Below are 108,321 nucleotides of genomic sequence, written 5' to 3' on the forward strand. Positions count from 1 at the left end.
ATTGCGTGCACGAATTTAAAGAGGAAGGTTTCCTGTGTTGTCGCAGCATCCCAGCTTGCTCGGCATGGTCCAATAAAGATTAGGGGTTAGCAGCATGGGCCATCATTTTTTTTATTTTTTATTTTTGTTTTGCATGCACGAATTTGAAGAGGAAGGTTTTCCATGTTGTCACGGCGCCCTGGCCTGCTCAGGGTGCTTTTGGTTGGACTTTCCAACCTACTTTTGCTTTTGCAAAAGCCAAAAGCCAACCAAAGGGCCTAAAAGCTTTACGTGCTTTTGCCAAAAACTACTTTTGCTTTGGTACAAAATCAAAAGCACCTTAACCCCTGCTTTCAAGTGCTTTTGGGGTAAAAAATTACCCACCTGCCACTGATTATGAAGGTAACGATTCGTTTTTTGCCCCGATCTATTTCTCCCGACGCGTCCGTCCGCTCCTCCCCGTCGCCGCACCTCACCGCCCGTCGCCACCGGATGTCGTCCGCCAGCCCGCCATCCGCCGCCCCCGGTCACCGGTCCGCTTCCCGCCGACCCGGCGCCCCCGGCCACCCGCCACACCCCTGCCCCTAGACGGCCGCCGCCCGACGACCCTGACAGCCGCCGCTCGACGCCCTTCGCCCCAGGTCGCCGGCTGCTGGCCGCCGTTCGCCATCCGCCGGCCCGCCGTCCGACACCCTCGGTCGCCGGCCCGCCTCCCGGCGCCCCCGTTCGCCGGCCCGGCGCCCCCGGCCGCCCGCCACACCCCGCCCCCCGGACGGCCGCCGCCCGACGACCCCGGCCGCCGCACCCCATCGCCCCCAGTTGCCGGCCGCCGGCCCGCCGTCCGCCGCTCCCTGCTCATCCATGTTGAAGGATGGTATCCTTGTATAGAACTTTTGATGGATATAATTCTATTTATGTGAACCAATCACTTTAATGGTTGAAAAGTATATAAAATTTATTTTGTTACGAGCAATTTGCATATAAACACACTCACAGACCTTCAGGGGTATTACAGGTATTTTCTTACACAGCCTACAGTTTCACAGCTCCTCTAACCAAACGGTCTTCTGCTTTTCCCACAGCTGCTTTCTCATAGCTGCTTTTCCACAGCCCACAGCTCACAGCAGCTTTTCCAAAAGCCACAGCCCAACCAAACACACCCTCAGCATGGCCCAATAAAGATTAGGGGGTAGCAGCATGGGCCATCATTTTTTTTATTTTTATATTTTTTTACGATTTTGCAAAAATAAATAGTCCAATGAAAAATTTGCAGAAATAGACTTATGCTGCGGTACAAAACGGCGGTAAAAGAGCATCACCAGTTGAAATGGTGGTAAGGGGACCTATCGCCGGGTGAAACGGCGGTAGGTCCCCGCATACAGCTTACTGCCCCCTCCCCCATCCGGCGGGCCGCCCACGGGATGTAGTGGCGCGGGGGTCGAGGCTCTTCCACCGCGTGATTTGGCAGAACTGGCAGGCCGCCGTTTGAATTGGCGGAAGCGGGCCACTTCCGCCAAATGAGCCGGCGGGAGCTTCCCCCATATAAAGGAGACGCGCGGCCACCCCGGGCTCTCACCGAGTTCATTTTCACGCGCCATGCCAGAGCAAGAGCTGAGCGAGCAAGACTGAGAGAAAGCCAGACTGAGAGAAGAGGAAATGAGGGAGGGAGAGGAAAAGGAAGGGAGGAAGGGGAAGGGGAGATTGAGAGTCCGTTCGTTGCTTCCTTAGAGGTATTTTTTCTAATCCCCTAGTTTAGTTAGTTTAGTTAGTGTAGTGGATAGATATAGTTAGTTTAGTTAGTTCAGTTAGTGTAGTTAGTTTAGTTAGTGTACTTAGCAGATCTAGTTAGTTTAGTTAGTGTAGTTTAGTTATTTTTTCTAATCCGTTCACCGTGTAGTTAGCTTAGTTAGATTAGTGGATTTAGCTTAGGTATTTAGTTGACAGTAAAATTAGTTTGTTGATTTATGTAGATTAACTTTAGATAATACTAGGGTTATATTATGTATAGGTATTTAAGATGTAGTTGTTTCAGGGGTAGTTGGAATTATTAGATTTAGTTAGAACTTTTGTTCTTGTCGCGTATATTGACCCGCTGTTTATGGTTATATTGACATAGTAAAATGAAATGAATTAGTTCGTAAGGTTGAACTTTATATTGAAATGTAGGTGTCATTCGAGTTAACTGATTTAATTTATTAAGAGTAACTTGCACTGTTTGTGCCGTGTGTATTGGTAGGCATATCGGAAAGTTTATATTTCCAAGTGTTCTATGGTCCGGGGGAGGTTAGATATGGTCCAGAAGGGGTAGATTTGAGTGAATTTCAGTCTTTCTGCAAGTATTTACCAAGAGCAAGAGAGAGGACTTAGGGAGGCATATGTAGGTGGTTTTGTAAGGATTTCAGTCTTGATAGAGATCAAGTGGATGTGTCTGTTAGGGCTGTAGTGAGGAGACGGCCTGACATAATCTTTTGGGAGCTGATCCTGCTTGAAGGAACCCAGAACTACTGGGCTTATGTACATGGTTGCATGAAGCAGGATTTACCGCTTGTATTGTATGTTCAAGTATTCACGAAGGTTGGATCTAGCAGTCAATTGGAAGAAGATGTGGGAGATGCTGAAGTTGAAGTCGAGGAAGGTGTAGAGAGTATTGATGAGCAAAATGAAGGAATTTAGGGGGTAGAAGAGGGAGATGCAGAGGATGATGTTGCAACCCGTGAATCAAATGGGGAGGCTGATGAGGGGGAAGACATACCTGAGTTAGTTGAGCAGGTGAAGAGGGAAAGAGAAGAGGCCAATAGTGCCATGGATGATAACTCGTCGGATAAGGTAGATGCTTACACTATCCTACGGAATTGGTCAACTTATGACCATTCCGCCCTACAGGTCAATGTAGGGAAAAATATTCCTTGGGAGTACAGGGAGAATGAGGTTTGCATGGGTGCTATGTACCCCAGTGGGGATGAGGTGATTGCAGTTGTGAAGTGATAGTCCACTTTATCTTTGCAGCATCAGTTTAGGGTGGTGAAGAGCAACCCGACAGTGTATGGTGTGTGCTGTGTGAGAAGAAATTGCCCGTTTAGGGTGCATGCATACAAGGGGAAGTGGAAGGATTACTGGGAGGTGACTAGAGTGGTTGAGCACCAATGCTTACTGGATGAATTGGAAGGAACACATCGCAACCTCACTGTTGATTTTGTTACTCAATACATGTATCCTCAGATAGTGGAGAATCCCAGCTTCGAGTCCAAGTCGATTGTTTGTGCCATAGAGGAGAAGTTCAAGTACAAGATTAGCTACAACAAAGTCTACTGAGCTAAGCAGAAGGCGCTGGAGATGAAGTGGGGTACGTACGAAGCATCGTATGACAACCTCCCTCTCTTGTTGCACGCCATATGCCAGAGGAACTCAGGAAACTATTATGACCTGAAAGCCTATCCATGTGCTCAGTTTCCAGGCAAACAGGTCCTGCAGCGGTCATTCCTTGCCTTGGGTCCTTGCATTGAGGCTTTTTCAGCGATGTCGCCCAGTCATTTGCATTGATGGTACATTTCTGACTAGAAGGTATAAAGGCACAATCTTGATAGCTATTGGGTCCGACGGTAACAATCAGGTGTTGCCGCTAGCGATCGCCTTTGTGGAGAAGGAGTCTGGAGATAGCTGGTATTGGTTCCTGGAGAGGGTGAAGCAGATGATTGTAAAGGACATAGAGGGTGTTTGTCTAATTCCTGATCGGCACAAAGGCATTCTACAAGCAATTGAAGACCTACAGAATGGAAGTGTGCATCGTTTTAGGGTGCCGATGTGGCCAGACTTGAAGAGTAGGTGGTGCATGAGGCATATGGGTGCAAACTTCCATAATTAATTCAAGAACAAGTCCCTTATGAAAATGTTCAAGCGGCTATATAGCCAGAATCAGGAGAGAAAATTCAACCTGCTGTGGAAAAACTTCATGAGCTTACAAAGAAACGGTCCAAAGATTTAGGCAAGAGGCCGCTAAACAGCGAGGCTGACCACCCTGTGTCTCTGGAGGATGTCGGACTCGATGGTCCGAATGTGAGGCGAAGACGTAGAAGGTCCATGAAGAGCTTCTCACAGTGGATTGAGCATGAGTTGAAGGAAAAGTGGGCATTACTCTATGACGAGGGAGGTGCTCGGTGGGAAATAATGACTACAAACCTAGCTGAGGTTTACAACTGGATCCTGCACAGTGTTCGGGGACTGCCCCTTTTTGGTATCGTGGAATTCTTCCTATACCGCACCATGAAGTACTTCAAGGAAACGTACCATGTCGCTGATAACTCAATGCGCGACAATCACAAAATTTATGGGTACAAGATGACAGAGTACATGGAGGAGGTGATTAAGAAGGCTCATAACTATCGTGTCAATGAAGTGGGAGCCGTGGAATGACGATTCGAGGCTATTTGCAGGGACAAAGGTCGATTGGGGGGAGGCGCGAGAAGCACACACAAGAGTGCATTATCAGCAATGAAGGGTGTGTTTACTCTTGCTAGAAGCCAAGGTTGCTGCACAGGCCTTGCACCCATGTCATTGCTACATGCATCAAGGCAGGGGGACTTCAGCCTCGTCGGTTCATGCCACGTTACTTCCTGAAGGAAACTATATGGCACACTTGGAGGAACGAGATTTATGGATATCGTTTACTAGGAAACTTCGTAAATCGTAAACAATCCTGGTAATGCCGCACGCTACATTCCTGACCCTGATCCAGAAATGTTCCAAGGGGTTGAGTGACGCAACAAAAGACGCATCTGGAACAACATGGATCAATCTGAAGCCGGTCTTGATGTCCGCCTCTGCTACAAGTGCCATGAAGTCGGTCACACGTACAGGAACTGCCCTGCAACGACATATGGAGTTGGGAGTAGCCAATCTAGACCGTCAAGCGGTGATGCAAATGCTGCAGTGCATGGTCGGGGTCGTCGTGCACATAGCAACAATGACAGACTTCTGTGATTCATGTCTTGTATGTTTGTGAACTCGTTGTCTTTTATGTTTGTGAAGTCGTTGTGTTGTATATTTGTGAACTCGTAACTTAGGCGAACCTTGTCATATGTAATGTCATCCGTGACGTTTGTTGTATGTCGAGAGACTCCTGTATTTCTTAGATTGTGGAATGTAACCTAAGTTGTAGTACTAAGATAATGTAATATTTGCATATTGTGTACTATTTCATTTATGCTGCCTTTGCAATTTCTCATGTCTATTGCATTTTATTTCATTTACGTTTTGCCTCTGTTATTATTTTCGGCGCGTACTTATATTTTTCGTATTGTAGGTATGGCGCAGTAGGTTCCAGAGGGGGATCAGACCCCTGAGTTGCTCAACCCTACCTTGGATGACCTTCACAGGTCGTTTATGTCAGCCATAGGTCGTTCATGTTAGCCATACGTGGTGTGAGGCTAGGCACGCTTCGGGCACGTGTTCCGCTTTCGACGATGCCGATCGACGCCCGTTGGATTCCGAGGTATATCGTACTTAGTTAAATAAATGGAAAGTTCTAACATTGCATTGTTTGAACTAATAAATGGTATGCATGCTACAGTTACGCGCTGCGGGCCTCCTCCCTCTAACGAGGTTGGTTGAGGGAGATGTCGACACGTGGGGGGTGGAGAAGTCGACATGGTTCCACTTCAAAATGTCACTGGTAGCAGCTCTTCTGGACCGTTTGCGGCCCGAGACGCACACTTTCCACCTCACAGTGGGTGAGATGGCCCCAACACTCGAGGACGTCTCCCTCCTACTTGGGCTTCCTTGTACCGGGCGGGCTGTTGTTGCGGTGGACGTGCCAGTTAGCTGGCGTGAGGAGCTATTGGCACGTACCGGACCTTTAGCACGACACACGGGCTCCCGAAGAAGTGGCTCATGCAGTTCAGTGTGAGTACTTAGTTACCTGACTTTCCATATCATTTTCTCTAACTTTTGTCAATTTGTCAACTAACTTTGATTGTTGTGCAGGGCGAGTATATGAGAGACGACACCGATGATGCCATAGTTGCGCGACACTTGGAGGCGTACCTACTGTGGCTCTTCGGGTGGATCATGCTCTGCACGTCACAGGGGAACTTGGTGCCTAAACACCTGCTTCCTTACGCGAGGGCCATTGCGGAGGCCCCGCTCGACGAGGTTCCGCAGTACAGTTGGAGTTCAACTGGACCTACAGGGGTCTTTGCACAGGCTGCTGCAAGGTAGACTCGATAGAGCCCATCTTCATTGGCTACCCGTTGCTGCTACAGCTGTGGTCGTACGAGCGCTTCCCAATATGTCATTGACATGGCCCCGTACCCGGTGCTGCCTTTCGACCACAACGACATCGACAGACCCACGATGGGGTCGTTGTGGTGTTTGAGGAAGGTACGGTACTACACCTACAATTGCTCAATTCATATAATGCATGCTTTCATGTTTTGATTTGTGAACATTTTTGTGAATTTTTTTCTTGCAGGGATCGTGGGTTAGGGTCCAGACGAAGAAGTCGTAACCTGACTTCGTCGATTAGTTTGACGCTCTTGTTGACACTGACGTGAGATGGAGACCGTACACCATAGCCGAGGTGCACGCTCGTACCCCGCATGGCCTTTCTTCGTTGTGCCATCGGGACATGGAGTACTGGATGATGACGAGGCCATTGATCTACAACATCCACATCGAGGACTACGCGGTGAACCGTGTAATGAGGCAGTTCGGTCGGTACCAGCACCCCCGAGTCCTTGTTACTCATGTCGTCTTGGCCGCCGTTCATAGGTACACTCCACCGTTCCATTCTGATTGTAATAAAGATTTTTCGCTCTAACCCGCTGCACGATGGTTATGTTAGGTTGACCCGTCAGGGTGGTGGTGGGCCTAGGACCCTGTGGGGTCCGAGGATGGTTTCGTGGATGGAGATGTGGGCGGACGCTTTGGAGGAGGTGGTGGACGAGAACTGTCAGCACGACGATGACGCTTTGGCAGCGTACCTGCGGTGGTTCTTGCCGAGGATCAGGGTGCAGGTCATGTACGTTCCGAGGCAGCCACCGGCGCAGATCGCGCCTGTGACGCAGACGTACCCGCGTTCGAGGGACATCAACTTCGACGTCGTGGTAAGCTTCTGCATCATTTGTTACTCAAACTGCATCATGTGGTGTGCTTAACTTCAACTCTGTCCTTGCCAAAAGTACGAAACGGTGGAAAGCCACCTACCGCCGTACGAAACAGCTAAAGCAGGCTATCGCAGTTTCGTATGGCAAAAAAACACATGTGCACTACTCTGGCCCTCCTACCGTCAATCCAACTGGCGGAAGCGGACCTACCGCCATTTTATATGGCGGTATAGATCTATTTAATTTGCATTCAACTATTTATTTCTACAAAATCGTAAAACAAAACATATATATATATATATATATATATATATATATATATATATAAAATCATCATTGTGACAAGAAGCTGTCGGGAATGCATGGCCCGGCCCAACAGATGGTGGCCTATCATGACCTAAAGGCCTAAAAGAGGGCAAGCAAAAACAATCACTCCCTGTTCGCTCCGACTCCGAGTGGCGGGTAAAGCGTGCGCATGAGCGAGGCGATGGCCGTCATCCCGTGACACGACACGATGAGATGCGACGCGACGCGACGGCAGGAACGCGGCTGAATCCACCACCGAGATCGCCGCGGAATCCCTTCCATTTCCCGAAACGCAACAGACCGGCGCGCGCAAGGCACCAACCACCCCCACCGACCCTTTCCCTCCCGGGGGTGGTGGCGGAGCCCCGCGCGCAAAACCGAGCGCGCCCCTCGACTCGAGAGGAACAGCACGAAAGCGACCTGACCTCGATCGGGCGAGCGCATCAGCTGCCTCTGCCTCTGCCTGGGTAGACGAGCGATCGAGCGAGCAGCTCAGCAGCCGGTACGGGTCGGACATGACGCGGAAGCAGCCAGCGGCGCGGCGGCGGGGCGGGGGCGGGGGCGGGGGCGGGGGCGCCGTCGCGGGCGAGGGGACGACGAGGGCGGCGCTGAAGCGGGGGGCGTGGACGCCGGAGGAGGACGAGCTGCTGGCGCGGGCCGTGGCCCGGGAGGGGGAAGGGCGGTGGCGCACGCTGCCGCGGCGCGCGGGCCTGCTGCGCTGCGGCAAGAGCTGCCGCCTCCGCTGGATGAACTACCTCAGGCCGGACATCAAGCGCGGGCCCATCGCCGCCGACGAGGAGGACCTCATCGTCCGCCTCCACCGCCTGCTCGGCAACCGGTGCGTCGTCGTCCACACCGTGCCGCTCTAGTGTTGGTGGTGTAGCAATCAAGCAGCCGCGCGCCGCCGCCCGTAATAATGCTTGCTTACTTCCATTGTGCGCGCAGGTGGTCGCTGATCGCCGGGCGGCTGCCTGGGCGCACGGACAACGAGATCAAGAACTACTGGAACTCCCACCTCAGCAAGAAGCTCATCGCGCGGGGGATCGACCCGCGGACGCACACGCCGCTGGCCGCCGCCGCTGCTCCTGCTCCTGACAAGACGCCGCCGCCTCCACCGGCAGTCAAGCCCAAGCCTCCGGTGGCGCCGCCGCCGCCGCCACCGCCAGAGCAGCCGGGTTCTTCGTCCGGCGCGGGCGGCGTTGGAGACGACGACGACGGAGGCCGCGACTTCCCCGCCATGACGGGCCTCGGCGCCGATGTCTTCGAAGGACTGGATGATCCGTTCTGCGCCCTGGACGCCGCGGGTCGTGGCGGCTTCGGCATGGGCTGCGCCATGGTCGACGACGGCACCTTCTCCTCGTTCCTGGACTCGCTGGTCAGCGAGAATCAATTGGCCTATTACTTCGGCGATCACAAGAACGCTGAGGGTGGTGACAACGATGATCAGGCTGGAGCTTAGCTGATCCACCGTTCCCAGGACACAGTAACTTCATCTGCATTAGGCCAATCATGGATGAGCACCTATAGAAGTACTGCATGCTTTTTTCTTTGTGGTGGTGGTGGTGGTGTTCGTATGTGTGATACGGTGATGAAATCATGGGAAAACTATAGGAGATAACAAGAAGATGTATGGGTTACTGCATTGGTACTGCAAGGTCTGGTTTAATGTCTGCACCTACTGCTCATGTGTGCGCATTATGTCAGGCGAGCAGTTCAGCGGTTACAGGTAACAAAACTGCAGGTCCACCCATCTATATATGCACGCACAGCTTATTCGACAATTGATACCTGTTGCAATAAACAGTCGCGACTCGGGTTTTTTTTTTTTGGCTACATCCATGCTGATACTGGACTGTCTGAAATCCCACGCGGCTGTCAACTGGGAGCTGGGAAAGTAGCTGACACTTTATAGGCTCGCTAACATTTTTCTTTTAAAGACGAAGGAACCACTAAACTGGAAATGCACACAACCACTAAACTCACAAACATCTAAATCTGTTGACACCAAGATTTGAACCATTAAAACTACTTACCAATAGATGACGTAAATCTGCCATGGACACCTGCTGTCATGCTGGCGAGGAATGCTTATAAGGACAGTACTCGTGTATCTAAGGAAGAAGAATGAGGAGGAATTTTTCACGTGTGCAGCGCGAGCATATCAGATAGTGCTACAGGACAGCACGATTGGCATCTGAATATCTGAAGCATCAGCATATGAAGCTAGTACCTAGTAGTAGAACTTAACAGAGCAATCTATGAAGCCAATGCGAAAGGATTTAATTTCAACAGGCGAGAAAGAGACGGCGACCTGTGGAGCGAGAGTATCCAGCCTGCAGGCGCGCTGATGCTGCTGCGGCCCTGCATTGCTTCCCCAACCCCAGCCTCCATGGCCAAGGCGAGGCTTCAGCTTCCTGTCCCAAGTCACCGCAGGGCGCCGGAGAAAGAGGGGCACCGGCGCAGCACGAGGAGCCATGCGTGCGTGCTCGCCTGCTATATAGCGTGACGCTAGTCCCGCACCGTGTGAGAGTGTGAGACGGACCGTCAGGTTGGACCGGACGACCAATGCAAGGAAATGAACGCGGCGAACTCCTTTCACGCGTGTCGATCAGGTTTACGCAGAGACGAAGAGGTGCATTTCAACTGTACATTTTGTATCGCCCCGATTGACTGGTAGCTGCGAATTTTTCTTGGGAATTGAAAGTATGAGAATTCGTTTCATAAAAAAAATTCTGAGAATTCGGTGAATTGAAACCTGTCTGTGTACTCCTGTAGCCCTGTAAAATGTAACCTTTGGATCGTAATGTCAGATGAGGCCAAGCAACCAAACGGTCCAAACTCCAAAGCTAGCGCGCGCGAGATATACATACGCGCACAGCATCCATCGTTCTTGCCTTGCATTTGCAATCTTGCACCTACCGGCATGTGTACGAGAATCATGACCTCAACTCTTCAAGCTACAGTTCCGGAGATGCAGCGTGTCGCGGGAGATTGCTGGACATGACGTGAACACGTGGCAATACGTCTTTAGGGGAATGTTACGTAATGGGAGCTTTCCGCTTCCAGACCGTAGTGGCCCAGCCCACGCAGCCCAGAGCCCACCGCCACCGGTGTGAGAGAGACCGCCGCGACGCCGACGAGAGAGAGCACTGGTGGGCGTGGCCCGTGACGGAGATGGCCTTCGCCGTCGCGCCGCCGCCAGTGGTGCCGCTGCTTCGGCCGCCTGTTGCCCTGGTCGGATGGAGGAGGCGCCCAAGGGCGACCCCTCCGCGGTTCGCCGTCGTCCTGGCGGCGTCTAGCGGAGTCAGCGGAGAAAGGGCCCCGCCGACGTTCGGGCGGCTGCGGGAGGAGCTCCTCCAGCTCCACGCCGAAGCCGACCTTACCCAATCCAAAGGTAACATGGCTATCACTGGAATGTTCAGTGCTGCGTTCATGGAACGGGTGTATGTTCAGTACTATTTTACCCTCCAATTTTTCTGCTACTTTCTGCTACAACAAGTATGGCTCCCATAGTGAAGTCTGATTTATCTCTAGGGACTTGTGTTTTCGACCTAGCCATCTTAGATGGGCCTGATGTAGTGATGCGTAAGCGTAATCAGAGGATGGGACTTGTGGTTGTGGATGTGAACATGGTGTGCATGCTGTAGCATCTGCTCAACTGCCCACCACCCTTGTAACAAATTTTATGCCCTTTATTTTATCATAGCAAATAGCGCGAGGGTGAGGCTTGTGAGATTGACCGAGGCTGCTGAGAATCTTAAGAAACGAGCCGCAACCAGTGTCCGAATGGGCAAAGAGAACGAGGCTGTGGATTTACTTGTGCAGAAGAAGAAATTGACCAAAGCCCTGGAGAACATTAAAGAGCGCATTGAAGTACTTGACAAGCTTTCGGCAAAGATTAGTGAGGTGATAACATGGGCTTTTATTATCATGTAAAATATGACTTCTTTCTTTTCCTAAAAGGCCGTGTGTTCTCTTAACTTCATGACAGTAACTCAAAATTACCTCCCAAACCATTCTTGGCCATTTATATCTCACACTGTTCATGCGTTGATTCTGCTGATCATCACACCTGAAATTAACAAGTGTTTGCTTCAACTATGGCATATAACAAGCTCATATATGACATGTCCATTAGTCAGGAACTGATTGTTTTAAATTTCTGTTCATATATCTTATTGTATGCACAATCCTACAATGAGTATTTTTTTTTTTGGATTCAGGCAATTTCGATAAAGCAGAACATGTTAATTGAGTATGCATTGCGTCCTGGGATGTCTAATAGTGAAAACTCTGATGACATGATAAGGGTTTTCTCCAGTACAGTCAATGATGGAGTCAATGGGGCTGAGAGTTGCGATTCTCGTCTAAAATCAGTTGAAAAGGAATCTTTTGAGTTGAGAAATGAGGCACATGCAAGCATGACTGGTTACCATGAGCAAAGTGCATTTCGGATGGCCGATGGCTTCTCATTTTTAAATGATCCTGACCCAGCAAACAGCATAAAGAATACTTCTTCATATGATGGATTTCTAGAGCATATTGATTTACAGATGAAATCATTAGAATATGAAATTGAACAGTTCATCAGTTCCCAATCAGTTGATGAGGTGGGCAGCGAGAAGCAGAGAAATGACAAGTGGCAAAGATTGTCTGACATACAGATGCTTGTAAAGGAAACTAGAGAAAGGTGAGTCTTTGATGCAAAACCTGATAAATTGAAAGTGTGTAAAATTTTCCATTCTAATAGTCATTTCATCGTTGCACAAGATATGGTTGGGCTTCATTAGATTAACTAACTATTTCAGGATTGCAAGGATTTTGGATCTGACAGTAAAAGAGACTGAATCTGGAGACTTGAGATGATAGCAAACCACAAATCATTGTATTGGTGGCATCCGCCATCATCTCTTTGATGGGTAAGTTTGCTCTCTGTTGCTTCAGTTGTACTCCTGTGTATGAAACTATCTCAAGTGTCTTTAATGCATATTGTCTGTTATTCTTTGTGTTTCTTCCTGTATCTTATACACTTTACAATTTGTTTTTCCATTCTGGATATGAATGCTGTCGACCAGCTCTTGAACTTTTAGTTCAACTGCAATACAACAATGCACAACTTTCATATTTGACTTAAACTGCAACAGATAATGTATTTGAATACTCATGATAGGCAAGGGTATTAAATATGTCACACATACATGTGCGACTTGGCAATGTGTAGGAGGAGGTCTGTCATTGTGATATGGGATATTCGTAGTTAATAGTAACTTATACTAGATTCATAGTTTTCCAATTATATCTACAAGAGGGATCCTTTCACATTTTCCAAACTCTTGCTGATTGAACTGGTCGGAGATTATTGCAATGTCTTTCTCATCGATCTTCCCCATCTCCTTGAGCTTGTAGATCACAAAGTCTGATTTGCTGTTGCATAGGAGCAAGAAGATTGCTAATGAGTGACCATTGACAACTATATTACTTGAATATGAAATACACAGTCACTATAAGAAACATAAAGATAGCATACTTTCAGATTATAAGAGCTGTGAGCAAAGAAAGTAAATTTTATTTAGGGCAGTGAGGTGTTGATGGTCATGCCCGTTCATCACAGCCATGTAACCGTGCCCTGTCTATCTAATTATAGAATGTTAGTGTCACCCACTGTCTCTACTGCTTTTTTTTTTAAGTTAGGACATTTTGGGCCTAGTTTCATCAAAAACAAGAAAAGGGTTTGGTTTGTAGAGATGGTTGTCAGGAAGCATATTTCGTTATAGAGGTTCTTTTATTTACTAGTGCATGCAGGCTTTTAAAGTTGTATATTCAGCGCATATACTACCTTCACAGTAATATTTCTATTGTCTTAAAAAAGAAAACTTATTTTCTTAGGAAGTCTTATCATCCATAACAGTGTTATAACCGTCCTTTTGTGTTATATATATAACTTCAGTGCCTTGTTGGTAGAAGGAACAACAAATTATTGGCTCTTTGTCATGTAATAAGAATTTAATAAAGTACGCGTCATTAAATAAACAAACTTCATAGTATTTAATCATTGAAGTAAAGATAAGCAACAGATTAGGGGTTGAGTTGCTCTGAAAAAGTTGATTCTTTTTCAGGTATTAATCATTTTTTAGAACTTTCAGGTATTAGTTGTTGAAAGGCAACTTTGAATAATAAATTTTCAAGAAAAACTGTAGCATACCTTACAGCAGGATCGTTGTCTAGGCCTGTGACAAGTGGTTCATTGTCCATTTTCTTCTGGAGGATCCATTTTGTAGTCCGCCTGTTTCTTCTGTCCATCCTTAGATCTGTTAGGAACAAGAAGGCCTTCGCAACTGCCAAAGTGCTTATCAACAGGCACACAGTGGCAGTGAGCCTTCCTGCTGTTGTTGAGAAGCTTTTGTCCCCATATCCAACTGTCGTAACAGAAATGACTGATAAATAGAAACTATCGATCCAGCTTAGGCCCTCCACTTCATGCACTATGATTGTGCAAATTGAGATAGTGCCTGCTACAACCACTAGTGCAAGCATTACTTTCATCCTCCCTCTTGATCTTTTCTGTTTAGCATCAATCATATAGGTATCAAACACCTTGTTGAGCTTGTTATCATCCATTGTGCTAAGTAGAACTGCCCTCTGCTTGTCCAGTACATTTGTCAACAGTCCGTTTAGCATAATGTCAACAAAACGAACACCAACTAGTAGGAACAAGCATGTGAACACCTTTGTGAAGTTAGTACAAGGGACTATGTCACCGTATCCTATTGTGCACAAACTAATGATGGTGAAGTAAAGGGCATCCACTAGCTTGAATGTGGATTTTCCCTTGAAGCCTTCAACATTTGTCATGTACACAAGGACCCCTATTGAGATGTACAAGATGACACTGACAATAGCCTGCCTTGCAATTGATGGTGTATATTGTGCAGTAGTAGCATGACTTTGGTAATCAATCTCATCTGCATAGGGTGTCTCTTTGCTTGATGTGAATATAGAAGGTGAAGAGTGCACACGCTGGATATTTGATGGGGATACCATATTGGTATTTTCATTAGTGGGCGGCAAATGATTGGGAGTATTGAAGTTAGCTTTGCAATTACTTTTTGGGCAAAAGGAAGTTGCGCACCTGCTTGGAACATCACAGGATCTTCTTCTGTCTTTCTTGGAAGTGTACTTTTGGTCGCGCTGGACCAAAGGTAGCAGAGGCTCTTCCATGGAAGACATATTGGAGCTTTGAGTCACTTTGTTGCAGCTTGCAGTTCTCAGGCTGGATCATCATTTTATATCCATGGTGGTTCTGCCGGGCTCTTGTCGAGGGAAGTGATGAACATCAGGCATTCAGGGGTGTACACTTCCCTGACGTTTCTGGGATGAAAGAGTGGGAGTACATCATATCTTGAAACATATCTTTCTTATTTATTGCAACACTTATATCGTGTAGTTTCTAGTATCTTGCATGGTAGCTGATGCAAGAGGCAACCAATGAAAGGGAAAGAAATGGCAGTCATATTCTTTTGTTTGATATCTGAAATAGCACTATTAGTTTTATCTCGTCATCCCCGTGTTGTGGCTGGGATATTAAGCACCGAGTCACCAGTTGGTTCACTGCAGGTGCACTAAATACGTGATCGTGAATTAAATTTGGTGTTACGTTTTGGTGCAGGTATCCAAGTTGACAATGGCTTATCAACAGTCTGACCTTGCAAGTTGGTTTCCGCCCTTGGGGTGATCCACTTGATTTGAGGCAGTGGCATATTATGCAGGACTCCACCCTACAACTGGCGGGGTTGCCTTCTTTTCTGGACAGAAACATGCAGATTTGTTGCTGTGCTGAGATCTGGATGTCGGTGATGTACAGTACAGATCGCACTGACTGAAAAGCTTTCCAAGTTGAAAGATCTTCATCGAAGGAACTTGGTTGATGATCATCTCCGTTTCTGCGAGTAGTCGTTATCTGTATAGGTGTATATGGACCTTGATTGAAGGCAATCTTGTTCTCGAGCAACTGTCTCTGCGTGCATACGTCTGAAGGGAATGAAGTCGTCAAAATTGTAATACTGTGTCTAGATTTAGCCTCGAGACCGGAGAATTTATAAGTGCAGGCCATTTTTTAAGCTTTCTTCTTTTCAATTAACAGAGGCATCGTTGCACTGTTCCATTTTCATTAAACGAGACAATTTAGCGTTCACAGAACAGTATCAGTATGCTTATTCTTCAGGCTTTCTGACAAGGATGAAGATGATGAAATTTGTCATTGAGTTTCTGTATCCACTATCCAACATATACGCAGCCTGAGCAATTCATCGAGTACCAGATCAGATTGTGCACACAGGAGGGAGGGATTGACTTCTGGTGGAACATCTTTGGATTGTCAATTCCTGCTTCGATTGACACGTTATTTTCTCGTGGAACATCTCATTGCACATTCTTGGCCCAATGTTATTTTCTGGATCTTTCTGAATCTCAAGAGAAACCGAGAGAAGACGGCCCGCTCCACTAGTACGGGCTTTCGTCGACTCATGATCATCCTACTCCATGGTTGGCCCGGTACGCATTTTGTGCCTGGGCCGTGGGTTGTCGTGGGGGAGGTGAAATCACTCACAGCAAGGCCACTGCGCCTTTGTGGGCCTGACTACGAGCTTCTTGTTTCCTTGACAAAACGAGAAGTTCGCGTACTCGAACAGAAAAAAGTCTTCGCCTTCCTAAAAAAAAAAAAAGACAAGCTACGGGAGAGAGGATAGGCTCATTACATAAAAAAATATGAAAATAGCCATAATACATAGCAAACGAGAAAAAAAAGAGCGGGAGAGCCAAATGAATCGAAAGATTCATGTTTGGTAGCAGTCCATCCTTATCTCTTTGCTATAGAAGAGAGAGGGCGAAAAGAAAGCTCCGCCGGTTCCAGTTCTTCCCGCCGGTGAGCTTCTCGATCCCCTCATCTCAGCGAGCCTCTTTAGCTTCTGGTGGTTGAGGGGATTGAGGATCTTGGCTGGACGGTGTATATATAGGTTCTAGGATAGCTATTAGTCTATAATAAATCTCCTTATGGTCAGCTCCAACAGGGATTTCGTGTTCCTTATCGCCAGCTCGGATGCCGTCATCGTCTTTAGGCCTTGGTGTGGTGTCGGCGGTAAGGTCTTTTGCTTCCTTCTGAGGTTCTTAGCTGTTGTTTCTATCATTGGTGATATGGTTCTGGTGGTGGCTGTTGTGTTTGTGGTGCTCGATGATGGTGTTATATGCGTGAGATTAAGCATAATGATATTTTCTTCGAGATTTCCTTTTGCGTCGATGTTCAAATCCTCCGTGAGCTTCTCCACACCATTAGGGCCCATGATAAAAACTCGACCTGCGGCGGGGAAGATAGCCCCGGGCATTTTGTGAAGTACATAGCGGCATCGTAGCCCGTGCGAGACGACCAACAACCTGGGCCGGGTCTTAGACCTATACTTTGGCGTGGGACAGACGAGGGGATTTTTCCACGGGGAGTCGAACCCATGACCTGAGGAATGCTCCTAGGGCCACCTAACCAACTCAGCTAGAGGGCCGTTCACATCGGGGCCCATGATAACAACGTCGACGCTGATCTCATAATCCACGGTATGGTTGCTGGAGTATGGAGGAATGTATTCCGGTGGCTTTATGTAGCTGTCCGGATCTTTTATCCCTCCAGGATGCTTACGGCAATGGAGGAATGTATTCCCAGTGGTTTTATGTAGCTGTCCAGATCTTTTGTCCTTCCAGGACGCTTCCGGCGATGGTGATGCTGTCTCCGAAAATGGATCTGTGAGGTTTTCCTTCTACCTGCTAAGAAATCGGGTTGGTTAATCTCCCTTAGGGTTACTTTGTTGTTGGGTGTTGTGGGGTCATCGGCATTGCTTGTGGCGTCCGATCCTGTAATCTTGGCAAAGTTTTGCCTGAGCGTTCAACGATTCAGGTGCACATCTTCTGTGCCGGCTCATGTGGCATCAAAATGGAAAGCTTCTTCGTCGAAGTTGAAGTGGCGTTTATTTCGACGTCGAGTGGTGGCTCTGTTCTCCGGTGACGAAGAACATCGGGAGGTCTTTGCAAGGATTAAAAGGCAATTTTTGTTATCAAGAATGTCCCTGTAAAGAAGTTTGTTTCTCTGAATCAATAAATTGCAACCCAGTTCTCTCAAAAAGAAAGAAAGAAAGAAAGAAAAGAAAAGATGAAAAAGCGGAGAAGGCGAACGGATCGGTGGAAAAATGTACCGGTACACGGCGTGTCAGCGGCGACGGCGACCAGAGACGAGCACGGTGCGTCGGTGCCACTGCTGTTACGGTACACGTGGGAAAGCTAGTTTCCCTCGTTGCAGGCCTGTCCTACTTTGTATACAACACAGTATATATATCTCTATCTCTACTTAGCCTCTACTTTAATATTAAAGCGAGTAACATTTCTGCCATAATTCTTGGTACGTCGCTTCTAGAAATCCGTAATCGAGTTGATATGTGCCGTACTGATAATGACTCTGCTTATTATCAGGCTCGGAGATAGTTTTGGGTTGGTTTTTGGCAAAAGTAAACAGTTATTGTCGACCCATTTGTCTATCAAGCCCTCTTGACCCCTTCCTGGTCCTTCCAACTCCTTATCTAAATCTGCGACAGGAACCAACGCGACCAAGACGGTGATGAAGGGAGACGGAGGAGGTAGCACGGAAGGCGCTGTCTGCCGTTCCACGTCAGGGATGCCGGCATGGACAAGCCGCGACGGCCGCGCGTGCACATGGATACGCTAGCGAGTTGTCCAAGCGGAGCAATCGAGCAGGCAAGGGGTGAGTTTGACGGAGTTGCTTAACTATTTAGTTTATCGGAAATTTTGAATCCCTATAGTTGTGTAAGTTTTTGCATTAGTTGATGGGAGATGAGTGAGGTAGCTCTTAGGGTCTCTTTGGTTGGGCTTTCCAACCTGCTTTTGCTTCTCAAAAAGCCAAAAGTTAACCAAAGGTGTGGCAAACCCATGAGTGCTTTGGGCCAAAGCTACTTTTCCTCGGTACAAAACTTACAGCAGCTTCCCCCTTGCTTTCTCCGGCTGTGGAGGTGGGCAACTTTGAAAAAATAACCCACTTACCACTGGTTGTGAGATACCAATTCGGTTTTTCCCTTCTATTCCCGTCCGCGGGTGACCTCCACCGCCGTCACTCCACATGCCCGGCGCCGCTCCATCTCCGGCCCCCTCCTCCCCACCCCCTGCAATCCTCCCAACGGCGCCTCTCTCCGGTCCCTTCCTCCTCTCCTGGCCAGCGGAGAGCAGGAGGTGGCGCTGAAGTGCCCAACGTGGCGGGTGGCCAAGGGCCAGCTGGAGAAGGCCGGCCTGGTAGAGCTGGCCGCGACGGTGGTGGCGGCCGCAGCGCTGCTAGTGTTGCTATGCTCGGCGACAACGCTGGCGGCGGCGCCCCGGAGGCCTTCTGCTCTCGGCCTCCTGCTCTCCTCCTGGCGGGATCTCCATCGCGGGCGAGGCTAAGGTGGCGGGCCCCTACTCTCCACCCCCTGCTCATCTCCCGATGGCGCCCTACTTCGGTCTCCTCCTCTCTCGGTAGCGGCGCAACTCGGGGCCGGCAACGCCACCCACCGCATCGGCCACCGCTCTGGCTACTGCGTCGTGGCCCCTCCACGCGGGCTGGCTTGCCGCGCCGCCGCCCACCACGCCGTTGCGAGATGCGAGAGAGAGGAAGAAGATGCTGACGAGTGGGGTCCGCTTGTCAGTTAGAGGGAGAGAGTTGAGTGGGGTGGACTATGAATGGCATGTGGGGTCCGTTCGTAAGTGTTTCCAAAAAGCCACAGCTGTTTCACCAAATGGCTTTCATCTTTCTCACGGCCCACAACCTACAACAGCTTTTGCACAGCCCGCAGCTCACAACTACTTTTTCAAAAGCCACAGCTCAACCAAACACACCCTCACGCTGCGATGCATTGAGCGAGAGTTATTCAAATGAATTGAACTTCACAAAATTAAATTACATGTATCCATACTTAGTATTAAGATCTTTTAATTTCTAGGTGCATATTTAATTTCCAAACGTTAGGATTATTTATTGGCTTGAAAAATAACAAAACATGTATGCAGGGTGGACCTAACTCAAAGACTGAGTGACGACCTGCTACAGTGTTAGAATTTGAGAGACGGCATGTGTGCCCTCACTCGTTGTATGGTGGATCCGCCCCTGCATGTATAGAAAATTCAATAGTACTAGAATAAAAAAGTTACACAACATGATAAAAATATCACGCGCTAAGCAATGTCGTTTCACCGTAGCAACGCATGGCTTGCTAGTCATTTATAAGTTGACAACAAAACAAACTTCAATTTCCTTTCCGTCCGTGGAACTTTCCGAGTTCCGTGGGTCCCACCATGAATCTTGGGCTAGGTTGTCTATATAAGGCCATGTTTAGTTACTCCCAACTCCCAACTTTGATACTATGCAAAAAGAAGATTCCCCGTTACATCAAACTTGCGGTACATGCATGGAGTACTAAATGTAGATGAAATTAAAAACTAATTGCACAGTTTTGTTGTACTTTGCGAGACGAATCTTTTGAGCCTAATTAGTCAATATTTGGACAATAATTCACAAATACAAACGAAACGCTACAGTGTGCTACAGTGCTGTAACAGTAATTTGGCACCTCCCAAATTCCCCAACTAAACAAGGCCTAAGAGTACTACGTGTGTGCAACTTTGTGCAGAGGGAAAAAAATAACTCATAAACATGACATCCCGTAACTAAACTTGTTTTTCCCTGTGGCTGTGCGATCTTGGTGCAGCAGCAACTTGTGCTATAGTAGATCGAGCATGTGACGTGCGTTCGTGCTGTTCCCATCCTTTTTAAAAAATAAAATTGCAGGCTTTATTTCCAACCACCATGATAGTGCCACCAGCATGAAGCCGTGATGAACAGAGGCGCAGACAGCTAGCTACGCTGCGCTTCTTTCTAGAAGGTCTTGGTGTTAGCGGGAGGGAGGGAAAAAAAAACAGCGAAGAGACGACGACACCTCGAGATGCCATCAGCATGAGGTCAAATTATAGGATGATTCGGACAAGTGCGCGCGAATCGTGATCAGGGGTGTACTGCCGTATCCGTTTGATTCTCATCAGCGCTTAATTCGATGCCCCCGTAAGACGGGATTAGAGGTCACAGGATGCTGTGCAGTCATGTGGCTGCTCGTACGGCGAGATCACTAGCAAAGCCGCGAGGCATTAATCCACTCGATCAACGGAGCTGCGCGCATGCACGCGGATCAGATGCCGCTGTGGTGGACGGGACGACGCTGTGCGTTTGAGAATTAAATAACCGTACGTGCACCCGGTTCAAATTTCGCTGCTGCTAGCTAGCTGCTGGTTGAACGATGGGGAATGATGATGCTAAAGATATTCTTGCAGTTGAAAGCTAGGGTTAGTTTAGTTTAATCAAGTTGACCTCCTCTTCACTTGCCCTCTCCTTGGGAGCGAAGCATGAGCCTTGACGACCAAGCTGGCTGCTGGACCAGCATCTTCGATTCAGATGCATGCCCTGATAAAAAAGAAGGTGGGGCCGTGGTGTGCATGCGCATGAGACAAAATCCATCTGCGCGGGCTCTTCGTTCGTCAGTATATATTCATTCCTAGCTACCGCTTTAGACAAACAAATTAGTTTATTTTGAATTAACGAGCTTGTTCTAAACGGTTATATATTTAAAAACGGAGATATGACGAAGAAAATCATCAGGCGTCTTAGCACACGATAAGCAGGATACCATTAGTTTATTATCTCACCAAATAGCTAGTGCGCTTGAGTGTTTGACCAGCATCCAGCATGGGAAATCAACAATTAAGGACCAACATGCATGGGGTCAAGCTCGAGCATACCTTGGATGCCAAGGAAGCATAGTGTTTTTTTTTCTAAAAAGAAATTGAAAGGCACTAAAAGGTTCGGCCTAACATAAAAACAGCGACTTCTACACTATACACTAAGGTCCCGTTTGGGTTCCTTCATTTTGAAGGAATTGGAATCTATTTAATGGAGTAGGCTAATTTATATTGGAATGTGGCATTCCACAACTTTCCAAAATTTAGATATAAGCCTATCTTAAATTCATGGGGTGGGAGATGGAAATTGATTCTATAGATTATGGTTATTAGAATGGAATTCAATTCTTATAGCACGCTCTTGGACTCGCTTCTCTATAGTAGAAGTGCAGCATACAAGTATCTTTCCCATATCACCAACTATAATATACAACTATATTCCACATACAATTATATTAGCTTAATTAATTTGTGTCTAAATTATGATTATTAGGATGGAATTCAATTCCAATGATCCAAACGGGGCCTAAAGGAATATACAATATATACACGCACGTGATGGCGGGCACCGTTGCATTTCTGCGGCGCGCGGCTAAAGTATCGCATGGATATCACCCGTGACACCGACGGTCTCTGATCGGCTATCGCCACTACGGCACTCCTAGCTCCGTGAATCATACCAATGCGGTCAGCTGTCCAAACCCATGAACGATCGTTATCTAGCTTGATCCTTTCAGACTCCAGAAAGGGAGGGCCAGACCCGGAAGCAAAAGCGAGCGACGACTTTTGATTGTGTTCGTTTATTTGTTCCGACGAAAGTTGATGTTCGTCATCAGCTCATATAATAACAACAGAAAACGACCATTACCCATAAATCTTAACGATCAAGTACGATGTTGTGATGGCGCCAAGCAAACAAGAGAATAATGAGCAAAAGCGTGGTGCTCGGTTATTCGTAGTCGCATTTCTGTGACATCACACCAGTGACCAGTGCATACAGTACTACCACTATGCAGTGTTGTGCAAGAACGATCGATCTGGAGGGTGTCAATTCTTTTTTCAACAATTATCTAAAATGGCCGAGGATATTCTTCTTCTTCATAATTCTTGTATCAATTAGACGAAGGTATTTTGCAGTATAATTTGTACAATCCGCGAGGGGGAATAAATTAGGAACCAAGAATCACCCACCAACATTAAAAAAACTTGGCTACTTAACAAATAACTCTAAAAAATGTCTTAATTAGACTAAAAGAATTTATCTATTTGAGAAAAATTCTAAAAGAAACAAACAACCTCCCTTAAAAAAATAACCACCGGTCATTTGAAAAAAAACTAGGCAAATATTGAGATCTAGCAATGTATATATCACACTATATTTACCGAAACAGGCCCGAGTAACTTTACTTTACACTGTACATTTGCTAAATTGTTGTTTGCTCATAGCCTCTTCATTATGAATCAATTGAAGACAAAGTTTAAACCTTGTTTCTAATGCAGCTTCTCGGGCATTTCCCCAACACATCTCTCAAGAATATCTATTATCTTAATACAATAGTGTTAAAAGAAACCACCACATTTGCCGGTAAGGTTTAGAAATTCCCACGTTAATTAGAAAAAGAAAAGAAATATACACCGTTGGATTTTATAATGATCTAACGGTCTATATTAATTTAAAGATTCCATACAAATACAATTACTAAATAGCTGAATTTATAGAATTTCAAAGAAATACCAATATGGCAATAGGATTGTGGACTCCTATTGCCATGTCCGTTGGTTTTTTAGTCCTATTGGGATAACTATAAGGTTCACTATCATGTGTCCAACGTGTCAATTGGAGCAAATTCTAATATCTCTAGCTAAAAGGTCCATGTCAAACACAATTGATAAAAAAAACTAAATTTGGAATTAAATAAAGAAAATTTAGTACTTTGAACTCCATACAAACCTGGAGTAAAATACATAAACAAAGAGTCACGTTAAAATAAAATTAACAAAAAGCTAAATTTGGAATAAAGAACACTAAATAAGATACTATTTTGAATCCCATATGCGTACATCACGTCATAGAGAAGGACTCGGTTCCAAGCTAAAAATACCTTCAGTTACGTGTAGGTGTAGGTACATCTCTAAATAAATCTTTTTAAGCTAAGCAGAAAACCTCACACGTATACATGGAATCTCTTAATCTGTTTAAGTAGTTGCGTCACACTTAAATACCCATGCATGTACGATCTTGACGGCAAGAATTAGTATTGATCTTGACGGCAAGAAATATTTTTTCTTGCATACCTAGCTTGCATGATCAAGATTGACAACATGGCATCGTCAGCAACACGAACGCGGTGTAAAATCCTGGTGTGAAGGTGGAGCAGAGCAGCCAGCAGCCGGGGGCATATAGTAGTGGAAGCAGTGACTGCTGCAGTGATGTACGAGAGGAATAATTTTTTTATTGCAGCTCATCTTTCTGACTACTTAAACCCTCTTTGGGAGGGTTTATTTTGCCTCCAGCTTTTGCGCAAATACTGTAGCGTGAACTAGAAAATCAACATTTGAACTAGAAAAAACCTATTTCGGTCCCAATAATTTCTCTTCAATGAGGCTGAGATAAAATAAGAGATTGAATTTTATCTAAAAGTGTTACTAAGACACAATCGGCGTGGTAGTGCTCCGGTAAAGATTCAACCGCCTTAGATTGGCAAATTGTTGTCAGAACCAACAGCCTCACCATGGGGATTGAGCCCCTCACCAGGAGCACAATGGGAGCAGCGTCATATGTTTTCATATACATGAACTCAATAGCACTGACGGATGGTTTCGTCCATGGTCAGCGGTAATGATGGATGGTTTCGTCCATGGTTGGCGGTAATGAAGGATAGTTTCAGGCAAGAGCTCGACGATGTCAGCAAGAGAATCCAATTTTGCCCGGCTTATATATTTATTAAAATAGTGGATAAAAGTCGATCCCATATTTATTCGCTGTCATTGGCTGGCCAGTCGCTTGCTTTGCTTGCAGCACGGAGGGGCTGTAGAGGCGATATATAGCGAAAATGATTCCGGATTCCGACCAACTTTGATTGAATGATTAAAATCAAGGAGAGAAAAGGGAGGTTAAGGATAAAAAATAATATACACTGTTAGATTTTATTATAATCTAATGGTCTAAACTAATTTGATCAAAGAGTTCATATCAATACGATTAATAATTATGTAATTTTAGAATATAAAACAAGAAAATTTTCTAAAAAATATCGTATATGATGGAAATAAAACATTTTTGAATCTTCCATGAACTCTATGTTGATAAGATATAGTATGGGATGCAAAAAAAATAGTTGGAAATAAATTGGTCTTTTCTCAACTAAAGTATGTAACTTTTGTGATATGACCAAAACTCATCCAATTTAAGTCCGTGTAGTTTTTTAGACGAGAAAAAACTTAGCATTCCGATGGATTGCAGTTGGCGTCTCTAAGGCCACGAGACAGAACAATAGTGAGACAGAAGAGTAGAGATATACAAGTTGTGTGCCGTCAAGGATAAAGTGTGTAAATCGGACACTCAAAAAATGGAAGTGTGGATGCAGGCAGGAGCAACTTGCATCACAGATACAGGCCAGTTTTGTGCAACACCAATAGATGCAAAACCGCTACTTTGTGCGAGACAGCAAAGTTATAGTGTAGGCGATAGATTAGAAGGAGAAAAAATATGTATGAAGGATCATTACGATAAAATCACTATGAAAGAGGGCCATGCCGACACTAGCAATAGTGAGGCAGCCACCATAGTCATTGGGACGTGTGAGGAGAAGAACATTTGGGACAAATCTGACTAGCTCCGCACTAACCTTAAGCATTTCCATCCACTTCTCCAGACTGGCCTATCACTGCCAGCCCTAAACCCAACATCACCACTGGTTTGACTTTCCATCAGATTTGGATCGGTAGTGACAGTGTCCCCACCATCGCTGGACCATGGACCGGGGGTGAAACCTACTAAGAAAATGAAATAGGCACCGCCAGAGCCCTGCCACCCACTGCAGTAGCTTGGAGGGAGGGAGGGGGGAGAGGGGGGGAAGCGTACCACGGGGAGATGAAGCTCCCGTCATCGCCACTGCATCTCGCACCCACACCCATCGTTGTGGCCCGCGCCCGCTATCGCAACTTGTCACTTGTGTCCATCGTTGTTACTACATCCCCCACTGGTGCCCACCGACGCAGTCGCCGCCACCCATGCCAGCCATCCTTGTACGCTTCTTGTGCACCGCTGCCACTTCTCACTACTAGTGAGGGCGAGAGGAGGGTGGAGGGACAACAAATGGAGCGGAGGGGGAGGGGAGGGGGCTAGAGAGAGGTGGGAAGGGAGATGCAAGCAGAGGGAATCGGAGGGGGGAGGGAGAGGTTTGCAGGTGGAGATAGAAGGGAGGAGGGGGAGGCCAACAGAGAGAAGGGGACAGATTCGGATAAGATGTAGAAGAGCTATGGTTCACATGCGGGTTATACCATGAACCGGTGATGAAAACCAATTCCAATTTTTACCGCGGGTTCGTGGATGGAATCGGTGATGATATACATATTCAGCACCAGTTTCAACCTCCACCATGCCTAGCTATTCACGAAACGACGGTGAAAACGCATCATCACCAATTTGGAACATACCACCAATGATGACCTGTTCGTGATAATCCTTTCTTTAGTAGTGATCAACGACCATCATCATCATAGTCACCTCCATTGGCACGCGTCCACATTGAGAAAGGATCACCTTGACCATCACAACAATCACCCTGTGACGGGTTATAGTTTTTCATGTGCCACAAGAGAGCAAGAGAGAACGAACTATGTATACAATAGTGTACTGTTGTTTGCTGCCGACCTTTGCCGCCACTAGCAATTAGCTAACAGCCGTAACTAGACTAATGAGAAAAAATACAACCAACCCGTCTGTCCTTCGGCAAAAAACTCATCGATTTGTAGTTGTTGCCTATGATTGGGCGACAGGGTGCTAGCAGGAGATAAAGAGATCGTCGATTTGATGCAATAGTAGTTGGATCCAACACCATTATGGATGATCCAGTGGAGCAACTTGAGGGCAACAACACCCATGGCGATTCCAAAATAACCGTATTAAATAGTAGAGATAATCAATGTTTGGCACGACGTATCGGACAATGCTCCTTCATAACAGAAGCGAGAGAGAGAGGGAGGGAGGGAAAGAGAGAGGTGATGAGCAGAAAGACTAAAGATATAGCTCGGTAGCCACAATAACGTATTTACTGACCCAATGACAGAGTTTATAATGGGAAAAATGTGCGACACTGGTAAGATGAAATGGGATCATGCATGTATGGGGGTGTAGCAACCGGTGATTGGAGAGCAAAGAAAGGAAAGGAGATTTGGATATAATAACAGCTAAAGGTCAAACTCAAAATTAAATTCTAATTATTACTCCTATAGTATACATTGAACATTCTACTAAAATAAAAGGATTTTTTAATCATAGCAAAAACTTGCACACAAAAATGTACATCTCAAATAAAAAATCTAAAAAAAATTATAGTCATGTGAAAAATGTATAAATCTTTATGTTGCTTTAGTAAATACCAAAAAATATGTTTATATTTAAGATATTATATTTTTTATCTTTAATTCTTGATAAAACATATACATAACAAAATATAAAAATAAAATATATGATAATATATTGGTCTGTTACCCTGACACGACTCAATAAAATGACTTATTTTAAAATAAAGTATTCAGAGAGATTGGCATAAAAAAACTAGCTACCTGCGCTATTAGCGCGGACCATCTTGCTAGTTAGAACAAACAGAGGGGGATGTGCACATCACACCATATACCTGCCGCCTTTTGTCCTGCTGAAGATGCTTGGTGAGAAAGCATCTCCAATCATTTTTTCCTTGTAATTTCCCCATCGATCGAGAAGTCAAACCCATAGCCATAGCCCATATGGATTAGGACTATTACAATATATATAAAGAACACTGTAACCATGCGCTCGATCATATGACAAATTTGACCTGGCAACTGATAAACTTTGGCGGTCAAGCAATTTTCTATGCACTGATGATCGTCCCCGGCATGTTCCTATTTTTGACCATTCTTTTGCATCCAGTCGTGCATACGGCATACCTGATATAGCTGGTTTCATTCCCCTTTCTGTTATCGAGCTGCACGGGCTTTCTTCATTCCCTGTCCACTGATGTGTTTCTACGTGCTCGGTCGTCGTCTTCTTGCGGCGCACGCAGGCTACCACCTCGTCTTACGTCTTGAGTGCTGCATTAAAATGTCTATTAGTAGAATTATTAAAGCTGCGGGACGCCATAATAAACTACTAGCTAGTGGTTGTAGACAAGGCGCCCTCATCACATGCTGGCCATGCAATTTTTTTTAATAATTCACAGGCATATTGAAAAATTTCACATATATAGCATGCTGGTATGATAATAAGAAGTTTTTTTTAAAAAACAATGGTACAGGTCTAATTGCATAGAAACAAACAGTGAAATAAACTTGTTCTTTATGACTTTTTCTATATGCCCAAGACATCAGTCTTTTTTTTTTGCGGGTAGACATCAGTCTTTTAGTTTCTGACCGAACCGATAAGGTGATTATATCTGTACAAGTTTTTCTGGCACCCTGCAAGGACAAAAGAGCTTATCTAGCTATTCACAGTTTCTTAGTACCAGGCGACTAAATGACAAAAGAGGTTAGTTCACCTAATCCACACAGGTCACGACCCTGTTGAGCATGTGCAGTCAATTAGCATTTTGCGCAGGAAGCATCACGGCTGTGACGCTGTACTGTACACAATAGATCATTCAACTCATACGTCCACGTTTTGTTAGATTATTCTGACCTGAATTTTGGTTTGCTTCAAAATAAATCTCGTTCATCTAACGATTAGTATGCCAAAATAACGTCGTTTTTCACTTTGAAGGAGCAATTTCTCAAAGATACTCATCACACTTTAATATATATATATATATATATATATATATTATTTTGTAATAAGTACATTAATTTACAGTGAAAAAGGAAGGGTGCAGAATACCTGTCCTAGTCGAATTATACAGCTAAGTATATGTATATGTACCATTTTACTATCGAGTAGGACACCAGAGACGACAACTGCATTCCCGCAGCAACCAGTGAGGTAGCTGAGGTACGGGAGGGTGAACGCTGCTGATCGGCGACGGAGATAACGGCGCGTATATATGCTGCAGTCTGCTTCTAGAAGGTGTCCGATCCCTTTCCCTCAGCGCCGTTACCTTAAATAAATAATGTAAAATCAGAACGGAGAAGCCCGAGAAGGGGACGGGAGAACGGCGGGTTGACCTTTTTGGTATGAGCTGCGAAGCCGCACGCAGCTATACGCCGGACGCGTCCCCGTTCGTGCTCCCCGCGCTTGCGGCTCCCCGTCCGGTCGATCGGCGTTTCGCGCAGTAGTAGTCCCGCACCGCCGGCCCCCGCGCTCTCCTCCATGTGCGCGGCGCCGCTCCCCACCGGTCGTCCGTCTAGTTTCTTCTACTCCGATCCGAGTGGTGCGGGTCCCCAAAAGGCCTCTCGAATCTCGATCGCACCCCCTCCGTTTGACCTGACCACGTCGGCGCTGACGTCACGCGCGCCAGCCCGTGAAATTTCCAAATGGTGCCGGCAGTTGGGGAAACTCGTGCGCTAGGCCGTGCACGTGTGCTTACTGCACTTTCTTGTGGCGTAATACGTGCTGCGTGGAGCTCCCGTGAGTCTGCGAGCGGGCCATGCGACTCAGACCCGTTGAGTTGAGCAGGCGGTCAGGTCAAAATCTGCGGTGCTGTGATTTTACTCTACTCATAACGGTAACGCTAGGAGTTCCTAGATTCGCACTAAAAAAAATAAAGCACGCTAGGAGTTCCTTTGCTTCTTGAAATACTTCTCTGCTGCTTCTTTTCAATTTTCTTTGACAACTATGTGAACGTAATAAATCTAGTACGTATACAAACCATTGAAAAAAAAATCTAGAGTTTTTCCTGTAATATAGCAAAAAAGGAAGTAATACTCTCATGCGCAATATCAAATGAACTGAGAAAAAAAAAGACAGCCTATTTTGCTCTCCCAATCGCCTAGAGCACGAACGTTGAAAAGTTAAAATTCAGACTTTCGGGACACGAACGTTGCACATTGCTCTTTTAGAAAAGTATTTGCAAGGAATTCATTCATTCGCTCTAGAAAAAGGGGGGAAAACTCATTGCGTCAAGTCAAAATAATTTGCGTAAAACGTTTTGCAACAGAGGTTGGCCAGAGACTACTGGCTACTGCGACCAGCAGCGAACCCCATAAATACCCTTGCAAAGTAGGCAGAGCCGTAGGAAGCCGCCCCAAAGCCAGGCGGGCGCGTCCACCGTATACACACCGAGAGCCGCGAGCAATGGACGCCGCGGGAGGGAGGGATGGCGAGGAGAAGAAGGAAGAGAAGAAGGGCAACGGCGGCGGCGCCGCCGCCGCCGACAAGAGGGTGTCGTTCACGGGTCTGTTCCGGTACGCCGACGGCACGGACGTCCTGCTGATGCTCCTCGGCACGGTGGGCGCGCTGGGCAACGGCGTCACGCAGCCCATCATGACGGTCATCTTCGGCCAGGTCATCGACGGCTTCGGCGGCGCCGTCGCCCTGGACGATGTCCTCCACCGCGTCAACAAGGTGAGCTCGTCGGAGCCTGGAGAAACTTCCGCCACGCTAGCTATCTTGGCGTTTGTGCTTTCACGGCCCCGGGAGAACGATGGGGCGCGTATCTTGACTTTTGGCGCCATTAATCCTCTGGTGTTTGCTCCCTCTTCATCTTTTAATTTCTTTCAAAATTTTCTCTCCTTTTTTGTTCTTGAATCTTGAGATAAAACTTAAGGCGGAATGATGCCAATCGAAACTGGTACTTCTTAGAAATCAAAATGATCCCACGATCCGTGCTTTGACAGGGACTTAACTAGTGACGTCCAATATCAACAAGATGCTTTGCGTGCAAAACATTGCACTGCTTCTTCTTTCTTCTTGGAGTATGCTGTTCTCATCCGTTCAGCTATGCGTTTGAACCAAGTTTCAATATTTTCAGACCAAGCGGGCAAACTTGGCCAGGTTTAAAAGAATGAAACATCCTTCTGGGTTACCAACAGCTTACAACACTAAAGGAAAAAACAGAGAGTCGAAAAATAGAACCGTTTCAGGACAACAAACAACTCAACAACTAACTCAACGCTTCAGGGACCAATTAACTTAATAAGATACCATGTGGAACAGAGTTACTATAATTGATAACTAACCACCACAGGTAATGGCTAGAATCTTTCCTGATCAAAGATCCGGAACTCTGTCCAAGGATAGGGTTAGAGATCATCCACACGGTCAAATTTGTTCGGTTGTATGTTCTTTGACAGCAGTTTTTTTTATATGGTTTCTGAATAAAATAAAGTTATGGCCAAAGTTTCTTCAAATACTCTGCTAAAAATTCATTTCATTACATTCTCTTTTGAGACATGAGTACATTTCTCACCCTGCTGCTGTTCCACCTCACTTTCCTTTCAGGCAGTTCTGAATTTTGTCTACCTGGGCATTGCAACAGCGGTTGTTTCCTTTCTCCGTAAGTACCAGTAGACTTCGTTATCCCTTTCAATCTTCATATCTGCTTGCACTCTGCATCACAAGCTGACATTGCTGCAGTGCGGCTGCCAACGATCCCATTGATATAAAAAAGAATCTTGCATCACGTACAATGATAACATATGCTTAACAAAAAGAAGCTTGTCGCATATACCAGCTTGCGCTCATACCAGTGTTTCAACTTTCAAACATGGAAGCTGTCATCACGGAGCAGAGTCCGACTTTGACTTTTGTTTTATACTTTCAAAGAAGGGTACAGAAAGTTTGTGTTCAGCAGTTCATGATAGTGATTACAAAGCCAACATGTTTTGAACTTCCATGGAAAGAGATACAAGAAAAGTGTACGATTAAAGCACTGCTTCATCAGCAAACTAATTTTAGAAAAATCTGAAACAGAGTTCTAGTACATGTTTAAGGCATATATATGATGCTCGTACCAATATAATTGAATTCAGTGCATTATTTGTGCAGAGGTGTCATGCTGGACGATGACAGGAGAAAGGCAGGCAACACGAATTAGATCTCTGTACCTTAAATCTGTCTTGAGACAAGAAATAGCTTTCTTTGATGTAGAAATGACAACTGGGCAAGTAGTTTCAAGGATGTCTGGTGATACCGTGTTGGTTCAGGATGCCATTGGTGAGAAGGTAAATAGCTCCCCTCTATAAAAATGAAGAGTGCAGAAGCAAACTTTCTGTTGACTATCACCAGCTTATATCAAAACTGCAATATTTGACTCTTACAAAACTCTTCAGGTCGGCAAGTTCCAACAACTTATTGCTACCTTCATAGGTGGCTTTGTAGTAGCATTCGTAAAAGGATGGCTTTTATCTCTTGTCATGTTGGCATGCATACCTCCAGTAGTTCTGGCTGGAGGAATGGTCTCAAAAATGCTTTCTAAAATCTCTAGCAAGGGGCAAACATCATACGGTGAAGCAGGGAATGTAGTCGAACAGACGCTTGGGGCCATTAAAACAGTGAGTTCAATGCACTCGGTGACTGAATAACGACAAAGAGAAATCACTACATTTTCAATGTGACATGCACTGACCAGTTTCGTTGTGGCTACATCTGTAAAACAGGTTGTCTCCTTCAACGGTGAGAAGCAGGCTATTGCAGCGTACAATAAACTCATACACAAGGCATACAAGGCAGCTGTTGAGGAAGGAATTACCAATGGTTTTGGCATGGGTTCTGTTTTCTGTATATTTTTCTCAAGCTATGGTTTAGCCATATGGTATGGCGGCAAGTTGGTTCTTAGCAAAGGTTACTCAGGAGGAGACGTCATCAATATCTTGTTTGCTATAATGACTGGGGCAATGTGAGTTTCTCTAAATCGAGATAAAGAAATTCTTATGATGATCCATGTTGTATGACCCATGTTGTCGATTTCCAACGTTTTGTGCAGGTCGTTAGGTAATGCAACACCCTGCATGGCAGCCTTTGCAGAAGGACGATCTGCAGCATACAGATTGTTCGCAACAATCAAGAGGAAACCAGAAATTGACCCTGACGACCCAAGCGGCAAGCAGTTAGAAGACATCAAGGGTGATGTTGACCTAAAGGATGTGTACTTTAGCTACCCAGCAAGACCAGATCAACTAATATTTGATGGATTCTCATTACATGTGTCTAGCGGCACTACAATGGCTATAGTTGGGGAGAGTGGAAGTGGCAAGTCAACTGTCATAAGTCTTGTGGAGAGATTCTATGATCCACAGGCTGGTGAGGTTTTAATTGATGGCATTAACATTAAGAGCTTGCGGCTTGATTGGATAAGAGGGAAGATCGGTCTTGTTAACCAAGAACCATTGCTCTTTATGACATCTATCAAAGATAACATATCATATGGCAAAGAGGATGCAACAATTGAAGAGATCAAAAGAGCAGCTGAGCTTGCTAATGCAGCAAATTTCATTGACAAATTGCCCAACGTATGCCACAGATCCAATGAATTAACTTCTTTACATCCTGTATCTTATATTGAGCTCAGTGCTAATATTTTTCTGTTTCTCTCATACCAGGGCTATGACACGATGGTTGGCCAACGTGGCGCTCAGCTCTCAGGGGGCCAAAAGCAAAGGATTGCTATTGCAAGAGCAATAATTAAAGACCCCAGAATTCTGTTGTTAGATGAGGCGACTAGTGCATTGGATGTTGAGTCAGAGAGGATTGTTCAGGAAGCACTGAATAGGATCATGGTGAATAGAACAACAATTGTGGTTGCACATCGTCTGAGTACTGTGAGGAATGCCGATTGCATATCAGTTGTTCAACAAGGGAAAATAGTTGAACAAGGTTAGGATCCCTTTTCCATTGTGCATTGTGCATTTGCATTCATTACATGCACACCATGTTTTAACTAAGCAATCAATTCCTTGAATCAAAAAATATTTCACAGGACCCCATGATGAATTGATAATGAACCCTGATGGTGCTTATTCTCAACTTATTCGTCTGCAAGAAAGCCAAGAAGAAGAGGAACAGAAATTAGAACGTCGCATGTCTGATAAAAGGTCTAAAAGTAGAAGCCTCTCACTGAAGCGATCGATAGGCAGAGGTTCTGCAGGAAACAGCAGTCGGCATTCTTCGACGGTCCCATTTGGTATGCCTGGTTCAGTTGAGTTGCTCGAAGAAAATGATACAAACGGGGAGAATCAGAAAGAGCAGGCTGATGATAGTGAGGCCCCAAAGAAAGCTCCTATGGGACGGCTTGCTGCTCTAAACAAGCCAGAGGTACCGATTCTTTTGTTAGGAGCACTAGCTGCTGGAGTGCATGGAGTGCTTTTTCCAATGTTTGGGCTATTGATCTCCAATGCCATCAAAACTTTCTATGAGCCGCCTGACAAACTAAGAAAGGATTCAAGCTTTTGGGGTTTGATGTGTGTTGTGCTGGGTATTGTATCGATAATATCAGTACCAGTGGAGTTTTTCTTGTTTGGTGTCGCAGGGGGGAAGCTTATCGAGCGTATTCGTGCCTTGTCATTTCGGAGCATTGTGCACCAAGAAGTTGCTTGGTTTGATGATCCCAAAAACTCCAGGTTGACTACCATCGTTTTGTTCAATGTAGTATTTTCTTTATTTCTACTTAAGGGATTACTAATGGCCAAATTCCATCTTACAGTGGAGCACTTGGTGCAAAGTTGTCAGTTGATGCTCTGAATGTCCGAAGATTAGTGGGTGATAACTTGGCCTTGTTAGCTCAGGTCACCTCATCGCTAATCACTGGATTGGTCATTGCTTTTGTGGCAGACTGGAAGCTCACATTGATCATCCTTTGTGCAATGCCACTATCGGGTGCTCAAGGATATGCACAAGTTAAGTTTTTGAAGGGCTTCAGTCAAGATGCCAAGGTAATATATGTAAAAAAACAGGCCTTCAGGTTGTTCTTGTCATTATACAAAATATGAAATAACAATTGAAACTAAGATCTGCATTTATTTTGTCATTGAGGTCTTCAAATTACATAAGAATAATGATCACTCTAGATATTATATTTTGAATACATGCTAAATGACAATGTATTGTTGTTTCTGCAGATGCTGTATGAAGATGCAAGTCAAGTGGCCACTGATGCTATCAGTAGTATCAGGACTGTAGCTTCTTTCTGTGCTGAGAAAAGAGTCATGGCAATCTATGATCATAAATGTGAAGCTTCAAAGAATCAAGGGGTCAGAACAGGAATGGTTGGTGGCCTTGGTTTTGGTTTCTCATTCATGATGATGTACCTTACATATGGCCTTTGTTTCTATGTTGGAGGGCAATTCGTGCGTCATAACAAATCTACTTTTGCAGACGTTTTCAAGGTTAGAAAATGCATCATGTCAATAGTATTTTCTTCCTTCAACTTCCTATTGAAGATTTGATTTTAACACGTGTCTTGCAGGTTTTCTTTGCACTGATGCTGGCAACAATTGGCATATCTCAAACAAGTGCATTGGCTTCTGATTCTACAAAGGCGAAGGATTCATCTGTCTCCATATTTGCTTTATTGGACCGAAAGTCGAAAGTTGACTCAAGCAGTGACGAAGGTTTGACATTAGACGAGGTCAAGGGTGACATCGACTTCAGACATGTTAGCTTCAAGTATCCAAGCCGTCCAGATGTTCAAATCTTCAGTGATTTTACCCTACACATACCCTCCGGGAAGGTTAGCCTAACATCTCTCTGCAATGCAATATCTTCTCAGTGATATAATCAGCTGCTTACTCCTTTTATGGTTTTACACAGACTGTTGCACTTGTGGGAGAGAGTGGCAGTGGAAAATCAACAGTAATTTCTTTGCTGGAACGATTCTACAATCCTGACTCTGGTACCATCTCACTAGATGGGGTAGAAATCAAGAGCCTAAAGGTCGATTGGCTAAGGGACCAAATAGGGCTGGTGGGCCAAGAGCCTGTGCTCTTCAACGACACAATCCGCGCCAACATAGCATATGGGAAGCACGGGGAGGTCACTGAGGAGGAGCTCCTGAAGGTCGCAAAGGCAGCCAATGCGCATGAGTTCATATCAAGCCTTCCCCAGGGGTATGACACCACTGTTGGAGAGAGGGGGGTTCAGCTATCTGGTGGCCAGAAGCAGCGGGTGGCCATCGCAAGGGCCATACTAAAAGATCCAAAGATTCTTCTTCTTGATGAGGCAACGAGCGCCTTGGATGCTGAGTCTGAGCGAATTGTGCAAGATGCCTTGGACAATGTCATGGTTGGCAGGACCACAGTTATTGTGGCACACCGCCTCTCGACGATCAAAAGTGCTGATATTATTGCAGTTCTCAAGGATGGCGTGATTGTGGAGAAAGGAAGACATGAGACGCTGATGAACATCAAAGATGGATTCTACGCTTCGCTAGTTGAACTTCGTTCAGCTTCGTCATAGTACCTAGGTTAAGAATTTTGTTCGCATCACTAGGCATTGTACATCTTCCTTGATTCTTCTCTTTGTTTTTATATAGTTATATGGTGTGCTACGAATTTATTGGGATATACCGATTTATTTGGGGTCGCTGCGCGGCTGCTAAAGACATCATGTGGTGGGCCGGTTTGCCTTGTGCATTTTGAAACGAAACAATTGGATTGTGCACAAGGCTCGTGGTATTCAAAGATTTTTCAAGTGTTGTTTTAAAATGACTGAGAGTTATTGTTTTTCTTCACCATTTAATCTTCCTACCAGACACAATCTTACAACGGAGCCGGCTAACAAACTGCCTGAGTCTCACATCGACGGTAGCAACGTGCCGATTGATGTAGAGTATCATGAAGAAGAAAGCACCGAGGCAGAGCCAACAGATGAAGTGGAGGATAGTGAATGGGTTCCAGAAGAGGATGAAGAAGAGGACAGAGATTTTGAACTAGAGGAGTGCGGAGAAGAAGAGGATCACACGACCGCACCAGAAGAGGAGGAGGAGGAGGACGACGATAACTGGGACAATGACGAGGCAAAAGAGGATGAGGACTACCAAGCAGAAGAGGAGGAGGAGGATGGGCAGGATGGTGACTGGGATAGTGATGAGACCGAAGAAGATGAGAACTATCAAGCAGAAGATGAGGCCAAAGAGGATGAGGATGACTATGATAAAGAAGACGATGAAGAGGAAGATGATGACAAGCCACGTAAGAAGAGAAGATGTCTAGATCAAGATGGTGTTTAAGAGATGGCTAGAGCAGTGCATGAGCAGCCTTGCAGCGAGAACCAAGGTTCCAATAGCAAGGACAATATGGACAAATCAGTTAATTCTGACGAAGAGAGCCATGAGGAGAGCAACGACACTGAAGGCACGGAAGATATAGTTGATTTGGGATTTTTGGATAATATATTAATACGTAAATTTTCATTAGTTTGGCTATACTTTGCACGTTTTGTTGAATTTTGTATTTAACTATTTTATCAATTTTTTTCTAATTCTGTGTGCCGTGTCATGATTTGGATAATTGGAAAGGACAATTTGCTTTATTTTACCCCTAAAAATGATGTTTCCTTTTTGAGATTAATAACCATATATAAGTCAGTATTATATCCAAGATCTGATGACTTTTTAGCAGACGTATGTGTTCAGCAAGAGCCATTTTGTGCAGTTGCAAGAAGCCACGAAAGGATTCACGATCGGGCGCGCCGTTTCACGATTAATTAATATGCCATCGCACTACTCTACTGCGCCGATGCATAAGCACGGTGTTTCCTCCTCGATAGTTCCATTCCTAAACTGCACTGTTCTTTACAGTGTAGGATGTGTAGAGACTCACGTGTACGACAACAATGTCAACCTCGCCAGATTCCCCGATTGATCCTTCGGACCTATGGCCTCCCAAGATCCCGCATAGATGACAATGAGGAGAAGGACTCTGTCGTAGTGTCATCTGATGGTGAGCGTGGGTCCTCGACCGATAAATTCTACAGCGTCGAAAGTGACGAAGACATTAGCGAAGGTGTCGACAATGACAGCAGCGACAACAATGACGATAGCGATGACGGCGAAGACAATGACAGCGACGATGACGATGACGATGACAATGACAACGGTGAAGACGGCGACAGCGGGCCACCTAGCAAGCGCCGTCGTGTGGATGGCTAGAGTTAGAATGGTGGAGCTCCCGGCTACGACGACGTCGCGTAATCTCCTGGCCGACCTTCCAAATCTTGTGATATATTGTATTAATTTCAATCTTCTTTGTAAATAGGTTGTCTATATGTCTGTAGTCGGAATGTCTATGAACGTCGAGCAGAATTACTTACATGTATTAATTGTTGTTTATGTAACATGTAATCATGAATGGCTATACTCTGCGTATTTTGTGACTATTTCGTCGATTTTGGCTAATTCTGTGTGCTGTGTCATGATTTGGATAATTGGAATGGACAATTTGCTTTATTTTGTCCCTAAAAATGATGTTTCCTTTTTGAGATTAGGAGCTCTACATATAAGTTTGTATTATATCCAAGATCTTATTCTTTTTAGTAGCCGCACGTGTTAAGGAGGAAAGCATGTACGAGACACATCAATTAAATAAAGGAAATTATCTAACATGTTTCGGCTAATTAGGGATGGATCAGCATGCATGCAAATAAGGATTTGTCAGGTGGGAGATTCAATCATCCTTTCCTAATTCGAGGTGCACGTCTTTGATATATGGCAAAGAATGTGGCGGCTAGTCTTGATATATGGCAAAGTTTCAGTGATAGGTTTTAGCGATTATTCTCTTGTACCCCCACGATTTTTTCCCCTGATGATCAATTTTCTATACTTCACGTTTCCTTGTATAATCTTTAATTCATGCATGATAATTTATCTCCGCCTGACCTCTGCTATATCCAATTTTATTATTCTTTCCTTCTATAAAGTAGACACAACTTTCCTATATATTCCCTCCACGTACCACTTCGCAACTGTTCTCTCTTTTCCTCGCGCAGGCCACCCAGACGTGTACCTGCAGTTTCCTCTTTGATGTCTCCTGTTAGCGTATCTCACAAATGGAGGTTCATGTTCCTTTACTCTCCTAATGCCTCATAATTATATCACTTTAAGTTGATGATGTAAACTTCTTGTGCTTGTGATTTTCTTTATGTTATATGCGTTCCTAATTTTCACTATCATAATATAATGTAGGGATACTTTGCTGCATCATATGATATCGATGTTCCTTCCGAGCAGACACGGGGTTAGGTGAAGGAGGGCTTGCCAATGGGGATTCGGAAGAAACCACCATCGACGTGTTCAAGTCAGATGGGTCTACTATCACCCAATGCCTGGTACATATATATTTCATCAGTATATATACTTATATGCGGTTATGATTGCTCGGTAGGTTTTATATGTATTTCATCTCGGTTTCTACATGTATTAACTTACATGTATTAATTTTTGTTTATGGAACATGTAATCGTGAATGCCTATAAGGTTAGTTTGATTATAGAGGTAGAAACCATTTTAAGGACATGTTATTTTTAGATTAGTTTAACATGTCATTTCAATTGTGTTATTTTCCATTTCTCTAGATGCCTTATCTTCCCATTGAATTTTCTTATTATCTTCCAAATCATGGTAGTATCTGAACATTCATGCTTTTTTCATCTGATGTTTAATTGATATTTCTTCTTTGTATTTCATCTGAACACTCTTGGACCTTTATTTCTCGAACACTCATGCTGTATTTCACGCACGTGCACATCCACTACATCAACATCTATTTTATATTTATTCAGAACAATTCTGGTGATTTCATGAATCTGGCGACTGCGATGGCTCTACCTCATGGGACTGAGGTGGATGCAGTAGCGGTGGTAGCATTTGTTGTTGCAATGGACTACAAATTACTTCATCCATATGGAGCAAGGGAGATCTGTTTGGCGGACACAAAGTTAGTTTTGTTTAGTTATACATTTATTTAAATAAGAGCATGCCTTATTCTATAATTTTGTATAACCCATCTACATTATAAACCATCTCTGTTAAAGTACACTAGCATTCCTCCGTTTGGTGGTTGATCAAAACGATGTCGACGGGCATAAACAATTTCTCGCAGTAGATGTCAACAACCACATTGCAATGGTTGCAAAGGTTATTATAGACCAGAATATGCGTAAATACCAACGTTCAATCTATTTTGTTGTGGATTATGTTTATTTTGACTTGTGATGCATTTTGATGTTACGATGATCTCCAATTACAGGGTGCCTGGCGGGAACTGCATTGACTGCAATCACTTTTTGTGAAACTGCAGCGCACCTGTGGATGACATCACTCGAAGGTAAACCATTATCATTATTTTGATATAATTCCATGAAAAGTATTGCTCGTGAAAAATGGTGTTATTCTTTTTGCAGATGTTATAAATTCTTTACGAATGGACTCGAGGTTCATGAATGTGTTAAAGAGGCAGTGGCCGCTTGATCCTACTATATTCCTATACACTTCAATACACCGCCCTTACCGTCCATGGGAAAAAATGTCAGACAACCTTTGAAGTATCTTTTTGTCGTTGTCAAGATTAGCGGATCAAGATTTAGACTAGTAAATTTCTTTTATGCGCGTAAGGCTTCAGATGGTGACGTGGGAGACACAGGATTTAGACTGGTTCGGGCAAAGGAACGCCCTACGTCCAGTGTCGGGAGCTGCTCGTGTTGCCCACGCGGGGTTCTGTAGTAGGGGTTATAGGAGTGCGAGAGAGGGATTCGGTCCCAGGTCTCTTGGGTGTGCACTGATGCTCTAGGAGGGTGCCTGTGTGTGTGCCCTGTTGTCTTGGGAGCGTTATGGTGTCTTTAGTTGTCCTTGGAGCCTCTCCCCTGTCTCAGGTCCCCCATTCTCCTTTTATAGCGTAAGGAGACCACCGGGGTTACAGGCGAGACCGAGTGTGGGGAGCGGTAAAGAGATAAACATGGCTGGATAAAAATACAACACGAAGGGAGGAACCGAGTTCCCAAGTTCCCGGCGTCCTCACCGGCCTTCGACTTCTGCCGGCGCGTATGCCGGAGGAGGGTGGCCGGCGCCGCGCCCTGTCGATGGCCTCCTCGGAGGCCGTAGCCGCCGGGTCGTGATGATGGCGTTTCGTCGTGACTCGGGTGTCCGTTGGGGGGGAAGGGGACGGCGGATTCCGCCGTCCTGTTGACGGCTCGCGGAGGGCGGACGTCACATCCCTACCGCTGTGCGCGCGGGACGCGAGAACGGGCGAGGTTTCCCTCTGCTCCAGGCGGCGCAGGCCATGAGTGCCTTGTGGCGAATGGGAGGAGGCCGCAGATACTGTAGCTTGTACAGTGCGGCCGCACATGGGTACTTGCAGCAGGTTGCGTGAGGGGCGCGGTCATTCTTCTTCCTAACAGACCTGCGACGCATTTATGGCGAAATCGATAGGGGGACCCACGAGATCTGCACCCGAGGCGGATACTTGTCTGGCGGGCCCGGGTCAGCCCGACCTCCTACGCTTGGGGTCGGGCGAGGCGGAGACCCGCGGCAGGGGGTCGGACGCTCCCGACCTCAGACCTGCGGTCGGGCGAGGCGGAGCTTGGTCTTCCGGGGGTCGGGGATGCCGGACCCTGGGATACGGGGTCGGACGACGTGTTGGGCCGGCGCCAGTCTTGTTACCTTAGGTGGGCCTGGACCTTTACGTTTTGTTGTCTCCATGAGCTTGGGGAGATCGTTAATATTTCCCCCCAATACTTTTTGACTATATGTTTAGGTCAGTGAAGAAGATGGCAAATGCACCCGCGTTCTGTAGCCCGATCTAACAATTGTCCAAATGTTTATTTTTTCAACGTTTCAGTTTCCCATATCTAAACTTGTTGTGGGAGTGTCTACTGATGATGAATGTAGTTTGTTTAATTTTTAATAAATATTTAAATTTGGATTGTTAGTTATATGTTATTTCAGTTTTAATAATATAGTAACTATTTATTATTACATTATATATATTATGCCATCCTTTTTATATCACGTGCGCCGCGCACCTCCACGTCCACCATTCATAGAAAAAGCACGCACATTTGCACAGATGAAGGCATGCCTATTATACTACTACGGAAATATCACTGCATGCATAGAAGTAAATCAGGCGCATCCAATTCGGTCATTCAATCACTTTGTAATCTTACTGTCTATCTAACTGATGAATCAATAGGTCAATACGCAAGGCACGAAGCACTTCTTGTGCCAAATCAAGCGCATGGTGGATTTAATTAAATCAATCAGCACTTCAGAAGGAAACTTAAAAAATATCCAAAAAAGAACTTCGAATGGGATTTAAATCTCACGCATGGCACCTCCCCTTTGGCCTCGGCGCTACCGATGGCGGCATGCGCTTGGCCGGCGGAGCAGGCGCAAGCGGCAAAACTGCAGGCCCTCGTGCGCTCGACTACCGCCGCCCACCTGCACCTCCCGCCCGAGCTGCACGCCTGGGCACCTGTGCCCGAGCCCGCGTCGTGTGCCCTCCGCCTAGCCGCGCGCGCCCGCTCCCCGCGCCCCGCCCGAAGGCTCGCCGCTGGCCTCCTGGTGCCGCCGTCGCACCCAGCCGTGAGAGGATTGAGAGAGAGGGGGATCCGGATTCCGGGGAGAGAGACGACGAGAGGTAGGTCAGGTCGGCCTCTTGAAGCAATATGGAAGATAAGGGGCAACTTTGGCCGCGTTCGATTTATTGAGAAGTTTAATCCGTGTTACATCGAATATTTGAAGGTTAATTATGAGGATTAAATATAAGTTAATTATAAAACTAATTGCACAGATGGAGGCTAAACGGCGAGATGAATCTATTAAGCCTAATTAATCCATCATTAGCAAATGTTTACTGTAGCATCATATTGTCAAATCATAGACTAATTAGGCTTAATAGATTCGTCTCGCCGTTTAGCCTCCAGCTGGGTAATGAGTTTTGTAAATAATCTACGTTTAATACTCCTAATTAGTATCTAAATATTCGATGTGACATGTGCTAAAAATAAGTCAGAGGAACCAAACAACCCCATCTGTTCGCATGGCTTTTGTTATTTTTCTAATTGCTTTATTCCAGGTGTTGGTAACAGATTTAGAATACGGGCAAACACGTTCGTTTTTTACAAGCGGGGTACAACAGATTTAGAATACGGGCAAACCCGTTCGTTTTTTAAAAGCAGAGTAAAAACACAAAGTGGAAGAGAGTGGAGTAAAATCATAATTGCGGCTTAAAATAGGGTAAGAAGGCAACAATCCCATTAATAAATATTTAAATAATTAAACATATCAAAATAAATATAAAATAAATATTTCCATAAGCATATATATCCTTTAACAATATAAATAAGTACATTAATACATATAAGTGTAATTTATTCATTACATAAATAATATAATATATTTAAAATTAATATGGTTAGCCATATTAAAATTGAAGAAATGTTATCATTGTATATCATTACTGATATTAGATTAACATAATTATTCATTTATCATATAGATATTTTTAATAATTTAAATGGTGCACATCATTATTTTATTAACAATATTAAAATTAACATCATTTGTAGATAGCGTTGGATATTCCACATTTTTTTTCAAACACAAATCTGAAACTGAATGAAGAAAAATACTGAAAAGCGAATCCGGATACATTCCTTTAACATCATATTAAAAATAAATACAAATACAAATATCTATATTAGTATTTTTTATACGAGTGCATAATTTAGATATCACATCATATCCATCCCTAACCATCGTGCTACTGGCTACTGCGACCAGCGAACCGGCCCCATAAATACCCTTGCAAAGTACTAGGCTGAGCCGTAGAGAGCCGCCCCCAAGGCAGCGCTTACACCGTACACACACCGAGCCGCGAGCAATGGACGCCGCAGGAGGGAGGGATGGCGAGGAGAAGGAAGAGAAGAAGGGGAACGGTGGCGGCGCCGGCGAGAAGAGGGTGTCATTCACGGGTCTGTTCCGGTACGCCGACTGCACGGACGTCCTGCTGATGATCCTCGGCACGGTGGGGGCGATGGCCAACGGCGTCACTGAGCCCGTCATGACGGTTATCTTCGGCCAGGTCATCAACGCCTTCGGCGGTGCCATCGGCGTGGACGACGTCCTCAGCCGCGTCAACAAGGTGAGCTCGCCGGAGACACCTCCGCCACGCTACCTAGCTATCTCGTTGCTTGCCATTCTCTTCTCCGTAGCACATCTGCACATGTATGGCCGCGGAGACGGCCGTGATCGGGCCGAGGTCAAATCCCGTCTCATGGCGGTCTGATGATCTGACCGAGATGGAAAGCTCTGTTAAATCTTGGCGTTTGTGCTTTCTTTCACTGCCCCAGGAGAATGATGGGGCGCGTATCCTGCCTTTTGGCGCCATTAGTCATATGGTGTTTGCTCTCTTTTCATCTTTTAATTTCTATCAAAATTTGCTATTTCTTCTTGTTCTTGAATCTCGAGATAAAAGATGGATCGATACCAACTGAAACTGGTAGTCTGGTACTTATTAGAAATCAAAATGATTCCACGATCCCTGTTTTGACAGGAACTTAACTAGTGACTTCAAATATCAACAAGATGCCTTCCAATTCAAACGCGGGAAATGCTTTGCATGCAAAATATTGCACCGCTCCTTCATTCTTCTTGGAGTAGATTGTTCTCATCTGTTCAGCTATGCGTTTGAACCAAGTTTTAATATTTTCAGACCAAGGGGTCAAACTTTGCCAAAAAGAACCGTTTCAGGATAACAAACAACTCAACAGGGGAGCCTTACAATAATGAGTGACGAGTCCTCCTCCCCCCTTCCTGGCCGCTGGCGACCCTGCGGGCGCCCCCCCTCCCGACCACCCCCGCCTCGTCGGGCGCTGCTCCCTACCAGCCGCCTCCCAGCTCCACCGCCCCACACGCCGCTGCCTCCAGCGCCACCAACGCCACCCAATCCTCTGCCAACCCTGCCTCCGCCGCCCGCCGCGGCCCTCCTTTGCGGTGCCCCAACGCCCTGCGCTTCCGAGCATGCGGGCCGCCAGACTGGGTGACCATCGGCTTCACCTCCCCCCTGTGCCCCTTCCTGAGGACCCTCCGGCGACGCCCTCTCCTCTCCGAGCCTCTCGCCGGGTGAAGCCTTTTGGGATTACGCCCTGCGTAATTTCCACTCCGTCGTGCTCGCTCATGTCTCCGCCTCCCACGCCGCTGTTGTAGCCCTCGATCATCTGGGTGAGCCCATACCCCTGCCTCTCCTCTTGTCAGCTGCAATGGATGAAGAACACCATCAATTTCTGGCTTGATGGCAGTACGCCTCTAGTCCCCCTGCTCGAGGTTGCTCCTTTCATCTTTAGCCTCGATGTTGCCGCCCCTCCAATGCTCATTTCCTTCTCACTCTCGGGAATCTCCGCCATGGTTGATGCTGCATCCAATTCTTCCCGGACCTCGCAACGGTAACGGCCTCCATTCCCGGTTTGAACTCCCCTACCCCGTTCTTGATGGGATTCCCCTTGGGCTGTGAGTCCTCCTCTGGGCCACCTTCTCCTTCCGGCCCAACTGCGGCCTGCACTCCTCCTTCTGTTGGTGCGGCCTTCCCCCACCCTGAGGGTGCACCACTACGTGGATGTAATAGTCATCATCTCCGTTAGGCTTCTCCTGTCGTGCACATCGCCTTCACTCCATGCACCTGATGCCCACCCTCTTGTGGCGCTATCACCCCTGCGCCATCCACCTCTCCAGCTGGTGCCCATCTATCCGTCCTGCAGTGTGCCCGGTGCACGGGCCTGCTCCCCCTTCCCTCGATTCCCGGGTTCTTCCCCCCGCTCCCCGCCTCTCTATCTCCCACGCCATACACCCCGCAGAAAACCCCAATCCACCGCGCCTCCTTTGCCGCTGCTGCCGCCTCTCCTACCAAGCCACCACCGCAACCTTCACGCCCTCCGCCGCATGCGCCACTCCCGCCGCTCCACCGTCGCTGCTTCCGCTGCCTCACCCTCGATCATCATCGGGCGACATGTAGAGACCCCATTCGCTGTCGCCGCTGCTGGATATCCGGCCACTCCGAGCTCCACTGCAGGGCGCCCCCGCACCGCCTTGCCATGCCGTGCCTCAACTTCAATGGCGCCTCCGAGCAGAGCTCCCCTGGCTTCCCTCCCCTATCAGCCCGGCGCTCTACAACTTCCTCCTCATCCTCCAGGCTTACTCCCCAACCCGATCCCCCCGATGGACATGGAGCTGGACCTGGAGGAGGGGGAGATTCCACCGCGCCAGCCCCGGTAGCTGCTGATGCCGACTTCGATAGCTCCGACGATGCTCTCCTCGACACGGAGAATCTCCTGCTACCCCAGCACCCTGATTCCGTCGACGTCTTCATGTCGTCCTCCCACATGGCGTGCTTCACCCACCTCACTTACTCCATCATCGACCCGCCACATCAGGCGCCCAACGACGCCATCCGCGATTCCCTCGTGGCGCATGGTAGTAACCCGCGCGTCATGCTCACTCCTTCTTCCTACGGCGCCATGCTCATCATGTTCGAGTCCAATGCTGTGCACGAACACTCCATGAACGCGCAGCCCTTCCTTGGTCGCGAGCATTCCATCACCCTAGAGTGCCATGATGAGACGGCCAACCTCTTCCACTTCGAGCACGGTGCGCTCATCTCCCTCGCCATCAAGGACTTCCCCATGGAGCATTGGAACTGCGAGTGCATCATCTACTCCATGAGGCCCTACGCCAACCCGCACCTCATCGACCCGATCTACCTCCATGGGATTGACTTCTCCGCCGTCCTGCTCATGGTGAAAGCTTAAGGTGAGGCCGATATCCCGCTTGAGGAGTTCTTCAAAAACCATACTGGGCTGGGCACCTTCACTAGGGTTGAGATCATCCACGTCCTTGACCTGGAGGACTCTAACTCGGACTCCTGTGGGCCACCCTCGCGTAGCCCGGATCACCCGTCCCTTAGCAGCCCTACTAGCATATTGGAGGATGGCGACAACCTGGATGGGCTTGGTGTGGCAAGACTCAAATCTGGCCTCGCAGACGGCCCACCAGGCGGTGGTCCATCCACTGCACCCCCGCCTCCCACCCCCGGTGCGCCCAGTACGTGCATCATCGCCCACACCTACCTAGAAGGCCCGATGTATGCCCGGTGCGGGGACAGCCCCATGATGCTTCGCGACATCCTCCTTGTGCCCTTGGGCTGCAGGCGTGGGGACATCATCTTCCTAGAGGTACATGCCCGCCTGCTCCTCGTCAAACCGTCCTTTGTTGAGGTGTTCCTCCACCGCGGCTCTATTTTCGAGGTCGTGGTCACTGCTCCCGACGGTGACCGTGGTGTCTACAAGGTCCCACTATAGCCATTCTGCACAGACGTGCACGGGGACTAGGGCATGCTCATCGTCAACTTCTGCTTGGCGTCCGTGGGCTTCCTCCACTAGGTCTCCATCGTGGGCGAGCGACGGAACGTCTTCTTCTCCACGAACGTTGTCATGTGCGCCGCCTCTGGGCCCTAGCCGCCAGCGAACATCTCCCTCCGCTACACCATGCTCCTCTACGACGGTCCGGATTTGGCTGCCCTAGCGGCCATAGAGGTTGCAGTTCAGGCCCTCTTTCGCCGCAACTCCTGCCACCTCCGGTGGCGCTAGGTGCACTTGACGATGACCTCGTGGTAGGGACTGCCTCTTAGGAATTCCAGTTGGACGGGTTTGGACCCAAAACCTACGAGTTTTAGACCCGATGGGGGTGGGGGCAGGTCTGTTTCCCTCCCTCCCGCGGGTTTGCGGGTTCGGGGACCTGAAACTGGGTGGGGCGGGGGTGAGTTTCTAATCCCCTCCCCCCGCGGGTGACCCACGCGAGGCCCCGAATTACATTCCAGCCTAAAAATTAGATGTAGCCCAGCCCAACAAGCAATTGGAAACCTAGATATGTAAGCTCTCCCAACCCTATCCTCATCCTCCTACTCCACTGTCTGGCCCTCACCCTCGCCCCTCGCCTGTGTGCGCCGCCCACCGCCTGCTCCCCTCGCCCGCGCCCCTCGCCCGAGCACCACTGGCCGCCTGCGCCTCACATGTGAACTGTTGTCTTGCTCGAATTTCGGGGGGCCCGTTGGGTTTCGGGCACCCGTGGGTTTCGAGGGTGGGTGCACATTGTCAGTCAAAACAAGGTTTGAGTTTGGGGCGGGTTTTATTCTTGAGTTTCGGGAGCGGATCCGTGGAAGCTCCACCTGACCCCAACCCGTCCCATTGCCATCCCTACTACCTCTGAGGCACCAGCTGCTGCCCCCTGCCATCGGCTCCGGTGGGGAGCCTTGGCACTGCTGGTGTTGTTGCTGAGGTGAGCAGCTTTTTCTCCTCTAGCTTCAGCTCCCTCCAGCTCAAGGCCCCCGTCACCGTGGCTGACAACTACACCGTCTTCCGTGCACCCTCCGACGATGATGCCCTGACCATGCTCCCTCTACCTTAGCAATGGTTTGCGGACTCCACTACCTCCATGGCCTTGAAGCCGACGACCTCAAGTCTCCCAACCTCACGCTACGCCCTCGACGCGCCCTCAACATGACATCTAGATGATCCCGGTGACCGCGCTCCACCCAGAGACTGTTGCAGCCCAGGTAGAGGTCATTGCTGCGGCCTCCAATGACATCCTCACTCCACCAGCGTTGGCGGTAAACATCGACCTAATTTTCCATGAGACACTCACCCAGCCACGCTTGCCCCGGCGTCGCCACTTGATGATGGCCGCAGGTGCAGCCTTCGTCTCCACACCAAGGAACACCCACAGCAGGAGACAGTGGCTACAGCCGTGGTACGCATCAAGAAGCGCAAGTACGACACCGACGGTCACCCTGCCTCCTCCTCCTCCAGCGTCCACCACATCAGCTCCGACTCCAACTCCGACGATGGCTCGACTCCTCTGGTGACTCCTCAGGCTCCACCGTGCTCGCTGCTGCCGCTACGTAGGACATCGCCTCTTCTACTGCTGCTGCTCCAGCACCTCCGACATGGAAGGTTGAGGACCTATAGCTGCTGGGCCGCGCGTGTCATGTTTCTAATAGCTACCTCTCCTCCATGGCCCACCTCCCTACCCCGCAGGTGGAGAACCTCGACTAGATGATGCGTCCTCTCTTCGACATGCTCCAAGGACCCTTTTGCTGCTACGATTGCGACGATGTCGCCATTTATGTAATCTGCGCACGCTAGAAGAAACTCTACCCTGATGATCTCGAGGCTGGCTTATATTGGCGCCCATGTATGAACCTTCAGAGCCTGTTGTGCCTTGCACGACGACTCTTGCTGTCGGAACATGGTTGGGGCTCCCCCTTCATGTTTTATTGCTTGTTTGCTTCTTTCCTCGGGGTTGCTTGCTTGATCCTCACATTGGTGTAGTTCTGGTTCTTCCATGGGTAGCCATCCAAGATAGATCTCCATCCTTTCCTGGAATGTTCACGGCCTGGGTGACAAGAACAAATGCAGTCATACTCGGCTTGCGTTTTCCTTCCCCCTCTATTGCTTGCCTCCAAGAAACCAAACTGCCTAACATCTCCCAATTCAAAGCTGACACCTTCCTCCCTCACCGCCTTGCCTCCTCCTTCTCCTTCCAGCCCTTCATTGGCATCTCAGGTAGTGTTCTAACAGCCTGGGACCCAAACCTACTCTCCCTAACTTCCTCCTCAGCGCGCCGCTTCACTTTAACCACAACCTTCCAAGCCACCACCACAAACCTATCCTTCACCATCACCAATTGTTATGGCTCCTGCGACGCCCCTACCAAACCCCTTTTCCTTGATGAACTTGCTCAAATATGCACCTCCACCACCGACCCTTGGTCACTTCCAGCGGATTTCAACCTCATTCACTTGCCAACTGAGTGGTCAAATGATAATTTTGATCATGTCAAGGCCACCCTCTTTAACAATGCTATTGACTCCATGGCTATGTAGGAGATCCCTTGTTGGACAGATGCTTCACCTAGTCCAACCACCAAGAAGAACCAATCCTCACCAAGCTTGACCGGTTCTTCATCAAATATGACTAGAGCTCCTTGATCCCTGGTGCGGCTGTCACCTCCACCTTGGCATATAAGTCTAATCACTGTTAGCTCTTCCTCACCGCCTCGACCACTATCCCCCGCCGGTGATCTTCTGGTTCAACAACCACTGGGTACGCCTCGAAGTCTTCACACAACTAATCCAAGGTCTACCAGTGGAATTGGGACCATGTTGTCGACGATCTTCTCAGTCTACTAGACCACTTCCACCAAGGCACCGCAAAACTGCACAGGCTCAACAAGGCATTTCTTGCGCTTCTGTCCAAGAAGGAATCATCTGTCTTGCCTAAGGACTTGAGGCCTATTTTGTTACATAATTGTGCAACCAAGATCTGCTCCAAAGCCTTGACCATGCGCCTGCAACCTTGCATCTCCCAGCTAGTGCACTTGGATCAAACTGGGTTCCTCAAAGGCGGTGCATCACTGAAAACTTTGTTTACGCAGCTGAAATTGTGCAATGCTGCCACAAGCATGGTGCGGCCGCCATTGTTCTTAAATTGAACTTCCGCAAGGCTTTTGATTCCATCAACTGGGAGGCTATGGAATCATTTCTCCAAGCGAAAGGCTTTCCTGACCTTTGGTGCCAATGGATCAACCTCCTCAACGTCTCCAGTCAGGTAGAGGTGGTTCTCAATGGTGTGCCAGGGAAATGGATTCAGTGTAAGAAGGGCCTGCGCCAAGGAGACCTATTATCGCCCTACCTATTCATCCTCATGGCTGATCTACTTCAACAGATGATCCTGCATGCCTCTAACCTTGGACAGTTGTGCCACCCGCTTGTCAACAACTTGTCGTGCCCCGTGCTACAGTATGCTAATGACACCTTGATCATCCTTCAAGCTGACACCACCTAGCTAACGCGCTTGAAAGAATTGCTGGACACCTTCTCCGCCACGATCGGGCTTTACATCAACTATGATAAGAGCACCTTCCTCCCCATTGGCGTCGTGGCCAGCGATGCCTCTCTCATGGCTTCGATCCTGGGGTGCCAATTTGCCTCCTTCCCCCAAACCTACCTAGGGCTGACGCTGTCTGCCTACAAGCTTCGCCTCTCTAACATGATGCTGATGGTGAGAGCTGTTGACAATTATGTTCTAGGATGGTGTGGCCCTTGCTCACCCCAAGTGGTCAGACTACACTGGCCAATGCCGTGCTTGGTGCTCGTGCTGTCTGTGTCATGTGTTCTAAGCTCCTTCCTGCTACTACGGTCCAAGTCATTGACATCATGAGGCGTGTTTGTTGATGGCAGTTAGCACGCCAGTTTGTTAACCACAAGCGCACGGATCATCGTAGTTTTTCTTTTAGAGTATTCCATCCAAGGTTTATCAATCCGTGGATTGGCAGCGAACTAACTAGAGTTTTCCATCTAATCTAACGGATCTAATCCTAACATGAAGCATAGATTGCATATGAAGAGGGTAATCTTGGTGTAAAGGTAAATTATGAGAACAGGTAGATCACATCCACATATATGTATATGATAAAACACCATCAAGGGTAGTAAGAGCCTATCGTCTTCTAGCTGTAGTTCTAGCTAACAAGCAAGTACAACATGCATCTCATCCAAAGCAATCTTTAAACTACTACCTCCGGTCAACCTCCCGAAAACCCCCACCTTACACAAACCAAATCCTGTCACGATCCTCTCTATCAGTGCACACAGTTTAAGGGCAGAAACACAAGTGAACATATCTAAATATCATGAAGGGTCAAATACTAGATCTAATCACCATGATTACATAAAGCATGCTATGAAATCTAACCTCGAATTAGACTAAGGAACAAGCATATTCATGATAAGAAGAAAGCATAAAAGGAGACAACAGAGTCGCTAATAGATCGGATGACGTGAAGAATATTTCTCATATAATAGATGTATTTAGATCATCACCATCGAGTACATACCATTGATGATCATAACTAGCTCCTGAACTCCACCATGACACAACCGCGCAGGGAGGTCATGGTGGCTAGGGTCGGCCTAAGCCATCTCCTAGACAACTACGAAGATTTGCAGCGGCCCTCAGCTCCCTCTAGTGGATGTCCTTCGTTTCGTTGAGTTCTCGTGGATGGATGCCGAGGCTCGGTGAATTTTTGAGGTATTTATAGTCCGGGGAGCGCATGGTGAAAATTGGAAGGAGAGAGAAGTAAGGAAATCCTCAGGTCGATCGGCCTGAGGGGTCCAGGCTGATCGGCCTGGCCCTTCCTTATGGTCTCTCGTACCCTCCTTCGTCACCAAGTCTTCTTTGATGATATGGAAACTTATTTTTACTTGCATGCAGGAATTGCACGTCGATAGCCTCAGGATAAGGATGGATCTTGATATCTTTCCAAAGTTCTGCTTGCTTCTGAACTTGTCATATCTTATGAAACTTAGCCCCTAAATAATCTTGGAGAAGTCTTCGCCGAAGATGAGCATGATCGGGGCCCTGAGGACCCTAGGCCGATCGGCCTGGGCCTCTATAGGCCGATCGGCCTAGGCCCTTTTTGCACCCGTTAGCCTTCGTCTTTCTTTGGATTATTGCTTGTTGAGGGCCTTGTCCAATTATGCTCCAATATAGTCCAATTTCCTGCAAAAACAGAATGTCCTCCAAAATACAATGCATATGCGAAAACAGGATTATTTTAGGTGTCAAGTAGCGGATTAGTATAAGAAAAATAGCATTAAAAGTGTGTCAATAACGAGCGTCAACAGTATTTTCATCTGGACGGGAGACTCCACCTGCCATGGCAGCCAGTGCGAAGTTGTTTGGAAGATGGTCTGTTGGGACAAGAGCAGCGGCGGCTGGGTGTCAAAGATCTTGCTTGCCAAAACTGAAGTCTGCTGATCAAGTTCTTGAGTAAACTCCACCAGCCTTCTACCACCAACTGGCAGCGCTGGTTCCACAGCTTCTATGGGCATGAAGCTGGCCGAGACCTTAGCGATACCCACCACCTTGATACTCCAACATGGTCCATGCTCCTGCCACTCCTACCGGAATTCCGGCGCTGCACGACCGTCCACCTGGGCGACGGCCTCTCCGTCAGCTTCTGGCACGACCACTGGATTGGGCTGGATTGGGCCGCAGCTGCTGGCTTCCACCTTCCGGGCTCTGTTCTCCTTCTGCCGGCGATCCAACATTTCTGTCCACCACGCTTGGGCGGAAGGGCAGTGGGATCTCCAGCTCCACCCCCGGCTCAGCACCGCCGCGACCGCAGAGCTGACCGTCCTGCTCTCCGCTCTCCAGCACGCCCAGCCGGACGTGCCCGACCGTCGCGGTATTGGCGTTCAGCTGCAACCCTTCTCTACGTCGGGATTCTACAGTTGCCATAGAGAGCTCCTCCCTCCTGATCCTTTTGCACCCTGCATTTGGAACAACGCCGCCATCCCAAGGTGCAAGCACTTCCTTTGGCTGGTTCATCGACAGCGCCTACCATCTGCTGCACTTCTCCATCACCGACACATCATCGATTCCCCGCTCTGTGCATTCTGTGGTGAATATGAGGATCAGGAACACCTCCTTCTCCGCTGCCCGCGAGTGCGCCGTCTCTGGAGACAGGATGGCTGGTCAATGGTGCCATACCTCGGCACATTCCATGGCTTATGGGACATACCGGAGCTCTCGGAGTCCGCTGATGCAGTCCGCTCCACCGTCATCACCGCTCTGTTGTGGAACATCTGGAAGATGCGTAACTCCGTCGTCTTCAACACTGTCTACCAACCGATGCGCCTCACCATCTTTGCTGTGGCTTCAGACCTGGAATTATGGAAGCATCGTGTGCGCCGCTCTACGCTAGTTGATGCACTGCTGCAATGGAGTTTAATTTTTAGCAACATTGTAACCTAAATGCTCCCCACCCCTATGTACTCTACTTTCGCAAATCTTGTATGCACCAAATTTGCATATTAATACAAAAGTTCAGGCCGGCTACTTGCCTGCCATAGTTCCCCTCCAAAAAAAAAAAAACAAACAACTAACTCAACGCTCCAGGGACCAACTAGCAGCATAATTTTTAACATTTAATTTATTTTCTTCGGGGAATGTTTTTTTCTTTCTCACATGGGAGCTCACTTGTATTAAGATAAAATGTCTAGTCCATTTACAATGTGTTTTTCTGAAAGCTGCCTTTCTGAAGTAGGAATACGATCAATTAGCTAAACACAGTAACTTTAGGTTATTCCAGTTGATTGCAACTTGTATAATATGACCATGTGGAACAGAGTTACTATAATTGATAACCAACCACCACAGGTAATGGCTGGAATCTTTCCTGATCAAAGATCCGGAACTCTGTCCAAGAATAGGGTTTGAGATCATCCACACTGTCAAATTTGTCGGTTGCATGTTTTTTGGCGGCAGTTTTTTTAATATGGTTCCTGAATAAAATAAAGTCATGGCAAAACTTTCATAAAAATTCATTTCCTTGCATTCTTTTTCGAAACATGAGTACATTTCTCACCCTGCTGCTGTTCCACTTTACTTTCCTTTCAGGCACTTCTGAATTTTGTCTACCTGGGCATTGCAACAGCGGTTGTGTCCTTTCTCCGTAAGTACGAGTAGACTTTGCTAACCCTTTCAATCTTCATATCCGCTTGCACTCTGCATCACAAGCTGACATTGCTGCAAATCCTGCTGCAAACGATCCCATCGATAGTAAAAAGAATCATGCATTACGTACAATAAAAAGATAAGCTTAACAAAAAGAAGCTTGTCGCATATACCAGCTTGCGCTCATACCAGTGTGTCAACTTTCAAACATGGAAGCTGTCATCACGGAGCAGAGTCCAACTTTGACTTTTGTTATGTACTTTCAAAGAAGGGTACAGAAAGTTTGTGTTCAGCAGTTCATGATAGTGGTTACAAAGCCAACATGTTTAGATACAATAAAAGGTGTACGATTAAAGCATTGCTTCGTCAGCAAACTGATTTTAGAAAAATCTAGTGCATGTTTAAGGCATATATATGATGCTCGTAGCCTCATACCAATATAATTGAATTCAATGCATTTTTGTGCAGAGGTGTCATGCTGGACAATGACAGGAGAAAGGCAGGCAACACGAATTAGATCTCTGTACCTTAAATCTGTCCTGAGACAAGAAATAGCATTCTTTGATGTCGAAATGACAACTGGGCAACTAGTTTCAAGAATGTCTGGTGATACCGTGTTGGTTCAGGATGCCATTGGTGAGAAGGTAAATAGCTCCCCTCTATAAAAATGAAGAGTGCAGAAGCAAACTTTGTGTTGACTATCACCAGCTTATATCGAAACTTGCACAATTTGACTCTTACGAAACTCTTCAGGTCGGCAAGTTCCAACAACATATTGCTACCTTCATAGGTGGCTTTGTAATAGCATTCATAAAAGGATGGCTTTTATCTCTTGTCATGTTGGCATGCATACCTCCAGTTGTTGTGGCTGGAGGAATGGTCTCAAAAATGCTTTTTAAAATCTCTAGCAAGGGGCAAACATCATACGGTGAAGCAGGGAATGTAGTCGAACAGACGCTTGGGGCCATTAAAACAGTGAGTTCAATGCACTCGGTGACTGAATAACGACAAAGAGAAATCACTACATTTTCAATGTGACATGCACTCACCGGTTTTCTTCTGGCTACATCTGTAAAACAGGTTGTCTCCTTCAACGGTGAGAAGCAGGCTATTGCAGCGTACAATAAACTCATACACAAGGCATACAAGGCAGCTGTTGAGGAAGGAATTACCAATGGTTTTGGCATGGGGTCTGTTTTCTGTATATTTTTCTCAAGCTATGGTTTAGCCATATGGTATGGTGGCAAGTTGATTCTTAGCAAAGGTTACTCAGGAGGAGATGTCATCAATATCTTGTTAGCTATAATAACTGGGGCAATGTGAGTTTCTCTAAATCGAGATAAAGAAATTCTTTTGATGATCCATGTTGTATGATCCATGTTGTCGATTTCCAACGTTTTGTGCAGGTCGTTAGGTAATGCAACACCCTGCTTGGCAGCCTTTGCAGAAGGACGATCTGCAGCATACAGATTGTTCGCAACAATCAAGAGGAAACCGGAAATTGACCCTGACGACCCAAGCGGCAAGCAGTTAGAAGACATCAAGGGTGATGTTGACCTGAAGGATGTGTACTTTAGCTACCCAGCAAGACCAGATCAACTAATATTTGATGGATTCTCATTACATGTGTCTAGCGGCACTACAATGGCTATAGTTGGGGAGAGTGGAAGTGGCAAGTCAACTGTCATAAGTCTTGTGGAGAGATTCTATGATCCACAGGCTGGTGAGGTTTTAATTGATGGCATTAACATTAAGAGCTTGCGGCTTGATTGGATAAGAGGGAAGATCGGTCTTGTTAACCAAGAACCATTGCTCTTTATGACATCTATCAAAGATAACATATCATATGGCAAAGAGGATGCAACAATTGAAGAGATCAAAGGAGCAGCTGAGCTTGCTAATGCAGCAAATTTCATTGACAAATTGCCCAACGTATGCCACAGATCCAATGAATTAACTTCTGTACATCCTGTATCTTATATTGAGCTCAGTGCTAATATTTTTCTGTTTCTCTCATACCAGGGCTATGACACGATGGTTGGCCAACGTGGCGCTCAGCTCTCAGGGGGCCAAAAGCAAAGGATTGCTATTGCAAGAGCAATAATTAAAGACCCCAGAATTCTGTTGTTAGATGAGGCGACTAGTGCATTGGATGTTGAGTCAGAGAGGATTGTTCAGGAAGCACTGAATAGGATCATGGTGAATAGAACAACAATTGTGGTTGCACATCGTCTGAGTACTGTGAGGAATGCCGATTGCATATCAGTTGTTCAACAAGGGAAAATAGTTGAACAAGGTTAGGATCCCTTTTCCATTGTGCATAGTGCATTTGCGTTCATTACATGCACACCATGTTTTAACTAAGCAATCAATTCCTTGAATCAAAAAATATTTCACAGGACCCCATGATGAATTGATAATGAACCCTGATGGTGCTTATTCTCAACTTATTCGTCTGCAAGAAAGCCAAGAAGAAGAGGAACAGAAATTAGAACGTCGCATGTCTGATAAAAGGTCTAAAAGTAGAAGCCTCTCACTGAAGCGATCGATAGGCAGAGGTTCTGCAGGAAACAGCAGTCGGCATTCTTCGACGGTCCCATTTGGTATGCCTGGTTCAGTTGGGTTGCTCGAAGACAATGATACAAACGGGGAGAATCAGAAAGAGCAGGCTGATGATAGTGAGGCCCCAAAGAAAGCTCCTATGGGACGGCTTGCTGCTCTAAACAAGCCAGAGGTACCGATTCTTTTGTTAGGAGCACTAGCTGCTGGAGTGCATGGAGTGCTTTTTCCAATGTTTGGGCTATTGATCTCCAATGCCATCAAAACTTTCTATGAGCCGCCTGACAAACTAAGAAAGGATTCAAGCTTTTGGGGTTTGATGTGTGTTGTGCTGGGTATTGTATCGATAATATCAGTACCAGTGGAGTTTTTCTTGTTTGGTGTCGCAGGGGGGAAGCTTATCGAGCGTATTCGTGCCTTGTCATTTCGGAGCATTGTGCACCAAGAAGTTGCTTGGTTTGATGATCCCAAAAACTCCAGGTTGACTACCATCGTTTTGTTCAATGTAGTATTTTCTTTATTTCTACTTAAGGGATTACTAATGGCCAAATTCCATCTTACAGTGGAGCACTTGGTGCAAAGTTGTCAGTTGATGCTCTAAATGTCCGAAGATTAGTGGGTGATAACTTGGCCTTGTTAGCTCAGGTCACCTCATCGCTAATCACTGGATTGGTCATTGCTTTTGTGGCAGACTGGAAGCTCACATTGATCATCCTTTGTGCAATGCCACTATCGGGTGCTCAAGGATATGCACAAGTTAAGTTTTTGAAGGGCTTCAGTCAAGATGCCAAGGTAATATATGTAAAAAAACAGGCCATCAGGTTGTTCTTGTCATTATACAAAATATGAAATAACAATTGAAACTAAGATCTGCATTTATTTTGTCATTGAGGTCTTCAAATTACATAAGAATAATGATCACTCTAGATATTATATTTTGAATACATGCTAAATGACAATGTATTGTTGTTTCTGCAGATGCTGTATGAAGATGCAAGTCAAGTGGCCACTGATGCTATCAGTAGTATCAGGACTGTAGCTTCTTTCTGTGCTGAGAAAAGAGTCATGGCAATCTATGATCATAAATGTGAAGCTTCAAAGAATCAAGGGGTCAGAACAGGAATGGTTGGTGGCCTTGGTTTTGGTTTCTCATTCATGATGATGTACCTTACATATGGCCTTTGTTTCTATGTTGGAGGGCAATTCGTGCGTCATAACAAATCTACTTTTGCAGACGTTTTCAAGGTTAGAAAATGCATCATGTCAATAGTATTTTCTTCCTTCAACTTCCTATTGAAGATTTGATTTTAACACGTGTCTTGCAGGTTTTCTTTGCACTGATGCTGGCAACAATTGGCATATCTCAAACAAGTGCATTGGCTTCTGATTCTACAAAGGCGAAGGATTCATCTGTCTCCATATTTGCTTTATTGGACCGAAAGTCGAAAGTTGACTCAAGCAGTGACGAAGGTTTGACATTAGACGAGGTCAAGGGTGACATCGACTTCAGACATGTTAGCTTCAAGTATCCAAGCCGTCCAGATGTTCAAATCTTCAGTGATTTTACCCTACACATACCCTCCGGGAAGGTTAGCCTAACATCTCTCTGCAATGCAATATCTTCTCAGTGATATAATCAGCTGCTTACTCCTTTTATGGTTTTACACAGACTGTTGCACTTGTGGGAGAGAGTGGCAGTGGAAAATCAACAGTAATTTCTTTGCTGGAACGATTCTACAATCCTGACTCTGGTACCATCTCACTAGATGGGGTAGAAATCAAGAGCCTAAAGGTCGATTGGCTAAGGGACCAAATAGGGCTGGTGGGCCAAGAGCCTGTGCTCTTCAACGACACAATCCGCGCCAACATAGCATATGGGAAGCACGGGGAGGTCACTGAGGAGGAGCTCCTGAAGGTCGCAAAGGCAGCCAATGCGCATGAGTTCATATCAAGCCTTCCCCAGGGGTATGACACCACTGTTGGAGAGAGGGGGGTTCAGCTATCTGGTGGCCAGAAGCAGCGGGTGGCCATCGCAAGGGCCATACTAAAAGATCCAAAGATTCTTCTTCTTGATGAGGCAACGAGCGCCTTGGATGCTGAGTCTGAGCGAATTGTGCAAGATGCCTTGGACAATGTCATGGTTGGCAGGACCACAGTTATTGTGGCACACCGCCTCTCGACGATCAAAAGTGCTGATATTATTGCAGTTCTCAAGGATGGCGTGATTGTGGAGAAAGGAAGACATGAGACGCTGATGAACATCAAAGATGGATTCTACGCTTCGCTAGTTGAACTTCGTTCAGCTTCGTCATAGTACCTAGCTAGGTTAAGAATTTTGTTCGCATCACTAGGCATTGTACATCTTCCTTGATTCTTCTCTTTGTTTTTATATAGTTATATGGTGTGCTACGAATTCATTGGGATTTACCGATTTACAGAAGAACTTCGAGAAGTAAACTTCTCTTTGCATCACTGTAAGCTTTTGGTTGACATTTTGAACTATGGACTCTGTGTAGATACGCAAAGAGGTCATGATTTGTGCAACTATGTGGCTCTACTGATCCCCGAAGTACAACGCAAACTTGTTTGGAAGGGCAGTTTGGATCCTGATCCTTAAGATTTATTATAAATCTGAAAAAATCATAATAATTCATATAGCTATCCAAGACAGATTTTCCGTGAGCATTAGGGCGCCTCATCCAAATCACCCATCAAATCGTTTACCAAAAATTTTGAGCTGCCTTAAGCAACCAGATGAGAAAATGCCAAACATACCGACATAGCAACGACGTCATGGTAGGCTGTTCACGTAGGAAGACAATTGAGCCCATTTGCTTTGGATTTGTCTACCTACGTTGTTGTTGTGGTCGCCGCGCGGCGAAAGACATTATGGGCCGGTTTGCACAGCTCATGTTCGGCTTCTCCGGGGCCCCGAATAGCCTTGTGTATTTTGAAACGCAAAATTGAACTGCGCACAAGGCTCCTGGTATCAAAGATTTCTCAAGTGTCCTTTTTAAATGACTGGGAGTTATCGTTTTTCTTACCATTTTCTTGTCACCTGACAAGGTCTTTTAGTTTAATTTAGATATTCCCGAAAGCAAATTAGCGACAAAGAATCGCAATAAACATTTCCTAGCAAAAAAAAAAAAACCATCAGCCACTTATAAATAAGTCTAGGGGATTGTCTCAATTAGGATAAATAAGTCTTTGCATGTTCATTTTAAAGAAAATTATAAAGAAGACCAATAATCGCCAGCCATTCTAAAAAAACACTCAGAGAATCATCAACATCTTATTGTGTGTAGAACATGCCTTTGCAGGTTGTTGGATTAGGCTGATAAAATTGTTGTATAAAGAAATCTTGTCATCAATATATACCTTCACCATATACATTTTTGAGTTTTTCTTTGAGAATGGTCCAAGTTTACATTTCAAGGAAATATGTAGCCAAAATTATGTTTCGAAGACATCATGACTGCCCATAAAATGTCTTTTTGCTCAAGAGTACTTTTTGAACGAACAAGCTTGCTTCCTCAGACTACCACCTGCAGGGAAAAAAATAGTTTTGCATTATGCGTCGTCGACCATACAGCCACCGGTCGTGTAGCTACGCTCGTCGATTAGTTGGACACTCTAGTCTAGCACCTCTAGCTTGTAGTTTTGTCACGCTTGGCTTCGCTCACAGTCAGAATCGTGGCCGCGAAGTGGTTAGCGGATAACGGTTATAGGCGGCCTGCGATGACGACGGTTCGGAAGCACATGGTACATGCTGGACCGTGCCTCTACGTTTTTTAGGCACACCAGCAGGTAACATGTATCATTTAGTGAAACGAAATGGAAGTTTTCTCAGACCTCATCCTAGTTTCGAGAACTCAAGGATCTTTGTTGTAGAAGTGGTACTAGTGTGCATCTTTAATTCTTGACGTGCAAAAACGTAAGACCAGTTTTAATGGAGGGTTTTGTGAAAGTTTCATAGCATTACATTCAATAGCACGTATCAAAATTATTGACTTAGCAAGGTAATTAAGAGGGGAAGAGGTGTTTCATCCCTATGACACTCAGCTGCAACGAAACTGTGCACTAAGACTAATCTAATGAAGTCATGGATCTCCTAGACTTTATTTTTATAAAATAAAATCAAAGGTAATTAAAATCAAACGCAGCATGTGAGCGTACGCTCGTGAGGAGCTTCTGTTTCTGTGTCGTGCTTTAACAAAAATTGACTTGTGACACTTGAAAATTGAAAATGAAATGCGCATAAGCATGTGCAACTAGCGTGCGGTCGCGTGAACAGAGCGCAGACAGCTACGCTTCGTTATCGACGCGTGAACAGAGCGCAGACGCGCAGACAGCTACGCTTCGTTATCGACGCGTGAACAGAGCGCAGACAGCTACGCTTCGTTATCGACGAACTACTGTATTAGCGTGGTACGCAACACCAAGAATAAATGATGATCCCCTTCAATCTTCATGTTTCGATGAGAATAAAATCATGGCAAGCCAAACCTGTTCGATCCGACGCAGTAATCCAGTAGCCGACAAACAGAGGAGCAAGATGTTGGTGTTTAAACATGGCAACTTACATAGAGGAGTACTAAGGTAGAGTTTTGGTTGGTAGGTGTCGCCAAAATCAAGAACTCGATGGCGATTTAGACAGGTTCGGACCGCTAGATCGCGTAATACCCTACGTTGTGTGTGTTGTTTGCTTGTATTCAATTAAACTCGTTTGGAGGGGGTCCCTGCCCGTCCTTATATATCGGAGGAGCAGGGTTACAGGTTGGTTGTTTTACAAGAGTACTAGTCGGATTCGACCAGAAAGTCCTACTTTAACTGCTACAAGTAGTTTCCGAGTTCTCGACTAGTTCCTGTCCTCCACGCAGACTACGTCGCCCTGCACCGTAGTCCTCATGTCTGACCCGTGTCGGTGTACAGCCCTGTGTATGGGTCTGTCCAAACCTTCTGGTGGACCTATAGATGTATGTACGATAAGCCCTCGAGTACGTTTTAGTCAAATGCAGCAGTCCCGAGTACATTTACAGGCTTCATGCGACTAGTTGTTGGTGCTCTTCTGAGTACTTTGTCAAAGTTGAACCTTCAAGTAACTGGAGTACTGCCATACGGCTAGAATGTGCTCAATCCTCATCTAACGCTGACTTGAGTATCTGTCCTTGAATTTATATATGCTCCATATGGAGTAGCCCCCAAGTCTTAGGTTGAATCGAAAAATCAGGCTGAGGGTCAATCTGCATTTGCGTTGTCTTCGCCTTAAATTCCGGAGAAAAAACTTTTTAGCCGACAGACACGTGGCACACAGCCCCGAGCCATTACCCAACTAGTATCAAGAGGTATAAGAATCAACTAGTACCACTAGTCATCGTGACCATGGCCAATAGTAACCTTATCTCCTGCGGTAACTTTGGAAACTGACGGCCAGATGCGAAATTAACGGCCAAAGGTGAAAACATCGGGGCCATTACCTCCGTTTACTCCGTTATTGCCATCTACCACTTGCGCTTGAAAAAACCCTACTGCCTAGCGCTGCCGCAATCCAATCTAAGAGCTCCAACACCACCTCCCTCCTGTGAGCCCCCGAGCATATGCGCGTGAAGAGGCTCGTGACATCTAAGATAGGAAGAAAAGCTTCTGCTTCCAGGGGCACTAAGGGTTCCGGGAAGAAATTTGGAAAAGGGAAAGAGTCGCAGCTGCCTCCACCCAAATTTGGGAAGACAAACCAAACCGCGCCGCCAACGCCTGCCTGTGCTTGGAAGAGGTCGACCATGAAGGAGGAAGAGATCCACGCGTTGGAGAAAGCGAAGCTGTTGCAAGATCAAGCAACCATAGGCTGGAGATGTGCCTTTAGTAATCCGTGGTCGCTTAAAGAGTACCCCAAGGAGACGGTAACCTTCGCCCACTTTGTCGAGCGGGGTTTTGCCATCCCATCTTCTGATTTTCTTCGGGGTCTTTTGAATTTTTACAAGATTCAACTAGTCCACCTCAATCCAAACGGTATCCTCCACATCGCTATATTTGTGCACCTATGTGAGGCCGTCGTGGGGATTCAGCCCCATTTTCAATTGTTCCACAAGATTTTTCGTGTGAAGCCGCAGCCGAAACTAGAGTGTACTGCAATAGTCGAGGGCACCGGAATTCAGATGCGGGAGAAGAGTAGCAGCTTGTACTTGGAGTACAAGTTGTTGGAATCACACTCTGAGTGGAAGGAGAAGTGGTTCTACATTGGAAACCACGATCCAAAGCTGCCAAAGGTGACTGGTCACCGCCCAGAGTGGAACAACAGATGGATTGACGAGCCGACGCACGGGAACAAGTGTTGCTTCTGTAGCATTGTTTAGATTACTCTAGCAGTTTCTTTTACAATTGCTACGTGATCATCGGCTGTCTTATAGCCAGTCATCTCTACAGTAATTTGGCTGATTTGCTGATACATCCTTCAAAACAGATCGAAACTTTAGCCGATCGAAACCTTTAAATTTAACACTTTTCTCCCCTTGTCAATCAACAGGTCATATTGACTGGCACGCCGTACGAACCGCACCAGGGTGACAACCCGAACATGAGCTAAGCAGATTCTCCTGGGTCGTGTGTCCGACGTTGAAGCTAGGGCCATCGTCCAATTTTTAGTGTCAACACAAGTACCCGAACTCTTAGCCAAGACACCCAACTAAAGAATCAGGGGCTGATAGAAGTTGGAGTAGCCTTCAACTTCATGGCGAGTTCAACCCCTATAGCTCCGCCACACTTGGGGCTATGAGTACTCAGACCTCGATGACCCATTGACGATGACGCCTGAGGAAATCTCCATTGATGGGGTGATGGCGAGGTTGAAGCATATGTTTAAGAACGCTAATGAGATCCCCCGGGTAGTCCCGGAATTCTTCACTGCCAATCCTCCAAGAGCATTGAGTACCCATGGCCTTAGCCCCCAAATAATTATTTGAAGCCGTTGTTATTTCTGACTTATCTATCTTTATGCAGGAAGATATACTTGTGTTCTTTTCGCTCCCTCCTCCTGGCTCCGACGACATTGAGAGCGCCTCGTGAGTTTTTGGACGGCATCTTGCTGTACTGGGGGCCGTGGAGGAGGAGGAAGAAGAAAAATCTTGAGTCCCTGCAGCTCAGACTCTAATGCTGCTGGGGCATATTGTGTGAAGGTCCGTGCCTCGAACAAAGCTAGGGCATCCTCTGGCTCATTGAAGCGCCCTGCGGATGATGAGCTTGAGACTGCTTTGGCCCCGCCACCGAAGAAGAAGCAGACGATCAGTAGGACGCGCGCTCCGAGTACTATGCGCATCGTCGAGCCTGCACCCCTGTTAGTAATAACCTTCAAGGAAGGGCAAGATCCGGAGGTGCGGGTACCATTATATGTGTATATTGATGCCACGACCACTTATCAGGATTTTTGGTCTTTGCAGGTAATCGCGTAAGTGGTTGAGGCGACGGGGGAGACTACTGGCGCCGTCCCACCTGGAATTCCAGTATCCGGGGAGGTCGCCACGGTTGAAGGTGATCTAGAACCTCCCGCTGCTGAACTAGATCCTGCGGGTAGCAAGGTGTCCACGCAGGAGGAAGAGAGGACTACCCTGGCTGGCGGTAGTCAGATCGCGCCAAAACAAGCCTCGCCAGGGGAGCCTTCCCCCACCATCAGGCCTTTGCGCTTGGTGGGGGAGCCGCTACTAAAGTTGCGACGGTCCACTAGGTAAGTAATTTGATATTGTCGAGTACCAATTCTATCTTGAGTAGTTGGTTGACTTCTGTCACTAATACTCTGTGTTGTGCAGGGCATCTTCTGGCATAGACCTTGGGTCATCGGGATCAAGGCCAACAACCGATAGCACTAGCCACCCTGTTGAATGCAGCCCTATCCAACTCTGGCGGCAAAGACAGGTGCCGCATCACTTGTTGTTGTGCTGATGCATGACGTACTCGATTCAATATCTGCTGTTGCAGTGTCAGCCCCCGAGCCTGCTGTACCCGAGGCCCTTCCCATGGCAATTCCCGGGGAGATACCATCCCCACCTGTGGCCATGGAAGCCATCCCCCTCAACGTTGCTGCTCCCGCAGCCCCCGAGCTTGAAGCCGCCCAAGCCCTTGAAGCCGTGGCCACCGCTGTCGGGACGTCTTCCGAGCCCGGCACATCGTCTGGCCTAGAGATTATCCTAGTGCCCAACAAGAGGATTGAATCGACCATTGAAGCTCGAGTGATTCCTGAGGAAGACCAATTGGTTGAAGATCCTCAGCTGGATGCACAGATGGTAGCCACCATGATCGAGATGAATTGGTGCGTTGCATCCTACACTGAGATAAGTTTGAACTTAGCCTTTTACTTCACTTATGGATGCTCACAATTTGTACTCTGTGCGGCACCCGAGTACTGATTTCTGGATAATAGGACTTGATCAACCGCTCCCTCCAGAAGTCCCAGTTGCTGCGGGACTATGGCGAGGCCGTGCGGCGTACTGAGACGTTGGAGAAGGAGCTGGCTGAGGAGCAACAACAAACTTCCCAACTCGTCATGAAGCTCGACAACACGACGACGACTTTCTAGGTGTAGATTCAGGACTTGGAAAAGGAGAAAGAGCGCCTTGCTACCCGGAACAAGTCACTACATCAGAAGCTTGAAGGTGAGTACTCCTCTTTTTGTTGTGTGCGTCTGCTGGTAGCCTGTAGTCTTTTTGACTGACATTGGGTCTCTATTTGTGCAGAGTATAAGAATCAGGAACCCTAGTTGAAGGCTTCTATAACTGATTGGAAGAACACCTACTACCAGGCCACTAATCAGCATGACAGGCTTGGGCAGCAAGTGTCCAAGCTGGTGCATGACTTGGAGAAAGAAACTAAGATGCGCCGGGATGGCAAGGTCAATCTGATCAACATCATGACAACTATCCAAGTGCAATAGGCCGATCTTGGGGCCTGTAAGCTGGAGCTGCAAGAGTTATCTGCGGTGGTCCGGCCCTTGCTGACATGGTGGAGCCTCCAGTCGATGGCGCAGATCCTCACCCAATGGTAGAGAGACTCTGAGATGCGCTGGGAAAGATAGCCGGCTACATCCAAAAGATGGCGAAGTCCATCTCGAAGCAGCTGTTGGCTTTCATGAAGTCTTTCTATCCCAACACCGACTTGTCCTGTGTCGCGGAAGGGATAGCGGGGCATTGCTCGGACGAAATCTTCCAGCAGCATTTGCAGGAGGTGGATCCCATCGCCGAGGAAGTCGCCAAACACCTGGACCTGCAATGAATTTCCTATCTTCTGTAACAGGAAAAACAGTAGCTTTGTAATAGGATGATGTACAAATGACGTTACATCTTTAATGCAAATTCATTGCTGGTGACTTGTGTATCTTTGATGTTTAGTGCTTCTCACACTTGGTCTTGATTTTACTTGTACGACCGAGGTGAGTGTTTGCGCACTGGGCTACTATTGTGAGCCTCTTCGGAAGCGAGTTATTGGGTACTCGGGTACCCGAGCTTTCCGGTAGTAGGCATCGAGTAATCTCTTCAGGATTCCACTGACTAGGGCTTGTCTCCTCGACTTCTCTGAGTGGGGTCGACGCTGTGCCCTGGGAACCTGAAACTGTGAAACTCGTTAATACGAGCTGCATTTAAGACAAATTTGTCAGAAGTGAGTGGTCACTCGGGTAGTTTATGGACTCTCAGATGATTTCATGGCTCTCGCGCCGCTAGTTCGCATAGCGAACCGCCGGGTGAACTGAATAACTCATGTAGACTTGTAATTAAAAGTCATACTAGGGTGTTGTGGCCCGAAGAGCTCAATGGCTCGTTAAGATGCTGCTGACCCACTTCTGCGAGCTGCAATTGAGGCGAGAATGGGTAGTCGAATTTCAACGAAAAATAACTGCATTATTATGTTGAAAACTGACAACAGTGGCCAGGAGCTTATTTACAATGCTGCGTAGTCTTCTGATTATGGATAGAATTGACAGAGATGCTCGATGTTCCACGAGTTGTCGACATCTTCGCCAGAGAGGTGTTGGAGCCTGTACAATCCTGGGCCTGTGACCTTGGATACGATGTACGGCCCTTCCCATGACGAATTAAGCTTGTGCAGCCCCGTGGTGTCTTGGATTCGCTGAGGGCCATGTCGTCTATGTTGAAAGAACACTCTTTGACATTATGATCATGATAGCAGCGAAGACCCTCAAGGTACCTTGCAGATTGGACAAGTGCTACACAACGGGCTTCTTCTAGGCTGTCAAGGTCTAGACGCCTTGTCTTCTCTGCCGCTCCTTCATCGTATTGCTCGACAGTTGGAGATTTCCACATCACATTAGCAGAAAGGATGGCTTCTGATATGTAGACTAGGAAATAGGGCAATTGCCCCGTAGGTTTACATGGCTGAATACGTAGCCCCCAGAGAATGTTGGGTAGTTCCCTGAGCCACTTGCCTCCTTTGGTGTTGCCAATGTCATGCAATCTTTTCTTTAAGGCTTCCAGTAGCATCCCGTTGCCGCTCTCAACCTAGTCATTGGCCCGCGGGTGAGTAACAGAGACGTACTGAACGCCGATTCCGCTATTTTCGCAATACTCCCAGAACTCGTGATTGTTGAAATTGGAACCTAGGTCTGTGATTATCCGATTTGGGAATCCATAACGGTGGACGATCTTGTCGAGGAAATCGAGTACTCTATGTGCCTTGGGGCAGGTTACTCGCTTGACCTCAATCCACTTAGTGAACTTGTCGATGGTTACTAGTACTTGGTTGAATCCTCCGGGCGCTGTAGGAAGCGGACCAATCATGTCGAGCCCCCAGCATGCAAAGGGCCATGTTGGCAATATGGTAATAAGCTTGTAGGCAGGGACATGCTGCTGCTTGGTGAAGAATTGACAACCCTAGTACCGGCGGACTAGTTCTTCAGCGTTCGCTAGGGCGGTGGGCTAATAAAACGCTGTTCTGAAAGCCTTGCCCATGATTATGCGTGAGGATGCGTGGTTGCTCCAGATGCCCTTGTGAATCTCCTCCAATATGTCCTTCTCATCTTGTCATGTGACGCACTTCATGAATACTCCTTAAGATGCGCCTCTTCTGTAGACCTTGTCCCCGACTAGAACATAATTCTTACTTCGTCATAGGATTTGCTCTGCATGTGTCTTATCCGAGGGTATTTTTTGCTCCCTTATGTAGTCGATGAACGGGGTTCTCCAATCCACATCAATCATCATCACCTCTCGATCTAGTGCCTCAAGACCGCTATCGGTGGTTGTAGAGGGTGCCGGCTCCGCTATGGATGGCTTGCGTAGTTTGCGGACAAAGAGTCCTGCTGGGACTTGGGCGCGAGTTGAGCCAAGTCTGGACAAGACATCCGCAACGACATTGTTGTCATGGACTACATGGTGAAACTCCAAGCCCGAAAATTTGTTTTTGAGCTTGTGTACTTCCATATAGTATGCGTCCATATTCTCCTTGTTGCGATCCCATTCATCATTGACTTGGTTGATCACTACCAGTGAGTCACCATAGACCAACAATCTTTTGATTCCCAGCGATACTGCCAGGCGAAGCCCATGCAGTAGCGCTTCGTATTCAACTTCATTGCTGGATGCCTCCCAGAAAATCTGCAAGACGTATTTGAGTTGCTCGACTTCGGGAGATATCAAGAGTACCCCTACGCCGGCGCCCTTGAGCCTGAGAGACCCATCGAAGTACATGACCCAATGCTCTAGCGCTCAGCCGGCGTTGGTAGTTGATTTTCCTGCCACTCTGCCATAAAATCGACTAGAGCGTAGGACTTGATCGCTGTTCTTGCCTTGAAATCTAGGGACAATGCTCTGAGTTCCACTGCCCACTTTGGAATCTTGCTTATGGCGTCTCGATTATGGAGAATTTCGCCCAGGGGGAAGTTAGTAACGACGGAGATCTTGTGTTCCTGGAAGTAGTGCCGCAACTTCCGCGAGGTGAGTAATATGGCATATAACAACTTCTAGACCGGTGGGTACCTAGCCTTGGAATCTGAGAGTACTTCGCTAACAAAATAGACGGGCCTTTGCACTTTGTATAGATGGCCGAGTTCTGATCTTTCGACTACTATTGTCGTACTTACGACGTTAGTAGTTGCAGCGATGTAGAGCAGCAGGTCTTCATTGGGGCTAGGTGTCATGAGTACCGGTGGCTTTGACAGAAAGTCCTTCAACTATTGCAGGGCTTGGTTTGCCTCCTCGATCCACTGGAACTTGTCTTGCCGCTTGAGTAATTTGAAGAAGGGAAGACCCCGTTCTCCAAGTCTTGATATGAATCTGTTAAGGACCGTCATACACCCAGTCAGCTTCTGAACGTCTATGATGCTAGGTGGAGCTTGCATATTGATGATGGCGGATATATTCTCGGGATTTGCTTGAATGCCTCTGTGGCTAATGATGAACCCAAGTAGTTTCTCGGATGGTATGCCAAAGACGCACTTTGTTGGATTGAGTTTTCATCAAAATTTCCGCAGACTAGCGAAGGTCTCATCCAAGTCTGCGATGAGGTCGTCTGGATTTCTGATTTTGACTACCATATTATATATGTACGCCTCGACATTGCGGTGCAGCTGTCTCTAAAAGCACATCTGGATTGCGCGTTGATAGGTGGCGTTTGCATTTTTCAACCCAAAGGACATCGTTGAATAGAAGAAAGCTCCATAAGGGGTGATAAACGCGATCTTGGCCTGGTCTTCTTCCTTGAGAGCTATCTGGTGGTACCCCGAGTAGCAATCTAGGAAACAGAGCAGTGCGCATCCAGTAGTGGAGTCGATGACTTGATCGATCCTCGGGAGCCTGAAGGGGTCCTTTGGATAGTGCTTGTTGGGATCTTTGTAATCAATGCTCATCCTTCACTCATTGTTGTTCTTCTTTTGAACCAGGATGGGGTTAGCGAGCCACTCAGGATGGTAGATTTCTTATATGAAACCCGCCGCGAGTAGTTTTGCCAACTCTTTCTTGATGGCTTCCCTTCTATCCTGGGCGAATCATCGTAGTCGTTGTCTCTTTGGAGTGCTTTCGGATCCACATTTAGTGAATGCTCGATCAGCTCCTTGGGCACCCCTAGCATGTCTGCTGGTTTCCACGCAAAGATATCTCGGTTGGTGTGAAGGAAACTGATGAGCGCGCTTTCCTATTTAGGATCCAACCCTGAACCGATTAGGGCTATCTTGGAGGTATTGCCGGTCTCGAGGTCAATGGCTTTGATATCCGCGTCATTTGCCGGCTTGACCTTGGTAGCCCCCGACTTGTTCTTTGGAATTTCGAGTTCGGTCGGGGAGAGCTTTTTGAGGCAACGAAGACTTGTTGCATTGAATTGGGCACCTGAGAAGTTGTGGCTAACTTGACAGCTTCTATATCGCACTCGTATGATCTCTTCAAGTCTCCACGGAGGGATGTGTATGATCTTGAGTACTAAGTACACATAATGTGGGATGGCCATTAACTTGGCCAATGCTGGTCTTCCAAGGATGGCGTGATAAGAAGTCTCAAAATCCGCTACCTCGAACCGGATGTACTCTGTCCGGTAATGCTCCTTGGTCCCGAAGGTAACTGGCAAGACTACTTGTCCAAGAGGTATAGCCACGTTGCCTGGGACGATCCAATAGAAGGAAGGGTTCGTCGGGGTGAGCATCTCTATGATGTTGAGGCCCATCTTCTTCAAAGTCTTGGCGAACAAGTCGTTGATGCCGCTGCCACCGTTGATAAGTAACTTGGTGAGCCTGGAGCCAGCAACAACCAGGTCCAAGACGAGAGGGAATCATCCTGGTTCTAAGAAATTAGTCCACTAATCTTTCTGAGAGAAGGAAATTGGTACCTCAGACCACTTGAGGGACATGGGTATAGCAGGCTCAATGGACCTAATCTCTCGTAGCACTAGCTTCTGGGACTGCTTCGAGGCGGTACCCGGGATCCCGTCGAAAATGACATTGACAGTCTTAGATGGGGTTTGGAACTTGCCATTGCCATTCTCGTCATCGTCTTCCTTGGCTTTTCCTTTGTCATTGGTACTCGATGGTTCTAGCAAGTCCTTCATTACTCCACGTAGGCTGTAGCAGTCTATCGCAGCGTGTTTGTGGTGAGGATGCCATGGGCATTTTTTTTCAAGAGCTCGCTGAAAGCAGGCCTCTCTTGGCTTCTGCCACCTCCTTTCTTGGATGATTGAGACATCACCGCGACAGTATTGTTTGTTTTGCGCTTGTAGTTGTGACCTCCCGAGTAGTTATTTCGATGATCGCCATTGCGGTTCTTGTCATTGTCCTGTCCGTTGCCTTGATTGTTGTTGTGTTGGCCTCGGTTGTGATTTGACTCGAACCTTTCAAGCTCCTTGTCTTCTTCATCTGCCCATGCTTGTGCCATAGTATTGAGTGACTTGACATCATGGGGGCGCTGCCTACCAAAGTCTTGGAACATACGGCGATTGTAATGGCCATTCTGGAAACAGTCGATCACATTTTGCTCCGAGAAGTCTACAATGGTGGCCTTCTTATCGAAGAAATAACACAGGTAGCTTCGCAGGGTCTCGTCTCGCTATTGCTTAATTTGTGCCAAGTCAATTCTGTTTCCTGGACGCTACATTGCTCCCGCATAGTTGTTGGTAAATGCCCTCTTGAGGTCTTGCTATGAATCAATCGAATTTTACTTCATTGACTTGAGCCAAGTGAGCGGCACTGATTCCATGCATACGGGAAATAGATGACTTTTGTGTCAATGTTCCCTCCTGCAGCTTGAACTGATAATGAGTAGCATCGAAGCCATTGAAATGGGTCCTACTTGCCATCGTATTTGGAGATGCCTAGAGGTTTGAATTTCTCGGGTAAAATAGTCTTCCTGACCTGACTTGTAAAAGCCAAAAAGCTATTGTTGTCGTCGCCCTTGAAGTCGGCTTCGAGTTCGCGCTCATGATGTCATCCTTCGATGATATTATGAGCATCGCGGTTGATGTTTATCGCCTCTCAAAGATCTCCCATGGGACGCGCGGGCTCAGGATCAGCTCTGTGGTGGTGGCAGCCTCCCATAGAAGGTGTCCGACTACCCTTGGGCGCATCCCTATTTTGTCTGGCGCCTTCGAGCTGTCGAGCTGAAGGAGCTGCAGGGCCTCTATAGCTACTGCCGTGTTAACTTTATTGGGACGGAGTACGTGATACTGAGGCAATCGGATTTTGCCTGTCGAGTTGGTCATAGGCATGTTCCGCCAGAGCTGCCAACTGTCTGGTATATTTATCCTACGGCATGGCGTGAGTGATGAGATCAATGGAAGCAATGGTGGCGAGAGGCGTACGGTGTTGCCATGTTTGGACTGCTTCGAAGGCATTGTCCAGATTCATGATCAGGAGCCCTTCTACAAGCCGGCGGCGACGGTCTACTCTCACTACGTTCCTTGCTTGTCGTCGGGTTCTCTGAGCTTCGGTCTCCTTCCCGACAATGTTGGCAGTGAGTTCATCCTGCGAGACATCATCTGAGTGACGCTCGTGTCGAGGATTCGTCTCTAGTGGATCGCCTTCCTCCAAATCTTGCCCTGCAACGAGGGCGAAGAGTTCTTTGTCTGGAGAGTGACTTCCAGAACTTGAGATGATGACTTCTGTAGAGCCATCACCTTCACGGATAGGGGATAAGGACGTCCCTTCCTAGTATGGGAGAACGTCGAGGTGGGTGATGAAGCGTGACTCGTTGTCCTGGGCAAGGGCGGGTGGCCTCATGCCAGGCCAGTAGATGAATCTGCCTTGGGGATCGAAGTGATCACCAGACCCTACTTCGGACCTGATAATGGCGTCTCCTCGTCGAAATCCGAGTAGTGATCGTAATTGGGGTTCTCGATCACACCCGAGTTGGATTGCAATCTAGACAGGCCTGCTTGATAGGTGGCAGCCGCGTTACGGAGTCCGAACGGGAATTGACTCAGATTTTGAATCGATTCGCACGATGGCTGGAATGCCGGCTCGTGAGAACCAATCCGAGTATATGTAGAGCCCGAGTAGTACTCGAACTTACTTCTCGATCCTTGGAACATGTTAAAAATTTCATTGAATCTCTCAACGAATTCCTCCAAAGCTTGGTGATGAAGATTGATGTCGTAAAGCTTCTCCTTCGGAGCCTCCGCGTTGTGGTAGTGGAAGCCTCCAGCGCCTTCTGCGACGCAGATCCAGGAGCCGAAAATGAACGTCACGCCTGCTTCGAACGCAACTGCGGGTTTGATGATGACTTGTGCCATCGAACTCGCAAGGGAAACCTCGGCGACTTCCTCTACCTGGCGTGCCAGCTATCGGTGTTTAAACTCGGCAACCTACCTAAGGGAGTACCCAAGGTAGACTTTTGGTTGGTGGGTGTTGCCGAAATCAGGAACTCGATGGTGTACGTAGGCACGCGATTTAGACAGGTTCGGACCGTTAGATCGCGTAATACCCTATGTCCTGTGTGTTGTTTGCTTGTATTCAATTGAACTCGTTTGGAGGGGGTCCCTGCCCGTCCTTAAATATCGGAGGAGCAGGGTTACAAGGGTTACAGGTCGGTTGTTTTACAAGAATACTAGTTGGATTCGACCAGAGAGTCCTACTCTAACTGCTACGAGTAGTCTCCGAGTCGTCGACTAGTTCCTATCCTCCACGCAGACTACGCCGCCCTACACCATAATCCCCATGTCTGACACGTCTCGATGTACAGCCCTATGTATAGGTCTGTCCAAACCTTCTTGTGGGCCCATAGATGTATGTACGACACAAGATGATAAACAGATGGTCTCCGAACCCTCAGAAATCTGTATTATTTTTAGGTGCGCCGGATGCTATCATGCGTACCTCCACTTAAAAATAGGGGCACGGTTTAGTTCAAAAAATAAAAGCCGCAAGGGAGTGCTTATTATATTTTGTTAGTACTTCAGGTACTTTCTTTATTATTTTTTTCGATCTGAGGAAGAAACTTAAAAATCAAACTAAATTGAGTACATACTATTTTTTTACTTGGTTCCACCTATTTGATTCCTCTTGGTGGTACGATTTTTTTAATGCAGAGCTCTAATTTTTTCCAAGCATAGTAAAAATCCTTTTTTATTTGATACAATTAGGATAACCACGCTAACACAACATACATGGTAGTGGCAGCAGAAATCAGTTCAATATGTCAACATATTGTTCGAAGGACAACATATATGCCATACATATATAGAGGATAATCACCGAAGCAACACATCAAGTAAAAAGACATCAATTTTAACATGGAAAACTCCCCAATCAGGAAAAAAAATATGAGGATCAAGTCAGCCAAATCATCTTCTACTGTGGAATTCGCTTATAGAGAAATGGGTTTCGATCTACACCCCAAAATTCTAAATATACCGGCCAGAAATTGACACGGTACTAGTATCATGTCTAACGACCATGCATCTGAAGGATCCTTTAGTACTTGTTGATATTACCAACTGATATATTAATGCACGCTGGTTGGTAACAAATATATGCACACTCATCCCTGTGAATGTACACACATTGTAACCGTATAAACGCATCCGAGAGGCTAGACGCCGCTTTCTTATCATTAATGAAGTTATCACAGATGCCTCTCTATCAACAAGTACATTATCTACTATTAAAATAATAATTAACTATAAATACAAGCGTGACAACCAACTGAGCACACTCCGTCACATTGGGCAACTGCTGAGTTCAGGGTGGTCCAATCCAAAGATATTCTCACACCTAAAAAGATTGTTAATGTGAATATGTGATCAATGGTCTATAGTAGCCATTGCTATCCATGCAAGTACGACGTAATCTCGCAACGAACACAACGATATGATATTCCTACGTCTGTCATGGTACCTGCAATAGCGCTTGTATCTCGGCAGAATTTTCTGAGTATTTTTAAAGCTTGTTTATCGTATTTTTCATTTGATATGGATCGGACATATAATTTCTTCCATCTAACGAGCTAGATTAATTAGCTTAAAATTGTTTATATACTCCACCGACGACAGGGGGTTATAAACGATACTCCCTCCATTATAAAACTTAATATATATTCGTTTATAAGGACTGGTATAACATGGTACGGTCTCCCAAATTAGACTTTGACTATTTGTTTATTTTATATTATATTATTTATGGTTATAAATTGATAATCATTGGAGAGTACATTTCATTAGAAATCAAACCATGTCATATTCACATTACAAAGGTAAAAAAATATTAGCTAACTTATTGGTCAAAGATTGTAAACTTTGAATCTTGATATGCGTGTGTATAAATTAAAGAGGAACTGAGGGAGTATTTAAAAATGAAGGAATAATGTCTTAACTATGAATGTCATGGGTCAACAATGCTAGAGAGAGAGGGAGAGAGAGAGCCCACTCGTCAGTATAGGATCTCGTTGCTAGTCTTCTCTTTTACCACACAACCTTTAATTTGTGCAAGAAGATTTCACATGATGCTTAAAATTCATCCATATTTTTTCCCACTAGAAGCGGCACTAAATATGCTGCATTCGAATTCCTACTTGCACATGGTAAAAGTTGAAAAAAAATTGATTTGTATGGATTTGATCCAGAAATGGCCCTTCACATTTATATGGTGAGGAAGCCCTGCCTCATGGAGAGATCAAGTACATCACAAAATACACTTAAAATCGACTAAACCTTAATGTATCAAGTAAAATGAAAAGCTCCAATTGACCATAAGGCTCTCGTCCTCAAATTGAACTTTGTATATATGTATTTTGATCATCTCAATATATATGCTATCGACCTAATGATGACGTCTAATTTACTACTCTATTTGAGACTCCCAAAACTAGAAATAGTGTAGAACTTACTGGACTAGTTGAAAACTTAATTTTAGAAATTGGGAGACATGCTCTAAGATGTCGTCTAAGATGTCGTGGAGTCCAGTTTATCATTTTCTTTTACGAAACACAAATGTAAATGATCACATATACATGCTCTAAAGTGCCGTTTGGCTCAACGCTCTGGAGTCTAGCTTTTTTTATGAAACACAAGTACAAATGCAGACTCATATATATGTACACATACTCACTTCTATGAATATACACACACAATTCTATCCCTATAAAAGAATAGTGCCAGTTAATTTATAGAATAAATTCAGAAAAATACAAGTATCCATGCTGTGTCAAGTAATTGAACCCGGTGGATAGATTTCACCATAAAAAATCGTAGCTGCGCTCGGTTAGCTGGAATCCAGCTTATATGATTTGCACGAGTCGCAGAAACCAGTCCAGAATTAGGAGTAGAACTTATCCATATAAACAATATAAAATATTTTTTTTATTTTTTGAGACCAACATGCTCATAGTCATATAGTATGTTAGGATCTTAAGGCCGTGCTGTCAGCCTTTCACAAACTCTAAGTTTACGAGTTCACGTTTTTCTTTTTTTTCCGAATACACAAATAAAAGAAATGCGCATTATATCGTATTAAAGAAAGAAAGTGACAAATTGTGCTTTTACCACGTTCCGCAACGAAGAGCCGGCATGGTTGTGATTACTGAGTATAGTTGCACTTTGCTCTTTCAGAAATGCACATGACTGAATACTTCTCTCCTCATTCTCTTCTGAAACCATCTTCGTAAACATGTTTCAGCAGGCTGAGCTCGTGCTAGTACAGTAACTAGTATGATATCCTTGCGACGACCAACCCAACCCCATAAATATGCAGGCAAACTGTAGCCGTAAGAGTAAGGCTGCAACCTTCGGCAGACGTACGTGTGCAGTGTGCGTACACACCGAGCCGCGCGCGAGCAATGGCGGACGCTGCCGCGGTGACAGCTGCGAAAGGGCTGGAGGAGAAGAAGAAGGAGAAGGGCGGCGGCGGCGATGCGGGGAAGATGGTGCCGTTCGTGGGGCTGTTCGGGTACGCCGACGGCAAGGACGTGCTGCTGATGCTCGTCGGCACGGTGGCGGCGCTGGGCAACGGCTTCGCGCAGCCGCTCATGACGCTCATCTTTGGCCAGCTCATCAATGCCTTCGGCGGCGCCACCACCGAAACCATCCTCGACCGCGTAATCAAGGTGACATATTCGGACCGTTTTCCCCACTCTATTTGGGCATCTCCCACACTCGGGAAGTTGCCATCCTTATGCGAACATGCGAAGACAAAGGTCGATCAGTTCCCCCGTTTCATGGCCACCTAATTTGATGAAAACTCAGCCCCTGTGTGAATCATTGTTGCCTTCGCGTGTTCGTTGGCTCGGGGATGATATATAAGCATACACAAAAACTAGATTGAGAGCTCTTAACTCGAGAGCCCTCTCGTTTATATGAGAAAGTAACAAAGGTGGCTGCGGGTGGAAGGTGGGCGGAGTGGGGCAGCGGGTCGCCGCACCGGCCACGGGCGGTGGTGGAGGCCAGCCGGGTTAGGGATTTAGGGGGTTAGGGATTTAGAGTTTATGAGGTTTGGGCGGCGGTCGAGGCTAGCGGTGGCAAGAAAGGGGGTTTGGGGCCATGGCTTATCGGAGTTGGAGAAGATGACCGACAATAGAGGGATGGTCGCGGCGGTGGCCGGCCCGTGGCGAGATTCAGTTTTTACACGAAAACTTACGGAGATACTACCAAATTTTGTTTTGGAAGAGGGTAGTGTCTTCATGATAGATGAAGAACAAATATGATTGGTGGAGAGGAGATAGTGTAAGTTTATTATAGATCCGCACCAAGAATCATAGTTTGTAGAGTGCATTTTCTAAAGTTGGTGTCTCGCTGGTATGGCAATATGGGCAGTACTCTTAGACACAATGGGTTGGGAGTTAGAGACTGACCTGGCTTTGGCACAATATCTTATATTCTATCATGAAATTTAATTTTATGGGTCCACTCTCGTAGACACAACCTTAAAAAAATTAATTGTCTTGGATATTGAAGTATATACTATGTATTGTTGATGGTGTTTATTCCTACGTGTCATCTTAGATTTTTGGAGTACGATACTATAGATTGGGATTAGCCTTAGGCCCCGTTTGGGTCCAAGGAATTGGAATCTATTTATGGAGTAGGCTAATTTATGTTGGAATGTGGCATTCCACAACTTTCCAAAGTTTAGATATAAGCCTATCTTAAATTCATGGGGTGGGAGATGGAAATTGATTCTATAGATTATGGTTATTAGAATGGAATTCAATTCTTATAGCACGCTCTTAGACTCGCTTCTCTATAGTAGAAGTGCAGCATACAAGTATCTCTCCCATATCACCAACTATAATATACAACTATATTCCACATACAATTATATTAGCTTAATTAATTTGTGTCTAAATTATGATTATTAGGATGGAATTCAATTCCAATGATCCAAACGGGACCTTAGTAAAAATGCATGCATTCATCCCCAAATTAAATCGCACACTATCACTATCCATGAAACGTGACCATGTTGTATGGACATTAAGCACGGATGCACGGGCAAGTTACTTATTTTTGGTAGGGAGACGAGAGGGTATTTCAACCCGATAATTCTTATTCTTTTTGTCTTTTTCTAACAAACATCATACATAATTCTTTCTTATTTTATCTAGCAACCATCACCTAATATAGCTTCCAACCGATTTTTTTATTCATGTCGTACATCCACACTTGTCAAGTTGTGATCTGTATTTGAAGATGTGAAAATAGAGGTCAATCTGGGGTCTTTAGTAGCCTGATTTGAAGAAAAATAACCCCCGTCTAAGCTATTGTTGCTGTTTTTGAGTCCGTATACTTCTGGCTTCTGGGTCATCGCAGTAGTCGTCAAACTGTGATCGCCACCAGCCGCCAAATACACTTCTCCATATATACTACATATGTGTTAGCAATTGTTGTGTAGTTTTCTCACTCGTCTTGGACTCACTTTTACAAAGATATAAGTCTGCCTTTGCAGTGTGCTTCTATGAAAGCTACGTTTCAAAAGTGGATTAGTTAGACTGTAACTTATATGTTGTTCCAATCGAAGCAACATGTCAACATAATAGGTCAGAAATCCATAGATTTTTCCTTTTCCTTTTGAAAAAGGACAAGAGGACCATCCACTCTGCCACGTTTGTTGGATTGCAGTTCCTTTGAAAACAGTCTGCCATTAGGATCATGAATAAAATTGTGATAAAATTCATCAATCCTCTTCAGGAATTTCAGCTAGAAGTTACCTTCAAAGTTCAAACAACTCATTTCTTACATTTTCACAATTTTGTGAGGTATGTATACATTTTTCCCTCCTCATTGTCCACCCTTTTCTCTGTCCAGGTTGTTCTGAACTTTGTGTACCTGGGCACTGGGACAGGGGTTGCTGCCTTTCTTCGTAAGTATGGATAAGCTTTGTTAATCTTTTCTCTCTCCAAAAGACAGGAGAGCTGCGTTTCATTTCATTACAAAGAAATAGGCTTTGTTAACCTTCAGTGTTCATATACATTTGCAACACCAAACTGACATTGCTGCTGCTAGTTGTTGGATTATTATGAGGAACAGAGACTCTGCTTTTTTAGCCAGTAACTGATACTATACAAACTGAAAAAGAATTCTATTACATGTTGAAGACATATGTTGCTCACACCAGTGTAAGAGTTGAGGCCAATGTGTTGTTTGCGCAGAGGTTTCATGCTGGACAATGACAGGAGAAAGGCAGGCGACACGCATTCGATCTCTGTACCTCAAATCTGTCCTGAAACAAGATGTAGCATTCTTTGATGTAGAATTGACAACTGGACAAGCGGTTTCAAGAATGTCTGGAGATACTGTGATAGTTCAGGATGCTATTGGTGAGAAGGTAATAGCTCTGCAACAAGTAAACTGATGAGGACAAGCAAAAATCTGTCCATTATTATCACCAATTTGTATCAGAAGTTTTGCATAATTTGACTAGTGAATAATTCTACAGGTCGGCAAGTTTCTACAACTGACTTCTAATTTCATTGGCGGTTTCATTGTAGCATTTGTGAAAGGTTGGCTACTATCTCTTGTCATGCTGTCATGCATACCTCCAGTTGTCATCGCAGGCGGAGTTGTCTCAAAAATGCTGTCCAAAATATCTAGCAAGGGGCAAGCATCATACAGTGATGCAGGCAATGTTGTCGAGCAGACAATCGGGGCCATAAAAACAGTAAGTTCCGTGTGCTGAACAATACCACGATTTGAATAATGCTAGTATCAGAAAGATCTCCACATTTCACTGGATTTCTTGTGGCTACACAGGTCATCTCCTTTAATGGTGAGAAGCAGGCCATTGCATTGTACAATAAGTTCACACACAAGGCATACAAGGCTACTGTCGAGGAAGGAATAACGAATGGCTTTGGCAGGGGTTCTGTTTTCTTCGTATTCTTCGCTAGTTATGGTCTAGCAATATGGTATGGCGGCAAGTTAATTATTAGCAGAGGATACTCAGGAGGAGACATCGTTAGCATCGTGTTTGCTGTCATGGTTGGGGCATTGTGAGTCTCTCTTTATGAGATGGAAAAAGTAGCTTCTGTTATGATGCTCAATGCTACATAGTTGGTTGTATCGATTAATTTCAAATTGTTTTGGCAGGTCATTAGGGCATGCAACCCCCTGCATTGCAGCTTTTGCAGCAGGACAATCTGCAGCTTACAGATTGTTCACTACAATCAAGAGGAAACCAGAGATTGATCCAGATGATGCATCTGGTAAGGAGCTAGAGGACATCAGGGGTGATGTTGAGCTAAAGGATGTATATTTCAGCTACCCAGCAAGGCCTGAACAACTGATATTCGATGGATTCTCATTACATGTTCCTAACGGCACCACAATGGCTATAGTTGGGGAGAGTGGAAGTGGAAAGTCAACTGTGATCAGTCTTGTAGAGAGATTCTATGATCCACAGGCTGGTGAGGTTTTGGTTGATGGGATTAACATCAAGAGTTTGCGGCTTGGTTGGATAAGAGGGAAGATTGGTCTTGTTAGTCAAGAGCCATTGCTCTTTATGGCATCTGTCAAGGATAACATCAGATATGGAAAAGAGGATGCAACAATCGAAGAGATCAAAAGGGCAGCTGAGCTTGCTAATGCAGCAAATTTCATTGATAAATTTCCAAATGTATGTTAAAAAACCAACAAATTAACTCCAGTATTCTATTTCTTCTGTCTGCGAAGTGCTAATATTTTCATTTTGCCTCGTACCAGGGCTATGACACGTCGGTTGGTCAGCGGGGTGCTCAGCTCTCTGGGGGGCAAAAGCAAAGGATTGCTATTGCCCGAGCGATCATTAAAAATCCCAAAATCCTCTTGTTAGATGAGGCTACTAGTGCATTGGATGTGGAATCAGAGCGAACCGTTCAGGAGGCACTGAATAGGATCATGGTGGACAGAACAACCCTTGTGGTTGCACATCGCTTGAGCACTGTGAGGAATGCTGACTGCATATCAGTTGTTCAGAAAGGGAAAATAGTTGAACAAGGTTAGGATCCCTTTCCCATAATTTTATGTCCATTTATTACATGCTCGACATGTTTAACTTGATTGAACATCTTCTTGCGTGAATGGATACACAGGTCACCATGATGAATTAGTAATAAACCCTGATGGTGCTTATTCTCAACTTATTCGGCTCCAAAAAAGCCCAAAAGACAAACAAAAATTAGATTGCCGTATATATGACACAATGTCTAAAAGTAGAAGGCTCACATCGATAGAATTGATAGGCAGAAGTTCTGCAGGGAACAGCAGTCGGCACTCTTTCATCCTCCCTTTTGGCTTGCCTAGCTCAGTTGAATTGCTTGAAGGCAATGATACAAATGAGAATCTGAAAGAGGAGGCTGGTGACAGCGGGATCCCAAAGCAGACTCATCTTGGACGGCTGGCTAATCTGAACAAGCCAGAGCTACCATTTATTTTGTTAGGGTCACTTGCTGCAGCAGTTCATGGAATGCTTTTACCAGTTTCTGGTATAATAATATCAAATGCTATCATTATTTTCTTTGAGCCGGCAGACAAACTAAGAAAGGATTCTCAGTTTTGGGGATTGCTCGGTGTTGTGCTGGGTATCGTGTCAATAATAGCAGTACCGCTGGAGTACTTCCTTTTTGGAGTAACTGGAGGAAAGTTGATCGAGCGTATTCGTGCCTTGTCATTTCGGAGTATTGTGCACCAAGATGTTGCTTGGTTTGATGATCCGAAAAATTCCAGGTTGGTTTCTATCCCTTTGTTGGTTTTTATCATTCTACTTAGGATTATGAAATTTTAGGCCTTGGGTACTGATGATCAAAATATATCTTACAGTGGAACACTTAGTGCAAGATTGTCGGTTGATGCTTTGAATGTTCGACGTTTAGTAGGTGATAGCTTGGCCTTGGCAGTTGAGGTCACCTCAACACTTATAACAGGATTTGTCATTGCTATGATAGCAGACTGGAAGCTCTGTTTAATAATCATCTGTGTGATTCCACTGGTCGGTTTACAAGGTTATGCACAAATAAAGTTCTTAAAGGGGTTCAGTGAAGATGCCAAGGTAATAATAACTGAAACCGGGACTTTGTTAAGACACAAAATCTGGAAACTATTACTGAAGATACATATGCATTCATTTTCTAATTGTCAAGTTAAAGTTTGGTCTTGTAAAGTTTCTGATGTATGTTTGAGTTTTGAAATACATATGCACCCTCTATTGATTTTGACACGAATTATGAGAGTCAGAACGTATTTATAGACCCTCCTTTTCACACCTTGCTAAGGTAATAGCACTGGATTGCTGATTCTGCAGTTATTATATGAAGACGCAAGTCAAATGGCCACAGATGCAGTCAGTAGCATCAGGACTGTAGCATCCTTTTGCAGTGAGAAAAGAGTGATGACAATATACAATCACAAATGTGAAGCCTCTAAAAATCAAGGGGTCAGAACAGGAATGATTGCAGGCCTTGGTTTTGGAATCTCATACTTGTTGTTGAATCTTACATATGGTCTTTGTTTCTATGTTGGGGCACAATTCATACATCATGACAAATCTACTTTTAGTGCTGTTTTCAAGGTTAAAAATGGATCTTCTCAATAGTATTTTTATCTTTACAGTCTCACTTCTTCCTCTTAAACATTAGACAGATTAACTCATGTCTTGCAGGTTTTCTTTGCTTTGATGTTGGCAACATTTGGAATATCTGAAACAAGTGCCTTGGCTTCTGATTCCAAAAAGGCCAAGGAATCAACTGTATCCATATTTGCTTTGTTAGACCGGAAGTCAAAAATTGACTCAGGTAGCAATGAAGGTTTGACATTAGACGAGGTCAAGGGTGACATTGATTTCCGACATGTAAGCTTCAAGTATCCAAGCCGCCCAGATGTTCAAATCTTCAGTAGTTTTACACTGCATATTCCCACTGGCAAGGTTAGCATACTTCTATGTTCTATCCCTCTGCACTGCAGTGTCATTATTTGTACGACAACATAATCAACACTCACGTTATGGACTTATGGTTTTATACAGACAGTAGCACTTGTTGGGGAGAGTGGTAGTGGCAAGTCAACAGTAATAGCTTTGTTAGAGCAATTCTACAGACCTGATTCAGGTACCATCTCACTGGATGGAGTGGAAATTAAGAACTTAAAAATAAATTGGCTGAGGAATCAAATGGGACTGGTGAGTCAAGAGCCTGTGCTTTTTAATGACACAATCCGTGCCAACATAGCCTATGGGAAGCAAGGGGAGGTCACTGAGGAGGAGCTCATCAAGGTCGCAAAGTTAGCTGATGCGCACGAGTTCATATCAAGCCTTCCCCAGGGATATCAGACCACTGTTGGGGAAAGAGGGGTGCAGCTATCCGGTGGCCAGAAGCAGCGGGTAGCTATTGCAAGGGCCATACTGAAAGATCCTAGGATATTGTTGCTTGATGAGGCGACGAGTGCCTTGGATGCTGAGTCTGAGCGCATTGTGCAGGATGCCTTGGACCATGTGATGGTTGGCAGGACTACGGTTATCGTGGCGCACCGCCTGTCAACAATCAAAGGTGCTGATATCATTGCGGTTCTCAAGGACGGCATGATAGTGGAGAAAGGAAGTCATGAGACACTGATGAACATCAAAGATGGATTCTACACTTCACTAGTCGAACTTCGTTCGAGCTCACCATAGGATCTAACTTGAGCCTCTGTTACTAGGGACAAGCATTGTAAATCCCCCTTGCCTGTTTTCTTTGCTTATATGGTTGAAATTCGCTGTGAGATCACTGGAATTTGAAGAATAATTTAAGAGGTAAAATTTTATTTGCTGTATTTAGTATTCAAGTGTTTGGCTAATTTTGTAATGTGCATTGCAGTGTAGATATGCAAAGGGAGACATGGATTTTTGTTTTCTGTTGTCATAGCTTATGCTGTTCATTTAAGATCACAATCCAGCGCCTGCAATTCCACAACAAAATGCTATATCTAAACTGTGCATAGGAGTAAACAAATTAATCCTACTCCAGTTCATTCCGCAAGCGATTTGCTACTATTTTGCAGAAATGAAAGAAGTGCACAACAACAGCACAAGTGCACATACCCATCACTGAAGGGCTACTGCTTATGACAAGAACTCCAAATCCTTCGAATTTGCTATGAATCTGGAGTAAAGGCTAAATATTCGAATATCAACCCGCCACATCCGAACATACATCTTTTAAATTTCTTAGCTACTTTGTCGAATCAGTCGATGAGAATGGCAAACTTACCACCACGCCAGGAATGGCATGCTGGCGTCGGATGAGCGGAGACGCCGCGCGCGTCAACATCCCCGGGGGAGCTCGCGACGCCCGCAGCCGCGGCAGCGTGGACAAGCCTCCACCGCCGCTGCTCGAGGTCGGAATCGCTATTCCGGGAGCACCGGGCCAGCTGCAGCGGTCACCAGTAGTACTATACTACATCAATGCCGCCGGCCGGCGAATCCATTGGAGCGGGCCCCCGTTTTGCTGATGCCAGTGTCGGGCTGTGCCGGCGCCACCGTACCTCTCCTTGTTAGTCTCGGGTCGGCGATGAACGCCGACGGGGAGCACAGCAAGCCGGAAACGAGGAAGACAAGCTCAAGAAACTCAACGCGAAAGACAACTGGACACAGATGATTTTGGTGCTGCCTGGAAGCGCAGCTTTTTCTGTACTTCTATTCTTCTTTTTATTGGAAACTTAGACTACTAAGAGTCACTTACATGATCAGCACGCGCAAAGTCGTCCATGCTGTGCACTCAGGTTCGTGGGCAGCTATCTGCGCCACGACCTCCTACGGGCGCGCGACAACCACAGGCCGGTGCTCGCGCGCATGCAGTTGCTGAAAAGAAACATGCAGTGCTATCTAAATTTAGCACACAAGGAGTATCTAACAAATCTCCTCCTAATCCTTGTGTGTATGCTGTACGTCATGCACTCCTATCCTGGAACGCAAGCTGCAGAATTGCTCACGCCCCAGAGCCTTAGTCAGTATGTCCGCCAGCTGCTCCGAGGTCCCGATGGACTGAAGTTGGACCCTGTTCTCCTCAACGCACTCGCGAATGTAATGATATCGGACATCAATATGCTTACTGCGGTCATGGAGGACAGGGTTCCTGCTGAGCGCGATGGCGGACTGGTTGTCAATCTTCAATGTGATGGCGCCGATCTTCTCTTCTTTGAGCTCTGCGAGAAGACGCGCCAACCAGACTCCTTGGCAGGCTGCAGTGGCTGCGGCAATGTACTCCGCCTCGCAGGAGGACAGAGCCACAACTCTGTTTCTGGGATTGCCAGGTGACAACCAGACTCCTTGGCAGGCTGCAGTGGCTGCGGCAATGTAATCCGCCTCACAAGAGGATAGAGCCACGACTCTCTGTTTCTGGAATTGCCAGGTGACAATGTTGTTGCCGAGGAAGAAGAGCACACCGGAAGTGCTCTTCCACGTGTCGATGCCGCCCGCGTGATCGCTATCGCTGTAGCCAACAAGACTGGCCTCCTCCTTCTTCCTCTGGTACTGACAGCCATAACTGAGAGTTCCAGAGATGTACCTGAGAATTCTCTTGACTGCCCCCAAATGTTCAGTGGTCGGATTCTCCATGAACTTACTAACATAACCCACCGAGTATGCCAAGTCTGGTCTCGAATTCACCAAGTATCGCAGCGAGCCCACAATGCTTCTGTAATGAATAGGATCAACACCTGGGGCGGTGCTCAACTTACTGAGTTTCAGACGAGGCTCCATTGGAGTGTGACTTGGGTTGCATCCAGTCAGCCCTGCGTTCTCCAGAATCTTGGCCAGGTAGGCGCTTTGGCTGACGGTGATCCCGGCCTCGGTCTGTGACACCTCCGGACCAAGGTAGTAATGGAGTAGCCCCAAGTCGCTCATCTTGAACATCGCCTGCATCTCCGCCTTGAATGTGTCGATGTCGACATTGTTGGCCCCGGTAATCACCCGATCATCTACGTACACGCCCACAACAAGAAGGCGATCGCCCATCCCACGCAGGTAGACGGCGTGCTTGGAGGCGCTCCTCTGAAAGCCGAGCTTGAGCAGCGATTCGTCAAGCTTGGAGTACCAGGCACGTGGGGCTTGACGCGGTCCGTACAGCGCCTTGACGAGGTGGAGCACCTTGTGCTCGTGCCCCTGGGGAACGAAACCAGGAGGCTGCTCGACGTAGACTTGTTCATGGAGAACGCCGTTCAAGAACGCGGACTTGACATCCATGTGGTGCACTGCCCAGCCTTCGCAGGCAGCGTGGGCGAGTAGCAACCGCACAGACTCGAGTCACGCCACCGCAGCGAAGACCTCGTCGAAGTCGATCCCTTGACGTTGTACTTACCCCTTCGCGACGAGCCGAGCTTTGTGCTTGGTGATGACCCCGGCTGCATCCTTCTTGGTCTTCTAGACCCACTTGAGGCCGATCGGCCTCGTGCGCGGCAGCGGTTCGACCAGCTCCCAGGTGCCACTCGCCTCAATGGATGTCATCTCATCCAGCGTAGCATGACGCCAACACTCGTGGTGCAGCGCCTCCTCAAACGACGTCGGCTGGGCGTCACTTGGCAGCAACAGCCGCTCCTCCAGGTCCCGTGCAGCCAGCTCGGGCGCCATGGTCGGGCCAAGCACGTTGTCGACGCGGCGGAAACGGAGTGGCGCGTCATCGTTGTGATCGTTGTCCAGCTGCTCGCTGGCTCCAGCACTTGGTGGTGAGGCGAACTCGATGTCATGGTGCGGCGGTGATGTCGTGGACGTAGAGCCGGCAGACCAGGTCATGCCTGGTGGAGACGTGGATGTCGACGGTGCTGGTGAGGATGAGCTCGGCGCAGAAGGAGATGTTGATGTACGCGTCGTCATCGTACTGGTAGCGGTGATCACCGCAGGCTCCATTGGTGCAGGCTGCTCGACGACGAAGTCTGCGGGCTCGCCGTCATGCTCAGCGGACCATGTCCACTGCGCAGCCTCGTCGAAGATGATGTCGCGGCTGATGTGGATGCGCTGGTTCATGGGGTCGTAGACGCGATACGCCTTGGAGCCCGGCTCGTACCCGACGAAGATCATGCAACGGCTGTGGTCATCTAGCTTCTTCAGGTTCGGCGTGGTCACCTTGACATGGGAGACGCACCCGAACGTGCGGAGGTGCTGTACCCCCGGCGTGCTCCCAGTCCACAACTCGTACAGTGCCTTCCCACCGATGCTTTTGGACGACGACCTGTTCAGCAGGTATACAGCGGTGGTGATGGCTTCTCCCCAGAACACGCCAGGTAGGCCCTTTGCCTTCAGCATGCTTCACGCCGTGTGCCTACAACGGTCTGGTTGTGGCGTTCCACGACGCCATTTTGCTTGGGCGTATACGGCGCCGTGAGCTCGCGGTGTACGCCGAGTTGGGCGCAGTACTCCTCGAAGTCTACTACGGCGAACTCTCCTCCACAATCAGTGCGGAGTGCCTTCACCTTCTTCCCCATCTTGCGCTCTGCTACCGCCTGGATGCGCTTGATTGCCGTTGCAGCCGCATCCTTGGAGGGAAGCAGGGACACCCACATATGACGTGAGTAATCATCCACGACAAGAAGGAAATACCGGTTCCCACTGGGTGGTGCTGGCGAGATTGGTCCGCAAAGATCCCCGTGGAGGAGCTGGAGCACCTCAGTCGATCGCCCTAGCGCTCTCTGCGGGAATGGCGCGCGACGGTGCTTCCAGCGAGGCAAGCCTCGCAAACCTGCTCCACCTGATTGAGCACAGGCAGGCCACAGACCACCTCTTCACGCGCCATCTTGCGTAGCGCGGTGAAGTAGAGGTGGCCCAACCGAGCGTGCCAAGTCCAGGCGTCGTTGTCGGTGCGCGCCGCCAGGCAAACTGGCCATGCGATGGTGACGTCGAGCACGTACAGCCGGCCTAGGCTTCGATGAACCTTCGCGAGCAGCCGCCTCTCCTCGTCCCGGATACCTAACAAAATCCTCCACTTCATCTTCAAAACTCCAAAAAACCTCTCGATAACATTTCTAAAGGACGAATGTGCGTAATTAAAAGGTCTCTTTCATACCTTTTGACATTGGGCCACTTCGAAACTCTGGGAGATGGTACTTCATACCCTTGTACGGTGCAAGATAACCGGACGGTTAGGATACCTCGAGTCTACCAAGTAAAACTTGCCTACAAATGAAGACAATTTTGTGAGGTAAATGAAGTTGACACCATATTTGTACAAATGAAGAGAATATCGTATACAAAGTAGTGTACCTGGAGGAGGATGTGGAAACTTGTCACCATATTTGGTTATGGCATCATTGAACACCCGCATATCACGTAGCGATTCAGACCATCCACTAACAACAAATGTGAACCTCATGTCGAAGTCACAAATAGCCAGCACATTCTGTGTGGTATATCCATGTCTCCCCATATGCTGAACCACCTTATCACTTGGCACCACACCTGGTACATGTGTCCCATCTATAGCTCCTATACAATTGTTGAAGTATGGAGCAAACCGAGGGTTTTGCAATCTTTGGTGCACGTTCTTAAATTCAGGATCCTTTGACCTAATAATTTGTACTGCTAGCTTAAGAACACTACACAAAACACTATCAAATGTGCGGCTTATTGTTTCCAATGATCGTACAAACCGATCCTCAACTTGTCTAAGTGACTAGGGTGAACCAATTATCCATAGAAACATTCCTAAAGCCTTCATCGTTGTTGTCCTCAAACCATATGATTCGACCAACAAGTCATGAAGTCGATGAAATAATGGGCAAGACATCCTAAACATATTGTAGCAAGAGGTTCTATTTGATAGTGTTTCCTGAACCCATTCTATGCCCGGTACAGTAGCTACCCTCCTTGGAGCTTTGTGCATGTAAGTATCATAGTACATACCGATCATGAGTGCCGCCTTCAAGATTTCCCAAATCCTCTTACGACGAATGAGTGCCATCTTCATGACAGTGTGAGCCTCAATTGAATAATCCCCATCAGAATCACTTGAAAAATAATCATCCCCATCCTAATTCAGCAACAACAAAAAATGTTAGTAATCACATATAATAATTGAAATAGCCACATATAATATTCATCAAACATCCACATATAATATTCATCAAATATCCACATAAGAGTTCAAACAGCCACATAAGAGTCCTAACATAATAGTTCAAACAGCCACATAAGAGTCCTAACATAAGAGTCCTAACTAGACAATATTGTGGTTCTGGCACCATCTCTTCAAGAATGCCATCCTTGCTTCAGGAGAGGGTAGCTAGCAGAAGAATTTCCCTATTATACGGGTCCCTACAGATGTCATTACATGCATACAATTTCCTACTGTCAGGAGCTGCCCCACATTCTAGAGCCAACTGCTTTGTGCCGGAACATCTCGGATTAACTTAGATAAAGCACGGTTAAGTCGCCTAACACGCGAATCTCATGCTTTAATCAAGTTAACTCGACGATCCGTCGGATTTCATCCGATAAAACCACTTAGACAGGACCGAGTTAGCATAGCTCACACGAAGGAGAGTGGTTCCAGAGAATACTACAGATCAAAGAAGTAGTCCAACGATTTATTACACACTGGTTCAAAAATCAGAGTTTTACAAGATTCAAAAAGCAGCGGAAAGATAAAATAGCGGAAGCTAGCGCCGGGGTCGGATGTCCCTGATGAGGCCGATCAGGACATCAATGATCCCGCTCCTCACCGTCCGAGGAGGGATCCCACTCAACCGTCCACCCAGGAGGAAGCTGGGGCGGCCAAGTGCCAACAACAGCACACTCGGAAGCTTCAACTTCACCTGAAAAGAGGTGTCGCAACAAGGCTGAGCTTCTAAGCTCAACAAAACTTAACCGACCGGTGGAAAAATTATTCCACCACTTCTAGACATGCAAGGCTCTTTGGCTGAGGGGCTTTGTTTGCCAAAAGCAACTATAGTAGGTCCTTACTTTCAATGTTTTAGCTCCGGTTCTAAGTTCATTAACCAGCCTACTTTTGCAACTTATGCTAAGAAAACACAGATCAAACATTATGTATATATAGCTCAACATCAAGTTCATATCATTATCATGTTCCATGTTTACTCAGTGTAGCATAGCGATCAAGCAGTTTCAAACTGTGAGAAGCAGACGAATCGATTCGAGTTCCTTAACCATGCATGGCGAACCTAACCTCACGACATCCGCGCACCACCGAGGGTCGCTTCCTGTGTCGACCGTCCCCATCAATCCCCTGACCCGTGTCGGGCCCACTTCCCTTGGTGCAATGTTCCGCAGACCCGGCCTCTGCCGTTCTGCGACCACACTTGCCACCACATGCGGCCGCAGGGGAAACTCTGTTCCAGAGACAGTGGATCGAACCGCTCATGTCCAGGTTCAATCAGGTACTAGGCTTCCCCAGCCCATACTGGGTATGAGATTAGTACTTTCAAACACTTGATCACGAACACCAACACTTTCCGACCTTAAGCAACTTCTTATAGACAGACGGGGTGATCCACCAACCACCAAAGAGTTTACCAGGCCCTGCCCCGTCCACCGTCCTTATATTTGTAACCAGAAGGAGAACAACCAACTCCTATAACTCGCGAGTGACAGGAAACCACTCGACTTTTACCAAGCCCTATTAAGCATTGCAACTACTCGGACTTATCAGGCTTGTTCAGATCAAGGAAACTAAGTCATGCACCTATGGTTTCAAACAACTCCTATAACGTAAATGCACATACACACGAAGAAAGGCATGTGCAAGTTTAGAAAGTTGGGTTCATGCTCCGGGGCTTGCCTTCGAGCAGGGTGGAGGCAAACTGGTCCTCTACGGGTTCTGCTTCAGCTCCTGCGGTCGGCGGCTCAGCTACTGCTCCGTCTTCTGGCACCGGATGCAGCTCATATGTGCCGTCGGTGAGATTTAACTCTACACAAAAGTGCAAATGCAGGGGTTAAACATTTATATGGTTATTTCAATAACACTTGCACGCTTTAGCTCAGACACTTGTAGCAAAGCTACAGCAAAAGTGTGGAACTCCAAGCTTCAGTTGATGGAGAACAGGACAAAAGGGTCGGATTGGGAGAAACTTATGATCTGACTCTCAGACCTAAGGAATAATTGTACCGGGGTCCTCAGACTTAACACAGAGAAGTCCCCGAAATTTTACACAGATACCCTCGGGTCAAAGAAAAAGATATAGTTGAGCCCTCGGGCGAGGCGGACAAGGGTCGGCGAAACAGACAGGGTCGGGCGAGACGGAAAAAGGGGTCGGGCGAACCGAGAAGGGGTCAGCAGCTTACCTTCAGGCCTACTGGTGAAGTCTTGGGGTCGGGAAGGAACAGACTTAGGCGGAAGGACTAAGGCGCTAAGGCTTGGACGGCGGCGAGGTTCGACGGTGCTCCGGCAGCGGCGGTGCTTCTTGTGGACAACAAGCAAGCTCTAGCACCGTGCGGAGGAAACAGGCAGCTGGTGGGTTGGGAGAAGCGGGTTTAAGTGGAGAGAGAAACTTCCTCAAGAGCTTAAGCGGTAGTGCTCAAGTGCGAGCAGAGTAAGGTGCGGCGAAGCAGCGATGGCGAAGGAAACTCCGGTAGGGGCTCTGGTACTCCCTTTTATAGCTGCGCAGAAGAGAGAGAGTTTGAGCAGCGCGAAGATCAGGTCGAAGAGGGTGGAGTACTCTGTCGTGGCGGCGATTGGGTGGCGAAGCGGAGCTTCGGGGATAGGGCCTTTGGTCATTGGGCACTGGAGACAAAGTCGGCGCAGGCGCGGTTTTACCGGGATGAAGAGTGGGCGAGGGCGAGCACGGTCTGGTCGCATCAAGCGGCGGATTGTGGGCGGCGACTTAACTAGCGTGTGACAGGAAGGAAGGCACTGCAAGCGAGGTCGCAGCAGGCAAGGTGACAGGGTGAGCGGCGGCACTAGCGAGCGCAGAACAGCAGCTTGCCGGGGCACGTTACTGGCGAGATGGAAAAAGGAGCTGTCTCTGCCGGAACCATGGTTGGCGAGGGCGGTATCGTCGTGGAGCACGCACGTGGGCGGCGCGACTGTGGGGGAGACGAAAAAGCCGGAAGGCATCAGGGCGTGCGGCCGGGGATTCGGGCGAGGTGATGGGTGCGGGATGCGAGGCGTCTGGCGCAGCAAATCCTCTGTCGTGGCGGCGACAGAACGCCTTGGCGTGGCCGGCGAGGGTGCGAGCGAGACGAGGCGAGGCAGAAAGGGATGCAGGGGCTATCGTGTGGGATTGGGAAGGAAGCGCGCTGATCTATCTTGTCACGGCCGGCGACTGGGCGAGGCGGCGCTCGTCGGGGAGGTCGAGCCACGCGGCGGAGAGGTTCTGAAGCGGGGCGCACGCTGGTTCTGGCGCGTTTGACTCAAGAGATCCGGGGGATCTGGTTGTGGGTCCACCATCCAGTCTCTGGCTCTCCCACAGCTCTAAGATTTTGGAGGAACACTGGTTTCGGGACTTAGAGAAGAGCTGCCGTTTGCCGGGTTGGTGCGATTTTTTGAGTTTTCAGGGGTCAGGCTGATGGAGACTGCAGATTTGGGATTTGTCTTGAGATCAACTTAGCTAATTTAACCAAGGTCGTTACATGCTTGCACCTCTTAACATCCTCTGCCACCACTGTCATCTTGTTCGTCTTCTATCTTCTCTTATTGATAGATTGAGTAGGATTCTCCACATTCTTGAATATGCTATGAGTAGCATCATCAGAGGCAGACAACTTAGCAACTAGATTGCTCATCATCTTAACTATTGGGCTTTTGGACCTCTTTCCAGGACTAGTGGCAGTGGACCTGGTGCTTGTACTTGACCTCTTCCTGCTGTTAGAGCTCAGTGGGCTATGATCAAGGTCATAAAAAGACCCATCCTAGTCAGCATCCTCATCTTCTTTATCTTCACCATCTTGTTACTCTTCCTGTTCAACTCCAGCCACAAATGAGGTCGACCCATCCACTATGACATCATGGAACATTTCCTCAAGCTGATCAAGGTACTCAGGAGCACAATCCTGTAATTTAGCATAGTGTGGTTTGCACTGCAAATCAATTGCATTTTCAGATTAGATATGTCAACCCAGCAAATATAGTGAATGTTAACTGCATGGAAATAAATCCTATGCCTCTCACCTTAGTGTTTTGGTCCCACCACCATTTTGGGGCAGAAACAGTACCATCAGCTTTCCTGCCAAGGCCACTCTACTTTTGCAGTTCTTTCTAGAAAACATACAGAGATTTCAGTTGACATATTTGGTGCCTCAACTGCGTCTTGTCATGCCTCAAACCAATAACCATGAAATATTTTTCTGCAATTATCTTATAACCTCTTGCAGACATGGTACCTTTGTGACAGTTTCCTGATCTAATTTGCTCTACACACAAATCACAGAACAAACCAATATTTCTTTCTGTCCATTGTGCTTTGTCACTTTTTATCTAGTAAGAACAGGCAAGACACATTCTCAAATCAGCACTGGAAGTAAATCACATATTACTGATGAAACCAGCCACACATATTCTCAAATCAGCCACACATTACACAATTGCTAAGACTCTGACTCATCTACCAGTAATTAGGAATCCATGGCTGATCTACTGGTTAATGGGTCATAGAAATGAAACAAGCTGTGCAATTCAACTCAAATGAAAATACCTGCTACTTAACGAAATCTGCATGCCTATAAATCTTGACTTAGCAGCTTACTCGGTATCATATAAAACAATGGACTGGACCTGAGAACTATCACCATCCACGTAGCACACATATTTCACATATATACCACATCAAAATTGCATAACAATGAAGAAGAGGATGGGTGCAACAAAATACCTTGGAGCCGGGGAAAATAACTTCCACAGCTTTTGCACCATCGTCACCATTTTCTTCGTCAATATCAACCACATTGTCTCCCTCAAAGGCCACTACATCACCAGCACTGGTTGTTCGTCGATGAGATCCGCGGCTACCACCACGTCCTCCACCACGACCTCCACTGTCGGCACCACCTTCGGGCAAGGAACCTGAGAACAAAGACCTCATTGCACACCCTCCACCCCCTCTACTGTCAGCGCCGCCTCTGTTGCCACCGCCTCCTCTGCTGCCACCAGCGCCTCTGCGGCCGTCGCCTCCTCTGCTGCCGCCACTGCCTCATCCTCCATTGCGAAGCACGCGTAAGCTGAGGAAATGGCTTCCACGGCCCCGGGGTACTCTATCTCCAAGAAGGAATTCAAAGTAGGAGTTGAGGTCGGGGAAATCCTCCACCTGCGAGTTGAGGTCCAGGGCCTGCATGCCCTCACGGGGAGCTCGGGAAGATTCCGGGTGCGAGAAGAAATCGAAGCTGCCGGGGGGGAATTGTGGATCCGGCAGGGAGAAGAACTCATGCAACCCGTCATCACCGTGGCCGTCCATGAGCACCGGGCGAAGATTGGGGGCACAGCGGCGGACGACTGGCGGCGAGGAGGTCGTGGATCTAGGGGGCGGCGCGGGGAGTAGACGAAGGTGCGACAGGAGGGGCGGATCTGCGGGCGGGGATGGCGACGGAAGGGGAGGACGGGCGGGACGAGAAGGCGCCGGGAGGGGAGGACCGGCGAGAGTGAGGGGATGACCGGCAGAAGGGATTGGCGGCCCGACACAGAGGACCGGAGGGAAGGGAGGACCGGCGGGAGGAGTTGACTGCGGCGCGATGGGGACGACCGGCGGGACGGGGATGGCGGCGGGATGGATGGCCGGGGAGGAGATGGCGGCGGGAGATGCAGCTGCGGGAGGGAAGATGCGAGAAGGGCGGCTGCGGGAGACACGCACCGCAGGAGGGAGAAGAGAGGAGCGGAGGAGAGAGGGGGGGAACTAGGGAAAATGTGGACTGGGGGACCACTTTTAGCAAGTTTAGCAAGTTTTAGCACCCTTTGGATATGCTAAAGAAAATGGAGGTGCTAAACTTTAGCACACACCCTTTAGCATCCCTGTTTAGGAACCCATGTGCTAAAAGGGAGCTAAAAGTGAGATTCCGAACACCCCTACCAAGCATTAAGCGAGCGACGATCCGGGAAATGCGATGAGCAGCAAAAAAAAAGGAGGTGATTACTGATTACTAGTCGAGCAGCAAAATAAAGGGTCGAATCGCACGCAAATTCTCTCACACATCAAATTTAATCCATTCACCTATCCGATATCGATCCACGACAAAAACATGACAGGAAGCCGATGCACGTCAACAATTCAACAGGATTAATCACCACGCAACAAGGGACAACTCGATCAAAGCAGGAACACGCGATCCAGAATTCGAGATGGGCGTACGCACACGATCGCGCTCTCTTCCTGTGGAGGCTGCGCTTCGGCGCCATTCGGTTCGATCCGATTGGAGGAGCAGGAGCGCGCGCGGCTAACCGAGAGAGAGAGATGCTACCCTAGCCTTTTGATTTGTTGGAAAGGGACTTGCGGCTGCATTAAGGGGTGTTTGAAAGATAGAGGTTAAATTTTAATCCCTGTCACATCAGATGTTTGACACTAATTAGGAGTATTAAACATAGGCTAATTACAAAATTAATTGCACAACCCTTAGGCTAAATCGCAAGACAAATCTATTAAGCCTAATTAGTCCATGATTTGACAATGTGGTGCTGCAGTAACCATTCGCTAATGATAGATTAATTAGATTTAATAGATTCGTCTCGCGATTTTGCTTAGGGGTTCTGCTATTAGTTTTGTAATTAGCTCATATTTAGTCCTCCTAATTAGCATCCGAACATCCGATGTGATAGGACTAAAGTTTAGCTCTTGGTATCCAAACGCCCCCTAGTCGCCAATGCCTGTGACCACCAAGGCCGGCCACCGCTCCTGGCAAGTGGCAACCGCCTCTTGCCAGCAAGCAGCAGCTGCGTCCTCGGGCTTGACGGTGCATCATCACATGTTCGCTGACATGTGGGCTCAAGAACCCACGGGCCCACATGTGAGAGAACTGTGATGTCACGCAATCTCTTTCTCAGCCGATTCGCAGTTTCGCACAAGTTGCACGCCTTGTGCCCCGCGCCCTGAGCCCACTCGCCGCTGCACTCGTGTGCGTCGGCGGCACGGCCACCCGCTGCAACCCCTGCGCCGGTCTGACCCGGCCCCGCCCACCTCCCGCTTCCGCCGGGTAGCCTCACCTCGGGTGTTTGGTGCATGATTTGACAATGTGGTGCTACAACAATCATTCGCTAATTATGGATTAATTAGGTTTAATAGATTCGTCTCGCGATTTAGCCTTAGCTCATATTTAACATCCGAACATCCGATGTGACATGAATAAAGTTTAACCCTGCTATCCAACGCCCCCTAGTCGCCGATGCCTGCGACCACCAAGGCCGGCCACCGCTCCTGCCAGGTGTCGCGCGCTCGCGGCTGCCGCGCTCGACGACTGGACCTGATCGGCGGCGCAGTAGTCGAGGAAGCGCGTGGCCTTGTGTATCGTGCTCATATTGTGGATAGGGCACCTCCAGGCTCCAGCTCGCCGTGGTTGTGCGTGACTGCGTGGTCGGTCGAGAGCCACTCGACAGCGATGGCCATGGCGGAGGGGAGTTGATGTCGTGGTTTTCGTCAAGCACCTCCAGCACCTCCGTCGAGCCTGGCGTCGAGGCTGTCGCGCTATTGACGTTGCTCACCGGTACTGGAGTGGCCCATGTCGAAGGACCGTGCTGAGCAGCTTGGAAAAGTTTCGTGGTTGGGTACTTTGGGTGAACGGGTCCCTCGGCGACCTCGGCTTCCAGAGGCCTCCCGTACCGAGCTCAAGCGCCTGAGGCGTCGACCATCGCTAGGGAGGCAGGAGTCCGTCCTCGAACCGAGGATAGTGCGTTCATCAGCCAACGACATCGTGCCCAGCAACATCAACACCTGTGTGCCCTCCAACTGATCGACGAAACGATCGATCCCCAACGTCAACACCCGGCGCCTGCAGCCATGAAAGCCTCTGTCGCAGTGCCATCGCCGACCTCGTCGGGACTCGTGGTTGACATCTTGAGCCTGGCATCTCTCGTGTATGCCAGCCTGCGCGCACACCGGGTGTTCGAGGAATTGCCATCGCGTGCCAACGCCTTACTCAACCGCTGCACCGGATTGATACCGACTGCAACTATTTCCACCATGGAGCCAGGTTTCACCATATTTCTTGTTCTTGGAGAGTTGGAGAGTCTGCACCGTGCAACGCGAGCGACATCACGTTGTTTCCCAGAAGGGCTCATTTGGCAGTGGCAACCACTATATCCATGAGTCATTGGTATAGAATCAACAATTTCCATGTGCCCCTTTTCAAGCGCAAGTTGAATCGGGTCTAGCAGCAGACATGGACCATGGTCATCTGAAGATGCCGCATCACAGGGCTAATCTACGAAAAATACAATGGCCGTCGTTCCACATGGTTGGTGGTTCTGTGAACTAGTGTTTCAGTTGGTTCTGGAATCCCCTTTGGTCAGTCATATCAAGGTCTAAGTAAATTGCATATCTGCTAAAATATGCGGCCACCAATGAGTATTCAGGCTTGATTCTACTTGCAGGTACTGCAATTGATTTGCCTCAGAATTAAGTGCTTTGGTGCTACAATTTTGATTACCCAACAGAACATCGTGCAACGAAAAATGCTGACTAGGGAAGACGACACTATTTGTTCTTCAATGAAAAGGAAAGCATTAGTCACTTGTTCTGTGAATGAACGTGCCTCGAATTCATGGGTCGTATCAAAAAAAGAATTACTTCAGGTGGGGTGCAATGCCACTGGCTCACTACTAAGTACTACACCAAGATTAGACCGTGACGTAAGTACTACACCAAGATTAGACCGTGACGTTTCATGCAGCAAAACCAGGTTGTTTTCTACCGGCAAAATAGGCATGCCTCACCTCAGGGTCAAATTCGTCCCTTAACTTTTAAATAGATCATTCTAATCCTTCAACTTTTATTTTTATCTAACTCATCCTTATGCTGATGTAGTGCTCCATGCTAGCATTAGACTCACGTAGAAAGTCATTTTTACCTTTGGTTCCTTCTTATCTTTTTGCTCTTGCCATGAGACTAATGCTCGGTTGTTTCCAAATATCTTCTTTATTATAAAAAAACAAGCAATTTGATCAAATTATACCTTGGAACCAAAGCTTAATAGAACAAAGAACTAGCTGTGATGAAAACAGAATTTAGTAGCAAGCGATCTCTAGTAGAGGGGACACGGTAGAGAATCATCACTTGACATTTCACAGACCACAAAAAAATGATAAGGTACCTGGCAATAATTTTGCTTAATTTGAAAGTTCGGCATGATACATCCGTAGTCCACGTGCCACAACAAATCACATGAAAAATTCAGATTATATATGTACATGGCATCAGTACAAATGTTATATATTTAGCTGGGTCGATCATAAGTCATAGCACTTAACTGAGAACGATGTTCAAACCTACACCAAATTCATCACGTTGTGTGAAAAATGAAGGGAAGAAAGAGCTAAAGGTAAATTTGACTTTTCGCATTAGTCTCATGCCAATTTGGAGCTCAAAATTAGCACAAGGATGAATTTGACTCAAAAATAAGAGTTGAGGGACTAGATTAGCCTATCAAAAAATAAGATTTGAGGGACTAGATTGGCCTATTAGAAAGTTGAGGGACGAACTTGACCCTCAAAGCAAAATTGAGGGACCAAGATGACTATTGTGCCTTTTCTGCTCCTGCTTTGTTTTCTCGTCTGAAACGTTTACTTGACTGCAGGGAGTATGCTAACCCTACCAAAAAATATAATTGAAAGATTATCGTCTTTTGGCGGTGGATATCATCGATCTCTGGTGATTTACGCCAATGTACTCCGGAAGCTCTTCTGAGTTTTCTTGCAGAGAGGAAGGTACTCAAGTCACTAACACTAATGACCGATGTTTATTCACTTCCGCATCCAAAACAGAGGAATAGCCATGTCTGCTGCTGCTACACTATTGAGTCTTGACCCCAGAACAAACTCACAACGACGCCACAGTGAGTCAGCGACGACCATGTCGTGATGACTGCTGGCCCACCTGCCCTAGTGAACAAGTGTGCGCCAACCCCGGTCGCGTCAACCCATCTCTTCCCCACAGAATCCGCATCATCTCGCACCTTTGAACTTTACCACGTCAAGGTCAAGCGCGTCTCCACTGGTCGACGAGCGCGGCCAGTGCGGCCTCCGACTCGCCGCCTTCGCGCAGGGCGTCGTGCGCCTGCCGCATGGCCGCGAGCGTGCGCTCCCGGAGCACCCTCCCGCCGTCGGATTCCATGAGCCAGCGCACCTTGGCCGCCACCTCCTCGGCTGCCACGAGCTCCCTCTCGCCGTCGTACCCTTCCACGGCCACGGCCAGCTGCATCTCCTTCTCCAGGAACACCCGGTTCATCCGCTGCTCCGCGTAGAGCGGCCACGCCACCATCGGCACGCCCGCCATCACGGCCTCCAGCACCGAGTTCCAGCCGCAGTGCGTCACGAAACCGCCCACGGCCGCGTGCGCCAGCACGTCCCGCTGCGGCGCCCACGACTTGACGACGAGGCCCCTGCCCTCGGTCCGGGCCAGGAACCCCTCCGGCAGGAGCGCGCCCAGGTCCGGCTCCGGCGGCCTGTCGAACTTCTTCGCCGGGTCGTCGCTGGGCGGGGCGCGGACCACCCACAGGAACCGCTGCCCGCTGGCCTCCAGCCCCGCCGCCACCTCCCTGATCTGCTCCGCGCTGAACCGCCCGATGCTGCCGAAGCAGAGGAACACCACGCTGGCTTTCGGCTGCGCGTCCAGCCACGCCAGGCACTCCTCGCCGCCGTTGCCCAGCACCTCCTCCGACTTGATCAGCGGGCCGATGCAGTGGACGGGCGGCGTCGGGAGTTCTGGCGGCGTGCAGCGGCCAGCGACCACTGCCTCGACGGCGCGCCGCTCGAGCTGGCGGAACGTGTTGACGATGACGCCGTGGGAGCGGCAGAGCTCGGGGCTGGCGTCCAGGAAGCCGTCGTAGGCCGCGTCGTCGCGCTCCATGAGCGGCAGGATGGCGTGCGTCGCCGGGAACGGCGGGACGCCGGGGACGTGCACGAGCTCTTCCCCCATGTCCTTGAAGTTCGCCGTGGTCCGCGCGTGGAGCACCGGGAGGTACAGGAAGAAAGCGAGGACCTCAGCGCCGGAGGTGAAGAAGAAGTATCCCGGCACGCCGAGCTCCCTGGCGACGCCGAGTGCGATGCTGCAGAAGAAGTCGACGATGAGGACCGCCGGGGACGCGGCGGCAAGGAAGTCCCGGAGGTGCGGGTTGGAGACGCGGATGACCTCGAAGGTGAGCGCCTCATGGTGCTTGGTCCGGACGGCGGGCGGGAGGAGCTCGACCTTGGGCAGGCGGTGGAAAGAGATGGACGGGTTGGCCGCGGAGACGCCCGCGAGGAAGGGGCCCGTGGCCCCCGTGTTGTAGGGCGGGTCGATGACGACGATGATGACGGCCAGCCCCCGCGCGCCGAGGATCTTGCCGAGCTCGATCATGGAGACCAGGTGGCCCATCCCCGGCGACGGGTACAGCACCACCGGCCGCCGCCCCGTCGCGGCGGCGGTGATCGTTGGTGCCGCTGCGCCGGCGCCCTCCATTTCCTCCCCGAAAGATTGGCGTGTGCTTTGGCGAGTGCGCCCAGGAGTGCTGGACAGCGCGTATCTGCCGACTGCCGTGGGAGCGACCGGGCGAGCGGGGATATCCTGGATTGTTTCATGGCGCTTTACAGGCGTGCGTTTGGTTCCAGGGTACAAGTGTGTTGGAACGGGTTCGATCCATGTGGACCTGCGTTTGGTTGAAAAATGAAGTGGTTTGGATCCGTCCGTGAGAGAAATATTCCCCATGCGGTCGAGTGCGTCCACTCAAAACGAACGGACGCATCCAACCTACTTGGGACACCGTGTTGCTCCGTTTTGTCCGAGCAGGCGCAGGCGTGTGCCTCTGCCTCCGACACGGCGCGAGGTGGCGTGGCGGAGGCCGGCGTGGGGAAGGCCACGTGAGTAGGCCGGCGTGGAGGAGCGGGTGGCATTGGGAAAGGTCGGGAGGTGGCGCTCCATGGTGAGGTCGTGATGGCGGCGCATGGCCATGGGCGGGTGCAGGAACCGCGATTCCCAGTGTTAGGGTCGCCGAGGTCCGGTGCTATTGGGTCAGGGGCGGAGTAGGGGAGGTGATGAAGTTGTGAGCGGGAGGAATTGAGCTTTGTTCGTGGGGAAGAAAATGGCGAGAGAAAGAAGAAGAGGAGGTCGGGGGCGCTAGTTAAAGAGCTAGAGCACGTGATTGTGGACGGGAGCGCGTCCAGGTGCGCGACGTGGCAGCTCCGGGCCGATCTACGCGGCCATTCGCGATGGGGACGGTCGCTGGAGGTTGACGGCTGCGCGATGTTGTGCTGAAAAGGTCGGGCAACGGGCGTGTGTGAACTGAATCAGTTCGGTGCCTTAGCTGCGAAACTCAACAAGTTCAGCTCGAATTTCCTCCAAATTTTACACTGGCAAGTAACAATTCAGCTAAAACGAGAAGTGTAGCCGGATGATAGGACTATAATTTTTGTAAAAGCTCTATGGTAGATAAGGTGAGGTAAAAAAAGATGATAGATAGCCCCACAGCTAACAGGTAGAATCCGTTGCTAACGGTGATACAATGACATCCATTCTATCCCTTTCAACTTCTTCAACCAAACAAAAGACTAGAACGAACCCATTCCTCTCGTTCAACCACAAGATAGGTTGAATCCAGTCAAACAAATAGGATGAACCTAACCGGTTCCAATTATTCCCGTAACCAAACGCTAAAGGCGCGCGCGAGGCCCGACCGCCACGGGGTGGCTGCGACAGGGGTAGCTCTCCTAGATAGAGATAGCTCGTGGGGCCGAGAAAGACATGGCTCGTCCGCGGCCGCTACCTCACCGGATCCATTCGACTGTTTTGCTCTTGCTCGTTACGTTATTTTTTCCGAGTCTCCTGTGTTATATTATATGGTTGCGTTTGCGTGGACAATCTTGCCACAATGGCACGTAGCGTTATGATGGTATGGATTTGCTAGTGGAAGGAAAAGTGAGCAACACGCTTCGTCACTCCGCTGGTCCTACATCACGTAGTAGTACAGGAGAAGTAGCACAGACCGAGCCATCAGCCATGGAGTGGAATTACAACATGCCGGCGTATCGATAGCAACCCACATCTTTTTCAACATTAGTGGGAGAGATGCGCGGCGTATGTCATCGATGACATAATGGGATCGCTGCATGTCTGTCCCTCAGCTCCTGTAGCATGCTCGGCTGCTCCCTAGGTTGATTAGGTCCATTCAATCCACCAAGATTAGTGTGGAATCTTGCTTAAAAAACACGAGCTGATCTGTCTCTCTTTAGTTTTTTTAATTTTTACCAAATTGTGCATTCCAACTTTTAAAAATCTAGCAGATTAGATTCAAACATGCCAGATATTGGTTTAGATCTTACTCCCTCCGTCCCAAATTACTATTCATTTTGGTTTTTTAGATACATGGATTTTAATATGCATCTAGATATATACTATGTTTAGATATATGGTAAAAGTTATGTATCTAGAAAAGTTAAAACCAATAGAATTTTGGAACGGAGGAAGTTAAGATCTAAATCAACTATAATATTTTAGGACGGAGGGAGCAAAGATCTAAATCAACTATAAAGCCAGTTACGTAGTATTTACAAACCGAATAGCTCCGGAACCTGAGGATCGCCATAGCAGGTTAGGTTTGGTGGCCATTATGTTGAACCTGGCCGTAGAAAAGATAAATTAAAAGTAAAGCCTTTCTTTGGAAAGAAAGGTAAAAAGTGCTTTTGTATGGTTGGTGCCTTGGTGTATTATGTCATTGCTTTGTTCATCCAGCAATAAAATCCCACGCAGGGGTGCTGACGTGCATACAGGGCGCGTTTGGCAGCTTGGACTGTCTCAGCCAGACTCGAGCTAATCAGGTGCAGAGATGTCCGACTTTTTTTGTTTTTAGCCTTTTTTCGAAAGATTCTCGAAAAATACGCTTCTGGTGGAATCAATTCCAAAAATGGACCCTTAGCTTGGCGCCAAGATCCATGCACAGCTGCTGGTATGGATGCCGAAGTGGCGGGGGGATGGCGCCAAGCTCCCACCACGTCGGCATCCGCGTCAGCAGCTGCGCATGGACCTTGGGGTCAGGATGGCTGGCGCCAAGATGTGTAAGCTTGGCGCCATCCAAGCTAAGGGTCCATTTTTGGAATTGGTTCCGCCAGGGACGTATTTGTGAAATCTTCCGCAAAAAGGGCTAAAAAACAAAAAAAGTCAGTAGAGATGTTGATTGACAAATCTGCAGCCTATGGTACTGGCTACGTTGAGATTGTATTTGTCAGACTGCAAATGGGTGGGCATACCTTGTCAATGGTGGACTTACTACCGCTCGCCCGTGCCACCGCGGCCACGCTCGCCCTGCGTCGCGTTGCCTGCCCCCGGCTGCGGCAGCTCGCTCCCGCCACTCCGCCCACACCCGCCGCTCCATCTCCTCGAGCTTCATGCGGGCCTCAGGCTGGAGCTGCGTGTTGGACGTCTCGCCAGCCATGGCGGTCGCGAGGCGCTCAAGGTCACGCACGGCGCAGCGCTACACGAGGGACGTGGGGCATGTTCGCTTCAGCTTATTCAGCCGGCTTATCAGCCACCAAACAGTGTTTTCCTCTCACAACAAATCAGCCGTTTCAGCTTTTCAGCCGACTTATAAGTTGAAGTGAACAGGCTCGCGGTCGTCCTCCATCACCCCCACCCTTCACGGCGCCACCACGTCGACCTCGACTCCAAGCTTGCTTGCAGCCCCATCCTGGAAATCTTCTCGTTCACTTTAAGCAGGTATGCCAAAAGCTTCTGCCTCCGTAGCAATAGCCTCTGGTGCTCCTCTAAAGCAATTTGATTCGATCTACGTGCGCTAAATGACTTGAGAATTCATGGTCAGCATTCCATTGCAGGTCGAGACAAAAGGCGAGCTCAAATTCCACTATCCCCAGCATCAAAATGAATTTCGGCATCTTCAGGGATGTAAATTTGTTTTCTAGCTTCCACGGATGCTTTCGATAGTGGACAGGAGGGCCGCGGGTGCTAGCGAGGGAGGTGGGGGTCACGAACGCTGGCCGCGGGAATGGGTCCTCCGCGCTCCGTTGCGGACCCTTGGGCGCCTCCGCGCTTCGCCACGCGCCGCCGCACGCCTCCGCTCGTCCAGCGCCTCTAAGCTCCACCGCGGCCCTTGCACCTCCGAGCTCCGTCGCAGGCCTCGCACCTCGAGCGCTGCCACAGTCCCCGCACGCCGATCACCGCTACGGCCTCCGCACGTTGAGTGAGGTAAAAACAAGCGACCGGTGGTTATCGCAACCAATGATTCGAACCTGCATCGCGTGGAACGATCGATTTTAGCGTTCCTGCACCTCACCGCGTGAAACGAGCGTTCCAGCGGTGCAGGTTGGTAGCCCTCTTTTGCACCTCGTTAGCCTGCTCCCTTTTGCACCTCGTCAGCCTGGCCCATGACCTCATCCACTCTACCAATCAGGCCAACTTGCACCTCTCGGGCCTGGCCACCCTACCAATCGCCCGTTTCCGGCTTTCCCAAGAGCCTTTGACACGTAACACGTGGCCTCGTGGGCAGGGCACGACATAAAGAGATGGGCCAGTTCAATAAAAAAATTTACGAGTAGGCCAGTTGAACAAGGATTGTTCAAACATTTGTACCGTTACTAAGATAGTTTTTTTAGGATTTAACATGGATAGATTTATTTTTAGAAAGAAAAACCATGGCTAGATTAAGCTGATGACGAAACGATCTCGTGAAAACAAAAGGGAAACATGGTCGGGTTTGGGGGGTTTCTTTTATTTTTCCTCGTATTTCTTTGAGTGGACTAACGTGGATGGGTGAGCAGTAAAATAAATTTGAATTTAAAGAGCCGAAAAAAAACAAAAAAAATGTCACCACCACGCCATGAACTTGCGGCCTTGCGGGCCTTGTTAGACGGGTAAATGAAGAAAGCCCGACGTTTGAAAGCACGCCATCTGGGCTCAGCCCAACAAAAAGCACGGCCCAATATATAGGGGAGAAATATTGGTGAGCATTGAGCAATAATGGAGTTGGCCTGAACCCTGAACCCAGAGGAGCTTTCGATACAAAGAAAGCAACTGGAGCTTCTCTTCAACCAAAAAGTAATGGGAAATATACCACCAATATATGCTCAAATATATCAACTAAATGTATCCACAGAAACAGTAGCATGAGTAGAATGACGCGATGCACTCAGACATAAGTGCAGAAGATACTTGAAAACTGTAGAGATATACAGAAGCATGCTGAATGGTTACCTACTGATATGCCACGATAAGGCTAGAAGAAAGATCACATCGAATTTCTCTGAACTCAGCAACCTTCGTGTCCCAGATGTGTACTCCATTTCATCATCAGTATCAACAGAGTGCGCAAGATCGATAAGCAAACGCCGAACTTTACAAACAGCGATCAAACGAGATCACATTTGCCATGGTTTACTTCCTCTATGCTACATTACCTTTGGACGGCGTATATCTGGAGCAAAGGTGCAACAAGAGTACAAGACGATGATGAGCAGATGAACTTGACGAAACCGTGATCAAGCGAAGACAACACTTGTCAGGTCCCTGCACTACTTCTTCCCTAGGCCAAATTACCCAGCACGGGGACCCGGAAGAGGAAGCACAGCACCAGGGCGGAGATCTGTTGGAGATGCCCAAGAGGACCTGGCTCAATAAGGATGTGCTGGCCCATTATGCAAGGGTTATAAATGCCAATCAAGTGATTAACCCTAATGGCCAATCCACCCTGCCGCACAGCCTCCTGCCGCACGCACATGCAGTTTTTCCTCCCGGATCAAAGGTTGATCGCGGGGATCTCCGAGTACGTGCCGTGAAGTGCTAGCCTACTCCGGTTCATCATCCCATCCTGTACACGTGGACTGCTGTAGAAGTGTCGCTAGGTTGCGCTCTTCGTCAAATCGTACGACTACTTCCTCGACGCCGATCGGATCGATTACTCGCGCTTTATCAAGATTTTCGCTGTGACGCGCGAGAAGCGAAGGTATAATCTATGACCATCTACTCGCAAGTGGTCCTGTTTACGCGGTTATATTTTTGTGTGCTAGCGAGTCGCATACCGCGTTTACTGACAGTGGTATCAGAGTTGTGCTTGTGCTGTTTTTTATCTAATTAAAATTTTTGCATGGTTGGTTGTAGATCAAATCGTTTTGGCGAATAGCGTTACGCGCGAATTGGATTGTTTTACTTCGTTCTTGCTTCCTTATTATGTGACTGGCTAACTAGCCGTCTTTATGATGACGTGCGAGCGTCACGCGGCTGACCACGAGGTTGTGAGTTCATGTAGCGAAACAATCGATACGCGGCTGAATGGCTAGTCGACTATAACGTCATGTCTGTTAGCCTGCTGGCAGCATGCGAAAAATCCGTTTTATTCGTTATCAGCTGACGAGACCATATCGTGTTTTAAATAAAAAAGGGATGCATTGCATCGTTCGTAGAAATGCCTAACTCGTTTTTGCAGAGAATGATGTGATGGTATAGCCTCAAAATCATATGATGATCTGTGTGTAATAAATTCATGTGGCTTGCGTGTCACAAATTATTACAGCCGGGTTGAGGCTGTTCATTTTCGACATGCGTGCCACTCCTGTGATGTAATTTATAATTTTAATTTAGCTACTAGCGTGTATTAGCTGAATTAGATTATGTAATTCATCGACACGAGCGAAGTGACTCGGCGATACATTGGAGAAGGCGCCCAAGATGCGATGGCTCGGTGTAGGCGTGCACACTAGCGGTTGTCGACATGTGCTGATTTTCATTAGACGAAGAAAGGCCATAGTATCACAATAATTTGATTATTTGTGATGATTATTATTATGCACTATCTGTGATGAGCATGATAAATCCCTCACGAATGATGAATCCCTCATGAAAAATTAAGATTTTATGCCCTTCCAAAAGCTGCATCTTTGGGGTTTTGTTAGTAGGTGATGGGTTTGCCAAAGCAGGGTGTCATCTTCTACCTTGATTCATTAGGTGGTGTCGGACACAACAGCATAGTGTTGGTTTGCTTGACAGAGCTATCAAGTCGGACTTGGGCTTTGGGGCATAAGTGTTGGGAGCCTAGACATATGATGTCGCCCAACAAACGAGAGTAGCATTGGATGTGACTGGCATTGCCTACCTTGTTCACTATGATGCTACCGGTGATGCCAAAGCTCACTAGTATCACAGGGAACATTGGATCTCGTCCTGCTATGCAACGCCGGGGACGTTCGCACAACATAGCAGAAATTCTTTTATTAAAAGTGTTAATAAAACAAGTGCTAACTGTTGCATATCTTACTATTGTAGAAAATATCAAGTGCATCAAATTTCAATCTGCAATCGATCCTAGATAAAAAAAAACTAAATGGAACAAACTTTGTTGATTGGAATCGGAACCTGAGAATTGTTCTCAGACAACAGAGAAAAGAGTACGTTCTTGATACGCCTTAACCAGAAGAGCCTCAGAATGTCGCGCACACCACTAGTGCATATCATGCTTATGTGAAGCATACTGATGATGCAGTGGATGTGCAGTGCCTGATGCTTGCTTGCATGAACTCTAAGCTGTAGAAGCAATATGAGAGCACTAACTCGTACGATATAATCATGGGGTTACGTGGTATGTTCAAAAACCAGGCAAGGGTTGACAGATTTAATACCTCAAAGGTCCTGTTTGGTTGCAAGCTTGCTGAAGGTGCTCCAGTCAGCCCTCAATGCGATTAAGATGATTGGGTACATTGAGAGCTTGCAGAGACTGGGTTTTCCCTTCGATGATGATCTCACCACCGATGTGATACTGCAGTCCCTGCCTACTAGCTTTGAGCCATTAATCCTGAATTATCACATGAATGGTTTGAAAAAATCACTGACTGAGTTGCATGGGATGCTAAAGACGGTAGAGGCGAGTCTTAGAAAGACTCCTGGTCATGTGATGACAGTCTAGAAGGGTAAGAAGCGTAAGCGCCCAGCGAAGGCTAAGAAACCTGCCGAAAGTGAGACTTCCCGGCAGGTGTCCAAGGCCAAAAAGAAAGCTGGTGCCTCTCCTGACGATGCTTGCTTTCACTGTGGTGTAAAGGGGAATTGGTCGAGGAATTGCAAGAAGTACTTGGAAGATAAAAGGAAGAAAGGAGGTGCGACCTCCGCTCAAGCTATTAATGTTATTGAAATTAATCATGCTACGTGTTCTAATAATGCATGGGTATTTGATACTGGTGCAATGATTCACACTTGCAAATCGTTGCAGGGGTTGAAAATAATTAGACGCTTTGCGAGAGACGAAGTAGATTTGCGCGTCGGGAATGGAGCAAAGGTTGTTGCGTTGGCCGTCAACACTTATCCATTGTCATTGCCTTTTGGATTAGTGCTAGAACTCAATAAATGTTATTTTGTTCCTGCATTGAATAAGAACATCATTTCCTCCTCATGTTTAGAGGATTATGGTTATGAATTCATAATAAATAACAAGTGTTGTTCCACTTTTATGAATGGCATGTACTATGGGAGACGTCCCATTGTGAATAG

General features: G+C 47.3%; 8 protein-coding genes and 1 pseudogene across 9 annotated transcripts; 6 read left to right on the plus strand and 3 right to left on the minus strand.

Moving 5' to 3' along the window:
- Window positions 1-7,900: 7,900 nt before the first annotated feature.
- Window positions 7,901-9,143, plus strand: LOC101770733 (transcription factor MYB4). The gene is made up of 2 exons (XM_022826715.1): window positions 7,901-8,223; window positions 8,331-9,143. Exons 1-2 carry the CDS (start codon window positions 7,901-7,903, stop codon window positions 8,842-8,844), a joined length of 837 nt encoding a protein of 278 aa, XP_022682450.1. The 3' UTR covers window positions 8,845-9,143.
- A 1,272-nt stretch (window positions 9,144-10,415) lies between these two features.
- Window positions 10,416-15,581, plus strand: LOC101752718. Its single transcript, XM_004969588.2, has 5 exons — window positions 10,416-10,779; window positions 11,092-11,291; window positions 11,609-12,075; window positions 12,194-12,304; window positions 15,052-15,581. Exons 1-4 carry the CDS (start codon window positions 10,431-10,433, stop codon window positions 12,249-12,251), a joined length of 1,074 nt encoding a protein of 357 aa, XP_004969645.2. The 5' UTR covers window positions 10,416-10,430; the 3' UTR covers window positions 12,252-12,304; window positions 15,052-15,581.
- LOC101786868 (two pore potassium channel c) lies at window positions 12,421-15,045 on the minus strand. 2 transcript variants are annotated; one of them, XM_022827109.1, is made up of 3 exons: window positions 14,515-15,045; window positions 13,588-14,402; window positions 12,421-12,809 (listed from the first exon to the last, which is right to left on the minus strand). In XM_022827109.1, the coding sequence occupies exons 2-3, from the start codon at window positions 14,235-14,237 to the stop codon at window positions 12,665-12,667; spliced, it is 795 nt and encodes a 264-aa protein (XP_022682844.1). In that variant the 5' UTR covers window positions 14,238-14,402; window positions 14,515-15,045; the 3' UTR covers window positions 12,421-12,664. The 2 variants fall into 2 exon arrangements, with proteins under 2 accessions (XP_022682844.1, XP_004969644.1); XM_004969587.2 differs by having other exon boundaries at window positions 13,588-15,045.
- A 13,993-nt stretch (window positions 15,582-29,574) lies between the features above and the next one.
- Window positions 29,575-35,963, plus strand: LOC101786476 (ABC transporter B family member 4). Its single transcript, XM_004969586.4, has 12 exons — window positions 29,575-29,889; window positions 30,766-30,820; window positions 31,312-31,487; window positions 31,596-31,817; window positions 31,923-32,161; window positions 32,249-32,774; window positions 32,865-33,138; window positions 33,242-33,881; window positions 33,965-34,193; window positions 34,380-34,646; window positions 34,727-34,990; window positions 35,071-35,963. Exons 1-12 carry the CDS (start codon window positions 29,620-29,622, stop codon window positions 35,713-35,715), a joined length of 3,807 nt encoding a protein of 1,268 aa, XP_004969643.1. The 5' UTR covers window positions 29,575-29,619; the 3' UTR covers window positions 35,716-35,963.
- On the plus strand, window positions 35,963-37,408 carry LOC101771127 (glutamic acid-rich protein-like). The gene is made up of 2 exons (XM_004972056.1): window positions 35,963-36,449; window positions 37,158-37,408. The coding sequence occupies exons 1-2, from the start codon at window positions 35,963-35,965 to the stop codon at window positions 37,406-37,408; spliced, it is 738 nt and encodes a 245-aa protein (XP_004972113.1).
- A 4,203-nt stretch (window positions 37,409-41,611) lies between these two features.
- LOC101771524 (ABC transporter B family member 4) lies at window positions 41,612-58,714 on the plus strand. The gene is made up of 13 exons (XM_022826716.1): window positions 41,612-41,836; window positions 43,212-43,397; window positions 53,767-53,821; window positions 54,292-54,467; window positions 54,577-54,798; window positions 54,904-55,142; window positions 55,230-55,755; window positions 55,846-56,119; window positions 56,223-56,862; window positions 56,946-57,174; window positions 57,361-57,627; window positions 57,708-57,971; window positions 58,052-58,714. The coding sequence occupies exons 1-13, from the start codon at window positions 41,612-41,614 to the stop codon at window positions 58,694-58,696; spliced, it is 3,948 nt and encodes a 1,315-aa protein (XP_022682451.1). The 3' UTR covers window positions 58,697-58,714.
- A 17,479-nt stretch (window positions 58,715-76,193) lies between these two features.
- LOC101771918 lies at window positions 76,194-83,554 on the plus strand (annotated as a pseudogene).
- Window positions 83,555-83,968: 414 nt separating this feature from the next.
- On the minus strand, window positions 83,969-86,297 carry LOC106804354 (uncharacterized mitochondrial protein AtMg00810). Its single transcript, XM_014805224.2, has one exon. It carries the CDS (start codon window positions 85,970-85,972, stop codon window positions 84,653-84,655), a length of 1,320 nt encoding a protein of 439 aa, XP_014660710.1. The 5' UTR covers window positions 85,973-86,297; the 3' UTR covers window positions 83,969-84,652.
- Window positions 86,298-98,574: 12,277 nt separating this feature from the next.
- On the minus strand, window positions 98,575-100,552 carry LOC101754223 (UDP-glycosyltransferase 88A1). Its single transcript, XM_004969591.3, has one exon. The coding sequence runs from the start codon at window positions 100,549-100,551 to the stop codon at window positions 98,845-98,847; it is 1,707 nt and encodes a 568-aa protein (XP_004969648.2). The 5' UTR covers window position 100,552; the 3' UTR covers window positions 98,575-98,844.
- Between the last annotated feature and the right edge of the window lie 7,769 nt (window positions 100,553-108,321).

Source organism: Setaria italica, chromosome V, assembly GCF_000263155.2.
Source record: "Setaria italica strain Yugu1 chromosome V, Setaria_italica_v2.0, whole genome shotgun sequence".
Taxonomy (NCBI): domain Eukaryota; kingdom Viridiplantae; phylum Streptophyta; class Magnoliopsida; order Poales; family Poaceae; genus Setaria; species Setaria italica.

Bases quoted from the DNA above. Each gene is read 5' to 3' on its own strand.
- LOC101770733 (XM_022826715.1), top strand. From the start codon at position 7,901: ATGACGCGGAAGCAGCCAGCGGCGCGGCGGCGGGGCGGGGGCGGGGGC. The intron at 8,224-8,330 runs GTGCGTCGTCGT...TTGTGCGCGCAG, and splicing joins CACCGCCTGCTCGGCAACCG to GTGGTCGCTGATCGCCGGGC.
- LOC101752718 (XM_004969588.2), top strand. From the start codon at position 10,431: ATGGGAGCTTTCCGCTTCCAGACCGTAGTGGCCCAGCCCACGCAGCCC. The intron at 11,292-11,608 runs GTGATAACATGG...TTTTGGATTCAG, and splicing joins TTTCGGCAAAGATTAGTGAG to GCAATTTCGATAAAGCAGAA. The intron at 12,076-12,193 runs GTGAGTCTTTGA...TAACTATTTCAG, and splicing joins GTAAAGGAAACTAGAGAAAG to GATTGCAAGGATTTTGGATC.
- LOC101786868 (XM_004969587.2), bottom strand. From the start codon at position 14,612: ATGTCTTCCATGGAAGAGCCTCTGCTACCTTTGGTCCAGCGCGACCAA. The intron at 12,810-13,587 runs GTATGCTACAGT...CCTATGCAACAG, and splicing joins GACAACGATCCTGCTGTAAG to CAAATCAGACTTTGTGATCT.
- LOC101786476 (XM_004969586.4), top strand. From the start codon at position 29,620: ATGGACGCCGCGGGAGGGAGGGATGGCGAGGAGAAGAAGGAAGAGAAG. The intron at 29,890-30,765 runs GTGAGCTCGTCG...CTTTCCTTTCAG, and splicing joins TCCTCCACCGCGTCAACAAG to GCAGTTCTGAATTTTGTCTA. The intron at 31,818-31,922 runs GTGAGTTCAATG...TCTGTAAAACAG, and splicing joins CGCTTGGGGCCATTAAAACA to GTTGTCTCCTTCAACGGTGA.
- LOC101771127 (XM_004972056.1), top strand. From the start codon at position 35,963: ATGACTGAGAGTTATTGTTTTTCTTCACCATTTAATCTTCCTACCAGA. The intron at 36,450-37,157 runs GTAAGAAGAGAA...GATCCCGCATAG, and splicing joins GGAAGATGATGACAAGCCAC to ATGACAATGAGGAGAAGGAC.
- LOC101771524 (XM_022826716.1), top strand. From the start codon at position 41,612: ATGGCGGCATGCGCTTGGCCGGCGGAGCAGGCGCAAGCGGCAAAACTG. The intron at 43,398-53,766 runs GTGAGCTCGCCG...CTTTCCTTTCAG, and splicing joins TCCTCAGCCGCGTCAACAAG to GCACTTCTGAATTTTGTCTA. The intron at 55,143-55,229 runs GTGAGTTTCTCT...CGTTTTGTGCAG, and splicing joins GCTATAATAACTGGGGCAAT to GTCGTTAGGTAATGCAACAC.
- LOC106804354 (XM_014805224.2), bottom strand. From the start codon at position 85,972: ATGGATGTCAAGTCCGCGTTCTTGAACGGCGTTCTCCATGAACAAGTC.
- LOC101754223 (XM_004969591.3), bottom strand. From the start codon at position 100,551: ATGGGGAATATTTCTCTCACGGACGGATCCAAACCACTTCATTTTTCA.